The 127804-nt window shown below is 26.7% G+C and overlaps 11 protein-coding genes and 1 long non-coding RNA gene across 39 annotated transcripts; 4 read left to right on the top strand and 8 right to left on the bottom strand.

Annotated features, from left to right (window-relative positions):
- Positions 1-2627: 2627 nt before the first annotated feature.
- LOC107162921 (nuclear exosome regulator NRDE2) lies at positions 2628-9795 on the top strand. The gene is made up of 15 exons (XM_015510084.2): positions 2628-2836; positions 3111-3321; positions 3415-3522; positions 3610-3946; positions 4453-4626; positions 4694-4913; positions 5066-5215; positions 5432-5782; positions 5863-6154; positions 6216-6422; positions 6519-6827; positions 6892-7051; positions 8753-8939; positions 9345-9541; positions 9604-9795. Exons 1-15 carry the CDS (start codon positions 2773-2775, stop codon positions 9727-9729), a joined length of 3093 nt encoding a protein of 1030 aa, XP_015365570.2. The 5' UTR covers positions 2628-2772; the 3' UTR covers positions 9730-9795.
- Positions 9796-10917: 1122 nt separating this feature from the next.
- On the top strand, positions 10918-17175 carry LOC107162917 (uncharacterized). 2 transcript variants are annotated; one of them, XM_089220988.1, is made up of 11 exons: positions 10918-11399; positions 11909-12172; positions 12953-13398; positions 13473-13800; positions 14203-14358; positions 14412-14671; positions 14735-14927; positions 14988-15275; positions 15356-15503; positions 15601-15674; positions 15790-17175. In XM_089220988.1, the coding sequence occupies exons 1-11, from the start codon at positions 11280-11282 to the stop codon at positions 15943-15945; spliced, it is 2433 nt and encodes an 810-aa protein (XP_089077114.1). In that variant the 5' UTR covers positions 10918-11279; the 3' UTR covers positions 15946-17175. The 2 variants fall into 2 exon arrangements, with proteins under 2 accessions (XP_089077114.1, XP_089077115.1); XM_089220989.1 differs by having other exon boundaries at positions 10938-11399; positions 14735-14912.
- A 13720-nt stretch (positions 17176-30895) lies between these two features.
- Positions 30896-47345, bottom strand: syd (JNK-interacting protein syd). 8 transcript variants are annotated; one of them, XM_089218958.1, is made up of 26 exons: positions 46710-47345; positions 45588-45708; positions 43870-44059; positions 43649-43805; positions 43159-43352; positions 42991-43085; positions 42774-42809; positions 42568-42606; positions 41197-41214; positions 41000-41114; positions 39514-39658; positions 39177-39358; positions 38787-38981; positions 38130-38367; positions 37629-37817; positions 37372-37549; positions 36983-37213; positions 36777-36890; positions 35799-35958; positions 35518-35737; positions 35280-35451; positions 35084-35197; positions 34815-34979; positions 34313-34444; positions 34111-34230; positions 30896-31757 (listed from the first exon to the last, which is right to left on the bottom strand). In XM_089218958.1, exons 1-25 carry the CDS (start codon positions 47001-47003, stop codon positions 34145-34147), a joined length of 3780 nt encoding a protein of 1259 aa, XP_089075084.1. In that variant the 5' UTR covers positions 47004-47345; the 3' UTR covers positions 30896-31757; positions 34111-34144. The 8 variants fall into 8 exon arrangements, with proteins under 8 accessions (XP_089075084.1, XP_089075080.1, XP_089075081.1 ...); XM_089218954.1 differs by lacking the exon at positions 34111-34230 and having other exon boundaries at positions 36777-36887; positions 46710-47344; XM_089218955.1 differs by lacking the exon at positions 34111-34230 and having other exon boundaries at positions 38130-38361; positions 46710-47344.
- Positions 47346-49854: 2509 nt separating this feature from the next.
- Positions 49855-53388, bottom strand: Atac2 (Ada2a-containing complex component 2). The gene is made up of 10 exons (XM_015522042.2): positions 53239-53388; positions 52872-53127; positions 52630-52808; positions 52393-52548; positions 51811-51912; positions 51460-51745; positions 51273-51385; positions 50643-50848; positions 50386-50567; positions 49855-50319 (listed from the first exon to the last, which is right to left on the bottom strand). Exons 2-10 carry the CDS (start codon positions 53058-53060, stop codon positions 50125-50127), a joined length of 1608 nt encoding a protein of 535 aa, XP_015377528.1. The 5' UTR covers positions 53061-53127; positions 53239-53388; the 3' UTR covers positions 49855-50124.
- A 180-nt stretch (positions 53389-53568) lies between these two features.
- Positions 53569-54481, bottom strand: LOC107171787 (uncharacterized). Its single transcript, XR_001506336.2, has 2 exons — positions 54067-54481; positions 53569-53982 (listed from the first exon to the last, which is right to left on the bottom strand). It is a non-coding gene; the product is annotated as an uncharacterized LOC107171787 (long non-coding RNA).
- Positions 54482-55386: 905 nt separating this feature from the next.
- On the top strand, positions 55387-56841 carry LOC107162926 (stromal cell-derived factor 2). Of its 2 annotated transcripts, XM_015510093.2 has the most exons (5): positions 55387-55580; positions 55685-55767; positions 55834-56029; positions 56092-56313; positions 56459-56841. In XM_015510093.2, exons 2-5 carry the CDS (start codon positions 55695-55697, stop codon positions 56631-56633), a joined length of 666 nt encoding a protein of 221 aa, XP_015365579.1. In that variant the 5' UTR covers positions 55387-55580; positions 55685-55694; the 3' UTR covers positions 56634-56841. The 2 variants fall into 2 exon arrangements, with proteins under 2 accessions (XP_015365579.1, XP_015365578.1); XM_015510092.2 differs by having other exon boundaries at positions 55387-55767.
- Positions 56842-57371: 530 nt separating this feature from the next.
- On the bottom strand, positions 57372-83516 carry Aldh-III (Aldehyde dehydrogenase type III). Of its 11 annotated transcripts, none has more exons than XM_015510100.2 (13): positions 82639-83255; positions 73733-73798; positions 66119-66156; positions 65897-66040; positions 65730-65825; positions 65429-65650; positions 65205-65368; positions 64896-65126; positions 64629-64829; positions 62787-62905; positions 61547-61682; positions 61326-61476; positions 57372-57480 (listed from the first exon to the last, which is right to left on the bottom strand). In XM_015510100.2, exons 1-13 carry the CDS (start codon positions 82799-82801, stop codon positions 57457-57459), a joined length of 1755 nt encoding a protein of 584 aa, XP_015365586.1. In that variant the 5' UTR covers positions 82802-83255; the 3' UTR covers positions 57372-57456. The 11 variants fall into 11 exon arrangements, with proteins under 11 accessions (XP_015365586.1, XP_015365584.1, XP_015365583.1 ...); XM_015510098.2 differs by lacking the exon at positions 57372-57480 and adding an exon at positions 83498-83516 and having other exon boundaries at positions 60994-61476; positions 82639-82816; XM_015510097.2 differs by lacking the exon at positions 57372-57480 and having other exon boundaries at positions 60994-61476; positions 82639-83257.
- Positions 83517-91131: 7615 nt separating this feature from the next.
- LOC107162934 (uncharacterized) lies at positions 91132-103795 on the bottom strand. Of its 4 annotated transcripts, none has more exons than XM_015510113.2 (6): positions 103669-103795; positions 97430-97660; positions 96529-96690; positions 96220-96430; positions 94998-95193; positions 91132-94803 (listed from the first exon to the last, which is right to left on the bottom strand). In XM_015510113.2, exons 2-6 carry the CDS (start codon positions 97601-97603, stop codon positions 94620-94622), a joined length of 927 nt encoding a protein of 308 aa, XP_015365599.2. In that variant the 5' UTR covers positions 97604-97660; positions 103669-103795; the 3' UTR covers positions 91132-94619. The 4 variants fall into 4 exon arrangements, with proteins under 4 accessions (XP_015365599.2, XP_015365600.2, XP_015365602.2 ...); XM_015510114.2 differs by lacking the exon at positions 103669-103795 and adding an exon at positions 99159-99723; XM_015510116.2 differs by lacking the exon at positions 103669-103795 and adding an exon at positions 98528-99127.
- LOC107162933 (telomerase reverse transcriptase-like) lies at positions 99912-103166 on the bottom strand. The gene has a single exon (XM_015510112.2). It carries the CDS (start codon positions 102957-102959, stop codon positions 100302-100304), a length of 2658 nt encoding a protein of 885 aa, XP_015365598.1. The 5' UTR covers positions 102960-103166; the 3' UTR covers positions 99912-100301.
- Positions 103796-103885: 90 nt separating the features above from the next.
- On the top strand, positions 103886-117681 carry Klp67A (Kinesin-like protein at 67A). 5 transcript variants are annotated; one of them, XM_089221709.1, is made up of 13 exons: positions 103886-104024; positions 104900-105049; positions 109027-109262; positions 110536-110693; positions 110759-111125; positions 112030-112229; positions 112295-112606; positions 112668-112862; positions 112920-113099; positions 113210-113386; positions 113448-113886; positions 114349-114424; positions 116539-117681. In XM_089221709.1, exons 2-13 carry the CDS (start codon positions 104913-104915, stop codon positions 116555-116557), a joined length of 2496 nt encoding a protein of 831 aa, XP_089077835.1. In that variant the 5' UTR covers positions 103886-104024; positions 104900-104912; the 3' UTR covers positions 116558-117681. The 5 variants fall into 5 exon arrangements, with proteins under 5 accessions (XP_089077835.1, XP_015365611.2, XP_015365610.2 ...); XM_015510125.2 differs by lacking the exon at positions 103886-104024 and adding an exon at positions 104195-104556; XM_015510124.2 differs by lacking the exon at positions 103886-104024 and adding an exon at positions 104195-104560.
- Positions 105867-107369, bottom strand: LOC107162940 (arginine-hydroxylase NDUFAF5, mitochondrial). Its single transcript, XM_015510129.2, has one exon. The coding sequence runs from the start codon at positions 107113-107115 to the stop codon at positions 106078-106080; it is 1038 nt and encodes a 345-aa protein (XP_015365615.1). The 5' UTR covers positions 107116-107369; the 3' UTR covers positions 105867-106077.
- A 514-nt stretch (positions 117682-118195) lies between the features above and the next one.
- On the bottom strand, positions 118196-125020 carry Vps45 (vacuolar protein sorting 45). Of its 2 annotated transcripts, XM_015510086.2 has the most exons (13): positions 124897-125020; positions 124693-124809; positions 123763-123961; positions 123402-123551; positions 123153-123289; positions 122618-122728; positions 122148-122282; positions 121940-122080; positions 121728-121865; positions 119904-120062; positions 119747-119842; positions 119435-119568; positions 118196-118601 (listed from the first exon to the last, which is right to left on the bottom strand). In XM_015510086.2, exons 2-13 carry the CDS (start codon positions 124783-124785, stop codon positions 118400-118402), a joined length of 1695 nt encoding a protein of 564 aa, XP_015365572.1. In that variant the 5' UTR covers positions 124786-124809; positions 124897-125020; the 3' UTR covers positions 118196-118399. The 2 variants fall into 2 exon arrangements, with proteins under 2 accessions (XP_015365572.1, XP_015365571.1); XM_015510085.2 differs by having other exon boundaries at positions 124693-124968.
- Between the last annotated feature and the right edge of the window lie 2784 nt (positions 125021-127804).

The raw sequence follows: 127804 nt of genomic DNA, 5'->3' as shown, positions 1-127804 counted from the left end.
ATAAATTGTTTCAATGCATCGTTTCCTTGTGAGTTATGAACATTAAAATATGCATGCTTAAATATTTAATTTTTTTTTTTTTGTTATTGGTGGATTAGACTAGCTGATATTTAAGTGTCTATAAATCATTAAATGACTAATTTTAAAATGGTATAGGTTCATTACGTGAGAAATGGAAGAAGGTAATGCAAATATAAATAAATAAACTAACAGTAATAACTATTAACCAGGTCCAGGGGCGGAGTGGGAAAAAATTCAGGCCAGGAAAATTAAGTTCCTCCAGGCCACCTAAAATTTTCATCTCCTGGTTAAAAATTGTATTTTATCTAATTTTTTATGTAAATATATACCTACGTATACAGGCAGGCAAACAACAAACAGGTACTAAAATAATTTATTATAGTTTATGTATTTTACAGATAAAACTATTAACAAAACTATAAAACCGAAATAAAATTACACAAACCAAAATAATAATAAATCATAATATGTTCTAATGAAATTAAAATAAATATAGCAACTTACAAAGAATAAACGATTTTAGCTTTAGGTATAATTATAATAATGGCTTTATCATAATTTAAAATATCAAAATAATAAAGAAATATTCGGTTTCGTCTTCGTATATATGTAGATAAATAAATTGTTTCATTACTCTAAATTATTTTTTTTGTATCTATACTTTAGATAAACGGGCCATTTAGTTTCCAGGCCACCGGGAATTTTCCCGATATCCTGGTGGGCCACTCCGCCCCTGACCAGGTCCAATGCTCGCATATTAATATATTTTTATTTTTCATGGCCAAAATTTGTATATTTTGTAAAATGCTTTCCATATAATATCATAATTTTAGATTCTGAGCGGAGCAAGGTATTGGATTTGCAATGATGTTTATTTCATTTTCTTTATCTTTTTTATTCTGTTAACACTTTTTTCCCTATAAACTTGCTCAAAAGTATCATGTATAGCATCTTTTCTGAAAGGTAATGTTCTTGAGCTGGTATCTAGAGAGGTCATTCTTTTTTATAAGCATTTAAAGTTCAAATTTTGACTAAAAAAATTACGGCAATGTTCAAGTTATCTTAGATAGAAATTCATAAACGTTTTTCTTTTTAAATCTAAAATTTGAAAATTTAATACAAGGCTTCTAACATATTTTTACAATAGCAGTTGAAAAATAAAAGAAATACATATTCTGATATTCACAATTTTACAAGCATTCAAAGTTTGAATTTTGACAACATACATAAAAATCATCCTCTCAAAATCGTTTTTCGTATACAATTATTATGTAATATTATTGGATTCAATTGGATTCCATCCATAACTGTAACCCACTTGTAACCTACTGTACAGCGGGGCTAGGTAAATTGAGTCCGAGATAAGTTTGGTACATTTTGAAAGCGGTAAATTGAGTCCCGGGGAAAAATAGGTATAGTAGGTAAGTTGAGTCCCGGAAAAAATAAGGCAGTAGCTAATTTGAGTCTCAAGGAAAAACGATTTAGATATATGCATTTAAAATTTAAAAATGTGCACTATAAAATTTTTATTTGTGATTTGTGGGGACATTCATTGAATGCATGTATATGATTTTGAAAATAGCAACATGCTTTTTTATTGCATAAAAAATAATTATATAATTAATAAAAATGCAATTAAAATGCATGTTGCTATATTTAAAATCATATACATGCAGTCAATGAATGTCTACAAATCACAAATAAAAATTTTATAGTGCATATTTTTAAATTTTAAATGTATATAAATCGTTTTCCCTGGGACTCATATTACTTACTACCTTATTTTTTCTGGGACTCAACCACTCAACTTACCGAGTTAAGGTCATTTGGGACTCAATTTATCAACCCCGTGTACAGCAGAGTGACATCCACGACATAACCGTTTTTTTTTCTTCAAATATTGTCAATAAATTACACGCGGTTTAATAGTATTACATTACCTATTTAAGAAAAAAGTTGAGCGTAAATATACGCTTATTTTCTATGAGCTTTTTTTTTTTATATAAAATTTAGACTTGAAAAAAATCGTCAAAATCACGAAAATCTGTAATAACTTTAGATTAGAAATTCATCTTTTTTAATCGAAAATTTAAAATTGTGTTTGAAATTCCTGAGAGGTTTTTCTATTTTGAACATAGAAAAGTTTCTGGGAAAGTTATATTAATTTTAATTAAGTATTGGAAATTCAAGAATTTATGACATTGAATTATCATTCGTACAGTGCCGTATCCAGTGGGAGTGGTTAGAGGGTTGTTACCTCCAACCTCCTCCGATTTTTTTTCAATGTTTAATTCTTTAATGTATGATTATTGATTGTAATAAAACACACAAAATTCAAAATGTTATATTTTTTATAACTCCCCCCCCCCAAAAAAAAAAAAATCTAGATACGCACTGCACCCTTAAAAATTTACGATTTCTCGAACAGTTATCTTCATAATTTTTCTCATATAAAACAATTTATTTAAAAAAAATATTTACTGATTACATAAAAGCGAAGAGTCAGTAGTGCACTCCTGCATCCTGCATCATCTGTTTTATTTAATCTATGATATGGCTGTAATACTGATAAGGCGATAGCTGATTGATAAATGATAAGGGTTAATCTTAATTCAAATATACAACCTTTTTTTAATTTACCAATTTACGTTCCTATTCAAAATCGTAATAAATGTTATTTATTTATTTAGAAATCTCTTATTAATTATTTACAATATTTTATTTCCTTGCTTATTGTAATAGTTGGACGTCATGTCTTTATTTCCAGCATTTCTAGATAGCTCAGTCAAGTCTAGTTCAACTGCTGATGAGGAAGGTAAGAGTTTATTCAACTGATTTATTGGTGAATTCGACAATTCTTATAGGTATCTTAGATCTGACTTTGTTTAATAACCATTAATAAGGGTAGCAATATTATCAGTTTCACATTGGTTTAAATTTGTTGCCTGAAAATGCTTTAGTTCACTTCATCCAAGATAGCTTGTTTGCATTAGTCATCAAGGATACTTAAGTTTTTATTTAAATTTAAATAATTAAGTTAATTTTCTGTTGATGTTAAATGTTAACCTGTATTACAATTGTTTTTATAGCAAACAAAAAACAAAAGGAACAATTAGAATGGCTTGATAATTCTAGTTTTAAGCCTGAAGCTTTAAAACTAATTAAAGATGCAATCGAAGATAATGAAAAACAAGAGCATGAGATAAATGTAAAAAATTCTTATAAATTGTACAAAAAATTACATGGAAAAAGAAAAAAAAAGAAGGATAAAAAACATGTTAAAAAAATTAAACGGCCAAAGTAAGTCATAATTTAAGCAAGCAGGCATTTTTGTTGTGAATAATTATTTGTACTAAATACTTATACATTCATTGTTTAATTTTAATTTTTTAGATTATATATTGACCAAGTTCTAAAGGATTGTGATTTTATTACAATCGATTGTAAAAGAGAATTGGGAAATTTAAAAGTTGAAAAACTGTATAGACCTGCTGCTCCTATGTAAGTTAATAATGAAAATAATTAGAGCATTTCTATTTAGATATATTTTATTAAAATTTTATACATTTTTTTGTTTATTTTTTTAAGGTTTCGTGTGAGTAATAAGTATCATGTTCTAGATCATCAAGGATGGGTATATAATTCTTTTAAACAAAAACAAAATAAAAGATATTACACTTTAAAAGAAAAAGATTGTGGTGACAGAAGTATTGAGATAAATATTGAAGAAGATTGTTTAACCCAAAACAAAATTTTAATAAATATTCCTAAAAAAGTCCAAGAAGATGATGATAATACTGAAAAAGTCGAGTTAAATTCAATAAAATGTGAGAATCGTTTAACTGAATTGACTGCTAATTATAATAAACATTTAGCTGAGCAGCCAAATGATATTGATTCATGGATAAAATTTGTTAATCATCAAGTAAGATTTTATTTTAAATGCATTCTATTTTTGAAAATAGAATTCCTTATTTTCCATCTTCCTTCACCCCAACTATTTGAGGTAGGTCACCCTTGTCCTACACTTGCATAAGTGACCACCTCCTATCTATTGACATAAATCTTTTAAATGTTATTTTGCCCATCCGTCTCTTTTTTGACATTCCTCTCCATGTCTACATTAATTACATTAAATTCCTTACCTACTCTCGCTGCCTCTGAGTAGCCGAGTTACCTCTTTTCATAACATGACTTATTCAGTCAGGTATGTCAACATATTCCACTCTCATTTTGTGTACAATTTTGGTGCCACTCTTACATTGTATCTAATGAATTATTTTCTTTTTCTAATCTCGTCTCTGATACACTCACTCTCTATTCTGTTTAATTATCCATTGTCTAACATTCCTAGCCAGCTAGCCATATATGCTGGCTTCACAACTGTTTTGTGAAAATTACATTAAATGAACTTAAAACTATTGTTTGCAGGAAGCCTTACATTCTTTAAACCGTGGATATGGTTATAAATGTAAATTGAATAAGAAAGTCATCTTAGAGAAGCAACTTGCTATACTAGACAAAGCACTAATATTTAATTTTGAAAATAGCCAACTTTTAGATATGAAATGGACACTTGCTGAAGATTATTTTACACCAGAAGAAGTAATGTCTCTTGTGTCTCATAAATTATTATAAAATATTTTTTAATAATTTTATTTTTATGTATTAGCTTAATAAAGAGTTGTTGAAAGAATTAGAAAAATATAGTTCATCCAAATCCCCTCAAGCATTATTATGGAGTCATTATATAAATGTAAGCCAAAACTCTTTATCAGACTGTACAACATCTAGTGTTCTGAAAAGGTATTCGGATGCAATGTTTGCCCTGGGTAAATTAAAACGAGGTTTACCATTGAATAAACAACTTGATATACAACTAAATATTATTGGTTAGTATAATTTAATATCAATTCTAGTTTAAATTAATTAATAAAAAAAAATTGTAATCCTATGGCCTATTTTGCCTAGGGCAAATTTGTGTTAATAATAAAAATAATATATATATTAATAAATGTTTTTTATGTATATTAATATGTTATAGAGCTGTTTGTGAAGTGTGGTTTATTTCTAAGACAAGCTGGACATTATGAACAATTATTAACATTAATAAACATGTATTTTTCAATCAGCATTAACCATTTTGATAGTGATCTTATCGAAAAGTTTTATATTGAGGCATCTGATGACATAAGTAAATGAAATTGAATAATATTACTCTATGCTTTGTTTAAAATGGGAATATACCAGTTCCAAATAATTTTTCCCTTTCATTGGTCACTATGTTGTTGTGTGAAAGTTTGCCAACAGACAAAAACTGATCACTGCCTATAGCATATTCTTTTATGAAACTAAGTATAATATAAATTTTTGTATGTTATCAATTTAATGATTATTTAATATCTTACAGTTTTTGATAATGAACTGAAAACTATGCCTCTGAATAAAGCATGGTATCAAGTGGAATCATTAAGAACACGTGATCGTTGGTTACCTCTTCCTAAGCATATGGCAGATGATGCAGAAGATCCTCAAAGAGTTGTTTTACCCGAAGAAATGTCAGAATTAGTTCAACCTTTAGCAAGTCATAAGTCTGTCATTTCAAATCTGGTTACAGCCTGCTTTATTTTACTAAAAATGCCCATTTTACCATTTCGTCATTTTGTTGCTTACCAATTAGGCATTCATAAATGCCATTATTATTTAGATAGCCTTGAGATTGTTCTCAGCAGTCTCTTTATGGCTCATCATTTTGAAGATAGTAAGTTAATATCTTTTACACGTTTAATGACTGTAATTTTTGCTACAATCATAACATATTAATATTCACATTTTTTCTAGCAAACTTTGGCGAAAAAAAAGCGAGTAATGCATTGTTGGTAATGCTCAATACAGCAATACCGCCTAACTATTATGATGAATCTATTTCCAGCCAAACATATTCTCGTTTCTTAACTACCATTTTAAGACATATAACTGATTGTTTATATGCTATGGATTATATTGATGAATCCAATATGTTTTTGGTGTGGTGGCTAAGATTTGAAAGATATCGTATGATTGTAAATTTCAGCTCTGATAACAGTTGTTTAGTGTCTGAAGTAAAAATGTTGCTTGGAAAACCTCAGTACAGGTAATATTTAATATTCAAATAAAATAACTTTACATAGAAAAAATTTATTTTTGTGTTGCAGAAATAATATTCCTTTGTTCATTGAATTTGCATTACTCAAAAATCAAGTAGGCAAAAAAGATGATGCACTAAAAATTTTACAGAAATTAATTGATAGTCAATCCGTTTTGTTGGGTAATCAACCAGTTTATTTGAATATTACTTATCGAGCACCATACACAGCTATTTATAAAAATATAGTGGAAATATTGATGCAATCTGAATGCAAGTATGTAATATCTTTTTAACATTTAAAATTTTTTTTATCAAAATAAATTATACTTATATCATTAATCATTATTAATAATAATTGTTTTGGATTTAGAGAAAAAGCTTTACAAACACTTATAGCTCTTGCAACCGGAGTACTACCAAAGCAAGCAAGTTTGAATTTAACAGAAAAGGCTATGCTTGTATTCGATAATGTCACGGAGAGCATTCTAAATGAAAAAGAACAATTTGCATATTATGATTTGAAGTATAATTATTTACCACAATTTCTCATTGAATGGATTGTCTGCCATGCTTGGTTTTTATATTTGACTCAAAATGTACAAGATTCTGTATCTATGCTAAGAGATATAATAAAAAAAATTAAAAATATTATTACAACAAATGACTACCCCAAAATACAGTAAAACAATTTTTATATATGCGTTTAAGTTTAAATGTTATTAATAAATTTGTAATTGTTACAGTGCTGCTGAAGAAATCTTAACTGAAACAATGATTGTAATTTTAAATTATCATTGTAACAAATCAAAAACGTATCATAAAGAATTAAAAATGTGTTTAAGAAGTTCAATATCGAAATACTCTCACAATATGCAATTTTTATTTTCAATGCTTTGGAATGAGGTAAAAAGATATAAAGACATTTTTTGTTTATACTGATCTCCCAATATTTGGTCTATCAAAATAAACATAATTTACTGCAATATAAAAATATATAAAAAAAAATTAAATGTATTTTTATCAACAAAACATAATTTATATATCATAAGGATGATTAAAAATATTATTTTTTATTAGGTGAATCCGTTGCAACATAGGTCATTGGGTGTGGGGTGGTACGGTAGGGGTTACTTATTTTCCGTATTTGTTTGTAGGAATATTATTTGTTTTATTTAATCCTCTAATCCTCACCTCCAATATTCTGTGAAGTACCTCTCTAATAAGTCTTATTTGTACCACACATTTTTTTTAACAATTTTATCTTCATTTAAAACTACACTAAACAAACTTAACTGTTATTTCATGATAAATTATGTATCATTAATCATTATGAAAAAATAAGATGAAATATTTAATTTTGGTTGGTATTTTATGGATGACCATCTGTTACATTAGTCTAAAATGGTAGATAGTATATTATACTCTTATTTATAGTTTGATAGTACACGGAAGTAGATCACATATTGGGAGATAGCTGAGTATATTTAATGTACATCTTAAACTGAATGCTTCAGTGGATTTATGCTATTTTGTGGATGATAGTAATTCCCTTTATAGTACACTATATTATTGTTATATACAAATATATAATGGTTGACCTAACCTTTTGTTTATTTTAAATTAAATTAATGATTACAGCTTTGTTTTTAATGTTATTCTATACTATATAATTATTATCACAACGGTATATTAATTTAAATGTATTAATATTAAAAATTGAATCAATATTATTGTTAAAGTTGTTAGTATTACATTTTTAAGCTACACTATTTTGTGCTCTGCAACCTATGTATGCTATATAAAATAAGAATAAATTTAATTTTTACATTTTTAAAATTTAATTTCAAGATGTTAATGATCTAATTTTTTTCTTTTATTAAGTTTTTAACCAAACATTATAATATCTCAATGATCTAATTATTTAAGTTTAAAATAATTGTCTAGCCAATGATAATGTTATAAAACACTAAAGTGTAATACTTCATCTGAAGCAGTGAATGATCTAAATGTTTATGTTTTGGATGTAATAGTATGTCTGGATCAGTGAAAGAAATAAAATACATTATTGGCTGGGAAATGTCATCAATATCAGTTTTACCAAACATATATACATAAACAATTTTACTATCTTCTAGTTCAGTAGTTAGTTCTTTATTCCCCAATTTTAATTAGATATATAATATAAATACTTGCACCAATGCATCAGATGACTTTTACTTTTTTAGTAGTAAAACATTGATTCAACTTAAATTTCTGACTCAATTGCCTTACATTCTTACATTAATATCTTTGACTAACGTATTGTTATATATTTAAACATATTTTTTTACATCTTTATAATCTATAACATTTTTTAATTAAATATTAAGCTTTTTAGTTATGCCACAAAAATCCTATACTGAATATTAAGATTAATATAAAATGTGTTAAAGATATATAAAAAAATTACAAAAACATAAATTGTATTATGATTAAAAATTGTTTTCAATAATATATTAATAATTTTATGTGATCATTCAAATTTGTACAACACTCTTACATTTTTAATATTTTATGCTTTTGTTCTCATTTAACAATAAAAGTTGTTCATTTATTTTTTTACAGACTAAGCATGGAGGTTTTGGAACACCACTATGGCAAATTGAAAATGTTTATGTTGACAATGTTTTAGCTACAAATATGGAAACTGTCAGATTAATGTTGATTCTCGTGGGGAGAGAACGATTGCGAATAGCAAGTGATGTAGCAAGAAAACATTTGAACAACAATGACAGTTCTATGAGTATATATGGTAAGATTCTTTAATTTATTTTTTGACTTAAATAAACATGTTTTAAAAAATATGCGTATTTTGTATTTGGTGAAAATTGAATTGTATTGATTTTTTAATGCAATGTTATAAGGTTATAAACTGTATCTGTAATGTTAGAATTTTTTGGTGTTAAATATATCTCCTACGATCTGCAATTAAAGTATTTTTGTGTTTTAAAAAGCAACTCTGGAGTTCTGGAATGGTTGGTTCTGCAATAATTAAAACAAATTTTTGTAGAAAATAAAAGCATTGTTATTATGAACATTAACATGATTTTTAAATGTTGTACCTATAACCTATTATAATCTTTTACTATTTATATTTTATAAATCAGTTAAAATGTAATTATACAAAAACCATATATTTAAATTTCTATTTTTATAGGTGGTGGAAATATTTTGGATGTATGCAAAAATATGCGTAATTTGTTTGACTATTTCATAAGAAATCTTAGCAATATCACTGGAATGAAAAAGTGTCCAATGTTTTGGCGACTTTATCTACATTATATATCTGAAACCTCACCATCGGATTATAAAAAATGTTACTATGAAGCCGTTGAAAATTGTCCATGGCATAAAGTATATTTAATTATTAATTTTATTAAATGTATATTTTATGAACTAAAAAAATGTGTTTTCAGTTTTTATACATGGAAGCTGCATTTTACCTTCAAGAAGAACTGCCAAACATCTGTGACATATTGGTTGAAAAAGAGTTACGAATACACATTACACAAGAAGAATTGTTAGTTTTGAGAGAAGACTAATTTAAATATTATACTTATCAGCAACTATTTTAAACACTAAAAAAAAATATAAAAAATATTACCAAATTATGTTTCTATGAGTGAGTTTAATAACTCGTTAATGATGTTATTTCCTTATATATTCATAATTCATTTTTAAAAATATGTCAACATGTAAAAAATATGAATTAGTTATGATAAGACTGATTTTTTTTTATAATATATTTATTTAAAAAAAAAAATTTAATTATTGAATCAGAATGTTCATTTTGTTCTATAAGATTGTTTTTAGTATCTGTAAAATCTAATTATTTTGTGTTTAAAATATTCAAACACATAGTTTAATGATCAAAATATTGACCATTAGTAGCAAACTCAATTTAAAAAGTACTTTGAGGAATCATAGGTAAAAAACAAACAGAATTTTAAAAACAAGAATTGATTTGGAGAAAAACATTTGGGGGAAAAATGATTTTAATTTTAAACAATAGATATTACTTTAATAGGATTATACATTTTTGAAAAGTATTCCAAACTGGCATTCATGATACTTTCAAAAAAACTATGGAAAATGGAAAAATGATGTCTGTTATATGTCATTATAATTAAGAATTGGATTTCAACAATGAAAAGTTGATTATTTATATCTTCTGTTAGCGTATTAACTCATAATATACTTGTATTGTTGTATTATGACATATATGTATAATATTTAAAGTAACGAACAGGCCTCTATCAAATTTATGGCTCCTATACTAAATGTTTTGCAGCCCTATAAATATTGTTTATTTGTTTAATATATTATAATAATTCTTCTTATCAAAATTTCAAAAATTACAAATTCATTTCAATTGGCCACTAAAATATCCGGTCCCCTGTACAAGTCTCCCCTTCTTGGGCCCTGATAACGAAGCTAAACGTGATCTGTTGAGCATAGATTTGTGTTGTAACCACCTGTAAGATGGTTAGGAATTTTCTGTTATTTAATTTTTTGTAACTCGACCGATATTGGCGATATTTACATGGCTTTTTCCTGGACAATTATTTGGGCCTTTCTTTGGATATAATATTTCTCTTCCATGATATTGATTTAAATTGATACTTTTTTTTTTTTTATCAGAATTTAACGGAAAATAAACAGAACTAAAAAATATTTAAATTCTTTTTACAGATTCATAGCGATTAGCGATTTGATATTTAAGATAATAAAATATTATAATGCACTATATAGATAAAAAGATAAAATTATAAATCACTAAATTAGTCAACTCCTTTCACTAATTATGATTGTTTAATAATTCATTTCATACATACATAAGTATTTAAGAACAATAAAATACAATCTAACAATGATTGTAAATTAATTCAATATTGATATCACTCGCAAATATTAATTTCTGAACTTCTGGTTAGGTTCTATGCTATCTCAAGATTAATTACTGATTAGTAATTTCAGTTAATTTTAATTCATGGATTTAAACTTGAACTTATTACAATTTTTAATTTTAATTTAACTATTTATTAAGTAAGGGTTTCTAAAAGTTTTTAAATAAGTATCCTCCATCAAAATAATGGATGACTTAATGACACCTTCATTTCATAACCATTTAAAGAATTTTATTGTAGCTGCCAAGCAATATTCATTTTGTCGCGATGAATCATCTTTTAATGCAGTTCTCTGTTCATTACAGGTATGTAATATTAAATCTTGTTTGAGTAATTTATAATATGCTAATAATTGCCAAAATTTGTTTACACGGAAATTTTAGTGTATGATGATTTTAAATGTATCTATAAGTTTTATTAGAATAGCCTAATATTATTCATATATTATTGATTGGTTTAACTTTTACTAGGTAACATACCTTCATTTACATCTTGTAAATGTTTTTGGTAAAGACTCATAAATATTAAATATTCTATTGTAATCACTTATATCTATTTAATTAATTTCAGTTAATTTGTATTAAGACAATTAAGTAAAGTTAAAAACTAAATTTCTAGTTTCAAATAATGTTATATAATATTATAGTTATGCTAAACAATGGGCAACAATAATAATAACTTATATTTACTCAATAATATAATATAATATATTATTAGTTAATGTTATTTTTATTTGTGATTACGTATTTAGTAGAAATGATTTAGCTATATATAATAATTCATTAATTATTGTTTTTGTAAAATTTATTTTTAGATCCTTGGACAGCATGAATTCATTTTTAATTCTAAAGATGCATTAAGACATGAGTTTTGCATTAATTTATATGAGTTGATGAGCAATATTAAAGATGAATCTGAGATTACATGGGCTGCTGTTAATTTATTGCAGTCTATTGTTAAACAAGGATTTTTTCAAAACACAATACTAAACAATAATGAATTTACACTTATTCTAACAAAATTACTAAAAGATGAATTATCTCTAGATAAAAAAATTAAAATACTCAAACTACTTCAGGTAAATTAAAGTCTATTCATTAAATTTAATTTTAACTTATAAGCAGGGCTCATTAGTGCTTTGCATATTTATTTTATTTTTTTTGTTTATTTTAAAACATTCAAATTAAGTCACCAATTTGTTTATTTATAATTGTATGTGGTGTTTTAAGATTTATTTATATATATAAATGGATCAAATTGAGTTCAGTTGAATTTTTGTTTTTACACATCAAGAATTTTTGAAATTAGATTTGAAATTATTGGAATTTATGTAAATGAGATGTTAGTATTGAAGTAATAACCAATAGAGAATACCTATTCTCAAATAATTAAAAGTAAAAAAAAAAAATTAAATGTTTTTTATTTAGTTTTGCATAATTAATACATCATTCGCGTTCGTATTTTTGTAGTTTTCACCCAGGGCATATGATAAAAGTAAAAAAACAATAGTCTTCTAAAAGATAATATTTTAAAATTGGTCCTATACAGCAATACATTCAAACGAAATAAGTATACACATTTTAAAACATGCATTTAATCCATGCTAAATAATAACAAAAAACATTCAGACCTGTGTATGAAATAATAAATAATTACTTTAAATATATGGGATCCTAAATAGCATCATACACGTTGTTAATTGATTCTCAATTTTGTATCAATACACAGTCAAAATGTTATTAAATTTTTTATGCATATTAAATTTCTAAAAATTAATTTTTTTAGTACTTTAATCTCTGAGCCCTGTTTAGTTATAAGTATATATTAGAACCAAAATATAAATATTATACATTTTTAGGAATTGACATATAGAATTAAAATTCAATGGCAAGAAGGCCATTCATCTGAACTAATTAGTCTGTTGGTAAAATGGATTTCAACTGAAGACAAAGATCTTATATCATTTAGTTTAGGCGTTTTAGTAAATGTGTGTTGTAAAAACAAATTTGCCATGTTTACACTTGTGAAATGTACACATTCTAAATCTTTCATGCGCCTGCTTTTAAAATTACAATCTGATGATATATTCATCAAAGTTCAAGTGTACAAATTATTATTAGTTTTAGAACAAGTATCTGGTCAAATACCAGATGTTGATGTTAACAATTTAATTGATGTAACATTTGTTGTTTTGGAAGAAGGACTTAAACTAAAAAATGTGTTTGTTCTACGCCATGCAGTAGACTTTTTTATTGATATAAGTGAACATTCACGTTGGAAAAACTCGGTTTTAGAATATGATAAGTATGTTTATTTTATATTTTAAATTTTGATGTAAGTATATACTATTTTCTAACTTTAATTTATTAATGTTTTAGCTATAAAACAAATCTAATTAAAATACTGGAGTCTACAAACAATTTTAAACATATTGACAAGTCTCAAAACAATTATCACATAACATTACAAAGTATAGACTTAATTTTACAATTTGTTCATCATGTTATTCAATTCAAAAATGAAGATTTAATCACAGTATATCCTAAAATTATAATTTACATTTTGCATTGGACTCAATTTTCAAATCTTCATGAACAAGCTATGGCAATTTTACAAACAATAATTATTAATGTACGAAGTTTTAATAATTATATGGATCAAACCCTTAAGTTTGATATTTATGAAAATCTGGAAAAGAGTTTAAATGTAAGTTTAAATCCGTAGTAAGTTTTTAATTTTAATAAAAAACTATTGAAAATAAACATTTTTTATTACCACTTTAATAGTTAATTAATGTTGCAGCAAAAAAAAAAATGTGAATGGCATGTTATCTTGTACCTATGCAATTATTAAAGATTTAAAAAGATTTAAGATTTAGTTTAAAAAACGTTATGTAAATAATAGACCAAATATTGAATTAAACCTATTTACAATTTAAATATGCACTTCAATATAGAATAAAAAACAAACACAAATTTTAGAGGATTTTTTTATATATAAATTTGTATTTTTATCACAGCATTTATTTCTATTATTTATTAGTATCTATTAAAGTATCTGCTTAAAATGTATTACTAACTGTAAATGTATACTAATTATGTCTTTCAGATATTGCTAATTGTTTTATTCGAACCAAATACAAATGTAGAAAATGATTCAATTATATCTACATGGAATAAATATGGGACATGCTTGAGAATTCTTCAAGAAATGTTAAAGATGCAAAATCTATATGAAATAATTGAAGAAAAACTTCATATGTCTGTAAGTAATAATTTATAATGTTTTATTTAATAATAATACATTTTATTTTTCAGTCTCTTCGGTCCTTATTTCATTCTCTGATATTGGTTGATATTAAAAATCTAAATAATTTACAAAATATCACATTTGTATACCTTGAAGCACTGTGTTTTCTATCTGAATTGGTAGCTAAAAATCCCACTTGGATGTCTTTATACTCTGAGATATTGAATCAAAAACATGTCTATCGTGTACTAGCATTTATAATTTATAAAGGTTCAAAAACTATGAAACAAAAAGTATTAGATCTCATAACCAAATTTTCACAACAAAGGTAACATATCACTTATTATTAAATGTAATATTTTTTTTTCATTTTATTTTTATTTTTATTTAGTACTTTAATGTTATCTGATTGTTTGGAAGAAATTGATCAATTATCTACAACTAAAGTAAAAAATTTAACGGCTACAAATTCAGAGGAGACTGAAATAAAGCCATTATGCTCGTTTGCTCAAGAAGAAAAATTAAAAGTGTTTATTGATAAATTAGAAAATATGTTCAATTCTAATGAAGTAAAAAAATTATTTGTATGGTTCTATTTTTTGCAGTATTAATTTATCAAACTAAATATATATTTTTTGTTTCAGATACTTAACATAAAAACGAGTAATGTTATTACATTATATCAATACAAAATGAATACATTAAAACAAACTGAAGTGTGGTTAAAACAGAGTCTTGATAATGCTTCAGAAGAAATAACACGGTTAAATTATAAATTAGTTTGTTTAAATAGTGAATCAATGCAACTAAATCAAATGTTATTAGATAATCATCAAGAAATTGAAGAGTTATCAGTAGAAAACAAAGATTTAAAAAAAAAATTAAATGATATTACTGAACAATTTTCAATAACTAGTAATAACTTTGCAAAAGTAATTAATTCATTTTATGTGATTTAAAATAATAAATTATAATATTCAATAAATATAAATTATAAATTATATTACCTTAGCTATCACAAAATTATGAATCAAAACGTCAAATTATTAAAGATCAAAATTCTTCAATAAAGAATCTTGAAAAACAATTAGAAGATCTACGTTTTGAAAGCGATAAAATAAAAGCAGATTTACTGGATCAATTAAAAAGTGAAAAAACTGGTAAAATTAAGTTTATATTACAATTAATAATATGTCCATAAATTATTGTATTTGCTTGTGTTTAAAATATCAAATTAAACATTTTCAACTTTTCTAGAAAATAAAATTCAAGTTTCTAAATTAGAACAACAACTAACAGAAAAACTAAGTATTATCAATGAAAAATCTGAGGTAAGTTTTTTTAATTAACTATTTAGTGAGTCAACATAATATTGAAATAAAACCAATATTTTGGCATATATATCTAATATTATTGCTGATTGAATATTTTCTATATTTTTAATAGGAAATCAATAACAAAATGTCATTTATTAGAAATCTAGAAAATATTGCTTTAGAAAAAGATAAAGATATTATTGAATTGCGTAAACAACTACAAGAACAACACAGAGTTCGTGAAATGATAAGTCAAATGTTAGCTGCTACATCCAGCAAACCTTAAGTATCAGATATCTAAGCTTGACTGATAGAAGCCAATTTGTGTTCCTAAGTAAAATCTAAAATCTTAATTTTTGAGAAAATGCTTAATTTAATTAGTTTACTAATTTTTATAATTAGTAATATTATTACTAATTTAATATCAATTTTTAATTAATTAACTTCACTGTTAACGTGACAATATTATGTTTATAAATCATAGTTATTATTATTCTGTGAGTAAAATTTTCTTATGACTAATATTTCATCTAAAGTTTACAAATAGTTATGGTTTAACTAAATTAAAAGAATAAATTTAAAGAAATTCAAAGAAATTCATTAATCTAAAGAAAACATTTTCTGTTTATAAAATTATAGAATATACAAAAGTATATTGTGTTAGATCAAAGAAAATTTAATCTTAAAACATTGAAAAGGGATGTTTTATATAATTGTAATTTTATGTTTAAAAAAAAATACATTAAACATTTTTTAATAATTATATAAACATTTCACTAGTAATAATATACATCATCGACCACTTATCAAAACCCATAATAGTCATATAAAATCATGTACATCTATTAAAATTAATATAAAAGCGCATTAGAAACAATCTGGTCTTATTTATATTGTATTGTTTTGTAAACAATTTATAACATAGTTATAATATTAAACTAGATAAATGTATTCTTAAAATAAAATGTATCTTTATGGTCTTGAAAAAACAACTTTAAAATGTATAATACAATGTAAAGTTATTTACTATCATTCAAAAATAATTGCCTGTATATATTTTATGTTTAATTCTAATAATCTATGTATAGATTGTAAGTTATCCTAAAGGTTAATGTATTGTTATTGACTTATTGTATTACTGATGTGATTTATAGTTATATTTATTATTGTTTAGTTATAAAGTTTATTATTTAGTAGTTGCTATAATAATTCCATAATGATATAATTGATAATTAAAAAAATTTCATCTCTATTTAGCAAAATAATTTTCTGTCACTTTTATTTTATGGCTTCAGTCTTCATATTATGTCCTACAGAGTGAGTAACCTGATAAATGTATTCTTTTGTTCTAATCTATATTTTTAAATAATTTTTTTATTTATATTATCATTGATTATAAATACTAGTATCAATGATATTATTTAATGTTTTGTGTGTTACAAGTTACATGTACAATATAACATTTTAAGTTTTTATATTTAAAATAAAACAGATTATCTGATTGAAAATTTCAAAATAGCCAATTTGTTAATGTGGTTTCTAGAAAAATGGATATTTTCAGTTCCACAAAAAACCTAAATGATCAAGCTCTGTCGTTTTGAGGCTACATTTCCTCAACCACGCGGCAACTGATTAGTTAATATTACAGCAAAGGATGCGCTAGAATGTACGAAAATTGTTTTTAGCGTGCATTCTCTTGTGGCGTACTTGAGACGGAGTATAGTTTAAAAATGTATTGAAGTCAAGTGGACGTATGTGGCTACATGCCCAATGATTGTTTTTGCCAGCTATGAAATTATAATAACACGGAATACAAGAATATTTTATTTGTGGCGTAACCAAGAGGGGTGTTTTAGGTTTTTGTGCACCCCTTGAACTTTTATATCAAATAACTCTCTCATAACTTGTTAATCAAAGTCAATAAGCATTCAAATCATTAAGTAATCGAAAATTTTCAAAGAACATTAGTATTTCCTACGACTAAGTTCCAAAAAAAATTAAAGTTGCGAATAGGTTGATTTGATAAATGGAAATGGCTAACGTATTCACAAACAAATGACGGGGTGTATGGCAAGTATAATGTTATATATTATTGGACTTTGGACACAAGTGGGGCTGAATGTATCGTGTCCCAGTCATTGGGAGATATTTGTTTTAAACCTTCTAAAATGTGGTATTAAGCATTAAAAGAATTGAATTTTCACGAAAAATGTAATTATCATTTTCAATCAGTTGAATAATATGATATTATTAATATCGATTCACCGTTGTGAACGAAGCTGCTGATAAACAAGATTCTGTCGATTCACAATTAATTAAAGCCGCTAAAAATTCAAATAGAATCGAATTGAAAAATAGCTATTCTTGTGATTGACTCTGTAAGTTTTCACACAAGACAAATAATTACCTTACGGGGAACGGGTATATCGTGATTTTGGAATATGAACAACAGAAAACAGATAGATCCTTCCCCTCAAAAAAAACTTATTTTACTGCTAACATTTTATATTTGGCGGGGAAGGTTACGCTATGAGGCTTACAAATATTGCTAAAAACATATAACCCCTCCTCCCCAAACCAAATTCTTAATTAGGTACGCCCCTGCTCAGCAATAGGCAATAGCAGACGAAATAATGATAGTTGTGGCAGATATGTCGAGACATTCTCACCTTGTGTTCATTACGCTTTGATCCTTAAACTGAAATAGTAAAGAAAATTTTTTTAATTTGAACCTCTCTCGAACTCAAGTGTGAGCGCACTTACAAGTGCAATTACTAAAGAACTAACCGACGTGAAAATTTTAAATTCAACATCTCGTAGGCCAGAGTATGTAAATAACGATGGAACCGCATCGAAGAGTGGGCGATTCAATGATGTTTAGGGATGCATAAAGAAGAATATAAAACAGCTAAATTACAAAAATGATGTCCATTGTGGTTCACACAGTTTAAATATGGTTGTTTCTTACACTTATAAAGTTCGTAAAGTTTTCGAAATAATCTAGGTACAATCGAAAAGGTAACGTAATCGTAACGCCAATTGGCAATTTCCAATCCTCGCCCAAGCTACACCCACGTGGAAGTAAATGTATAGCTGATACAACACGAATTATATCCTTATGTTTGTATTAGAAATTAGGTAGAAAAGATGCCGACTGAAGAGAACGATCATTATTGGCCAGTGACAAAAAAGAGTGTGGAGAACACGAGAATTACAACAGAAGAATGCTGTTATAAGGTTGTCTACTAAAGAAGTTTTTTTTTTTACATTTAAAAGTTTACAGGCTTCCGCTGCTTAGGTTATAAGCCAACATTTTTTACATTTTTAGGGTTCCGTACTTCAAAAGAAAAAAACGGAACCCTTATAACATCACTTTGTTGTCCGTCCGTCCGTCCGTCTGTCAAGAGCGTTTTTCTCAGGAACGCGTGGAGGTATCAAACTGAAATTTGTATATGATACTCAGGTCTACTGTCCCTGGAAGCTGTAGAAAAATCAACCTTCTAAGCCAACGCAATCAAAAGATACAGCCATTTAGGCCGCAAATTTCCGCAAATTTTCGAAACTCGCACGGGAATCAAAACCTACAGGGTACTTCCCGTGAACTTAGAATCTTGAAATTTCGTACGAAGTCACGTCATATAGTACAGATATAGGAAAAATTACGAAAACCGTAAATTTTTAGTTAGATCACATATTTTTTTTTTTTTTCAAATAATTTTAAACTTCTAATCCTTTTCCTCATGAACGCGTATTTATGATCCTCCAGCTTTCCATATTTTGATGTTATAAATTTAATTTTGCAATAAAAATACCATAACTATGACTCGATTGTCGTGATGGGTGAACTTTTACTTATATACCTACAGGTTTGTACGGACTACGGAACCCTCGGTGCGCGAGCCAACTCGCACTTGACCGGTTTTTTTGATATTCAAATATGTGTACAATTATTGAAAAGCAAAAAAAAAAATACATATTTACAGTTAAACTATTAATTGTATTTACAAGGTAGATTGACTTGAGTCAGAATTTGTTGATGAAGTTGCTTATTATTATAGTTATGAACTTGATGATTTTTTGGGTTAGTCCTTCGTCGAGGATTTTTTTGATGTTGTGCGTTTGTGCGGGAAGTTGAGAAACGTGCGTACTGGTTTGTATGTGGGGTATTTTTGGAATATGTGTTTTTTACAGTGATGCGAGTTTGACATGACATGTAGAAGAAGTTTGTATTAGGCACAGGGGCGTCATTTCAGGTTTTTTTTTCGGGTGTGCGAAGTTTCAACTGTTTCAAGCAGGCCATTTTTAAATTTCACCAGGCCATATAAAATTAGATATACATACGTTATGTATATTATCCTGCATCCGATTATTTCCATACATTATAGACCGGTGTAACAGGCGATTTTTACCCCCCTGTAAATTTTACCGAGGGGGTAAAAATCGCCTGAGGTAAAAATCGCCTACCGTAACAGGCGATTTTTACCCCCCTGTAAATTTTACCGAGGGGGGTAAAAATCGCCTGAGGTAAAAATCACCTACCGTAACAGGCGATTTTTACCCACCTACAAATTTTACTGAGGAGGTAAAAATCGCCTGCGGTAAAAATCGCCTAACATAACCGGCGATTTTTACCCACCTATGAATTTTACCGTAGGAAGGTAAAAATCACCTGAGGTAGAAATCGCCTGTTATACTTAACTTAAGTTAAGTAAGTAATTTTTACACCCTAGCCACCCCTAGGGCCTAGATAGTTATAGCTCCTTTTCTTACTTGAAACAGTTACTTTATTATTTTTAAGACTTCAATTTAAGGTAACTGGTAGGTACTTATAAATCGTTTCATCAAACTTAAATTGCAATATCGAAAATATGCCATCTTAGTAGCCTTTATATAGTAAAATAGGTACCTATAAATTACATTTATATTATTTTTTTACATATGAATAATTCTTTTGAAAAATGTTTACCATACGAGTATAATCATAAAGTATTTTACCTTTATTACCTTATTAGTTATTAACAGGGTTCGGGACAAAATTTGTCCCAATAGAAAATTGGATATCCAATATCCATCATAGATTTAGTGAAACATTGTAGATTATTATACAAATGCGTTTTATAGTGCGGGAAATTCAACTGTACAATTTTACTTTGTTTATTTTTGATTTATTTGCTATATTGACGCATATTTAACTATTTTTAACAATTTATGAATACCTAATAGAATTGTTTAAAATATATTAATTAAACTGTTGAACAATTAATTCCAAAAATTTGTTTTAAGCATAGTTATACTATTTGTTAATTATCTGACGCAAAAATATTACACATTAATGTGATCTAAAAATACTCAAAAAAAGCAATTTGAATTAAACGATAAAAATAATGTAGTTATCCGAGCTGGATATAATCTTAATAGGAGAGCTTTCCTGTTTGAAAACATTAGAAAACATCGAATACTTCAATACAATCACAAAGGTAAAAATTGTATTAATAACAACAAATTTGTAGTTAATATTTACGCACATATAGTAATATTATATTATAACAAATTATGTAAAACAAGAATTTTAAAATTAAATAACTATACATAAAATTATTAATTATTGGAAAATACATCATAATAATATAATAGATATGAATTGAAAATAATAAAATAACGAATATCTCTTACATTTTTTTTAAGTTTGATTTTTAAACATCTAATTAATAAGCTTACTTTAGCATATTTGTTCACTTAATAAATTAATTACAAATTTTTTTATACAACACTTAAAACCACATCAAAGTGTACGTTACCTATATTTCTTATATATATACATCTTTCTGTATGATAAATATTTTTTTTTAAACTAAAGTTTTTGTTAAAAAGTTGCCAAGTGTTCGTTGCTGTTGTATAAACGTAAATTGATGTTTTTAATAATTGAGTTGCAGCAAAAATCTCTACATCAGTACCCCAAACACCTACGAAAATAAAATTTACATGATCCATAATGTTATATTATATATTTAAAAAATGTATATCCATAAAACATAAGTTCTCGATAATTCTGTTGTATTTTTGGTTGTATATAATACATTAGTAAAATAAATCTTACCATCATTATATATTTTATTTTTTTCTAGATAAATATCAATTTCATCCTCCTTGCCAACGTATTTATGGATATTTGTATTAGTCTTGACCACCTAGAGTAATTTAGAAACAAAATTGCTTAAAAAAATATTATTTACATAGATTTTTTCTATTAAATTTGTACATTACATACCTCAGCAATATGTTTACGTATTTCTTTATGGTTTTCCTCTGTGCCTGTTATCCAATATGATAATGCCCTGTATAAACAATTACCATCTCCTAAAATGTTTTTTGTTTCTGCGGGTTCACTTAAAAATTTTCCTCTTCCTTTGAATTTCAAGACTTCAGTTAGGTTTAATTTTAATTGTTCGCATTTTAAAATCTGCCATGGTTTTGCAATTGGATTAAAAACTCGACTTTTATTCATTCCTGAAAGGCTCACCGTGTCATTATTTAAAACCATTTGACTATTTTCTTGTTTTTCAGTATCATCTTTATCTTCATTAACTTCTGTATTCATATTTTCCTCTAATATCTGTCCTTCTAAATTATTTTTTAAATCAACTTCTTTCATATTATCAGATTCTTTAAAATGTTTTAGGTTACTAAGATGTTGTGTTTTGGCTAATGTTTTATTTTTGGATTTTAATGTAACTGTATTTCCGTTGTTAATTGACACAATTGTATAAGGTCCTTCCCATGGTACATATTTCCAACCACCCTTTCTGTCATCTCTCTTTAAATTTCTTACCAAAACTTTGTCATTTTTTTTAAATATTTGACCTGTGTTATGCCGCTTTGAATATGACAGTCGTTGACGTTTTTGGGCCTCTCCGATATTTTTATGTGCGTGATTTTCCATAACGTTCCTCATGTTTATCATTTGATTTAACGTCTTATCAAAATCGTCTTTATTGAATGGATCTTCTGTCTTACATTTATCTTCTTCTTTTCCTTTTTCAATACTATCATCTAAATCAATTGGTAGTATAGCTTCACGTTGGTATAGCATTTTAAATGGGGAATAGCCTGTTGAGGAATGCTGAGCAGTTCGGTGAGCAAATAAAACTCCTTGTAAAATAGAAGGCCATTTATTTACATTGTCTTGTAAAACTTTGAGCAAGCAATTTTTAATTGTTCGGTTTTGTCGTTCGACTAGACCATTTGCCTGTGGATGGTATGCAGATGTAACCCTTTGTTTAGTTCCTGTAAGCCGAGATAGCTCGATGTTAAGTGAATTCAAAAATTCCCGTCCTTGATCGTTGATTTGAATCCTGGGACACCCGTGTCGACAAATAACATCGTCATACAAAAATCTTGCTACCGAAACCGCAGTTTTATCATATAACGGCCTAGCTTCGGACCATTTTGAAAAATAGTCGATAGCCACTATAACATATTTATAACCGTCCACCTCAGGAAGTGTCATTAGATCGACTCCAATTTGTCGGAACACCTATAATAATATTAAATTATAAATTTATATTTCTCAATATAATTAATTTTTAAATTGTTGTTTTGGATTAATAATGTATTATTGTTATTTTTTGAAACACTATGCAATAAAAAATAGTTTTATTTTAGTGTCGAACTTATAAAAATTTCAATTTACCTATTTATTGAAAATAATATTTTCCATTTTTTAATGGATACTTAGGTATAATAATAATTAATCATTAAAATATATAAAGTTACAAGTTCAACAAATTATTTACTATAATATATTTAAAAATTATTTTTCTTCCAGACTATCATATTATTGGGTCACATAAATATTGAGTTCTCATGTGAAAACCACAGAATATAAAAACATAAAACAACCAACCAAAAATATTATTATACAATAATATAATACCTAACTATCACGGTCCGAGATTAAACATTTTTTTACATATTATTTAGTGGTGACCATATGTTTTCATTTTCCAACAAGGCTTTAAATTTCATAGTTTAAATTTTGAGTGAAATGATGAATGTATTGATTATTTTAATGATACCTATGTTTTTTTCTGTTATCATATTTTGGGGCAGTAAAATTTTTTTGATTTTCTACTTCAACATAATTTATGGTAAAAAATTAAACAAAATAATGATATTTAGGAATAGTTAAAAAAATTCCTATGAAATTTGTTTTAACAAAAAAAATTGTGTTTGTGTTTTAGTATAACTAAAAAAAAAAAAATTATATTAATAATACCCATAAATATATGACATTTTCTTCAAATATTCATATTAGCTGTTTATATCTACCATGAAATTTTCTAAATATTTTGACTCTTTTTGAGCTAGTATTGTACATAATCAAATGTTTTTATTATTTTATTTTTAATTTAATTATTATGATAAAACAAAATTCCACTTGGTTATAAAACATGAAAATTTAATACAAGGTTTCTAATTAGATTTAATTTACGTAAAAAAGTTGAACGTAAATCCATAATATTTTTTATGATCATCCGAAACTAGAATTTTAAAAATATTCGCCAAAATCGTGAAAATTTGTAATTTATTTTGAAGTTGAAAATTTATAAAATGTACAATCAATTTGTATAACCTAGGATTGAAGAATTAAAACAAGGTTTCTTATAAAAAAAAAAAATACTGCAACCAATAAATCTAAAAAAATTGTTTACACAATTTTTGTGTAAACAAAGTAAATATAATATGATCGGTGGCGGAGAAATGCATTATTGCTCTCTTGTACTCCAATGAACCTCTGCACCAATAACTACATCGAGGAATATTTTAAAAATATTATTTTGTCTACATTCAGGTCTGACAATATAACTTATAAATTTTTATATGTATCATATAATCTTAACTTGTTATCACATTACCTGTTTTGGAACTTCGATGGATTGCATTTCTGGAACAACTTTCAAAGTAGCTGGATTTACTTTCTGACAAGCAGCACATTCTTGAATGAAAGTACGAACGTCTTCTGCCATATGAAGCCAATAGAATCTAAATATTTATGTAATATAACAAAAAATTACATTAAAAATAACAGATTATGTATTAAAATATGTAGATACATACTGTATAAATATGCATTAAAACTTAACACTAACATATTTTCTTTAATATTTCGTAAAATATCAATTAAATTATGCGAAAGCAAAAATTGCTTATGTTGAGTCGTATGTAAAAATTAATTAATTTAATATTTCAATAAAATGTTAACCTTTTTTTTATCAAGCGTTGTGTTGTGTCTCGTCCTCTGTGAGATGATAATGCAGATGATTCTTCACTTTCGTTGGATCCGCAATGAATCATTTTAATTATTTTAATTTTTTCGGTATTATCGAATACAACACGTGCTTTAGTTTTCTTATAAATTAATATTCCATCTTCAATAGCATAAGGTTTGCACTGTTTCCGAAAATTTGATTTATCATTCCGTTTCTGTATGTACGGTGGATAATTATTATTTATTAAAAATTGCATCACATCTCTTAATTCGGCACGCTTATACTTTCGTTCCGTGTCAATATCATTATTCTTTGCAGCATCAATGTTATCGTCAAATTCTAATAAAAATACATTAAAATGTTATAATATACGGTATTATATAATTAAACTACTTTAAAATTTAGCAGGTCACGTGGGATAATTAATAACATCTAAAAAAAAGTAGAGTGTATATTATAAATATTTGGTAAAAATATCAGGTGTATATAACAATTAATATTTTCTGAATTAAAACAAGAAAACTAAATTTATTTTATCGAAAACCGATGTTGAATAAAACAAGGCTGGGCAAGTTAACGATTTTTTTTAACTCGTTAAGTTATTTTAAAATAATAAAGTTAAGTTAAATTAAAAGTTAATCATATTTTTTTCGTTAACTCGTTAAGTTAAAAGTTAACTTTGAAAAAAAAAGTAACTTAACTTAGTTTAAAGTTAAAATTTTCTAATTTGCAAAAATAAAAAATTGCACACATAATATTAGTTTTTCTACGCTCAAGAAAATTACTGGGGAAATTTTGTACAATGAATAATATTTGATACATAAAATTATTAACTAGCTATCAAAAAACCTACTTTTCCAAAATAAACCTCATTAATAATTTGCATTATTCTTTGCATTAAATCTTTAAACAAGACGTAAGTACTTACTTTTAATTCATCTAACCTATAGAAAACGAAAACACTCTAAATAAATAATATTTATTCCCATTTTTTTTAGTAAAATAATTTATCGATATCTTCTACTTCTACATTATTTCTATTTATAATTGCATATTTTGTATCTTTTTCCATGAATACACAATTATTATTACCTTTCTTATAATTGCAATCTTCTAAATTTCCATGTAGCACATCACTATACATATCACAATCGACAAAATCCAAAGAATTTAAATTCTCCCCTTCATTTTCATTTGTTTGTTTGATATCATCCCATGGACGAAACATCCTGCTGAATCTTTATAAAATTAAAATAGAAATTTTTTGTTTTTTCCGATTTTTTTAAAACTATCGCAAAATTTTTACTTTTGACCTCTGTAATGCACCAATGATATACACTTTACGTCTTTACATAATTTTAAAATCTCAATACATTCATCACTTCGTTTGAATCTAAAAATCAGTCTATCCGAATTTGGTATTGAAAACACCGGTTACTATTTAATCCAAATTGTATGGTTTATGCATTTACCGAAAGGGTTAAATATTTGAAATTTATTTGAAAAGTGTATTTATATATCATTAGCTCGTAAAAATATCGATTTATTCCAATATATTTCGGCCGAGAAATTCAGTGTTTCCGAAATTATTAGTGAACACTGCGGTATACTATGCCTATAGTATAATGTGTACAAGTACAATTCTATAAGCCCCAACTAATAATGCCTTTGAATTACAACGATTACTTTCCATTAAATATAATATAAATTTAACACTTATGACTTTTACATACATAATGGTAAGGATAAATATGGGCTCGGGATAATTTACGTTGCTATAATAATTCACTGAATAAGTGTATAATTTTAAAATTGTTTATTGAATACCTCATAGGTACTATATTATTTTTAAAAAAAGCCAAACTGTTGAATTGGAGGTCTTTGGATTTTTTTAACATTCAGCATATTCTATACGACTATACCTAGCAATTAAAATTTTTACGTATTAAAAAATTATTTTACTAAATAATTGATTTAAGGGTAAATAATCAAAAACTATTTTAAAATATGCAATAAAAATCAATAAATCTTAAAAATATGCATTTGTAGAAATAAATCCCAAAATATGCAAAAATATGCACAATAAAGTTTTAAACTTTAACTCCAAACACCACAACACAAATTTTTACTAGATCAGATTTATTCTTTTTACTTCCCGAACAAATATACAATTGCATAAATACCCGATCCCTGGTTATTACTTATTTTATTTAGTTATATTAAAAGTACATTAATTATAATATAATACCTAATTAAAATATTTTTATTTAGGTACTTACCCTTTACGGAGATTATAAATGAAGATTCTGATAAAAAAAAATCGATAATTTAAATATCGTACGCACAACACATATGTTTACATTAAAATATACACATTAAAAATTTGTAACACCGTGTTGAAGTCTTCAGAACGAAGGTGAATACGGGAATGAAAATAATAATCTGAAATTAGTCTAAAATGTCTTTAATGGGTCCTATATTATTATTTTTTGTCCCCTTCTTCCCTCATCTCTAAGATATCAGATATTGACATTGCATTACTTTTTTTTACCAAGAAGTTATAAGCTGTTAACTATAGTATAGTTGATATGGGTATGGGTTTAATGTTTATCAACATTTTTTGGTATGTTCTTTATGCATACTAAGCGCGTCTAACGCGTATGGCTCTACTTACTGTATAGTGTATTGTCACAAGTAACAATACATAACAATAGTCTATCTACCTGTCTAACTATTACGAACCGTTGAGTAGTATACGTATAGTAACGTTTTGGTTATCGCCAACCGCCATTATCGGTTACCTTTGACAGACGGGTCACTGTGACTCATAGAGTATTCTATGCTGTGACTGCCGTACCTTTAATATAATCCAAATTAAATTTTAACCTTATACTATTCTTTGAATTCTTTTTCGTAATTTATTTTATTGAAGTAGTATTTGTGGCGATTTTATTATTATAATACAGGCACATAGCATTGCATAATGTTTTTCACTTTTAACTTGGCTTTCAATGATTACATTCTTTGACAAACAAGACTATAGATTTCTGTTGCGGTTCTCCAAAGTGTCTTGGACTGTTGGATATTAGTTAAAAAGTTATCTAAAACGTTTGCATTTGTTATATATCAGCTATAATACATATGCTTTTCCGGTGTACAATTAGTACACACTAGATCAGCGGTTCCCAATCTTTTTCCCATCACGACGCATTATTATTAGTTATTATAAGTCACGGCACACTTTGGATAAATATTAGATCGTATATAATCAAGGGTTAAGTATTATCTACTTATCGAATAATAAGTTCAAATTGTCACGGCACACCTTTCAAATTTCACGACAAACTAGTGTGCCACGGCACGCCCTTTGGGAAACACTGCACTAGATATAGGTATTATGTTATGCAGTTATTACAAAAGCCAAGGGATAACCATGTTAAATTTGTAACATTAATATGAATATTTATTTATTTTTTTTTTTTTATTATGATCAATTTTATTTTATGTTTTAACAAATTTTATCATTTTTTTATCGGTAATTACTTACCTAAGTATAATATATTATTGTAGGTACCTAGATACCCTACCTACATAAAAAATCAAATTAAAATGTAACTAAATGGTCTAAATGTAATATTATGAAAAAAAACCATAAAATATTAAGCAAAATGTTAAAATATTAAGTAAAATTGTGTTCTTAATTTTAACATTCTAAACTTCAATAATTGATGTTATAAAAAAAAATTAAGTACATGAAATATACTAAAAAAAATATTAAAAACGGATAAGTTAGTTATAAGTTATAACTTTATAACATAAGTTGGATAGCCACAATAATAAATTTAAGTAGTTCGCTAATTCGATAATTAGGTACCTACTATTATTAGTATTATTCAAGTATTTGGAACACATTAATTAATTTTTGCAGTTTTGTATAATTTCTGGTAAGTAATTCAAAAAGAAATGATCTATAAAAGTAGGTTTTTCTCATAATCTTCTTAAACGTTTAAAAATTAATCGATTAAGAAAAAAAAATTTTTCCAGTGTTTTCAAGCTTAATAAGAATAAAATCGTCAAACATAACAGGCGATTTTTACCTCCTCAGTAAAATTTTACCTCATGTGATTTTTACCTCCCTACGGTAAAATTTATAGGGGGGTAAAAATCGCCTATTACGGTAGGCGAATTTTACCTCAGGCAATTTTTACCCTCTCGGTAAAATTTATAGGGTGGGTAAAAATCGCCTGTTACGGTAGGGGAATTTTACCTCAGGTGATTTTTACCCACTAGGTAAAATTTATAGGGGGGGTAAAAATCGCCTGTTAGGGTAGGCGAATTTTACCTCAGGTGATTTTTACCCACTAGGTAAAATTTATAGGGGGGGTAAAAATCGCCTGTTAGGGTAGGCGAATTTTACCTCAGGTGATTTTTACCCACTAGGTAAAATTTATAGGGGGGGTAAAAATCGCCTGTTAGTGTAGGCGAATTTTACCTCAGGTGATTTTTACCCACTAGGTAAAATTTATAGGGGGGTAAAAATCGCCTGTTACGGTAGGGGAATTTTACCTCAGGCGATTTTTACCCACTAGGTAAAATTTATAGGGGGGTAAAATGTATAGGGGGTATAATTCGCCGGTGACACCGGTCATTACGATTTGATTTTAATCATATAAATAATTGTGCATTCGTGGCTCGTGCATTATTTTAGGCTTCAGCAAGGCGCAGGCCAATTGTAACATTCTAAAAGTAAGGGGTGCAACCGCATACCCTGCCACCCCCCCCCCCCAAATCACGCCCCTGATTAGGCATATCGTAATTTGTGAAGTTTGTATTTTAGAGGCAACGTAAATGTTAAAAAAAAAATCAAACATTTTAACTATACGTCATGATACATCTTTGGTCTGAATAAATCGTAGATAGTAGATGCCAGTTCAAAATTCGCTAAATGGGAAGGAAAATGTTAGTACGGTGCATGATAAACTTAATTTAATTTACTATCATGGTATAGTGTAGTAGTGCTCAATGCTCACTAACTATAATAGTATACCTATTTATACCTACATGGATAATTTTTCTAACATCGTTTTTTTTATTTTCATTGGTTACATATATCCATTATTATATAGGTCATTCAAATCTAAAATGGCGAGTCAACATTTTTTCATTTAATGTTATTAAATATTGGATTAAAATTATGACGAATATTTCTCGAAAATGGAGTCTAATTGAGTCTTGACCGAGTACAGATTTTTATTCATTAAATTTGATTAATAATTATACAACTAGGTAATAGTGAACTGATTTTATAATAAGTAGGTACATTAATATTATATTTTAGAATCGATGGTAAAACATTTGGGTTTTTTTTATACTTATCATTGCCATACGAAGTGTGTTCAAAAAGTATGAGGACAATAATGTTATTATTACAGATAATCTACTCAAGATAACATTTTAAATTATAAATAGATTTATTCCCCACGTATTATATAGTAAGTATTTCAAACAAAACCGGGTCACTATCTAAGCTCAATTTATTGTTGCACATAGTAAAATCCAGTCCATTAACGAAGAACGTATGTGTTATTTGTGCATAGAGCTTTGTTTGAGACTTACAGAAGAATACAACGAAAACGTACGCAATGATTAAAAATTTAAAAGTGCTTTTGGGGATGATTCATTTAGTTGTTCGGTGACTTCGAGTGGTTTAAACGTTTCAAAGACGGTCGACAGTCCTCTGAAGATGTTTCACGTTCTGAAAAACCGTTGACATCAGAAAAGATTATGATTTGAAGAAAATCACTAATATGTATACCTGATGGACAAATGATCGATCAGGTAGGTATACAATAAAGACGTATTCTAGGTATTACACCAAAATTAAAGTGTCTTTAGACCTCGGTTAAACCAGAAAAAAAGACCTCGCAACTTGCGTAACAGAAGATTATAAAAATATACACAATAAAATAAAACTAAAAAGCCGGTATCTTATTGGTTTAATTAATATCATATTATCCAAAACACATTTTTTTTTAGATAAAAATAACGTATTTAAAACTTAACAAACAAAATTGAAAAGACAAAAAAAATTTATCTTATTTATTTTTTCTTACACGAATAATAAATCACTAATAATATTTAAAACAATAATTACACAACAGCAAATATTAAAAAGTTTACATACAAATTTAAAATAATACAGTTAAGGGTTTATTGTATTTCTATACTCTATATTTATACAGCATACAAATGAGCTAAAATAATTTTTTTTTGTTAAAATAAAATTGTTAAAGATACATATTATAATTATATATATATATATATATATATATTCTTGATTTGACTAAAATGTTTATACAACAATGTAAAAAAAAAATTATGTAAATAATAATTAAGCCTAAAATGTATTAAAAAAAATTATATATTGTCCAATAAAAAAATCAACAAACAACAGTTAGTTATAAAAAAAACCTCAGAAATGTACTAAATGAGTTATAAATCACAGCACAATATAACATAATGTAAATAATAATATAACAGATAGGGATAATAAATAAGGTAACAAAAGCAATAGTTAGTAATAAAATGATATACAGGAAGAATCAGGTATAGGGTTCGATTCAATTCAGTTTAAAACATTAAATATATCATATTGAGAAATGGCACTTTATATGAACAAAATATAAGAAAAAAATCCTATCTTACTAAATTGTACTATTTAGTAAATCTGCATTTAATCTTGCTTTGCTTTTAGCTTCTGCATGAACTCCCCAGATAAATAATTGATTTTTTTCTGTCCGCTCAAAGTAGTCACCATCTCCTTGTTCATCTAAAAACCATTAAAAAAAAAAAAAATTAACACTTATAAATAAAAATAAGTTTAACTGCAAACATATTAGTTAAAAAAAACACACACATTTTAATCAGTATTGTAGGTGATTTCCATCATGGACCAAGATAGACCTTAGTCGATGATTTATGTGTTAAACATAATTAACATTTTTGTAGGAATAAAAGTTATTTTCATACTTATATTGATTTAAAAGGTACACAGATCATCTTATTGTATTATTATAAATATATACTATTATTTAAATACACTGTATACGTTACTGGATGATTCACTTAACATACTCATTGTGCTGTATATAAGAATAATGGATATTTTAAAGAATCAACCTGTATGATATACAGTATATGTCAGAAGTTTTTTTTATAGCTTTTAGTGTCATTATTCAGTTATAATGCTTTTAAAATAATTTCACATGCTATCAGATAAACAATAGGTAGCTTATTGAGGAAAAAAATTGTGATCTGCAAGGCTGAACAGTAAAGTTAATATCGAAAAATATGATTTAAGTAAATTTAAAAATATCAATATGTAATCTTGTTTGGTATAAATTTTATAATAAGTTGAGGATTTGAGAAGTGAATATAACTTAAAAATGTATAGAGTTAACTTTTAATTAAATGATAAAGTATACTAAAGGAAAACTTAATATAAATAGATCGATCTTATGTGTAAATGTAAAATAAAATATATTTGTTGTATCTATCCATTAGATAATAACACAGAATTCAGAAAAAAAATCCTACAATCAAATTTGTACAGTTGTAAAAATTTAAGTATGAATTAAATTAAACGATTAAAAATACTTCAGGCAATGAGCAAACATTATATGTATAATCGTGTAATGTAAATAGAAAAAGTTGGTCAATTTTAAATATAATTAAAAAAATGTTTGATTTTCTTATATTTTCTACATATTTTTGTTCTATAGATAATAAAATGGTTTAACTCTATTATGGGTATATGTTTTCCAGAACTTCAACTAATAACTTATCATTTTTATATGGTTAGGCTATGTTGAGGCTATTATTACTAGAAATAATTTTATTAATAATTGTGAACCTATATGAAGTAGCTTTTAATAGGATAAATAACGTATATTTATTTCCAGGACAACAAATGTGCTTATTTCGTTAACTATCATGTTACCATCGGCGACTCTAAATTAATATGGTTTTATATTAATTATTTGCACTAAAGTGATGGGGTAACAAATATCATTAAGATTTTTTTGGCATAATTAACTTTTATTTTTATCTAATGTTTTTTTAAAATAGAATAGTATATACTAGTTTGGTGAAATGACATGAAAAATATACTTGGCTTACTAATAATACATATTGAGTTACATGGTATTAGGGATGGGCATGAAATCCGAATATCTGAATTATCCGAATATCCGGATATCCAAATCCGGATTTGAATCAAATTCTTATACGGATTTCCCGAATTATCCGGATTTATGGATTTGCTTTTTATGTGACTTCAGACTTACAAATATTTTTAATGTATGGTAAAACAAATTATTTTATTATAATGAAAATTTAAAAAAATGTTATATTATATCAAAGTTCGGATCATAATAATCGTTTGAAATGTATACATTTCAAATAGACAAGTATAGTGTATACCCAATCTTTACTGCATGACCTTCGGATGGTTATTGAAAAAGGTTTTTTGAAGATAAGTTAAATTTATCTTACGACAATAATTGTTATCGATTTAATTGTTTACTAGGACATGTTCTTTTACAGTAAATTATCAAATAAAAATTATCGAAAAATATCAAGTGGAGAGTGGAGACATATTTGTAGGAATAGTATTTCTGTTGCATCAAACATGTTAAAATTGAGTAATTTTACTATAATAATTTTACTTGAATAATCCGGATAATCCGTGAAATCCGGATTTACTAAATCCGAATAATTCGGATTTTTGAAATCCGGATATGCCCACCACTACATGGCATTACCTATAAACTCTATTTATTGGAAATTTATGCTAATGGTATTTTAGATAAATAACAGTAACCATATTTAAATACTAGAATAGACATAGTTTGTCTAAAATTCTTCTAAAGAATTGAGCAGACATTTAATTGTTTTTCAAAACACAAAATATCAATTAATCTAGTTTAACTATGTTTGATTAAATAACTCTTATTAAAATAAACAATGGTTTTTATGAATAAGACATAATAGATTAAAATTATTTAATTCTATAACTATTAGTGCTCATAAAAATATGACAATATTTTAAGACAGAAGTCAAGAAGTTGAACCACATCAGTATAAATAGAGAAAATCAAAGCTAAACCGATAATTATAAATACCATTTTAATATTTGAGGGAAATTTTTATAACTTTTTAGCAATTGTCCTGTTGAATAATTCTAGACAACATAGACCAAGCGAGCAAATGGCAAGTTGCATCATTCGTTTCTTCCCCATCGGCTACAGACAAAACATTTTAAATATTTTTGTTCCTACAAATCTTTTTATTTTAAATAGAAATGATTTTCAATAATATATTTACCAGATCTAAAATCTATATAACCTTCACCACCAGCAATAATCAAAGTGGATGTCAAATGTTCAGCATCAGGTACACTTTCAACAATTGGATCGTCTTGTTGAATAGAAGACGCTGCTGAAAAACCTCCAGATCCTATAATAAAAAGAAAATTATAATGTATAATAAATTCAAATTCTATATTACAGATGATATGATACATTTAGTAATAAGTCTATTCACTTTATTATTGATACACACTCCAGTCTCCTACAGATAAAATTGTTTGTTTTATAAAAAGTGAAATTGTCAAGTTATTCATTAATCATTAGTATTAAGACTGAGATGATAAATTAATTTTAATCTCTATAATTATTTATAAAATTTAGAAGTTATAAATTAGCAACATCATAAAACCCTAGTATAGATATATCTATGAATAAAAACTATTCCCATAGAGTGGCCAATAATTATTAAGAATAATATTTTAAAAATTTCAGAAATTTGTTTACAACTAATAATTTACCTGGTACAGAAACAAAAAACTTTACTGAATCTCTAAACCCATGTACAGACAGTTGAGCGTGGGCCATTGAGCAATATGGTATGAAACTACTTGGTGTTATCTCTTGAGTTTTTGGTTCTGAATATACTTTTACTTCTTTATTAATTGGAAAACCTAATAAACCTTCTAAACATGAAAAAGTATATATATATATATATATATATATATTAGGAAAAAATGTAATAATTGTTGTCATTATTAGTAATGTTAGGTAAATAAATATATCTTACTATCTAAAAGTGGGACTGATATAACTACACCAATTCCAGTGCCAATCCATAGCCTGTTAGAAGCAACTAACATTGCTGTAATCCTAATACACGATAGTTGTGGTTTATCAGATCCTGTTGATGACAATTTTTTAATCATAATTAATTCAATAAAAAAATTATTCTGTTAATTACTTTATTACGAAACAAGATTTACCTAGCATTTTGATAATAAATGGTTGTACATCAACATCTTGTAAATGGTTATAATTATATGCATGATAAAGTCTTATTGTTGAGTCAAGCCGAATTGATACCCAAACTCCATCTCCTACCCAAACCATGGTGCGAACTTTACTTTCTTTATGAGGATGTGCTTCTATTGTATGCTAAATTATATATAATTATTTATTTTAATCCCATCATATTATGCCATAAGTTATTATTATACATACAATAACAACTAATGAACGTGGATGAATAATATGCACTTTATTTTTATAACCACACCAAACACGTTTGCTGTTAACAGATACTAGGCATCGAGCTGCATTTTGAGGAGGCCCTAATGTCACGCTATAATATTTGCTTAAGTCCCATCGACCATCATCATCACGCCGAAATACAACTACTGTTCCGTTAGCCAAAGCACATAAAACACGACCATCAACATAACTAAAAATAAAATAATATCAAATCAAATATTCCGATTTTAATACAAATAAAATGTCCTTACATAATACTCAACACAGCATCTTTTAATTTTACTGAGTGTAAACACCGCTTCCACTGGGATTTAGCAGAATGTACAAATATACAACCATTTTCAAATCCTAACCAGACAGTAGGTAAGACACTTGACATTTTATCTAGATCTTCATTAGCTATTTCGTTTTCTAAAATAAAATATAATATTAAATAATACTATAATATACAATTTTAACTAGAGATAATTAAGGAATAATTTGACGTACAACTTGACATTATACTTTAATTAATAACTAAAAAAAAAAAAAAATTGAAACACAACCACACCAATACTTAAATTATATTGACTATTAACTTTCACAATCACCAATTAGTATAAAGCTCGCAAAGCCTAAACCATATAGACAGTACATTAAAATTAATTTATCATGATAATATATTTCATTTATCATTTAGTACAAATAACATGATGAAACGACACAAACATTTACTCGAAACTCTATTAATTATTAATATTTAAAAGCAATTTCAATAATATAACTACCAACCTAAAAGTTTATAGTAATTAAAACTTGAAATATAAAAGCATATTATGAATACTCTACTGTATACTGTTATCTCAATAGAATACTTAAAACTGTTTTACTTCATATAGAAATGTTTGAAATACATTGAAAATCGGTGACAATAATAAAATACATGTTAACATATTTTGACAAATAAAGAAGATAATGTGTTTCTAAATTACTAAAATAGCTATAGTTGTATTGTGAAAACCAGATTTAAAATTCAATATTTTTAACTAATTATTTTCTAATTTCTTTTCTAATGAGTTCAATTGTATTATTACTTTTTGTTTAAAAATGGAGTATTTAGTAATAATTTAAATTATTTCTATCATAAAATAAAACTATAAGATTCTTTTTATTCATGAGATAAAAGTAATATATATTTTCAATAAATAGCAAATACAAAAAATTGAAAATTTTGTTTAGAAGTAAATTACCATTCAGAGGGTCAGATATTCCATCCTTTATGATACCTTCTTTCAATAGGCTAGGTCTTCTTGATATTTCACAGCTATATCTATCTGGTTGAATAGAATCTGATATGCTATCTTCTAAGAGCAAAATACAAACAATAGCACAACACAACAAGCAGCAAATTCAGGCGTAAAAAATAAAAGCCATTGTAGAAATAATAGATACTTACCATCATCAATCTTATCTGAGTTTATGTCGTTTAATAATTCATCTGCTTTATGATTATCATCTAAATAAGTTTCTTCACTACCAGCTGCACAACTAACAAACATAATTTTGCCAATTTCAACATCTGATTTTTTATCTTTTGGTAATTGTTTGTCTTCTTCTGTAACCTCTTCAGTTTGCTCAGGCTCACAATTTATAACATCATTATCCATATAATCACTTTCTAAAGCCCCTATAAAATATTATAAAACACTATTATTGTGAATGTTATGATTACAAAAAGTCGAGAGTACAAGGTAAAAAGAGATTTAGCCTAGGGTACATACATAATACATAAATATATATATATATATTTCATACTCCTAATATATACAAATAGATTATATTTACCTGATACTGAAGCAATACAACCAATATGAGCTTGACATGAAATATGAAATGTCTCTAACACAATATCAGGTTTATTAGCATCAATAATGACTACTTTAGTATTATTATTAGTTGTAGTACATATCCAAATAAGTGACGATAGCACTAGTTCTGATTCAATATTTGATCTACTATTTTCCTAAAAAAATCAAATTAATAAATTTAATTAGAAATAGGGATTTAGTAGTCAGGTATATACTAGTGAAACAAAATAGTACTTTTAACTCTTCGTCTAATTTTTTCATTTCTAAGCTTTCATCAATTCTATCTTCAACTTCTGTGTTTTTACTAATGGGTTCTTCCATATTATTATTATTACTATTATTATAAAATACACTGGCTCCAACAATTTCCCCTCCATCTTTGGTAACACCTCCACTAAGATTAACTCCTGTAGCGCACCACATCTGAAGTAACCAAAAATGTTTTATTTAATATTAAAATAATAATACAATAAAAAAAATTTTTACATAAATTAGATATACCACTGACACATTATACAAATTTTAGTTATTTATATTCAGGGAATTAAGTATAAAAATAAATCTAATAAAATATAGAATGAATCACAGACAAAGTAACATTGATAGATTAAATCATACATTTTAGGTACGCAATTACTCAACACTGCCATTAAATCAAATAAAAATATCAGCGTAATAATATTAATATTATGTAACTTTTAATATTTTACAAGATCAAATTAAATTAATATTTACCTTCATTCCAGGTTCAGTATCAGCAAGCGGTGAGCAACAATTTACTAGAACTGGAACTGGATAGTTTGTACTTGGGCTACTAGATTGCTGTGGCATACTTAAATGAGGTCTTCCATTTGAAGGATCAGCTGGCATACTCCAACCATAAGCTTGTAACCAGCTTTCTTCTCTGGGAATATGAGTACGTATTCTACCAAAATGTACACGTCGATCAGGACGCTTAGATTTGTCACTAAAACTAAATATAATTAAGCAAAGTTCATTAAAATAATAGAAAGTAGTACATAAAATTTCTCTAGGACCAACCTAATCAAATTTCTTTTTGGACGTGTGGATATTTTACATATTTTATATGATAAAGTTCAAATGTTTATGCCGAGATATTGTTTGAATAGAATTATAAAAATAATATTCCAATCTGTAACCGAATATTAATACCAATATTATAGAATAAATAAAATAATGATTATTATCCCGAAAATTGTAATGAGAAAATACATAAATAGTTAAAAAATAAAAAATGTTGTGATTCTCAGCAATGATCATAGACATTATTTTTAACTCAATATAAATGTATTTTATGTTTTGTTAGTAAACCCATTAGCCATGCAAAAGATTAGTCCTCGAGAAATACAAATTTAATAATAAAATACATACATATCATCTTCATATCGACTATATCTTCCTCCTTCTATCATACTACGTCTTTTCATTATGCTAGGGGGGCCAACTTGATGGGATGATGGATCGTAATGAATTGATCTTGGGCGCGCAACTACGCCTCCTCCGCTATTTCCACTTCCAAGTCCAGTATCGATTGGTTTGACACTGGTTCCAAATAAGTTGCTAAAACTGTATAAGAGATATTTTATCTTAATATAGTGATGAAATAAATATAAAATAATATAATATACAAAGCTACTGGATTATACCAAAATCAAGTTATTTGTGCAAATTCATATTTTAATTGATTGATTTGTCTTATGTGCGATAGATAATGAAGCACTCTCTTTACACCATTCAGAAACCAAATAATTAATCACTTACAGTCTCCACACACCCTGTTTTTTTTTCTCGTTTGGCTCTAATCGAATGGCCCGAACAGTTTCTTGCCAACGAAGTGATTCTTCTAAATCCATTAGTTGTTCTTTGAATTTATTTCGTTCTAAAATAACTCTCGCCATTTCAACACGAGTAAATCTTTTACGTTCTGCATATGATTTTTCTTCCTAAAATTTTAGTTAAACATTTCATCAAAATTTTATATTTATTAATAATAATACTAGTTATATATATATATAACCTAAATTATATTTTTCTAGTAGTTGTAAGAATTAATTTTTAAACATTCAAAATAAATAATAAATAATATTTAATTAATTACATCAGAATCAGATTTGTTCAATTTGAGCTGTTCTAATTCTTGCTTTGTTTTTTTAAATTCTTCCTCAACTTCAGATGCTTTCTGAGCCAAACGAACATTTAGTGTTTGCAATGCTTTTAACTCTTCACGTAAAATATGTTGCTCGCTAATTTAATTCAAATTAAATAAAAACAATAGTAAAAATGTAAATATTTCAACATTTAATTTTATGATTATATTTATACTAGAGTTTTCTAAAGTACCTAACTGTTTTTTGACTGGAAATTAATGTCCATTAATAAATAAAAGTGTAATAATTTAATCTAACTAATTATAAAATTAACATTAATGAATATTGTTTTCATGGTCTATAAGAAAAAAATCCTATGCAAATTCAATAGTATTTTGTATTGATGACATCAGGAAATCATTTCCATTAATCATTAAACAAGTAATATTAATTATGAATAATTGATATATAGGATGATTGATTTATCATAAAACACTAATTATTTCAAAAAGGATTGACTTTTTTCAAAATATTTTTTTACATGGTTTAAGTTGTTAAAAAACCAATGTTTTTATTAAAAAATTATGTTTTTAAATATTTTTTATCCTTATCATTTTTTAAGTTTTTTACTTTTTTGAATGACAACATAGAGTTTTAATTTCATATTCCAAAGCAGAATATTTTTCTAAGTATTTTGATACATAGAAATCGAATTTGGGGCTAGTAGTTTCTGAGTTATAAGTATTTAAAGTTTAGACAAGTGGATTAGTGGACAAACAATTTGCGGGGTAACCCCGTACCACTCCACTCTGCCAATCAAAACTTTAAATACTTATAACTCATAAACTACTAGCCCTAAATTCGATTTATATGCATCAAAATACTTAGAAAAATATTCTGATTTGGCATATGAAATTAAAACTCTATGTTGTCATTCAAAAAAGTAAAAAAACTTAAAAAAATGATAAGGATATAAATATTTAAAAATATAATTTTTTAATAAAAACGTTGGGTTTTTAACAACTTGAAACCATGTAAAAATAGTTCGAAAAAAGTCAATACTTTTTGAAATAATGAGTGTTTTATGATGAATCAATCACCCTGTATATATATGATGATCTGAAACTCATTTAGTTAAAAATCTGATTTTTGGTCATGTATAGTTCTTACTTCTATAATGGATGGTTCATTATCTCCTAAACATAATGTAAATTATTTAAAATTGAACTTAATATTTTTTTTTTCCAATAAGGTATAAGAAACGTATATACATAACATTTTTTAAGAATAGTTCTTAATTAGACAAAGGGTCCGACTTTTTTTTATTTATCAAATGTTTTATAACTATAAACCATTTTTGATAAATAAAAAAAAATACACTTTTAGTTCTTAATTTTTTGGGAAGAAAATATTTTTAAAACCTTAAAAATAAATGTGAATAACAACAGTGCAAATTACTTTTAAAATAATAAAAAAAAAAAATAATAATAATAATACCTTGTAAGTTCATCAACTTTAATAATAAGATCATCTTTAACAATATTGAGAGCATTTTTTGTGGCCAATAGTTCAGTATTTTCTTTAATGAGATTTTCAACTTCCTTTCCCATACCTTTAAATTGTTAAATAAAAATAAAAAGTTAGTATAAATTAAAATATAAAATCAAGAAATTGTTAGTTGATGTTAGTCTTACCGAAAAAGTTATCATTAACTGTTTTATGATTTCAGACGGACACAAGAGCATATTGTTTGAGTTACAGCAGCAAAAACATACGAAATAAGTTATATTTAGTTAAATATAATTTGTTATATTAAACAAAAGTTTTATATACAAAAAACTTTTTAAGTATTAGTCTTATATAACATTAATGCATAAATTGAAGGTTAATTATTAGGGAACAGGTTTAAGACATTAGTTTATTTTCTCGTTCCCTAATAAATAATAATGAGTGTTTTTTTTAAAACGAATTTAAAAGGACGCAACACCACATATTTTGTGTCTATCTTACAAGTATGTAACATAGCAAATTTATGCTAAGCAGATCACGTTTAACTCTGTTAGTTTAAAAATTAGAGTAAATTGACCTATTAAAAAACTTGATGTTAAGAACATCATTTGTGTTTGTAAGTGGGTTTTTTTACAATAACTTAGTTTTTAGTGAGTTATGAGATTTTTTAATTTATGCTTTTTTTATATACGCGTAACTTGCTACAAAATTGAACCATCATAAAAACCCACATACAAACACAAATAATATTCTTAACATCAGGTTTCAGAATAGATCAATTCACTCTAATTTTGAAACTAATGGAGCTAAAAGTGATCTGCTGAGTGTAAATTTACCATGTTATGCACTTGTAAGACGGAGACAACAAATGGTTGTGTAACTTCTTTTTAAAAATAATTTTTAATTTTATACATGCGAGAAAGCTAAATAATATGGCGCAATCATTTAAGTAAAACAATTTAATTATAAGTATAAATATAGTATTTGATACATTGAGAGAAAAGTAATATACACAAATAGGTTGATGATTGGTATTAAAATTAAAAAAGTTTCTAAATTGTTATTACAAAAAGTGTAAAACTAAAAGGAGTACCTAGTTGAACGCACATGTTTAAGTAAATTAGCTTCCAAAATATTATTAATTAATCCAATTATATTTTAATTTAATACTTTTACTTGAAATAAAATATTAAATTATTTCTCTTTGGTAATACAAATAGTTTTTTACCAACTCAAATACATACAGCATCAATAATATTGCTTTTCCATTTCCAAAGTATAATGAATTCATGGCATGGTAGTTTTTTATGCATGCAAAATAAGATATTTGTTTATAATTCACTAAAGTTATAATAGCTTAGCTTTCTGAGACTGAGCTTTGGGTGGCTCATCAACCAAGTGTAAAATGATTGGACATGCTTAATGAAAAAAATTTCGTAGACAAAACTAGTTGCATTTTTAAAATCTATATGAATTTAATTTTTTTGTTTTGTTTTTTACATACACAAGCATGAATTAAAAGTTATGTAAAATAGAAACTAGAAGAGATTTCATACCTATCAAGAGTGAAGTTTCTGGTTCAGTCTCACTGCTGACTGTCGATGAAAAATTATGTAAAAAAGAACATGCAAAAAAATAATAATAACAATAAATGCTGAGCGTTCTAAATAAAGTATAATTTTTAAAAAGCAGAACTAGAAAGGCCTTAAAAATAAGTTTTCATTTAATCAAAGCATAGAACAATAACGATAATATTTCATACCAGATGAAGCATAATCTCCAGGATGTACCCAATTTCCTGAAACACATATAAGACTGTAAAATTGTAAAATTGTTAAAATAATAATATATTAAAATTGTAAAATATATATTTATAAATAAATTGGGAAAATCAAAAAATAATTTATTAATAAATTACAATTCAAAAATTAAACTAAATTAAGGATGAAAACAAAACAATTTAATAATATAGTGCCTACCAGTAATTTCTGGTACTTCTTCTGAGTCAATTTGCACCTCATGGTCTTGGAAGCTGAATTCTTGATATAAAACATTAGTGGCAGGTCTCTGTTCTCTACAAAATTAGTATAAATTGAATGAAATATAATTTTGGTCAAATATTTTTATTTAATGTTACTCAATATTACCTTTGTGTATGACTACGTCCACTAAGTGACATGACTGAATTTTTGGGAGTCGCTTCTATTTCTTCTACTATTTCTGGGACTTCATCAGGGCTGCTGTCATCAGCTTTACTTATTGAATTTAAAGTTTCAGACCAACCTCTTTCAGATATTTGATCAACACGTAAACGTGATTCTGCCTCAGAAGTTTCAAGTTCCTACAGTGAATTAATAAAATTATTAAGAAAATAGTGGTTAAGTAAATATCAAAGTTCAATCAAATATTAAACTTTCTCCTCCCACCAAATTCCAGATACTAGCCACTTAAAGTCACTATATTATACATGCTTCTCATTTTATGATATATTATTATGTGTTAACAATTAAATTAAAGTTTGTGACAGTTAAAAATATTATATTTTCATTGCTTATAATACTATAAATTTAAAATCTATAACTGAAATATATTTATGATTAAAAAAAAAAACCATATTAAGTATGTCTTATTACTTACTTGGTTTTGTAATTCATTTTTCAGACTAGAATTGGAATGCATACTTCCTGGTGGAGAATTAGATATAACTAATGGATATTCATTGGATCCATCAATAGACTTTAGGGTAGAAGGACTCTCAAGGGAACTAAACCCAAATGAAACTGGTCCAGAAGATCTGAATAAGAAAATAATGGTATTAGTTGAAGTAAATTAAATATTTGTAGACGTTTTGATTATACCGATTCATATGTGCCATGCTCATAAAAGGCATACGTATACTTCTAGGATTATCCATTCGATCACCGGAACCCATTAAAATTTTTGTACGCTCTATGTGATCCATGTGTGTTTTAAATAATTCTGTATATCGTTCATGTAATTTTGTGTACTCTTGTTTCATATCTTGTTCTTTTTCTTCTAATCTATAAACTAATATCAGAAACATATATAAGTTAAATTTCTTTCAATGTTTAATTTTAATGTTATACAATATTAAAATTGCAAGTCAAAATAATATGCATCTTAGTTAAAACTAACTTTGTTTAGTTTGATAATTAAATGCTTTCATTGAAAAGTGTAAATATATAAATTTAAAACAGAATATTATAAGAAGCTTTAAGGGCATAGACAGACTTAGTGAGATAAACAAAAAATACCTCCTAAACCAAATTTTTCCTATTATAGTATTACTATTTTAGTAACAGTTTTTAATTATTTTATTTATAATATCTCAAATCAAAGGTTTTAATACTTTTTATTCTAGGATTTGGGACAAAATTAAATATAAATAAATAATTTTTAATTATTGTAATATATATATTAAATTATAATACTTGATACATAACGGGTGCATACAATGACAATTTGAGAGATTCATATTTTTAGATTATTCATCCTCCTTCTGAGAGCCGTTTAAAATTTATTTATGGGCTACAATTTTGGGAGACCCCTGCCTTAAATGACTAATTTCTCTGGATGAGAATCTTTACATTATAGATATTTATAGAATTACAGCCAGGGTCTTCTTTTACAAATAATTCTCATATATACATAAAATGTTACACTAAAACACGAAAATCAGGTAAATAGCGACAATCTTTAGATACTGTTTTCCTACCCGAGTATACTGAACATATTGTTAATTCCAAGCATTAAGCATTTACCAACATTTAAATACTTAAATAAATAGCTTTATGAATGAGTTGAAATTTATCAATGCCCATAGTTATTATTTATCAGTGGTCAAATTAAGTTGTAACCACAATTTTTTAATTTTAAACTAATTATAAGAACAATATTCAAACAGTTTTAGTTTTTTAAATGTCAATTTGATTCTTATAATTGATTATTTTATATACAAATATGCAAAAATGAAATTATATAGAGAAAAATTGGTTTTAATACTTCTCTATCCCTATATTTGAGTACAAATGTCTAACCTAACCTGTAAAAGAGGCACAGGTTTGAAAATGTTTAACTTTTTTGCTTATTACTTATATACTATATTTTTTTAATTAACAAATTTAAGCTAGTTAAACTATTTTTATTTTATCTAACCTCTTATATCTAAATACTATGAATAATCAAAAAAACAAATTTAATTTATGAACACCAATAGTAATAATAATTTAAGATGATTAAATAATTTTCAAAACAAATCAAAAATGTATTAATATTGTAGTTTATTAAAATGAGACATAAAAGCTATAAATAATAAAATGTATGGTTTAACTTTAGATAACTGATACATTAAATAAGATACCGATAAAAACTTCATTAGTAATGTATATTACTATGATTACCAAATTGTCCATGGCATATTAAAAATGTATTTATAACAAAATCATGAATTCTAAGTAAAACTACAAAGTACACACAATAGTTTATGTATAAATGTATGTTTATTAATACTTACTATCTAAAATGTTAAAATACCAATATTGAGTCAAGAACTTACCGTGGTCTGAAGCATTTTTTGATTTTAATTCTAACATTCTAACAATTGATTCTAAACTCTCTATTTTACTTTGATAATCTTTTTTCTCATCTTCAATATAGTCTTCCATTTCAAGAAGTTTCTAAAAAAAAAAGGGTTGATAATTAATATTTTTCTTAGTTTTCTTAGTTTTTCAGGTACACAGTGGGTGAACAAATTAAAATTATCCTATATTAATCTTACCTAAAAAAAGAAAAAAACATTATTTCTTACATTAATATCAATTTTAAACACCTTAGCACATACATAATAGCCTGTTAGTTAGTACTAACCAGTACCCACTTAAGATGTTATAAATAGAAGCTACATATTACTAAAGATATTATATATGTGTTATGTTTATACAATTAGGTATACTTGAAATTAATGAAATGATGGATCCACAAATATTTAGGTGTATTAAATTCTACAGGGCAAAAATTGTTAACATAGATAGAACTTAAAAGGAAAGAATCAAGCTTTCATGTATGGTTTGGAGGATATAATAGCTGTTTTAAGTTATAATTGTAAGTACTATAATAGTACTTATAAAATTAACCAAACTTCAAGAAAAATTTTTTTAAAGATTTGACGACAATTTATGTTACTATAAAAATTATATTATATGAATAATAGAACTATTCAAAGGCTAGGTACATCAATTAGTGTATAATTGAATATATTATTAAATTTGTCTAATATATGTTAGTTGTATAAAAAAATCAATAAATGACAACTTTACATTTGTCAATATCAAATAGCCTAGTCATTATATATATATACAATATTCTAAAAGAAAAATATTTTGCTATCCTTCAAAAAGGTCATAGATCACTATTACTATTATCATGTATAATGTTAATTTAACTATGTATCCAATCAAGCGTTTATTCATTCAATTGCTATGAAATCTGAGCCAAACAGCAATTTGTAATTACATTGTATTAGTTAGGAATTAATTTATAGGTATGAATAAAATATTGAATAATGAAATAAATACATTATCTGTTGAAATGAATTCTTATTCTCATAAAAATTGAATGAAATCTTTACATATTTGTGCACTTAAATAAAACTCTAATAATATAACTTATGCATAGGTACCTGTTCTGCAGATTTTCGTAGTTGTTTTTCTCTCTCATATTGAGTAACTAATTGTTCGTTGTCTTCTCGAAGTAGTTCAACTTCTACCTCATGTTCTTGATTTTCTGTATGGGAAAGATCCAAACATTCTAACACGTTAACAACCAGTGGCATCAAGTTTTTCACAACTTCTTCATCATATTTGGATATCATTTTTTCGAATTCCTGATAAATACTACCAGCTAGTGACTGTACTTTTTCAGACATAACGACATGGGTGTCGTCTTGAGTTCCGTAAACTACTTCTTGAGCCATTTAATATGAATATTGTCAAATAGTTAGAAAGTCCAAATTTTAGGAAATCTATTCTTCATTTATAAGAGTATAATTATTGTCATACGATGACACATAGATAATCGGCATTATAAAACATAATATTACAATATGTAGATTATTAATACAATTATTAATTAATTAAAATGTATAAAACATCAAAATTGTGTATTGAAAACTACTTAGTACCTTGCTAGTAGCCACAAAATTACTAATTACAATGGAAATTAAAACATTTCAATGCTACAGATTACGGACTACAGCATAAATTATTTGATCTAATACGGTAACTAGTAAGACGGAAGTCGTAGTAGTAGTAAAGTTGTACTGTTGTAATATGGACTCGGGGTTAATTGATTACAACGCATTGATAATGGCGTTGCAAATAATAAACAGATGCTTACAGTGTAGCCGAAAAATATTTGGCTTTGAGGAATAACTGCGCAGTTCATTTGCACAATTTAAGATATTCTGTTAGGGACGTGTTAGGTTTGCATGATTCGCATATACAAAAATAGAATTATTTGTATAAAGTTATTTTAAATCGTGCCATGTTGGTTCAACCACAGAACAATAGATGTTGGTTCAACACGACTTTACCTTTGAAACTGAAAATCAAAGTTTTAAATATTATTGTGTGAACAAAAATCCACACAACCTTGCCACTTCGTATACGATTAGTAAATATTATTCGCTCCCTATAATAGGTTTACTCGCTTACTCAGACTAAGGTTATAATAATTGATGAAAGTATGGAACATTACTACATTAGGTTCATGTGATGCATTTACTTTAACAATATCTATATCGCTATAACTATTATTACATATTAGTATATAAATAATTTTCATCTTGCCCAGGTGGGGATTTTATTTAATTTAAAATATCTATGGTCACATAAAAGTCAAAGTATCATTTGACTTGATTTATCACACTAATATAATCTCAACACTGTATCCAACGATAAATCTTATATTACCTTCAACTTTAATCTTCTCACACGGAGTAATCAAACTATAGATACCTTATTCTCAGAAAAGTATTTTGGGATATTGTAAAATTTTTTGTGCCCATGGTTCGACCGAAAAAAGATTGAAAGAACTATGTACACGAATCCAAAATGATGAAATAAATGTTGAAGACTTCCTAAAAGCGATTGCTCATAACATCAGAAAGCGCTGTAATGACTAGGTAATATTATAATTACATTACTTTTTACGGTACCTAATATACAATATATATTTATATTACCAATTTTTTATAAAATGACAACTTTTAAAATAATATACAATATTAATTTTACTTATATTATATAATTTATAACATACCTAATAGTACGGTACTACTGGGGATTTTTTTTCCGCAATTCGATTCAAACGTATCGTCAGCAGTTATAATATACTTGTCTATGGTCAGCAGAGACGATAACTTCATTCTAACCTGCGTTGTCGACGTACAATTTAAGTTCACCAAAATGCCAATATTTTTAACCATCTTCAACGTATTTTTCGATGTTTAGCCAAGCGTTCGTTCTTCTGTTCAATGCTTACAGTTTAGACATACCGCATATCCTCCCTGGTTGTACTTGTTTGGTCCACATAGTAGCGACCACTTTTATGCCTTGTTTACACGTGACGACTGACGAGTACCTACTCGACCGTGTCACTCGTTATGATGCTCGGTCTCGGTAGTCTCACTCGGCCCACCGAATATAAACTGTTTCTATTCACTCGCCCGCTTATTTTACTCGTCCGATTACTAGGCCGAGTACTGGTTCCTTGGGTTCACACTGGACAGTGCTCGGCCGAGTACTCGTCACGTGTAAACAAGGCATTAGATTCTGAACGAAGTAATGAATGTATTGATTTTACAGTGATGTGTTTTTTTTTTTTGTCTGTGTACAGCATAACTAGTCGAAATAACGCTTCAATTTCAAACTTTGGGGGTGGTTTTCGATGTAAAAGTGAATATCCTTGGTGCATTATAGAGGTCAAAAGTAAACATTATCCAACAGTCTTCAAAAAAATCAAGAAAAACAAAAAAAAAATGACAGAAAAACGGGAATTTTCCCGTATATAGAGAAAACTCGAAGCATGATTATAGGAAAAATTTTTAGTGCGTTTAAATTTTAAATTTTTACGAAATAGCGTAACGATAACGATTTATCCTCAAACGATTTTAAATATTTGTTATTATTCAAAAAGTATAAGTCGTAGATACTTGAACATTTTACCAGGTATTTAGATTGGTATTTTCTTTTACATGATTTAATTTTCAAAATATTTTGACTTTTTTTGAGATATTTATAGACAACTGAAATTTTCAATTTTTCTGAAAATTTTTTCTTGAAGTGTCGATTAAATTATTTTGGCCCTACCAAAATACTTGAAAATTTAATACTAAGTTTCTCATAAGTTATTCTTATAGTGATTAAAAAATTATAAGAAATAAGGATGCACGCACAATTTTTTTTTATTAGCATTTGTAGTTCAATTATTGACAAAAATTCGTCAAAACCATGAATATTTGGAAATTATTTTGTAGTTCAAAATTCTTAAAATTGTTCGGTATTTATATCTAAGGTTAAAAAATTCAACACTAAGTTGTACATAAGTTTTGCTTCAAATAACTATAGAGACAATTTGAAGCGTCATTATAGGAAAAATGTTTTGAGCGTTTGAGTTTTAAATTTTTATGTAATCATATATATGTATATCAGTATATCTATGATAATATAAGCTATTATGAATTATGATAACTACATGCAATGATTTTGGAAAAATTGATTAACCATGCCTTATTCAAAATGCGTCAAAAACTGATGTTAAAAAAATAAATTTTAATACAATTTTTTATTATTAATATAAAATAGAATATTTACTATAGTAATAGTTTATTTTCTAGTATGAATGATTTTTATTCAATTAATTATCATTAATTATGATTTAAAATACAAATATATTTTAGCAAACTTAATAAATAATAAAATACTCAAGGTATACTGTATAAAAACGTCAGTTTTATGTAAAAAATATTTTCATAAATATTAACAAACTTGTCAGAAGATTGCAAATAAATAACAATACCTTTTAAGCAGTATGTATTAACTTAATTTGGTATTTAAAGTACTGCGTAAACGAATAAAAAAAGCATGCTTAGACATTTCTGAATCTGCAGGAATATAATTTTCATAAAAGTTTTGCACAAATTCTTCAATTTTGAATCCAAACTTTTGATATAGTATCATAGCTGGATTATTCACGGAGACATGTAAAGTTATATCTCTGGTCATGCAAGTCTAAAAAAATATAAATTAAAATACAATATGTAGTAAATTTTTCTGTATAAATTTTTAATAAAATACCTGAATTAAATGGTATATCATAAATTTAGCAATACCACAATTAGTCCAATGAGGACGAGTGAACAAAAATGTTATATAATTTTCATTTGTACTTATGTCTGGAACCATGAAACCAAAACCAATTATCAAGTTTTTGTATAACGCGATGACGCTGAAGTCAGGGTATAATAAACTTTCAGTCACTAAATAAAAACATTTTTTTTTTTTTTAATTTATCAAATACATATTATTTATCACCAAACCATAGGATTGCTTACAATCAATTCCGGCCCAGAAAAACTGCCTTGCCAACGCATTTACTGATTTTATGTGTTTTGCACGAACATAACTGTAGTCAATTGATTGAATTTCATTAGTCTTAGGCAATCCATTTTTTTGTCTAAAATGTTCTTTTAATTCATTCAACATTCTTAACCACAGAGGTTTAGTCTCCAAATCTCTGAATATGTATGGTTTTAAACACCTTTACAATATTAAGCAAATAATTAAAATTAATAGTAATTTTCTGTTATTTCATGATCCTCACAACGCGAAGAAAAAAATCACTAAGATAATTCTGTTCAAGATATCATAAATAATGTATCTATGATGTTATCATGAGTTGTTAGTATACTTGTTTATGGTCACAATACTACATTAAGAATATTGTTATCAAAAATTTATTTTAAGCATTTCACATTTGGTTATGTGGAGTTAAATTTTAAAACTAGAGTCAATTAACCTATTATAAAGTTTAAAGATTTTTTAATATTTCCATTTTAAACCAAGTTATAAGTGCGTAAAATGTTACAATTAAACCATGATAATAGGCAAATATAAGTTATAAGTTACTTTAAAATAAAAGTATAATTTTATCAAATAATGATATAAAATGTGATAAGTATTACCTATGGGTGTAAGGACTAATAATAGTTTTAGGTTTTGAACCACAAAGAAGATCTCTCAACAATAAAGGTCCTGGATTTTCAACCTGTTCAATAAATTGTTCTTTTGACTTGCTCTACATCAATAATAACAAAAAATAATTGTTAAAATCAATATACAATGGTTACAAATTATTATTACATGAAATACCTGATACCGATTAAATATGTTTATATACTGTTCAGATGCTAGTTGAAAATTTGTCACAATGGCTGGATTGTCAGCTGATAATTTACATATATTGTGAGATGATTTAGATTTAATTTTACAGTCACTTTTTACAATCTTAATTGTCTCTAAAGGTTGAGAAACAGAATCAGTAAATGAATTATTAAGAAAAAGTATTTTCTTAGTTTCAGTTTCATCCGTTTTTGTAGGTGAAATTGTGGTTTCAGCTTCAATTTTATTTTCTTTGCATTTTATATGATCTTGTTTTCTAAAAAAAAAAATATGTATAAAATAACAGGTAATCCATAAATACTTTAAAAAATTTATCATTACTCGTTTAGATTGTGTTCTGTAGAAAAATCTAAATTTGGGAACAATTTATTCATGTCACTGTCAATATCCATGGGTAAAAATACTTTTGGTGGTGTACATTCTCTTGAAACACAAAATTTTTCTTTTATAATATAATTTAATTAAATATAATTGCATAATTTTTTATCATTCAATTTTATTTATATTAAAAACTCCACTAATATAATTTAAACACAAAGTTATTTAATACGGTTTAAACCAAAAGAAGACAACAATTTTCAGAATAAGGATTTTATTTAGAAAACAACAACTAAATATTGAAATCTAATGTATCTTTATATATTTAATAATTGTTGAAACTAATTATAGAAACAGAGTTTAAATTAAAAAATAAATGTATTTCTAAAAACTTGGGTGATTGTACCCATAATGTTGGTACAATAAAACTGAAACACTTTCACAACCTGCTGATTTGAAACTTCTACCTAACTTATAGATATCACTATTCAGTTATTCTTACTTTGAGTACCTTTTAATGTAGCATTAGTAAATTGTTAAAATTAATCATTAAATATTAAATGCTATAATGATAATAACAATTACCTTGGAGTAATATCACATTGATTGCAATCATTTAAAATATTAGGTACATAATCGTCAGAAGAATTAATACTATCTTTCGATATATTTGTTGATTGTACATAATTTATTTGAGTATTTTGATTTTTTTGATTTTCTAATAATGCATCTTTTAATAATCTAATGAAAAATAATAAAGTTATATTTTATAGTTTTAAAATAGTACTATTTATGTCACACATTTTATTACTAAAAACTTACTCTGTTGTAACATCAATGGCATATAAGCTACAACTAGATAACTCATTATTTACATTTATTTTCTCTAAGTTAGTAATTGTTTTTGAAACATCTGATGATATAGAATCTGATATTAATGATTTATTAATTGCATCAAAATCATCATTATCTACTATGGAGGTATTACTCTTTTGATCATACTAAAAAACAAATATATTATTTCTAGGAATTTTTTGATAATATAATTTGTATTTCAGACTTACTTCACTTATTTTTTTGATTGGCAAACAATAATCATGTTCTTTTTCAAACCACTTGTTGAATCTTACAATTGCGTTTTTTCGTTTAGCTCTTAAACGTTTCATTATTGAACCACGGTTTCTACTTGATTTCTTGTGCAAATGCAAGTAATTGGTAAAACTACTTGTGTTAATGGTCAACTCCATATTCATTTTGTTTGTGACAATAATAGAAAAAAATGTTTAATCTCCACATAAGTCTAGTATGGAACGTTTCACACTAGATCATAATGTTTAACAAAAAATAACGAAACAAATAAAATCAATATAAAGTGTATTGAATGAAGTCCTTAGGCAATAACCAAACATAAAATTGAATAATAATACTAACTAAAAATCAATTGAGTCGTTTCAGATATTTTGAAGATACTTAAAACGTTGTCAATAGGTTTTTCTTTCAAGTCTTCTAAGATAAGTGTTAGACTTTTCTTTCAAACGTACTTCAAATAAGTTCAAAAATTTTTAATATTAATTTTTAAAATTTATCGTATTTAGATGTAGAGAAGCACATGTAAAGAATAATATACTTATTATCAGTTAACACAATAATTGTGATAATATTATCATAATATTTGAACACCATTATCATAGAACAGTATATTATCAGCATTCAGCTTGCGGGCTATAGATTTACTATAATTATCATCAGCTATATCCGTCATCCGTGCTCTGAGTACATAGTCATACTGACATACTATACTATTTATTTTTTTTAGTATATACATCATAGATATTAAAGAATGGATAGGCCCTTTGAGCTTATCATACGGGAATGAATATGAAATTATTTTGAGGTTATAGAGGTCTTAACACAAATAGATAACAGAATTTGAGTATTCTGCACCCATATTAATATAGCCATGTATCTTTTTTTGACTGTCCATTTCAACATAACGTCTTATGCACATTTCGTCAATGACTAAATTGCAGTAAAGTGGACGATCTTGCAGTACTAAAAATATAACAATCATTTGTGAAGTGATTTCCACAAACATATTGCCAATCACCAATTTCTTGCAACCCGAACCCTAATGCTGATGCCCATTTTTTCCTTTTTTCCAAATTCTTAGGAAATCTAACCATCATAATTATTAATTAATTAACATTAAATATCTGATATTACTAATTTAAAATAACCCATAAGGGACTATGATCCTACCTATGAAATGGTAAATCTTTGTTGTCTTTAGATGAAACATTACACACTTTGCAAATATGAACCATAGTAAGTTCTAATATAAATATTCAGTTTGGATTTTGGACTTAAATGGAGTAAATTAGTCAAATTATGCAATAACTAGGTAACATCCAACAGGTTCAATTAATACAATTAAATTTATATTATAATAAAATATACATATTACATTTATAATAATTATTATTTTATTATAATTTATAAATTCAAATATCTATTATCAGTATTATCTATGCGTCCAGCAATGATAATAATCACAAAATATAATTTATGATAAGACCTCTGCCAGAAAGAGAGGTAATGATAAAAATCTGTCTTTCTCTCTTCCCCATTCCGGCACACTTCCCTCTATTCGATTAATATAGCAATGGCCTATCCATTCTTTAATATCTATGATATACATCCGCCATCAGGGCATTCATGGACTTTTGAAATACCACGGATCACACTACCATGATCCTAGAAGAATATAATAATATATCCATGCCACGGACTACACTGAGATTATAATTGACGAACAATCTATCATCAGTAGACACGAATGTTCAAAAGACAAAACATTGTCGTGCGGAGGGTCGCAATGGGCACTGAGAGTTTATAACGCCATTTGAATGGCGTCATCTCTTAGAGTGAGATGTCAGATGATGATTAAAGCTAATACTTTAGATAAATATTATATAATAGCAGGCCTGTACAGAATAATTATTCTGTGATATTAGTATTTAAAGGTTTTATGACGTATCTTTAATTGTAAAATATGCAAAAGTGACGATAGATGAAATCACCGTTACCGCTGAAAAAATTCATTGGCCATTGTTAAGAGTTTGGGTGATCGTCCCCGACCCCCACTGACTATGTATATTGCCATTTCCTCTCACTGAACTATTTGGATTATTATTTAGTTCAATGTTTCCATTCAATTCAAAATTTCATTACACATTTATATCTTAGTCCGTGGTGGATAATATAAAGATTAAAGTCATGCATTTTGGACATACGTATTTTCTACGATTTTAAACGTGGCCACGTACGGCAGTACGGCACGAACCATTTCGATCGGTTTAAATGTTAAAAGTTAAAAATAAAATTTTTCAATTTTTGGTATCAGTGTAGTATACTAGCTGCACACTAGGACTAGCACGGTTTCAGCTGATAATGCTCGTGGTTACCATAAGTGGTTATATTAATCAGTGATGGTTACAAACACGGTAACAGATTTCCTTCCATTTCATCTATTACAATATTACAACTCAACGATCTATTCTGTGAGTTGTATCCGGCCGGTATCAGTCATTCAGTTTTCACTTTTTCAGTCATATATCTCCATTCACCGCAGTATCAGATAAAAAAATCTATGTATTGAGTGATGTGTTTAATTTGAATTCGTTGATTTTGACGTTTTGGTCGTAGAGTAACTAAACCCAGTCAACTTAATAGTTTTGTGTTCAATAAATCATATTTGTACTGTTTTTAAAGAGGTAATTTAAATATTTTCTGGTTTTACATATATTCAATCACTAGAGACTTACCATCTAGCCTCTACTATCTTATACATATATTTTTAACTGTGTTATACAATTAGGTATAATATTATGTTGGACATATCTTTAAGTAAAGCATATTTATTGTGCTGTGCAATATTAGTATTCATTCGATGGACAGAAAGTAAGTTTCTAATTAAGAACTGTGAATGTCCGTAATTATTAATTTCCGAACATTTTTAACTAATAGGTAAAAATGTGGAGTACGTAACTTGTGGAACTGTTGCAAAGTTGTACAATATTGACCTAAAAGTAAGGTTGCATTCACATGATGTTAAATATGGGGCAGGCAGTGGTCAGCAATCTGTAACCGGAACCGATTTATCAGAAGATATTAATTCACATTGGGAAATTAAAGCTCAAACTGGAAAACATTGTAAAAGAGGGTAAACTATTATTAATCTAAAAGTTTTTTGTTATAAATGTACTATTGTATTTAACATTTTAGTGAGCCTATTAAATGTGGAAGTATAATTAGATTCACCCATTTAACCACCAAAAAGAACCTTCATTCACATTTATTCAGTTCTCCTTTATCTGGTAACCAAGAAGTATCTGCATATGGTAATGACGGAGAAGGAGATACTGGTGACCACTGGTATGCAGATTGCAGTGGAGACTATTGGGAAAGAGATGATGATATTCGATTAAAACATGTAGATACTGGATCGTGAGTTAAAAAAAATTATAAATGTATAACTTATTTTTAATTCACGTTGGAGATTATAAATTGTACCTAAAAGAGATAACAACTTAATTGTTTCAAGTGAATAATATTGTCAAAGTTATCAATGATTTAAACAATACATTTTCAGATATTTAATGGCTTCAAGTTTATCATATGGTCGACCAATTAATGGACAAAAAGAGATTGCTGCCGTAAAAAACCCAGGACCATTTTCAACTCATTGGCGGGTCAAAGAAGGCATATTTATCCATAAAGACGAACCAAATGATTTTCATTCAGATTACCTACATACAGAACTATAATATTGTTCCATTTAAGTATTGAATTCTCAATTATTTTATAATTTTGTACATTCATTAAGTACTACACACTGTTTATAGCAGAAAACACAATTAAATATGGTTTCCTTAAAATCTAAAATAATTTATAATAACAAGGTTTATTGTGATTTATATTGTTTATTATTGTAAAAGTATTATGTAAAAAAATAATACATATATACTAAAATAATTTTCTTTAAAAAAATTTTCCAACCTTAATTTTAATTGTACATACACTTATGTTTAAAGTTAAAGGTGGATACTGATAACTAATTTTTCTATAATTGTGTTGATTCTTGTATTTTGTTTGTGTAATGTATACTAAATAAACTTAATTTAGATGTTTGAGTAGATATAAATAACAATTTTCAAGAATTGAATTAAAAAAAAATATATAGTAATAATAAAAATATGAACTTAATATTAAAAACAATTTTATAAATATATAAACTCAAATCTTATTTTAACACTCCACCTTCAATTAAAATTATATACATTATGATTACTATTATGAGTTTATTCACTTACTGATTATTAGTAACTTAAAATTATTTTTTCATAAATTATTGACAGTTTACTTGTAGTATAAAATACATGTTTTGTTTGTTTATTCAGTCAATTTTTAGATTTTCAATTTAATATTGATTTTAATTAATATTTCCATGAAGAGATAAATTTTGATTTTAATATATTGTTTTAATGGCAGTTAATAAACTTCAATTTAAAAATTTTACATTTTGATTCCTTTAATATGAAAAATAAAATAAAACCACAGTTAAATAATTTATAATTTACCAATTTTAATTTAATCTGTTTCTTCATCAGCAATCTGAAAAATATAATAAATGTTCTCCAATTAAATTAGAAGTATTTTACATTACTTGTTCAATATAAGCATGTTATTAATTGTACATTAAAATTTACTTTTAAATCTAAATATATAGGGTACCATTAAATGTGATAAATTATATTTATACTGTTTTATATTTACACGGATAACATTTTATGCATCAGACAATAAGCCCCCATTTACAATGTAAGCTATCCAGTAAGAGCACACTTAATGTCCCAATAAAAATCAGTTCTTATTCACATCCCCGTGTGAGACAACTGGTTTTAATGACAAGATGTCAAGTAAAGGATGTACAGTATCAGTGTGTACTCTTGTTAGACAGTATGGTATGATTGAAAATAGAAAAGGTGTTGTGTCCCATTTAAAAATTCACAAAATAGCAAATTGGTGTACATGAGAATTAATTTGCTGTCATTATTTTTAATTTAAAGTTTAACTAATTACCAAATGTAATGATAAAAATATTATCTAGTACACATTATAAGTTTAGTTTATTTAATATTTTAAAGAGAATTCTTAGAATTTGAAAATTATAGTATTGGATATAGCTTTAAGTTATAATTAATGACTCATTTAAATATTAAAATATCAAAAATAACAAATCAAGGGTTCTAGATAATATTCATACCTAAAATATGATCACAGATCAATTCATTATGTACTGTACAAATACAATACATTTTTAAGACAGGCAATGCTGGTGATCCAATCCTTTAATATAGTAGGAAGTAATAAACACATAAGTGTCATGAATATCCAAATACCAACTACAAAGTAAACTCTGTCCAGCAAGAAAATATACCTATTATGTGCAGCTACAGCTGTGACCATGAAATCAAGACCTTTAATCAGCAAAGAAATGAATTTTTTTGGGCTGCTGCATATTATTCTCTCACTGAACAGAGAATAGGGATAAAATTAATGAAGTAGGAGATGTAGAAGAAGAGCTATGATTGTAAAAATGAATAATGTATTGTATTTAATTGTAATTAATATTGTATTTCACATAAAGGATATGAGAACAGGAGTAAAAATCATTTTTGACATATTCAAACACTATTTGGTTATTCTTGTATAGATATAAACAAACGAGGACATGCAACTGGCCAAAGAAATCATTTTCTAAAATTATCCTAATTAATTTTAATAATATAAAGTGGTGCTCAAAGATTAAGAAAAGAGTACAGAGTAAGATGGAAACAAAGATATTTAATGAAGTTGACATTATATATTGGATACTTAGATAATAAAAGTAGAATAAATACATTTTAAACGTATAACTTAAATTTTTCAAATTCTGAAATTTTAACAGCGTGGCATAACTAGGGATAGTCTAAAACCACTTTTAACAGTTTTAACCGATATCTGAAATTTCCGATAAGTGCAACCAATAATTATTATATTTTAAAAACAAAATTTTTGACAAAAACCAATTAAGATAGCCAAATACCACCAAAGCTAATTTAGTTCTGCCACCAGCCTTATCTATAAATCTATACATCTATGATATCAGTATATTCCTAGAAGCTATTGTTGTTGTCAGCTGTAATATTATGATACTGTGGTTTCAACTTATTGATATGTGAAAGACCAGACAATTTTACATTGAAATTACTTTTGAAATAGTGAGGATATGCAGCCTAAATTTAAGCAATTTTAGTTATTTATTATTCAAGAAGGCAATGGGCCCCACTGAACAGTTGTGTTCATATTTATAGTTTAATAGTTATTTATTTTATTTTATACAATAATAATAAATATAGTATGCTTAGTAGTAAGTTCAAATTAGATCATTTAACTTTTTCTAAGGATAAATGTCCACTGTGAATTATTTTAAGTGCGAGCAACAGCAACTAGACAAAAAAATTGTTATTAAAAAAAGGTTAGACATAGAAATAATTGAAACATATTTAATTAAAAACTAAACATAGTATGTAAATTATATGAAATAAATTGTTTCTAATGAAAATCATTAGCAGTTCTTAAATTACATTTTTTGATTAAGTAAATGTGATAACTATGCCTTAAAAAGAATTAGGCACATTACATTACAAAATCACCAAAACATTAAATCAAATAACAGAAATTTTAATGAATTCCAACTAGATAGTTATATTACATCCATCATACATATTACTACATCTTTATATTTTCAAGGACCAAAAACCAACCAACATGGGCGTCCCCAGGGGGCATGACGGGGCACTTGCAACCCCCCCTACAATTTTAAATTTGTTTTCCAAAGCATTATCTGTAACGTGCCAATTTAGTAAACACTAAACATAAAAACTTTTAAAATGTAAGCATAAAATGTATAAAAAAATCTTCATCTATTTTAAAAAATCAATTTTGCCCCTCCCTATCTAAACGTCTAGGGATGCCTATGCCAACCAAGGCAGATAATCATGTAGTTTATGTAGAAATGTTAAAAAATCTTGAAAATAAAATGCACTCGGAAGAATTTCCCAAGAAAAATTTGATAGATTAATAATTTTGTGTATTTTAACATTGATATGCTAAAAATAAAATAAATATTAATTATAATTTTAAAAAGATATGTTTTGGCGATTTATTGATAAAAAGTTAGGAAAATCTGATTTGTTTCCAGCCAAACATTACACCTAATATTCTATCAATTTTCTATTTTTCTACAAGCTTTTATTAATGTCTCCTGGTCCCTAACTAATCTTCGCCTAGTACTGTTCTTGTTCTATCTGTTCTTAATTTAACATGTGCCAAGATAAGATTTTTAAACTCAATTTATTTTATAAATAAAATATACAATATGAACAATTTTCCAAGTTTTTCGATTACCTCAAAAATAATAGTGAATCAATTCTATGTACATAAAAAGAACAAGACAGTAAAACAACAATAAAAAACATCTGAAATTTTGTAAATTTATTTCTTAAGACAAATTGCTCTTTATGGAACAGAACGTGGCCTTTGGGAAAAACCGAGGAACAAAGGATGTACGAGAGAAAAATACTTAGGAAAACTTATAGGGCATATTTTAAATCTCATACAAATAGATGGAGGAAACTTTACAACATTGAACTGGCATCCATTTTTCAGCAACCAAATATAATAAGAGATAAAAAAAGAATATTTTTAGCATGACACACCAGGAAGAAGCATGATTTTCTGATAAGGAAAGTAAAAGAGGAAAACCTAGTTGGGAGGAGACCACATTAATATGAGAAGATAGCGTTAAGAAGGATACTGGAATGGAGAAACCAAATAATCATTACCGGGAATCAGCAGAAGATCATAAGATCAGTATGTTTATTTAGCGGTATGGTATTGATTGGCTGAAACCAAGTTAGAAGAAGAATTTCTTTTAGCATAATTTGTTTTTAAAATATTTTATAATATATAATAATATTTTATAATATTTTTATATAATATTTTTACTAGAAATGTATGGCTAGGAATTATCACAAAAGAATTAAATAAATATTTAAAACAAAAGGAATGGTTAAACAACAGTTATAAATAAAAAAAATAATATATATTAAAAGTTATTTCAATATTAACTATAAACTTTCTTTGTTGAAAAAAAATAACATAGAGTAATGAAAATATAAAAATATAATTATTACAAAACAAAAAAAACATAATCGATTATGGCAAGGTATAAGTTTTAAATAAAATATAAAAACATGTATAGGGATATTTTTTAAAATGTGCAATATGTTATTAATTATTATTGTAGTTACATTCCTTGATAGAGGTTATAATTAATATTGTGTTATAATATGATTGATGATTTTTGTGATATTATGATTGAATTAAAAGCGAAAATTAGACCTTAAATGTACCTTATTTAAATACTTGAATGCAAAGGTCGCACAAACCCCAAGACCAAATACAAACAAATATGGCAGAAATTTGAAATTAATGCTTGGTTTCTTCTTCATCAAAAAAGATATCATGCTTAGTTTCTTATCAGAGTATGGTGGATATTTTGCTCTAAATTGTAAAAATTTGTTAGGATTAATAACATAAAAAAAGTTAAACAATAATATTATGGGCTACTAACGAAGAAAATGATTCTCCAATGATGTTGAAATCTTTGACTAAACAACTTTTCCGATGAGTAAATGTATCAAATGTATGTTTTCCATGGTAGGCTCCCATTCCACTAAGACCGACTCCTCCAAATGGTAAATTTTCAACTAAACAAATAATTATTATTTTATCAATAATCTCATATTATTTTTCTAATAGATTAGTAAAACATAAAAAAGTATTATTAATTTTATTGACCATAATTATTTAAATTAAATAAATACTCCAATAAGAAAAGATTGTTACAAAACATAAAAGTAATTTGAATTTAAATAGCATTATGATACTTGCTGTGTACAAGAAATAATATATCTATTTCTTATTAAAAAAGCTTGTTAGTTTTTATGTAACTAGGTGAGTATTATAGTATTAAGTGTGATAAGCGTATGTTACCCAAACACAGTGTCACAGTGATATATATATATACCTAACCATTTTTAACTATGAACTATAACGTAATTCTTTTATGGTGATTGAAAAACTAAAATACAAAACCTGTGAACAAAATATAAATAGTATAAATTCACAATTTTAAATATAAAATCTTTAACAGAGAAAGCAAATAATAAATATTGTTTTAATTAGTATTAAATCTGAATTTTGTTCAGACATAAAGTTATTTTAAGTTGACTTATAATGTTAAAGGTCTTAGGAGTAGATTAATTTTCATGCCTAACTCACATCTTACAACCCAACCAGAGTGTACTTCCAAAACGGTAAGTTTTTATTATCATGGGTCATATAACTCTATAATAGTATTATAGTAAAAATATTAGTGTAAAAGTACAATGATAAAAAAGTACCATTTACAGTTCATACATTTACTGGATATAAATTCTTTTAAAATCAATTGTTAAAATATAAATATACCCATTCAGTAAATTAATTGAAAATTTTTTTTCTTTATAAAATTAAAAATAGATTATGGTAAATGTTTAAATAAAAAATTATAAGCTTATAGTTTTTAATATGTTAAGAAATGTAGTCATAGCACATATGAAACAGGCAAAGAAAATCAATCTATACTATATACTTCATCTCTATTATTAAAAAAAAAAAATAACTACAATATTGTAATTCAACTTTGATATTTTTATTAAATAATATATTTATGAATTTATCTTATTTTTAATAATTCAATAAAACACACATATTGAACTGTATTTAAACATAAACACATACTACAGCACACATGAAAATCAATTACTTACCAGTCACGTGCACTACAGTATCATTGACACAAACTCCACCAGCTTTCACATTTTCCAACATATTGTCAATGACTGCTTTATTTTTGGTAAATACGTATAAAGCCAACGGGCTGTGATTTCTGTACAAATTTAGTAATAACCGTCACCATAAATTTAATTTAGTTATATGTCAGTCTCAAAAATGTTAGTCCAGAAACCAAAATATTATTTTGAGACAAGATATTTTAGAACTATTGAGTTTCTATTCTAATTATTATAATTAAAGTAACATACGCCATACAATAAGAACACAAAATTATATTGTACTATATTATACAGTTTGCAAGTTATAGTTGTTAATTGTATTAATATTGCATAGATTGGATATCTAGGATTAACTTGTGAATATTCCAATGATTATAATATGATTATTTGGAAACATAACAACCAGAATTAAATACCATAATTCTATGTACACAAGCAATATTATAAAAAGAACAGTTAAAGAATAAATGGTAAGAAAGAATTGTTAGAAAAAACATGAGATTTTCTGGCTATTGTTGATTATTACCGGCATAATGACTAACGGTGTCATTTACACAAAATGATCCACTAGAAGTTTGTCTCATAAATAAATTCTGCATTTCTTGGTCGGAAGAGAATACATATAATGTTAATGGTTTACTCCTGAAGGATAAAACATAAATATTTATTAAAATTATATATTTAAATAACATTTAGTCATCTGCTATCAGTATTCTATGTAAACAAAATTCAAAAAGAATCCATTTAAATAATTCATAATTCAAAAAAATAACAATATAATATATTTATATGATTTTATTTTGATTCAGCACTAATTAAAGGATAAACTTACAAAATAAATTATTATAATTAAATATGTATAAATTTAAAAATTGTCTGTCCATTTAATTTTAAAATGAGTAAAATGTATTATCCATTCTTTGAGTTATAAATTCCTTTTTAAGCTAAATTAAGAAATATCACTTTTTGGGTATTCAAGATGATTTTTTAAGCATCCTGACCCTATTTTTATGATTTAATTTTATATATATTCAATTTCTATATAGGGGATTTTTAAATACACTTTGAGACCATATTTTTTGAACTTTGAGATTTTTTCTATCACTTAAGGATTAGCCTGTGACAATACAAAATTATACTTTTCAAATAGGGACCTTCTCCTTTTTCATTTTTAATAATTAAGCAGATATTTTTGTTGTTGAGCATTAATGTATTATTACATATTATAGAATCTATTTAATTTTGAGTATTCAAGAAGTCATATTAAGTTATAGAAATTCAATATACAAGCGATATGTACCAACCTGTATCAGGTTTAGACTTTCATACGATTTGGTAAGTAACTATTCTCAGTCGATACGTATAAAATTCTTCTTCTTGAAAATTTTGAATAATTCATTAAATATAAAAGATCATAATATTTTGTTAGTATGTTTTGGCGCTAACTTGTATCTTTCTTAATAAAATTAATTCAAACACTTAATAGGATTTTAAAATAAAAACCTAATATAGGTACATAATTTTAAACAACTTTGAACTATAATAATACAATATTTGTTGATGATATGTTTGATTATTAAAATCTACAAGTTGAATAAAATATTAAGTAGAAAGGTAGGTACTTGAATTTTCTATTCTTAAATATAATTACTGTTTAAAATTATTTGGTTTGATTTTTAACATTATACATAAAACTCAAGTCTAAATTGTCTGTGTGTAATAAACCAATAAATTAATGTACAGTTAATAAATCAATTAGTACAAAAATTTGAAAAATGTAATAATATTGAATTACCAAATAAAATTGTATTATTTTACCTGCTATTAATATAGTTGATAGCATCATAAGCATTATCCACGATTACAATTGGTAAAATCGGGCCAAAAATTTCTTCTTTCATAATTGGATCTGTAGGTTTTACATCAGTCAATATTGTTGGTTCAATATAGAGATCTTTTTTATCATGTCTTCCACCAACTGAGATTGATCCGCTATTAGTCATCAAGTCTAATAATCTCCTATTGATAAAAATAAATTTTATATTTCCAAGAATCTTTGAATAGGTATACATTAAATGTACTCACGTAAAATGTTTTTCAGATACTATTCTGCATAAATCTGGGGAATTTTTTGGATCGTCAGTATACCAGGCTTTTAATAATTGTTTAGCTTTCTCCACAAATGTATTTTGAATTTGACGTGTACATAAAATATAGTCTGGTGCAATACATGTTTGTCCAGCATTAATGCATTTTCCCCAAATTATACGTTTAACAGCAATATCCATATTAACAGTACCATCTATATATAGAGGGCTGTAAAAGAAATTATAAATATCATAATCAATACACAATCATAAAATAAATCTGTAGAGTAATAAAATATTAAGTTACCTTTTACCGCCTAATTCCAACGTAACAGGTGTCAAGTATTCATTAGCAGCAGCTCTTACTATTTTCCCTACAGATGTTGATCCTGTATAGAAAATATAATCAAATCTTTGTTTAAGTAACTCAGTTGTTTCTTCTACACCTCCTAAAATAACCGGAAAAGCATCCTGTAAAATATTAAAATTATGTAAAAATAATTGGATGAGTAAAAAATTAATGTTCTTTACTCTGTTGAGATATTTTGGTACTAGTTCAGCAATGAGTTTAGCAGTAGCTGGAGCTATTTCAGAAGGCTTTATAACAACACTATTTCCAGCAGCTATTGCACCAACTACGGGTAATAAAGTTAATTGTAATGGGTAATTCCAAGCTCCCATTACCAATACAACTCCATATGGATCTTTATGTATTAACACATCATCCAATATATTAATCAGTGGTTTATCAGGCTAAACAAAATATATTACAAATGTTAACAGTTCTTATAAAAATAATTGGTTACTGAGTATGTTTTAGTATTGTACACACCCTTTCAGTTTTCATCCAGGATTCTAGGGAGTTAAGAGCATTGATGATATCATTTTTTAAATATTCAATTTCAAACAATACTGCTTCTTGCTTGCTCTGTTCAAACATTAATTTTGAATAAGGCTTTTTTTTAATACGTAATATTAATTAACAGTAATTTGGATAACCTTTCTTAGATCAGAAGCTAGGGCTATTTGTAAGTCTGAAGAATTTTCCTTTAAAAGTTTGAGAAGTTGCCTAAGGTGATGTTTTCTAAGATGTAACGATTTTGTTTGGTTACTGTTGAAAGCTGTTCTAGCTTTCTCTACAATCTATATAAAAATTGATTATTTTTGTTCATTTGACCAATGAATACAACTAAATACTTTTAAAAAATAAAAAATACATACATCTGCATAGTTGGCCATAGTTTCGTTAGTTACTGTACCTGTAAAAATCCATAAAATTACAATAGTATTAGCATTTACAATTATTATTAACGCAACAAGGACATTATTATTCAACAATAGTGATTTCTATTTTAAATAAGTACATGATATATGTTGCAGCTAACACAGTCAATATCTATGTAATATCTACATCCTACATGATAACATATCAATAGGTCGGTAAAAAATTTATAACAATGTATTATATTATATTTTACCAAGCTATTCACTATTCGGTGAAAGAAAACATTGTTAGTTAGCCTATGTAAGGTATTACTTTTTACTAATAACAATCCTATTTTTATTTTCCAATACGAATGACACAAATACACAATTGAGATTATAGATCTAAAACATTAGTATTATATAAGAGTAGGTATTTATTAATATGTATTATAATTTATAGGTACTATTATACATTACAATGGATCATGATTTTATGAATTGACGTACCTAATAGAAAGTGAATTTCGTTTTAGTTTATTAAGTTACGTCGGCACGTCGCTGTTGCCTTTTACTGCATCGTTTGTGAACATGTTGTCTACTTGCGTTTGGTTTATCTAATACGTATTGGTAACTCGTTACCTAAAATTGATCTACCTTTAGCTCAAAACAAGTCACGGTAGGTTATCTGTTTTCTTTAGTCCCTATCTTAGATCATACACCAGATAAGGATTAGGGAATAGGGACCTTCCCTATAGACTACAAAATAAGACATATATTATGTATTATAGTAGGAGATAATCTTAATATTGGATTCCATCAGAGATTTTCGTATTTAAAGAAGAACAAACATCGATGACATCACAGATACATCGGAATCAATAAAATAAACTACAAAGATTCATGATTGTAAATTTGTAAATACCTACCATACCACCATAGTGGAAACCGGGCTTAAAAATAAAAATATTACACATAAATTATAATATACATACACAGTATCAGTGTAAACTATGAATGATAGTAGTATAAACCGATTTAAATATTGAAAATATCGCACGAGTATTGATTAAAAATGTAATAATCAACTATAGGTACTTACTACTTAGCTAACGAGCAGTGAGCACTGAGCACACGGCTAGACAACGACTATACGAGAACAGAGTATAATATATTATTATTGTGTGCGAAGTAGGCGATAAAGAAATTCCTGATGGCCAGTTTATAACAATAATACCATAGATAATTATACAGTTACCTTTAGTAAGCTAAATAATATTTAATTGGTGTGTTACATGAAACGTGCAACCGTGTAGGCAAATTTTAGGTGACAAATAGATAGCTAAAGTATTAAAATAAACGTGAAGCCATCGAGGACGACCGTAACAAACTATATAGCAATGTAATAGTGCTACTATGAAGTGGTTTGAAACCGTCAATGGGGGTCAATAGAGCGAATGTAAAACAAAATGTTTAAAATATAATATATTTGTGTGTGTTATGTGTATAATATGGTATATCAGCTACAGCCGGTGGCTCATATTATAAATTTATAACTAAATATTATCGCATTATTATTATTAACTGCAGTATAGCCAGTATATATAGAGTGATTCACCAAGCATACTCACTCACATTTTTTTCTTTAATAATTAATTTTACCATATTCAGAGTTTTGGAATTTTGAAGTTCCTATCAAGGTTAGAAAATTGTAATAAATTCACCTTGGTATACCTATATTTGACAAGCATATTTTCAAAAATTTAAATTTCTATCACCATAATTTAAGTATAGCACTATATAGCGTACTGTGGAAATCGTGGAATATCGTCTGTTTTCAAATTAGAATCGCTCATTTTTCTTTTAATGTAGTAAAATATATTAAAAATTACACAGGACTATAGTAGCCACTAGGTAGTAAGTACTCACATTGTATACTATTACGGTATTATAATAATGTTCTAACTCTTAACGACTACCTATAATAATAGTACGAATTTAAAATAATATTATCTATGCACTTATTGTACGCACTAAACATCTACTTAGACTTGGTTTTTAGTAGAAAGTTGTTTTAATTGTATAAATTATACACATTTATGCCAATTTAAATTTGCCTTTAACTTTATACACTCTATTATAGTAATAAATCTATACTACCGTTACTGTAAATTTTATACATATGACTCCTCAACTAGATCCAATATGCCAGAAATCACATTCAAAATCGAAGCATTTTTATTGTTCCAAAAGTTAATAACCTTAGTGTCAGACACAAAAATAAATAAATAAATAACATACTACTTTTATCCCTTAGATAATCGTAGAAACTAGATATAATTTTCTATAGGGGATATCGCACCATTAATATTGAAGATCGAAGCATTATTCTACTAAAAAGTGAATTCAGAATCAAATGACATCAACGGATACGAATTAATTTGTTGCTCGACTTAAATTCTAAAACAAATAGCCAATAGGTAGGTATAGAAAAATATTATGACGATTATAAATGGTTGTAATTAAAATAACGAACGTAATGCTAATATAATCTAACTTACTCTGCATACCTGTTCACCATGAGAGAAGACATAATATACCTATAGCCATTAGCCATATTGGCATTTGCACCTATATAAGAGTATATACGCCATTTGAATATATATAATGTGTACTTGTATAATAAAAATATATTTCCGAGTAATGAATATCATTACCTACGTCATATACTATGGCATAAACATTTTTATATTATATACCAAAGTTTTATTATTATTATATTAACCAAAGATTTAGGGCATAGATAAATTAGCAAGAGTTATTATGCGCCATTTGGAGAATGGATTTGCCCCATCATTGATTCAGGGTGGATTGGGAAGTATATATAGCCCAATATATTATAGATTAACAAACTACCGAATCCCATCTTGATTTTAAAAATATCTTATATAGTTAAATAGTTATATGTTAATACTTTTATAGTCGTATATTCTAGCTGTAGGATCTCTGAAAAAAAAAAATACTAAATACTTTATCCAAATCCAAAATATTAGTTGTTATGCAATGTAGATTAGTACAATATAAAATAATACTAACAGGTTTAATGAACAATATAAAACTTATTTATATTCATAAACAATTAGATAGCTTTTTGTAAGAACTAAATAATTATAAAATAATATTATAGAATATCCTATTAATATAAACTTAAATGTATCTATAAATGGTATAAAATAAACAAGGCAACAGTAGCATATTTTAAGGAGAACATTTTATCACATAGCATTGCTATTATATCAATTTATAATCACTGAATAATAAAAAAAATGAATGATGGATGCATATATAAACTTGTAATTTAAATATTTATATTTAAAGTCATTAATGTATGTATGTCTGTAATCTGTATCGCCAATAATACTATAGTTTTGTATATTTTGTGTTTTTTTTTGTGTCTTGGTATTTAAGAAGTTATTGAATATTAGTTTTGCTACGACAAATAGCACTGTAATATATAGGTAGGTACCTACTATGTTGTTTTCACAGTTTAACCACGTGAATATTGAGCCGATAGAGATTTTGACCTCTTTAAAAAAAAGCGTCTCCTCAAATGATCCTTAGATCCGCTATTGCCATAGGAAATATTAAAATATGTTTGTTTATTTATTTTCATATAGTCAATGGGTAAATTTAGTATTTCACAATATTATTTTTATATTTATATTTCTTTTGTCCGCATTAGCCCCTACTTTTTTTAAACATTAAGCAGTGTTATGGTATAATTTGTATTCTAATATGGTGTAGATTTTGTTTTTTAGTGTAACTCTAAAAAAAATAACCGCGCGTGGCGCGCTTATATTATATAGGTATAGATGACAATTTCACTGAATGTTTATATAAGCAATTTCTATGTAATACAATGCAACATAACATTTTCTAAATTTTCCGACTTATGTTGAACTGGGCATACGAAATTTTCGATTATTTTAAGTTTTTAATAATAATAATTATTGATATAAAATTTATTTTGGTCTAGCAAACACTAGAAAATATTATACTTATACAACGTTCCTCATATAAGAAGTTTTCTGTGGAAGTTAAATACATTGAATATTCACCTGTAAATTAATAAATTCTCATAAAACGTTTATCTTATTTTGTTCCTAATCAGAAACTATTAACTGTTGGAACTTAGCATTACTATTAAATGTTTATTTAATCATTTTCCTTACATGATAAAATTTTCAAAATATTTTTACTCTTTTTAAGATATTTATAGACATTTAAGATTTTCAATTGTTTTAGTTTTATTTTTTTTTTAAATTAAGCTTCGACAATTGAGTCCATTAGCTGTAGGTTGGTTGATTGGTACTGTTGGATTTTTGGGATTGTAGGTGTTGGAACACTTGTGTGGGCCAAGTGTTGATGGCGGAGTTTTAGTTTTTTGGCTATAGCCCATTTGCACCCCGGGGGATGTGAACAGATGCGCTCGAAAGATTTTAAAATAAATATATTAATTAATTTTATAGGCTGAAAGATCTTTGCTCAAGATCGTTTTTTCGTGTACAATGATTTTAAATTATTGAATGCAAATTTAACAGATCCATTAAGATGACTACACTATACCCACATGACAGATTGTGTTGTCTCCTTCTCACAAATGTACAACATGGCAAAAACTATTTTACGTGGGATAGAACCACTCTCAGGCTGTAGTCATAACTAAGAAACAAAATTTTCACACTATAAAAAAAACGAACATTTACTGTGCTACATCGTTTTTATTTTTATTGATGTCACAAATACAAAAAAAGTTATTCAAGTTTGAAATAATGATTTTTTTAACAATAACATTTTTTTTTGTATTTGGGATACCGAAAAATAAATATGATGTTTCACAGTAAATGTTCTCCTTTTTAGTGTGTAAAAATTTCGTTTCTTAATTATAACTACAGCCTGAGTGGTTCTATCCCACGTAAAATAGTTTTTGCTAATACATTTTGATATACCTACGTTTGTAAAACGGAAACACGTGCGGGTATAGCGTTCTCCTAAATGACTCCCTAGATACCTGCTATAATGTACAGGAGAGAATTACCCATTTCCCGTTTTATTTTTTGTTTTGCCGTGATAGTCTTTAAACAGGATATAATTCATTTTATTGACATTGCGTAGACAGAAGTTGGATTATAATTTATTTGTTTAAAATTTTAAGCCATTTATTATTAACAAGATCTATAATGTTTTTTTTTTTTTTATTATTAGGAAAGAGCCCTCGGCAGCATAGGCCATTGGGCTTACAAAATATGAATAGCTTAAATTAAATATTTACAGTAAGAAATATAAACGAGAGAACTTAATTCTAGATTTTGGATTGAAGGTTTGCTGTTGTGATGAATTGGCTATAATGGTTTATTGACGTGTCTACTGTGTATTAGTATTGTGTCACTACTCGTATATACATAATTAATGATATAATTAATTATGTATAATTTATCACCACTGTATTATTTATTATAATGAGTTTGAACTTAAAGTTTAAAAAAATGATTTCTGATATCTTATGTTATTTATAATTATTTAGATACTAACAATCTTACTCTTACAAGACGAGTAATATATTTTACATAGGTACATTGTATTTTATTGTTTGCACTTCAAATTTTAAGAAAAAATTTAAAATGTTTTTGAGTATAGAAGGTGAGTGCACGATAAGTTTAATCAAACACCTTTAAATATTGAAAATCGATCTTGAATAGTATTAAGGTAATAAGGTCACTTTTTAAATTGTATGCAAATGTAAAAAAAAAACTGCCGACAACAGGCTATTGTCAAACATTTTTAAAGATATATGCAGTTTATAAGCAAATATAGTTTTAGAAATGTCAATTGCTTATTCGTTAAACATTTTAATTGAAAATGTGATGATTTATCACTGTTTTCAAATTAATAATGTAATGTAACCTCGATGAGTAATCATGTGATTTCTGTATTTCATCAGATTTTTATTTTTGAACCATTTTTTTAATTTCTTATTCTGTAGCAGAACTTTTTCGAAACATCACTATTTCTGAATTCACTCAAATATTATTTAAATTGCAATAAAGTATCTTTTAAATAATAAACATAAATACTAAGCTAAAAATGTAAGCATATATTTTTATATGAAATGCTAATGCATAAAGGAACGTAATACAATTTCATTTGTCATCCACTATAAAATATTTACAATAATAGCAGATTAAAGTTCCTACCATAGGCGTGTCCACGGGTCATGCCTGTCATGCAAATTTGATCAAATTTACATAGTACATTTTGATGCATAATATGAACTTTTTTTCTCAATTACTATTTTCCTATTACATTTTTTGTTTTTCATCATGTATATAATTCAAATCCTCAAACCCTAACAGAAATTTGTATTTTTATTTTTTTAGGGGGTGGGGAGGATTGGCAGTTCCCCATCCCCTGGATATGCCACTGTTGTGCATGACCTGCAAATGAGGTCTGGACACGCCTATGGTTCCTACATTATATAATTTGTTATAAATTTTTATAATACATAGTATTAAGCAGGCAGAGGCCTCTTTAATGTATTATATTGATTGTACTACTAAAATACTTCAATAATTTAACAATATATAGTTATACTTTTTCATGTAAACATTTCATTATTAGTAGATTTCCTTCTCCGATCAACATGAAGGCCATAGCGGTTAAACATTTGTTTATAATTTACAAATGAAAAAAGGAGAAATCATTGACACGGTTATCTAGGTTAATTGGTATGACTCCTATATATACTATATATAATATAATATAATGTGTATACATTTCAAAAGGTTCTTTTTTAATAAACCACATCACGGGAATTCCGGAAGTATGATGTACAACAATAATTAATCAAGAAGAACAATATCCATGATGTATTATTACACGAATTATGACATATTATTCAATCATTATATCATTGTAGGATATTTATGTTTTTTGAAATTTAAACATAAGCAATTATTTAAAATCGGAACTTTATTTGTATACTTACAATCATACGAATATACAATATATGTGTATTGTGTACCTATATGTATTGAACTTTTCAAATTAACTGAAAATAAAAGTTATAGCTATCCTTGGATAATTGTACGTCAATATTTTTAGGTGAAATATTATAATAGTGTTATGTTGTAATAATGGTAAGGTATATTTGTGTCAATTTCAATTATTGATATATATATAGGGCTTCAATAAAAAAAATACATGTACCACTAAGTTACAAATCAATGTAATAGTTTAATTAAGCCGGTACCTACATACTATATAGGGAACCTATACAAAAAAAATATTCTGAACACAAAATGTCCTGAAGTAGCACTTATTAGTTATTTTAGGTAAATATTTTTTACCTCAACTATTAAGATGAATTAATAGATTAATAGATAACCAATATAAGAGTTCTAATAAAATATAGTGGTATTGACTAAATAATTATTTAAAGGGAAAACTATGCTGAGATTGTACATATGAATTTTGTTTAAATACCTATAATTAGGCATCTATATTTAAGGAGTCATAAATCTATAAAAACACTATAGCTTATTTTCTATTATATAAACAATAAAATATACATACCACGCGTAGAATTATTCGTCGGTACAGATAGAGGATATTCGTGAGTGAATTTATTAGACACAATACCTAGAAAAAATAAATAATATTAAAACACTACAGGTACACGAATTTTAAATAGTTCATATATGTATAAGGCACGTAAGAAGTCTGACGACGGATTGAACATTTGTATATTTGTTTGTGTACCTTGGTTGTTGAAGTTTTTACTCAAATAATAAATAGGATATAGTAACATGCTAGGAATAAAAACCGGCTGATCCCACTATTCACTTACAGGTTAGGTCACTGTTTGCCTTGGAGCATGCGCGCAAATGACTTGGTATCTTATGTTTATGTAAAGATTCAAGGGCAATTTTACCATTTAATAATAAGACACCAGATACATCTTAGGTTGTTTGCAACGAGTTTATATTATATGTACAAAAAATATAGTAAATAATTACAATATAAATTATTTACAATTGAAGGACATATTGGACAATTATATTTAAATTTTCAAAATCTCAATCTAAATAACTGTTTTATGATCACTATTTTCATTTTAAGTAAATTTTATTCAACTCAAAATATTGATGTAATTATTACATCAATATTATAAAAATAAATATATCAGTAAAGAAAATCTATATTACATTTTATTCAATGTTAATTATTAACGAAATATTTTCAATCGATCTTCATTCATGATTCCTAAATCATAAAACATGTTAAAACATGTAGATAAAGCGCATAGCTTTCATGAATAAATAATAAATACTCATATCAGTAATTGTGATTGCATATGTAATGAACTAATGACAAATATTCCATATATTATATAAATAATAGTAAATTAATAAAAATATTTAAGATCTTAAATATGTATATATTGTATATTATATTTCACTGTAATAAAAAAAATCCATAGCTACTAACAGTTACTGCAAAATTGCATGTACCGACCGTATTTAACTTATTTAAGGAGTTGAATATATAGGAAAATATTCAGCTATATGCTATATGCCATTAACGGTTATGCAAGTATTATTATCATTTATTACATTATGCGTGTGAGACTTCCCCGTATTTTACCGTGATATGCATCCATACATACACATTACATAATTTATCAAACGAATAACATACTAATGCAGTAATGCACTTTCATTAAAATAGAACATCTGAACATATGAACATTCAACATATTTTATAATTGGAGATTAATAATCATAATGCATAATATACTTCATAACGTCATCAATTGTTTACAAGTCAAATAAACAATTGTTTTAGATAACAGAAAATCATATATCATATTATGCTTATATAATATATGCTTATCGAAAGTACAATCAATTTCAAATCTACAGAGAGATACTATCAAACATTTTATAAATGATAGAACAAGGAATTTAGTGTTAATAAGTCAAATAGTGTTGAAAAAATGACAATGCTAATTTTATTTAATGCGATTGATGTCTAACAAAACTCTAGAGCTTATTAACTATCTAAAATAAGTGCTTCGTGGTTGATTTTAGAGCTATTACATTTTAAACTATCATCAAGGAAAATTATGTTGCAATTAAAAAAGTAACAAACAAAGCGGTGCAAAACATTTGCGCCCATCACACCTTCTTTATAACCCACTTGGTGCCCGAAATATTTTTATTAAAAATGTGTTAAACCCGGGCGACGTTGCTAAACTGTATTCTGTAATATAACTACACTATCAATAAATAATATTATTTTTATTATTAACAATAAATAATATAGTTAAAACTATTGTACATATTATTTTTCCTATTTTTAATTTTTACGTTACACTCTTAAGGTCGTCACACACTGCAGCGGTGGCGGTAAAATTCTTTTGACTTAGCGATGCCGCCGCGTTGGCGGTAAAATTGTGTCCCGCTTCATTTTGCCGTAACCGTCACCGTCACCGCTACCGCTGAAGTGTGTGGTAACCTTTATCGATATAATTGATTTTTTTATTATATTATGACGTGTGAAAAAAACAACAGTATTAATTTTTATAATAATTGCATGTACTTAAACCATATATTGTATTTTATATCATTTTATGTGAGATTAATTATGACTACAGTAGTCAGTAAATCAAACTTAGTGTGAATTAATTAAGTGTTGTTTAACTTAGAATTTTAGATTCTGAGCGGATCGATGAATGTATTGATTTTACCATGATGTGTGTTTTTTTTTTGTGTCTGTCATCACGTTTTGGGGCAGTAAAAGTGCTTCGATTTTTGACTTCAGTACCTCGTTCGATCAGAAAGTGAATCTATATAGTTGGTACTTTGGGGGGTCAAAAGTGAAAAATTCTTAATACTTTTCTAAATAATTAAGAAAAACAAACTAAAAATTAAGGGAAAAACGGGAAATTTTATGCACACTAATTTTTCGACAAAATCGATTTTGGTTTTTGATGTAACTTTAAAACAAATGACTATATGGATACATGCAATTTTCACCGAATGTTTATATAAGTATATTCTATCCACCATGCAATTTTCAAAAATGTTCGACCTAAGTTCAACTATTAATAGGCATTTGAAATTTTCGATCATTATTTGTTTTTTTTAAAATTAATATCGATAAAAATTTATTTGTTCGGTAGAACAGCTTGAAAATTTAATACAAGGCTCTAACATATTGTAACAATAGCAGTTAAAAAGTATTAAAAATACATAGGCACGATTTTTTTTTTATAAGTATTAAAAGTTCAAATTTTAACTAAATACGTAAAAATTACGGCAATGTTCAAATTATCTTAGATAGAAATTCATAAAAGTTTTTCTTTTTAATTCTAAGATTTGAAAATTTAATATAAGGCTCCTAACATATTTTTACAATAGCAGTTGCAAAATAAAAGAAATACATAAACAAAATTTTTTTTTATAAGCATTCAAATTTTGAATTTTGACAACATATTATGTAAAAATCACGAAAATTCACAAATTATTTTAAGCTAGAAATTCATAAAAATGTTTCCTTTTATATCTAAGATTTGAAAACTTAATACAAGACTCCTAACATATTTTTACAATAGCAGTTAAAAAATAATAGAAATACATAGTCACAATTTTTTTTTAAAAGCATTCAAATTTTGAATTTCGACAACATATTATGTAAAAATCACGAAAATCACGAAAATTCGTAAATTATTTTATGCTAGAAATTCATTAAAAATTTTCCTTTTATATCTTAGAATTTAAAATTTTATATAAGGCTCATAACATATTTTTACAAGCAGTTGAATCATAAAAGAAATGCTTAGTTACAATTTTTTTTTACAAGTATTCAAAGTTTGAAATTTGACAACATGTGTAAAAATCACGAACGTTCGCAAATTATTTTAAACTAGAAATTCATAAAAAATTTTCTTTTTAAATCTAAGATTTGAACATTTTTTGTAATCTATAATATATATTCTAGACAGATAAACCGTCTTCTCTCAGAATCGTTTTTCGTACCTATACAATGATAATATAATATCATTGGATTCAAATTTAATTCCATCCATTACAGTTACCCACTTGTACCCAACTGTACAGCAGAGCGACATCCACGACTTACCCACCTTTTTAAATTTAATGGTTATATTTTATATAAGTATATATATATAAGTTTAATAGCTATTGTTATATTGACTAATTTTAAGCCCAATATGTTGAAAAAATTATAAAATTTAAATTATATTATTTAAGACAAGCATATTCATAATTATTAAAGTACTAATAATTGTCTAAATAATAGATTATAATAATATAATCTACTCAATTTAAGTATTTATCAAGATAAATATAATCTATAATATTAAGAATCATAACGGCAACGTTGCATACGAAATGGGCGCATATGGGTAATAAATTTGCAGGTAGTACCATATCTTTCGGGCGCATCTGTGTATATCCCTCGGTGGCTCGGTGCGTAAATGTACTACTCTGGGGTGCAAGTAGGCTGTAGCCAAAAAAAGAATAGATTTTATACGTCGAAACATACCTAAGTCCAATAATAATAATAACAATAAAAAAAACCAATATAAATTTAAAAAATAACAAATATTTACGAAAACACCGATTTTGTTTAAATAGTTTGACTTAATATACAAAATGTTTAATGGATACAAATGACAAATCATACTAATTTATAGTTTTAACTATAACGTTTGTAAAATATGTATCATATATATTATATATTAATATATTTATTAATTATTTATAAATATAGGTGATAGAAGCCAGAAGGTAAGAAGTAACCCTGTATGAAAAATCTATTATAGTCATGTTGATATTAGTTGATGCTAATCCTACACAATATATTATGTTTATAATTGTAGAATTGATCATAGTTATTATTTATAAATTTATAATAAATTATAGTAGGTATAGTAAATATTTTATAATTAATAAAAAAAATAATAATAATAATATTAAATAATATAAGTACTTTAATATTATTATACAATCATGTTTTTAATATAAACATAATATATATTATATTATATTATAAATGTATAGTAATTATTTTTTATCACAAAATTTAACAATCTAACCATTTACAATTTAAATAATTTTATATTATAAGCAGAGCCAGTGGGGCAGTGGCGTATCTATGTATTTAAGCACAAGGATGCACTTTATTTTTCGGGCCCCTTATAAAGTTTCAGTTGCTATTTGTTGATTAGACCGATTAGGGGCTTAAAGACCCCATTTATAAGACACAGCTAAGGGACCCGGGTGCAGTGCACCTCCTGCACCCCCTCTAAGTACGCTACTGAGCAGAGCGTAATTCAAAATGAAGTGCTCTTATTTATATTTTGACTTTCAAGTTACCAATGACTAAGTACCTTTTAATTATAAAGTTATAAAATGATTTAGGTGTAGAATTATATGATGTCTATGCTTTGCTGCTATTGCAGTTAATTATAATATACGAATGACTTTTTAATAGGCTATAACTGCGCATAACTTTATTAGGTACAAGAGAAATTTAAGATAGTAAAAATAAAATTTGGTCGTCAAGTTTGACCGGATGCATTAGTTAATCATTCACAAAAAAAAATTTTATATAAAATTTTTTGAATTAAAAATAGTTATTTTTAAACATAAACTTTTTTGAACCTGAGGTATAGGCCGTATAGGTACTCCTATTGTGTTATTGCTTATTGTTTAATATCAGCTTATGTCATGACCGTACTAAAACTTATACTTTCTGTTATATTGTTAAAACATGTAATGCGTAAACAATACACATATACTAGTGATTTCTAGGATATTTCTATACTTCAAATAGGATCTTATAATAGTTATTGGTACAATGGTACCTATACCTACTTTGTAAACAAAAGTAAGATAGAACAAAAATACTTCATTATTGGTTCTTCCTTAAAGCCTCTCGAGTTACCACATTATAATTAAATAAACTTGTAAGTTGTACACTAATAAATGCTTATTATTCTATTTTTTTTAATGTATAGATTAATTTCTAAAAAAAAAAAAAATAGAAAAACGAGTTTTTTTTATGTAAAACCAGTTGTCGACAAAATTAATTTTGTTTTTTTTTTTATTTTAATTTAAAAGTGAAGAAATTTATATTTGAAACTTTCACCAAATATTTACATAATACTAGGCACTAGCAACTAAACATGATATAAATTTCAAAAAAAAAAAATGGCTCTTTTGTGTTATTTATCGATCTACGAGTATATATATACTATTTTTAGTTTATTTTCGATTAGTATGATAAAATTTGTGTTTGCGAGTAAAATAACTTGAATATAATATAATTCAAGATTCCTCATAATTTTTTTAAGGACTTTAATTAAAAAATATCAAAATATATCAAAACACAGTTAACATTTGTTTTTACAGAAATTATTAAAGTTCAAATTGTTATATGAAATTCATAAAAATCACGTACCTAATACTATTTTAATAGATACCTAAGGTTTGAATATGTAATACAAGGTCATCCATAAGTTGTTTTTTTGGAAGTCAGAAATAGCGTTTATACCTATAAAATTTAAGGAAATAACGATAAAACATAAGACTGTTTTAATTATAACCAAATAAATATTTTAAACTTTGAAATGTATTTTATTATTTCTTCTTATTATAATTAAATACTATTAGGTAAACTAAATTATTAGGTACCTATATGGCTACATTGTAATAGGTACCTGCCTATTAAAGTTGTTTAGCATAATTATTATTGCTGCTAGATGTACTAATTTTAGTTTTTTATAATAGGCATCTAGGTATTTTACTCCTAACCACAATATTGTACCTATACTACATATTGTGATTAAATAAAATGTTATGAATTTTAGAAAAAGTTACCTAAGTGAACGTGAAGCATATAGGTAGTTAAATAATAAATTATAAAATATATTTACAACACAATCAAATAGTTCATTAGTTATTTTAGTAAGAATTATAAACTAAATATGTATATATATTTTTCTAAAGTTAGGTGTAGTTTGGTTACTTTTTTTGGTGTTTATATATATGTTTTATAATTATTATTCATTATACCTAAGTAGTACCTACTATCTATCTATAAAATAGTATAAGAAAGTAATTTTATTCATTAATTTAACCAAATGAATCGGTAAAACTATTAAATTAAGAGGATGCCAATAACAGAAATTATAAAACCAATAACACAATTATAATTTATAGGTGCCAATAACTATAATTTTCGGTTATTTTATACTTGATGGTAAATAAAAAAAAAGTATTTAATATTTATATATAATGATCATATGGTAAAATTTATAACAATTTGTTTAATCATTGAAAATGATAATACAAGTTTAAACTATGTTTAAGTCTGAAATATCATGAAAACAAATATACACTTTTCTAAAGGGTGCCATAATAACTGTAAACTTTACCCTATAGTTATCAAATATATTTTCTATGAGGTATTGGAGTTCATTTCTTTTATTTTACATTAAATATTTGATAATAGTGACATTAGTTGTCACCAATCATATCGCTTCATCGCATTTTACACACACTTATTGACTTATAAATTACTAAATATTATAATAAGTAAGTTATTGTAGAAATAATCATGGAGATTATAGACGTTATAGTATTTCAATTTCAAATACAGTCGCTGCAGTGACGTATTTATAATGGCCGAGGGGGACTTGGCCTAGGGCGTTAAATTTTTAGGGGCGGTAAATTTTGGAGAGCATTCAGATATAATTCGGTACTTAAGTTATTTGGGTGATAAAAAATAGTAATAGCACTCAGATACTAATAAACTATCATGTCTTTTTTTACAGAATTATTAAAGAAATTTAGGTTGGAAGGGAGCGTTTTTTATCTTACCTACAGGGACGTATAAAATTCCTAAATACATATCTAATATAGGTAGGGGCATTTATCATAAAATCGACAACATTAAAAACTTCATTTCTGTGCATGATGAAAATACAACTACCTACATACAATATAATACATATTATTATAAAACTAATTATACATTCTTTTTATTTGTTATGCGCATATGTTATTGTTGACAAAGTCTCTAATATTATACTTTAATGGGTAGGGAAGGATTCAATACGGATTGAGTAATATAATTAATAGATGTTTGATTTTTTTTATATAAATTAGGTACTGATTTGTAAAGCTAAGTCTATTATAATAAATGTTAAAAAAAATATTAAATAAATGACCTTTAAAAATATGAGAACTATTTGTCTACCTTAATGAATGTTCACTATTTTAAATTACCTACCATAATATAATTTTTTGCTCTCAAGGAAACTAAATTATTTGGTTTGTTATCCGTACAAGGTAAATAATAATCTGTACACACATCGTGTAGGTATACGATTTATGTATTTTTTTAATAATCTTTACTATATTAATTGTATAATTAAAATTAATACAAATACAGTAATTAGTATAGATATGAATACATTGAAATACTGTTTGGTTACATTTTACATAGTAATAAAGTTTTGATATATTTTAATAATTAAATAATTTCAAACTCAAGTTTATTTTTAATTAAAAGGGCGTTCTGTGTCAGTCTACAATTTAAAAATTCTTTTATTATAAATAAATGATAATATGAAAAATACTAACCGTATAATTAATAGTTATTATAGTAGTATATCTAATAACTATATATAACAAAACCTATTTATTATTTATTATTTTATCGTGATGAATTGGTTTAATATATCTATAAAAAAGTAAACCTTAAAAGTAGTAACAAAATCAATCGCAGTATTCAATTTAAATTAAAAACAACGTATATAATATACCAACAGATATCGACGTTTTACTAATAATATAAAATAAAAATCGTATAGCTCCTGAGTTTGAAAAAATGCTTCCGAATAAAATTGTAATTTATCCACTACAAATAATTTTTACAAAATATGTCAATATTTCATCTTAATATCTACAATTTAAATGCAAGATTCCTTAAAAATGGGAATATTTAGGTACACATAAAATCAGTTTCGATTTTGATTTTTTGCTGTGCATAAAAAAACACTATTCGTAGAAACTTGAATTAATTCATTTATAGTTAAATTAATATTTTCTATACATATTATCATATTTTCTATACATAATTTTGACGAAATCGGATGTTTAAAAAAATAAACCTGATGTTTAATAATAATAATAATAGAATACGTATGTAAAAGTCAAAAGTTGAAAATCTCGAAGATCTTCAATATCCAGAGGTATAAAAAATAATATTGCTTATTTACATAAATATAATACAATATTTACATTATATAAATTAGAAATATTCGTTTTAAAAAATATTTTTTTGCTTTAACTACTTATATTTACAATGCATATCAAATAAATGCAGTTTTAATGTCCTAATTCCTAAACCTTCTGATAGTAATAAAGTAAAAAGTAAATACTTACTATGAGGTTCAGGGTTATTGTCAGAAATCACGACCTCTGTCAGACTATCATCCTCCAACCCGTGAACACAGTCCTCAGATTCCACGTGCAAGCGCTGCAGCTTTTCTTCGGCCGTAATCACTTCCAATAGCAAAGGAATCGTCGTCTTTGTTACATCAGACATTTAAAATAAATGTCTCTTCGCAGCGTTAAAAATATATATAAATTATTAATAAAACTGATCAAAATCGCGACAGTTTAGTGGTGCCAATATTATAATATATTATGAACATAAGTAATATTATAATGTATTAATATTACATAAATATATCATATATTATATAACATTTTTTTCATATTTTAAGTAATTTTACATAATATACGTCATGCGTTTGGGATTCGGTTGTGATGATACAAAATAATTTTTAAATAATACGCGCATGAAACGGCGAACGGAGACGAAACTGTAAACGGAACGCGTTTTTGTTGAAAGCTGGAGGAGTAAAAAATAAAAATAAATAAATAGGTAGGCACCGCTCGGTCTGCGTCGTGGTTCGGCGGACCGGTTCGGTAGTATCGTCGCAAAAATCCAACGGAGCCAGGGGCGCTGTGTACAAGTTAAAAATACCAAGGAATCTACAATCTATTGCCTAAATATTAGAACTATTTTTACTAGTAATAGGTATAATATATTAGTATAATATATAATTTGAACTGCGATTTGATTGTAGAAAAGTTGTAGCCTTGTGAGAATGTGGGTTATACAGGTAGGTATTATAAGCGCCTAAATTAAAATGAATCGTTTTTTAGCGTAAGCGCCTCGATATAACATTGATAATATTACTATGCACTTATGAGATAGGCCTTAGGCGAGTCCTACCTCTGCGAATCGACTGCAACTATAGGTATCTACGCATTAAATTATCATCAGCGAGCGATTGAATTGAGCGTCGTCGGGACCCAATGCGAATACAACTATACAACTTGCGATTACAACACATAATACTACACAAAACTAACATAACAGTATTATAGTTATAGCGCTATCTACGATGCTAGGTACGACGTGGAGTTACAAGGACGAGTTAATCATTAAAATAAGCACCGATATACCTATATTATAATTTATAATACAAAATAAAATTACAGACTGATGTCTATTTATACAGTACGTATCATGATCCAGCGTTCTCAAATTATACATTACATTTAAGTATACAGTGTGATTAATCACGAACACGCGCACCGTCATGTACTTATATTAAATAATGAATTTATTTGAATCATGAATTCGAGAACTTTTAAGTACATTTAAAGACCATATTAAAAATACTTGAAATTGTTTGTTCTACTTAAAGTTAAGGAATATTCTGCTGTGGCGATACCAAATTCGTTTTTTTTAATGAGAACCACAGCTTCTCATTGTAAATTATTTAGTAGAATAATTTTTTTGAAAATGTTGGTGTACCTGCTTAATTCAAATTCGAATGAGAATAGTTTCCCAGTTATTGTAGACCTTAAAATGGTTTAAAAAAAATATAATATAGATGTACCTAATATTAGTAATATTGTACTATTTATTCATGTATTTATTCATACATGACTCAGTTTTATGAATAATGAATATTGATTGATTAATATCAAATACTAAAATTTTCAAATCGCAATTGCACATGTCTTCCAAACCTTTTTAATAAAGGAGCCTTTTAATAAAATCAATATCATTGGAACGCAAAGTTAAATAACTCAAAAACTATTCGTTCAAATTTTGATATTGACACATTTTCAGCAAGAATTTCCGCTAAATGTACTTATAATATCTACAGTAGAAAAAGGAGGTTCTTGTTTTATGTTTGATAAATAAAAGTTTGTATCTGCATAGGACACTCTTTAAAAGATAGAAAAATTGTAGAATTCAAAAATATGATCTTTATAAGTACCTATATTAAAAAATACCCAAAAATCAAATTTTGAATAACTGCATTATTGGAGAAAAATTATGGTTAGTATGCTTGATGAATCATCCTGTATAGCTGTTGTAGGTAAATAATAAACAAATATACTCATTATATGAGTTATACCTACCGAGTCTGTGGTCTACTATTTTCCCTCCACAACGACGAGACCAATACTATGTAGTCTATATTATAAAAGTTGAATACTTACAGTAATGGCTAACCTACTCCTGCTTGGACCAGTTTGCAGAAACGTAATATAATGCAGACCACTATAGCTGCAGTAGCACAGTGTACCGTTAACCGTCTACGCATAAAAAAAATATCAAATCTATTGTTTTGCATAATATATATTTTTATTATAGTTCACATACACTATACAGCATACCTACCTGCAGCCAGTCGCGTAAATTGAGCTAAATTTTAAGTCACGAAAATTATTTAAAGAACAGTGACTTATACTGGCTTATTAAATTTGTAATAATTTATATATTTTTAATAAATAATATAAAACATAAATGTAAATATAAATTCATATTATTATATATCTATTTGTATCATATTAATTATCTTATATACATTTTTTTTGTTTTTCTTTATTATGCTTTATAATCCTTATGTAAATTAAAATTAAATTATACTATGTATTTCTAAAACGCCAATAACCCTGAAAGTTGAGGCGTACCTATTTCTAAATAATAATTTAAAAAAAAAAAAAATGAAAATATACATAATGTATGAATGTAAATTGTAAGTACATATATAATAGGTAACAAAAGTACAGAATATTTATTACAAATCGTTTTAATACAGTATTATAGTAAGTGTTATATTACAGTACTATACTAATACTATAAAGTAGACATGTCAAACACGAGTGGCACTCAGCTTAATTTTATAGGGCCCGCGGTTACCTATATATTAAAATGAACAAAATAAAAATATTAATAAAAATAAAAAATATTTATAAATATCGTGTCTCAAGTTCACAACTATCTTAGATTCTTATAGAATGGTTTATTTGGTATACATTATTATATACTGTCTTATATTATCCTGATAAATTGTAATCGAGTAAGAATTTTTCTTTAATGTTTTTTATCAGTTAAATTTTTATGTACGGCCCGCATAGTAAGCTTTTCAACATATGGTATTTGGCCCACTTGATACTTTGAGTTTGACATGCCTGCTATAGTTTTTAAGTATAGATTATAATTTATAAATAACGGTGGAGTCCCAAAACTATATAAAATTGTGTGTGTGGGGTATATAAGCAATACGATATTTTTATATCCTTACAGTAATACAGTATGATAAGCAAAATTAGTCAGTTATATCATAGCACCATAAGTCATACCTGCCGGATGCCCGTCGCCCGTGCTTATACATGTATTCAATACGATCCATTTAACATAAAACACTATTTTAGGAAACTCTAATGTTTTAGAAAATATTAAATTAGATAATTTTAGCTTTTATGTCGTTACAAGACAACATTTGATATTTTTTTTAAATGTATTTTCACTTTCTTCAAAGCCAGCATACGTTTTTAATTATCAAATTTTCTAAATCAAAAAACTATTCAGAGTAATTCAGTTTATAAAAAAAATTTCGGACAAGTAGTTTATTAGCTATAATTTATAAGTACCTTGTACCGAGCTAGGTGCAGTGGTGTATATATAAGGAGCAAAAAGGAGCGTATGTGGGGGTCAGATCTCCACATAGGCCTTATTTTTAAAATTTTATAAAAAAGTAGTCTTGGTTAGTATTTTCATTAATTTGTATTTCGTCATGCCCAACATATGACACACAATTATACTAATAACTAACCAATATAATAATATAATTTGACCCACCGATATAACCACAATTTTAGGTATATGCCGAAAAAACGCTGCAAAGATGACTCTCACATGTTCATGTAACTATAGGTAATAACAAATTTTTTTCGAATAAGATTTAAGAAATAATAATATAATGTATAATATAGTATTACCATGGAGGACAACGGACATATTATTATTAGGGCCGGCTTTAGATACTATCACGGTTATTAGATAACTGTGGATACCATCGACGAGTGTGACGGCACAGGGGCGCCAAAATCGGGGGGGGGAGGCGGTTGTCTATTAATATGTTTAAAAAGAAGGTAAAGGGCACCGAAATAATACTATTACTAACCTACTTCAACTAGACGCTGAAATAGCTAGAGCAGCGGTTCTCAACTTTTTTATAGTCACGTATATACCACATACAAAATTTGAAAATTTTTACGTTCCACCTGACCATTTTTTCGCTTATTAGTAATGTATACGTTTATATTATATGTATAGAATTTTATTAATAAATTAATTTTTTATAAAGGTAGATTTTCTTCAAGTACCACCTAAGACTACTGTACTTTCCACGTACCACAGGTTGAGAACCGCTGAGCTAGAGCTTTGCGACATATATTATGTATACCAAATACATTTTCCTATCATTGTAAATAGTGCTGAAGTACATAGGTCAAAAATATATTCACAGACCCTCCAACACAAAAAATATGTGATGCACATCACTGACTAGGTGCCTATAAGTATTTAAAGTTTAAATGGGTGCAGTTACGGATCAATATTTTACGGGTTTCCCTATATACATACTACTTCACTCCACTTGACGAGCTTTAAATAATTTAGATTCTGAGCAAAGTAATGAATGTATTGATTTTACAATGATGTGTGTTTTTTTACATAGTTTTTTTTTTTTTTGTGTGTCTGTTCTGTGTACACGATAAGAAATAAAGCTTCGTTTTTCAACTTAATAACTTGAAAAATGAATCTAGTTGATGCATTGGGGAGGTCAAATTAAAATTCCCAGTAGTCTTCAAAAGCAATAGGAAAAACAAACAAAAAAATTAACGAAAACCAGAAATTTTTACGCAAAATCAATTTTTGAGAAAAACGATTTTAGATATTGGTGCGTGACGCCTGAAAAGGAACTGATACAGGGACCTACTCTCTCCTTAAGATTTCGCTTTACACTGGGTGTCATCACTGGGTAACTTTCCCCTTCCGACAATCAAATCTCATCCAATAATTTATTTATTGTATAACTTGGAAATACAGATTTCAAATATATTAAATTTTGTTTTAATAAAAAAAAGATATTGGTGTAACACTAAAACAAATTACTGTAGACACATGACATTTTTACTGAATACTAGAATTTTATGTACTTAAAAAAAATTTCAAATCTTTTTAAGTTAATTATAGACATTTGAAATTTCCAATCATTTTAGTTTATTTATTTAATAAATGATAATAAAATTGTATTCATTAAAAAGCCTCAAAATTTAATACAGGGCATCCTTATATGTTGTAACAATGGCAGTTAAAAAATATTAAAAATACATAGTCACAATTGTTTTTAAATTTTGACAAAATACGCAAAAATCACGAAAATTTGCAATTTATTTTGAATTAAAAATTTATGAAAATGTACTTTTTTAAATATATGATTTGAAAATTCTATACGAAATTCTTAATGGGTTTAATTACTTTTGTCAAATGAAAAATGTCTACTGAAAAGCCAAATTAAATTTTTAGGAGCACATTTGAATTACAAAATTGAAAATTCACTCAATTTCTCTTGTACCGATATTCTTATTTTGTTGTTGTTCAAAAACGAACAACTATACTTTATAGAAACCTAAAATTCACATTATACGCATATATGTTTATTTTATCAATTCCTATACTTGATAAAATTTTCCTATTTTTTAGTTTTATATTCTATAAATGTCGATAAAACTTTATTATTTGGGTCATAAAATTTGAAAATTTAATAAAAGGTTCCTCAAAAGTTTATATAATTATATCATAGCAGTTGGAAAATATTAAGAGGACGCCACACACCCGCATGTGTTGTATTCGACGTACAAGTGCGTAGCATGGCAAATTTTATGCTCAGCAGATCACGTTTATCTCCGTTATTTTAAAATTTAGAGTGAATTGACCTATTATAAAAATTAAAGGCAAGATTATTACCGAGTGCATCTCATAGGCTTTTTATTATATTTTAATTTTAAAGCGAGTAATGAGTATTTTAAAATTGTAAATAATTTTTATATCTAAAAATACTCATAACTCGGCTTAAAATTAAAATATAATAAAAAGCCTATGAGATGCACTCGGTAATAATCTTGCCTTTAATTTTTATAATAGGTCAATTCACTCTAAATTTTAAAATAACGGAGATAAACGTGATCTGCTGAACGTAAAATTTGCTATGCTATGCACTTGTACGACGGAGACAACACATGCGGGTTTGGCGTCCTCTTAAAAATACATAGTCACGTTTTTGTAATAATTTAAAGTTCACATTTTGACCAAATTTGTTTAATTATAATTAAAAATTTAAAAATTCTTTAGTTGTTAAAAATGTATAAAACATTTAAATTGTATAACTAAGAATTTAAAATTTAAAACAAGGTTCCAGTTAAGTAGTTAATTCTGCTACAAAAAAAAAAAAAAAATCTAAAAACTATACACATTAAAACAAAAATTATTTTAGCATTTTATGCTCAAATTTGGATGAATATATTAAATAATCAAGAATAACAATTTTAGTTAAATTGTTGTAATTTAAAAATATTATTCGTGGGTGGTTAAATTCAAGAGTATACTTTGAATATATAATATATATACTATGAATGACTGAGTGAGTCGGGTACATAATGAATCTGATTTGATTAATTTGAAATTTATTTTATAGGTATCTACTTTTTTTTTGAAATAATAACAATATAAATACATAATTAATATAGTATAATATATCCTAGACTGACAAACCATCTTCACTCAGAATCGTTTTTTGTATACAATGATATTATATCATTAAATTCAAATTTATTTTAATACCATCTATTACAGTTACCCAACTGTAACCTACTGTATAGCAGAGCAATATCCACTTACTTACACGCTTTTTAAAAGTTATAACTAATTATAATGAATTTTATTACGAAATATCTTTCAAAGTTGTAATTAAATTATTCTTATGGTTCTTTGTTTTTATTTGATTATGGACATTTTCAAAATTTTAATGTATTTAAATAATTATTTATCAATATATTGATTGAATAAAGACAATCAAAAATATGAAATATTATAAAATGTTCATATTGACGAAGCAAAGAAATCTATGATTGAAATTATGTGCATGTGTAACACATTATTCTTTAAATTATTATTTAATTTTAAATAACAATGCATTTCTCGAATAATTACTTATAAATATAAAACTTTTTCGTCAAATCTAACTATAGCAATAATGTTAGGTACTGGGAAAAAAATAACTATATGATGACAGTAAAATTTAATAATATATTTAATAAAATAAAATAAAGAGTAATTTAGTAGTTTTATTACAATAAAGTAACTTTAGCTATAAATTACCTACAACAAAATGTAAATAAAATAAATACCATATTAAATTAGGTTCTTGAGAATTAAAAGAAAAATTACTACTCAACATGAATATTGATTATTGGATATTAGGTATAAATAACATAAAAATAATATTGTAATAATTTATTGACCATGCTCAGATTTGAATAACCCTGGTCAATCTAAATTCATTATTGAAAATTGAAATCACATTTGCATTGTAGAAGTTCAAAGCAACTATATTATATATAGATCAACTATAACATAGCCTATAACCTTGTTGCAGTAGCATTAAGATGAGGGGAATGCGAGGGATAGATCCCTCCATGACGTTTTTTCAATGAATAAATTATATAAATTATATTTTTAATTTTTAAATAGAACATGTTAAAATTTATAAAATCATTTGACCAACACTACCTTGTTTTTTTTTTATAAATGTATAATGAGATTGCCATTTGTGTCATATTTAACTATTTATGCACGGTGACACAACGACACAAAGTGATGCATTTATATTACACAACATACTTTACTATATGTTTAGTAGATAGTATACATTTAACATTTGAGAAGAATAAACAAATTTAGTTCAAGATTTTTAAAATCAGACAACATTTTATCAAATATTATTCAGGTGCCTATTGAATGTGTCATACTTCATTATTAAATGCATAATTAAAACTATTTATGCTTAGTTGCAATGGTTGTAGGCACATATACAAGGGGAGATGTGGTTAAGGGTTGAACTCCCTCTCCCAAAAACTAGAAGTTGTGTAATTTATTTATATCAATAACTTCAATATTGATTATTGTAATTTTTTTATGGATCTTAGTTTTTTTGTATGTGCCAAAATGGATAAATGGTTAAATGTTGCATACACAATCACTAAACATTTAATGAATCAATAGAGTGCTAATTATGGTTCCTTAAACATGATTTAGCAGCCCATAATAATTGCCAATTGGCCCAATTAAGTTTAGTGAACCATTATTACCTATTATACTATTATAGAATTATTGTATTTTTGCTTAATATTTTACTATAAGTCATAAGAACTTTAATTTTTTGAGTTTTATTTGTACAGTAAATATGAAAGGATGAAACGTAAAATATAATAACATAGGAATAAAATAATATTTTAAATATATTAATACAAATTACAAACAATGTTCAATTTAATAGTTAAAAATTAAAACCATATTTATAAGAAAACAATTATTTAAATCTTTAACTACCCATACATTTAAAATGCACAACCAAAAAGAGTATGAAAAAATTAATAAATAGTAATTACAGATACAACCATTTTCTATTGTTATAGTAATAAATAACAGATGAATATAATATCTATTATTTTATATTATAAGAACATATTACTATATACTAGCATACTGAATAAACAATACCAGTTATTAATAATAGATAATAACATTAATATTATTAATATTAAAACTATATTTTTCAATTCATTAAATATATAAGTAAATAGTAATATAACTCAGATATAAATCATCATTAGATAGTAAAAATGTATTAGATTAGAGTTAGTTTGTTACTATTTTAATTTCCTAAATAGTAAAAGGGAAATAAAATTATTACCTATTTAATAAGTTTGCACACTCTTACTTAATGAAAATTTGGTGCAATACATGGATATGGTGTTATAAGAAAATTTATGCTTAACTATTTAAATGTGAATATAATAAGTGAAAACATACGAAAATTGTAGAATAGCTCAAATATTTTATTATAAAAGTTTAACTTTAAGATCTAAACCAGCGGTTCTCAAACTTTTATGAATTAAAATGGCCTTTATGAACTAAGGCATTCCAATAGCGCTCTTCCCAAGTCACAGGATGACTAATAATGAAAAATAGAAAATAAAAAATAAAAAAAAATAAAAAATTCTAATGGATAGTATGAAAATATGTATTTAATTAAAACTATACAAAATAAATTAATTTTTATTTACATAATTGTAATTGTTTCTGTGCCACCATTTTCATGTTTTCAAATTTATTTTTAGACCATATAAAAGTTTATGTTAACATGGCGCCCCTGCAAAGACACGGCACCAAATATTTTAGGAACCACTGGTTTTAAAAATAATAATTCTTAATACCATTCATCTATAATCCCTGTAGAAAAAATACACATAAACACCACCTGACTCATTTTGTGATGCTCCAGATATAGAGTTAAAATAGTATATGATAAATTTGACTAAACAATTGTTAAAATTGATTTATTTATGTAACATATCATAATATCTGGTAAATTATATACTATTGAAAGCTCTTAAAAGTATCTAAAATAATTGTACAGGATATATTTTAGTAATCACAGATCAAGAAATAATTCTAATATCACAAATTATATGTAACTATTTTAAACTTAATTAAATTATTATAAATAGGTAAACAATTTATTTATATTTTGAGCTATTTATATTATTTGGAAATAATTGATTCTATTACATTATGTATAGTAAATATCTAAACAATTCACTCAATTGGCCAATAAGAATAAAAGATACCTATACAAGTGTGCTAGTATTTAAATTTTGCAAATATTTTAGAAGAAGCCAATAATAGATCAATTATAAATACTTCAAAAATTCAAAAAAATTATTTAAGCACTTCCAATTTAACTTAATAGCTCTTAAAATAGGCCAATTAAAATTAAAAATAATTGTTAATAACATAATTATACAAGAGTTCAATTGTATAATCAATAATAATATTGAAAGTACTAAAAATTAATATGAATATAACTAACTATTTACGTGTAGTTGTGCGAATAATAAAATGTAGGTACACAAGTATCAGATCTTAACAAAACTATAATATCTATGAGACTAAAAATAAATCAATTAATCGTAATTATTGTTTACATTATTTCAGATGAATGCCATTGTAGTCATTGTACCACAGTATTATAGTAAATATGTTTGTAGTATTTAAAAACCTATCAATTAAACTCAATATTTTAAAATTTAACTGTATAATATACCATTTTGAAGTTTTTTCTTATAGTTTTTGCAGATTATTTCGAAAAGTTTCTTGAAATTTTATAATTTAACTCCCAAAATAGCCACTTAAAATAGTACAGAAAAAAAAATGAAAACAAGACATTATTATAAGACTATTAAGTACATTCATTGATCCTAATTCCTATTAGAATCTAAAATAAAACATAAATTGTCTCATTGTTTTAAATATTTTTTTAGTTATTAATTATTGTTTCATTACATTTGTAGAAGTGAATAGTGATAGTAGATTAAATGTGTAAAACTTTTAACAAAATATATATATATATTTTTAAGAAACTATAAATATATAACATAGAATAAAAAAACTTTTTCTATTCAGCAAGATAAACAGTCAGATTTAATAATAAATAAATAATTTTAGTAGATTTTCATAGAGAAATTTATAAAATTAGAGACTTTAAATTTGACTATAATACTGTATTTATATTACTGTACTTATATTTAATATTTGATTTTCTACTTATGTTATGTGCTTTATATGGCCTCTTAAAGAACTGTTTTTTTTTTTTTTTTATAATTATTATTACATCTACTGAAAAATATATATTGAAGTTATATATTGCCAACATTGAGTAACATATAAACTAGTTACTGTAGTAACTGTCGAATCTTAAAAGTATTTTTGATTCTATTCATACAATGTAATAGCCTGTAATGATTGATTTTAATTATTTTGTAGTCAGTTTAATCTAAACAATGACTAAAAATAAATACAAATCTAAAAACTTTATGGTATTGATCCATTTAAAATTTAAAATGTATCTAATTATTTATTTTATTTCAGATTAATATTAATGCTTGTTTTTTTTTTTTTAAATGTACAAGATGTTAAAAAATCACAATTATAAGAATAAAATATTAATTATAGTAGATTTTAATACTTGGTTAAATTGATCAATCATTGAGTAGAAAATATAAGTAATGATTAAGAATAAAGATGACTTATTTATATTTATGAAAATATTTAAAAAATAATATCGCAGTATGAATTTATCTTCAGATGTGTTTCATGTGATTATCATTAATTGTAAAATGACAAAAGATATTTTAACTGATTGTTAATATTTTTAAAGTAAAACTATTGTAAACATTAGTTTAAAACTATTGTTGTTAATCTTGTAATATTGTTAGAGCCTATATATTTTAAACCTACTTGAAACAACAATACGTACTTTTATAAGCCAACACTATAATAGAAGAACTACTGAATCTCAATTAGGTGATATTATACAACTATTAATACTGAAACATGAACTTACATACAAAAAACTGTTAAGTAACTAACAAAACAAAATTTGTATAGTATGTGTAAGAATAGAAATAACATTTTATAACAGTAATTTTATTATAATATTAAATTTTTTATGAATTTGCTGGTTTTATTCTAATCATATATACAACTAAACAATTCATGAAAAGAAATAAGCATTATAATATTTGAAGGTATAATATTTTGAGAGACATTTAATATTTTAGACGTACGTGGTAGCTGTAGAGTATACAGGACCTTCTTGGGAGCGATCTGTAATCTGTACCATAGTTACACCCGCTCCCTTTTTTTGCTAGGATGATTTTGGAGCTGGGGCTGCTTCTGGAGGATCAGAAGGATGTGCTCTCATCCAATTATATAAAGGTAGTTCACAACAACAGAGCATTTTAATAAAACCAGGCACTTCAATATAAAGTGATGGTGGTATAGGTATTAATGGTGAAGTGGAACGTTTGTACAGCTGATAATGAGCATTGCTAAAATGTATAAAATAAAATTTTATTAAATATTTTAACTATTTAACTTTTAAATTATTAATAAATGGTATGAACCAAATACAAATGTTGAATTGTAATAATTTTAAAACTAATTTATATAACATTGGTGTAATAAAATTAAAAACAACATAAAGCATACATTGTATAAAAATAATTATTTTTAGTTTACATACTTTCTGAATCTATGATCTGAAACACGTTCTAAGTGTGGAATACCAGAGAGAAAGAGTATGATAAATGTTGTAAAAATTGGTGATATAACAACAATATACTCTGGACCTTCAATCACATTCAACGAAACAATAAAAACACCCCACCATAATACTATTTCTCCAAAATAATTTGGATGTCTAGACATGCTCCATAAACCTAAAATAGGATAAACATATCAAATATAACATTAATATATTAGTATTTTTTAACTTAACTTAACGTTTGGTAACATTTTAAAATTAATTGCTTGGTTATTTATAGCAATGACATTTCTAATTCAACATGAAATTACATTATAGTAACTCTATTTTTAAATGCAATCTTAGCGTATTGACTGTCATTTCTGTTTTAATAAATTTGTATATATTTTTAACCAATTATAATATTATTTTAAAAGTAAGTTAATACTTTCATATTATATTACAAAATACCAATTATACGTACAAAGATTTTTTGTTAATGATATAAGTTGCAGTATTGATTTTATATTTTATCAATTAATTACAGTTGGTAATTAGTACATAATAAAATATGTCGATATGATGAAAATATCATGAATAATGACCATAGGTGAGGCTAACAGGTATTGAGGAGTACTTTTGCTATCACACAAAAATACTATATTAGAAAAACTTAACTAAATTGAATCGAAATAAGTATAGTCAAATTATGAATTACAAATTAGGTACGTCATTTTTTTGGTAGCTAGTAACAATTTGAATTATTTTTAACAATGATGCAATAACTATAAAAAAAAATAATAAGTGCAATACTATAATAAAATAGTTGAATCGATTACTTGCCGTAATATACAGTTCTATAAAAAATATAACAGATTTTACTAAAATTTTAGAATACCTAAATAATTAGTTCTTGAATATTGAAAAAATTTTAATACTATAAACTAGCTGTATTTGAATAATAAGTGTTAAGTTTCAGATAACGATCTATGGATATTAGCAAACAATGCAAATAAACTGAATATATTTTTTTAATTTATTTATCGTTTTCTAGCCCAAAATTATGACTTAAATGACACACGTGGTAATAGCCTAATTCAATTTTTTTAAATTTTTAAATACCTAGTCGTAAATGTATATGTTTAATAGTAGATATTAATTAAGCCCAATTTTTGAACATAGTACGACTAATGACAGGGATAAAAAACTTTGATCGACTTACCATCATCACACCATTTTCCTTTGTTTGTTTCTTCACTTCTAAATGCATATTTTTGTAAATCAGCAAAAGTTTCAATAATGAAGCCAAAAATAAACACACAACAGCCAACAGTATCCAAAGTTGTCATAGTTTTGGGTGCTCCTGCTTTTATGGAATTGTGGGGTGCATTGATAACAATAATCGGCAAGCTAACAATAAGCACCCAAATAGCCTGCAGAATAGTTATAAAAGTGAAAACTAAATTAGTATAACATTAAATTAAATAGTTTATAATTGAATACAATCTTTTAAAATAGTAAGTAGTCATACTTGAAATGTCCAAAACACAGCAAAGCGAATCATATTGCTACGTCTGTCTGGAAATGTTGCATCTCTTCCAATCTTTATTATTCGATAAAATAAATAAGAACTTAATCGAGCACCCCAAATGCATACAAATAATGTCACCATAAATTGCCGATTATCATGTGTCTATATATATATAAGAAAAATTAGTAAATATTTAAATCATAACATCTAAATAAAATAATTAAAATATGATTATTCAGTTCTCTGTTACTGATCATTTTAATATTACAGATGTATTTTTTGTTTTTTTTTTTGTAATTAGGTACTCTAAAATATCAATTACTACCAAAATAGATTAATTAATATTTTTCTTTCAATTTAATATTTGATATGTTTAAATATTGTCTAAAAAATAGTCTATCAATAAAATAAATTGTTCAAAGTAATATATTTATATTTTATGCATCAAGTACCTAAACATGACATTATTATTATGAACAATTTTAAATTCAGGGATTTTATATATGCAATATTATTACAATATGTTTAGTTGCCTATACTATCCCTCTCTTTTATATTAAATATGAATTTACAATATTACAAGAACTATTTACTCAATGGCTTATACTAAATAATTAAAAGATATACCATTGTTTATAATTTATTTGTAATAATTGGCTAATTACTTTAAAAGATAATTACATTCAATTTGATAGTTAAAAAACATTTAACGAATGTAAACTTGATAAACAAACCATTTGACAATTTGTTTTAAATAATTTTATTCCTCTAAAATATTAAGTTTATTGTAATTCACTAGATACCCACATGTGTACCTAAATAATATTTCATTTGCAAGTTTAGTTTAACCAATATTAATCGTAATTGATATACTATAAAATAATAATTGAGCATATTTTACCTGAGCTAATCCATATGTTAGTACAGCCACTAAAATGAAACTTATACCACCAGCAAAGTCAGCCACTTTATCATACTGAAGTGTTACAGCAATAGTGAAAAACAAAAGTTGCATAGCCACAACAACAATGGCACTAATGCCCAAATGATATTTATCCAATACCGCGACTGTCATTTTGATGGTTCATCTACAAATGTGTAATGCTACATAGGTAATATACTCACATAGGACCTGTAAAATTCATGAAAAGAATTTCTTATCAAAAATATCATGGTTAATCGTAAATTAATGTTTTTGCAATAATAACCTATGAAAAAAGTCCTCAATTCAAAAAATAGATATATTTCAGTTTAAATTCATATTAATATAAAATTTTTATTTAATTTAAACAAATATATATTGAGAAAATATTGAAAAATTGCATGTTTCATCAATCTAAGCTAAAATCCACAATCATAGAAAAACAGAAGAATTTCTATTTTGGACACTTGCTACAAGGTTTTTACATAGTAATTTTAAAAGAATAAATGTATATTGAACTAAGGACATGGTCAAAGAGATCAATGTAGTTTTTAAAAAGGTAAAATAACTACTTAAAACACATCCGTATTAAGTTAAATAATGGAAAAACTTATGAATTTGGAATACTTACATTTAGTATTTAGACATTAAAAATAGGCTTATAACAGGTAAAATAGAAATCAACTTTGGAAAGAATTATAAAAAATACCTAACTAAATATTTGTGATACCAAGGAAATATGTAAGTATAATATAATGAGGATTCATTTAGTATGTAATCTACCAAGATAATTATTTATATAATGTACAGACAACATATGGGTACCAATCTATTAATATTCAATTTTTTTTAAAATGATTTCAGGGATATACAAAAAATATATAACTTAACATTTTTTTAAATAATTTAAAAAAAATTGCTGTAAATAACAGGTATTCAATATTTGTCGAGTACATTATTTTTTTAAATGATTTTTAACACTATTTAATGTAATATTGTATTATTTTTATCACTAATTAATTAATAATAATTGAATAACATAATTTTATGATTTACAATTTGACTTAAAATACTAACCAAATACCCATTACGGGTAGATCACATACTACCTAAATACTTAATTAGGTACACATTGCACCTAATGAGAAGGCAATCTGTACATCTTTTTAAAATAAAATAAACAGAACATCCCCTAGAAGGCGACCAAGTAATTAGTTTATTGACACATAGTTGCCTTCGGACAACTTGAGAATTATTAACCAGAAACAATAACGTAATTCTTAAGATGTTATTTAACAAGAATACAAATAATGATGGCAGCAATGGTCCTATATGGACAGATAAGCTGAAGAAACAAAATATTCGGAAGACGTAAGTTTTTCAAAACTATAATATGATAAAATAACACAACTTTGATATTAAATATTGACAATTATCAAGATTTTTGTGTGACAATCTCACAGTTGAAATTATATTCACAATAGGTAATCTAATTAGGTACATACTTAATACTAGGCTTGTATTAATGAATTAGTTAGAATTTTAATTATTTTCAACTAATCGTGTGATTTCACTATAATTATAGATTAAGTACCAACAATTAGTCGTTTCTGTGAATAATTGGTATGAGATATTGCCAAAGACTCGTGAGGTTCTACACTTCTACCATAGGAAAATACTCGGGTAGTTCGCGTCACGAAGTACTTACGAGTTGTGACTATTGTGACTTGTGAGCGCCTTATTAGGTAAGACGGTATCGCCACCCAATTTCGTAGTAATGTAAAAATGACATGGATTATGGATATTTACAAATAACCAGGGTCCACAATTAAAAATTAACTACTATGGTCTATGAATCAACAACTTCGGAAGTCAGCCATTCAATTTTTAAGATCAAAATATTATCAGTCATATTGTTTGAAGTCTTGAGGTCTTGACTATCAGTGAGTGAAGAGTGCGGCATAGTAGCGATTACTATAATAATTGTTGTATACATAAAGTTATCAGCTGGTCACACACCGCATGCGCATTAATGAGAGTACGATTTTCGTAGTCCGAAAATGAAAGTAGCAGCAGAAGCAGCTGTTGTCAACTGGCGCCAATTTACGACTAGTGACTACTCAGCACGACAAAATATATGTTATATGTATAATGTATCTATTTTCATCAACGTCGACAATATGAGCCCTGAGCAGACCATTAAAATTTGAATTATAATCTTTGTTAATATTATAACATAATATTGATTGATTGAATTTATATTATCGAATATCGAACCACGATAGGTCAAAAAAAATGTATTAATTTATTATAGTAAGAAATATATTATGTATTTATATAACACGCCAATATTATCATAGAATATATGGTGTGGTTTGTCATTAGTGGCGTATCAACGAAGGGGAAAGAGTTTGAAATAACCCTCCCACTCAAATTTAAAAAAAAAAAAAAAACTATACCATGAAAAAGATAAAAATTATATATTACCGGAATTTATGCACGAGAATGAACATTTTGATATTTTGAGGTATCGAGAGGTCTTAATAATTATAATATAACAAATACAATTAATGATAAAACCCTTTGGAATGAGTGCCCTAAAAAAGCAGCCTATTTCTAATCTAAATTACGGACCACGACCTCTTATTTTGTTAATATAGGAGGAGCTCTATACAGTCTTATATTGTCTATGTGACCATCTAACTTTTAAATAGACTATTGAGTGACAACATAGTCTCATAGTGCTATAATATAATAACAATAACATATTAAAAAATACAGTATCAATAACATCACAAATAATTATCACGGCTCCAGTATGGAGGTAGAGGACTGGGGTGAAATGTTTTGGTCATCCGAACATCTTGGTGTAATTGTAACGTCTAAGGGCGGCCGCCAGGATGCGAGTCACGCACTTTCTCCCAACGGCGGTCTGCATGTCACGGATTCGGTGCACGGCTAACGCGACACGGCGGTCGTTTGGCGAGAAATGTGTGTGGAACATGGTGGCGTACACTTCGTATACGATCCACTTGCACTGCATGGGCGTGACTGCCGAGTAATGGATTACAGCGCGCGCGTTTGCATACACGATCCGCGCGATGCCACGAACGGTGTTGGCAAGGAACACAGGGTTCAGGTGTAAGAAGTACTGCTTGACGGCCGAGACGATGGCGAATGCCTTGTACGCAACTACGGACGCCACATTCCGGGCCACCGTGGCCGCCGAGTTGAAAGACTTGCCAATCAGAACGGAGGGCAAGGTGAGCCAGCTAGGCCGGCTGGCCTTGGCGTACAGAGCCCGGCCCGGCTGGCCACGGCCCAGTTTATAGTCGAAGAAGTGCAGCGGCCGTCGATTCCGGTACGTAGACAAGTCCTTGGCCACCTCACCCGTGGCCACGTTCAACCGAAACCCCAAAAACTTAACTGTTCCACCGCCGACGCCACCGTTGTCCACGTTCGTCTCGGTTTTGCACCGATTCAGTCGGAGTCCGTACTCGTCGAACCCGGCTCGCATTGTAGTCAAATACCGGAGTGCGGCGTTCCGGTTGGGCGAAACGAACAGGTAGTCGTCGACGAACCGGTACAGCTGGCTGCCCGACTGACCATCCACCAGGTCCGTCAGCCGGGTAGCATGCAGGTCGGACAACAGCAGATCACACAGGGCCACGGACAGCCGGTCGCCCTGCACCACGCCTCTGGTCATGCCCCACCGGCAGCCGCGGCGTTCCACAGCGTTGCACCCGATGCACCGGCGCACCGTGTCCCAGATCCGGAATAGCGGTACTACTTCCGTTTTGTCATGGAAAACCAGTGACCCACCTTGGAACTCGGGAGTTGGTAGTCCACCCACGTAGCGGATCTTCTTGTAGTACACGGAGTCACCGCCGATTTTCACCACGTCTACTGTGTGCACAGACACCATCCGCTGCTTCTTGCCAAAATGTTCTTTGATCCGGTCCCGAATTACCGTTCGTAGTTTGTCGTGCACAAAGCTAGTAAATGCATCCCGGAAATCGGTGCGCACGAAGAACAGCGTGGTGGTGGAGATCAGACGCTGGGATTCCTGGAGCGCCTTCCATCCGCGGAAGAACTCCGGCCTCGATACGGACCGGTATTCGGATGGTCGGGTGCGTGACAAGCACCGCAAGAATGTCAGACAGTCGTCGGTCAGCCGTTTCTCGTTGCCACCTTCTTTCCGCCGCAGCTTGAATATCAGTCGTACTCCGTTGGGTTTAGCGTACGGGCATATTTTCCAGTTCCTGTACGACGACGATGCTTCCTCTTCGTCGGGCTGGATTTGTCTGAAAAATTCGCTGTCGGCGGCCATCAGTGGCGATAGCTTTTCGTGGCACATATCCGCCCACTTAGCCTTGGCCACGTACACAACTCCGTTGTTAGGCGTGGTGGTCGTAACGACTCGGAAACAGTGAACGATCCGACCAAACACAAACACGTTGGTTAACCACACCAATGTCTTGGCTAAGATTTCGGCTCGCCGGTCAGGGGCCACGCTCTCCAACCACTTGATCTTCTTCACTTTGATCTTGTGCACGACGTGCTCCACCGTATAGTCATGGAATTTGCCACCGTTCAAAACTCGGCACAGGTTGTCGCAGAACTGGTCGCGGTTTCCGGCTGTTCCAAATAACTCACGTGGCACAATTTTATGCACTACGACCCTGGCAAACGATTTGACCCTGCTCAATGGCACCTCGGCCGACGCGCAATCGCCCACCGTGTCTCGGTAAATGTTCCAGTACACGCGCGAAGTGTCCCTGTCGGCAATCACTTTGAGTTTTCGGGCTAGCCGGTCAAGACATGCCGCGGTACCGATTTCCTGATTGGCGCTTGACAAACTGTCGGCAGATACGCTGATGACGTCGGTGGTTATTATAGCACGCAACATCTTTGCCGAATCCTGCCGTCCGATTTGTTGCACATTCCGTAGTAGACCCGCGATATTGAAGTATTTCTGCGGTAATGGTTTCGATTTCAATGGTCGCTCGGCCTTCCACCGTGCACCGGCCCGGGCTCGGAACGCCTGCATCACTTCGTACCGGTTCGTTGACTGTGACGACGATTGCACGCAGTAATAAACGTGTTTGCCTAGCGGTACGAACAGCAGACAGTCGAACAGCAGGCGACGCATGACGCGAGGTCCGACGATACCGTAGAGTTGGGCCCACGGTTCCATCCGGATCAGATCACTGACAGTCATCAGGCACCGGTAACCGTTCCGAGGACCATCGTCTACTTGACCGCCGACAAACTGTGGCTGTATCTTGCTATCACAATACAATACGAATTCATCCAGGCTAACAGCGGGCCCGTCTGCGACACTACGGTTCCGGAAGAAAACTTGTACGTCGTAACAGACGATTACCGAATGGAGGTCTCGCAACACCGCCGCGTCCATGGAGAACAGAGTTTCCGGCGGTTGCGCTGCAAGCAACAGAAACTCTGGCAAGCTGTTCGTAACGAACTTGTTCGAGTTCGTGACCGGCATCGCTAAATCATTATTGTCACTCGTTAAAGTCTGAATGACAGTGCTCGTATTTTCGAAATTATTTACATTCGCACGACGATTGAATATTAACAAAAATATGAAATCAAATCAAAATATCTGACTACAATTTAAGAAAACTTCTTGAGTCGTGCATTAGATATTTCGAATATCATATTCGAACTCGAAGTTTAAACAACACAAATCCGTTTATCTTAACAGATAAGAATTTTGATATCTCAATAACCGTGGTTTGTTTGGAAAATAATATCAAAGAATTTATAATCTGTGATAATATTTTGATGTCTTGAAATATTAATTATCATTTATCATTCGGATTCTATCTAAACCACAGATATAATATAAACATATAACATAATTACATAATATGTTTATATATCTGTGATCTAAACGCAATAAACGCATAGATATCAGCTATGTCTAAACGATGGTTATCATATTCCAATTCCAAAAACCATAGAAATAAATTATCCAAATTATACTCATGAGTCATGGACAGGTCTACGACATTAGAACTTAGAAGACATCTTAAGAACGCGGACTGGTCCATCTTATACCAAATACATTTATAGTTCCGTGCTTATATAGTGCAGTGAAGCATCCCTTTTAATGTATATCAGAAATATGTGTATGTTTATAACTATATAAATTTATATATTTTGTAGCTAAGTACTGCATCAATATAACTTACTAAAGCGCTACCTTATCTTGACAGTTGACACGGACACACGGTGGAAACGTGAAGAAGCCCAAAAGGCTGGACTTGAGTGGACTACTATAATAATATGTATAATATGCTGAATGCTCCAGATAGAAAACTTCATAGAAACATGGAAAAGAGATTAAAAATATATAGCAGGAGAAGAAAGATAAGTACATTAAATAATTGTAATATTTATTCACAAAATGTTTGTACTAATTATTGTACATAATCGTTTTTAATAATAAATAATAAATTGTTATTTTACTTAATTGTTTTGAATGTTTTTTTATTATTTGTTTTCGAGAAGTCTGCGGCATCTGCGCACAAGATTTGATAATATTACGGTATGAAAATTAAATTTGGACGGACAGAAATTTATCTATAATGTATAATATCAAAAAGTGCAACGTCCTAATTCGTAAAAGAAATTTAATAAATACTATTTTCTTTTTGAACTTTTATTATGTTTCACTTCCAATTCAAATATTATTGTACAGTTGTTGTTGGTTACACTGTTGACGAACAAACTGAATTGTGATTGGACCTGTGGTTATCATAGGTTTATCGGTCATTGTTTTTTTTTTAAATTACGATTTCTCAAACATAACGTATTTTTCGAAGTCTACTCCGTATGCCGTATGGTAAATGTTAATATTAATTAACTATAGTAGTGAGGTGTGCTTTTTAAGCCTTTTTGTACGTTTTTATTGATAATACCTTTGCTAGTGATAAATCGTTCGACATGCAGTGATCAATGTCATTATTTTTTTATTAAACTCGTATCCGGTTTTAATTATTTTCGTTATTACTTCGAATGAGTATGAAAACAAACCTAACGGCGTAAACCTAATTTGACATATAATCGTGGAATTCAAGGTAGGTAAGGATTTGCTCTCAAATATATTACAACGATATGGTTCCTCTACAGCTGGTACGATAGTAAGGGTGAGTTACTCAAATTTGTTAACTATTTTTGGTCGTTATTGGTGGTAATTCCAGTTTCACTAACTAATGTTTTTTCAAACAACAAACTTACTGCTAAATTTTGATAAGAAAATAAAATAAAAATTTAATTGTTCATATGAAATCATTTGAATTATTTATTTTTTAACAGGCAAGAGTTAGAGTACTTACTTAAAGCTGAGGAATTTTGACATTAAATCACTTCAAAATTAAATTCATAATATCTAATTTATATTATGAATTTATATTGTTTTAGCACAAATTCAATTATGGTTCTTAACCGTAGAAGCTTAGAAAATTTGAAAAAACTTGTACCTGGTCGGGGACGAAATGTTACCAAGGAAGAACAGATGCGAGTATTTGTCCGTATTAAACCTTTACCAGAGGAAGAGGATTTACTTAAGCCGTAAGACTTTACTGCTTAGTTATGAATAGTCTATTTATAAGATAAAATTTATAAGCAATTAATTTTAATACACCTGCTTATCAGTTTTTTAAGAATTAGATCCGGGATTAGATCAAAACTTTTCAAAGAAAATGTATTACTCAACATAATCAATATGAGTAAAAATACTAGGTACCTATATCACCTATTGTTAACAAAATATAAGATGTTGTATGCATATTATAATTTATTCTAGGTGTTTAGGCATAATATAAATAGGTTGTGAAAAATATGAATATCATTCCCTTGACATTTTATTTCTAAATTTATTTTGAATATAGGTACATGCATATTTATTGTATTAATATAATTAGGTATACTATCCATTGACCAAAAACATATAACAACAATGCAATAGCCATTAAATTAAGGAACAAGGATTTGTGATCAATGATCATAGACCTTATACTGATAGACGTAACATGCCAGATTTGCAGGGTAGAATGGTATAGTCTAAAAAATTGGAACAAAATTAATATTACTATTATAAATAGAAGTAATATAAATGTGTTGCTAGTGCATATGTGCTGTTTTTTTGTGGGACCACAGCATATTGTAAACTTGTGAAATTACTACTATGTTTTGTTATAAGTATAAGGTGTATGTTTGTAATGCTCAACTACAGCCAATCAATAAATTGAGTTCTAATTGACATAGATAGTTTTAGGTGGTAATTTAATAGGACTTTCTATTTACTAAGTTAGCCACTTTAATTTCCCGAAGGATTATTATTACCTATTTACTATCAATTAGATATGTTTATTAATAAGTAAGTATAGTTTGATATAATGTTTTTTATTTTAACATTTTTACTTAAATACATCACACATTAAAACTGTACAAAATATGTACCAAACTAAACTATTGATTATTAAAAAAAAAAAAAAATTATATTATTAGAAATACAATTAATTTTTCTGGTATTTAACATATTTAGTTATAATCAAGCACAAATAATGAACTTCATAAAATATTGATTAGTAAAAATATTATGTTTCAATCTTTCCTAAGTTTTTAACAATCTTATCAAGTTCTCCTATATCTTTTATTGATATTTTTCCTGATCCTCGGGATAATGGTTTTGGTTGTGATGGATCTGGTTTCCATCCTATCATGTACAAGACTTGAAATGTAGCTGGGATACCTTTAGTATCACTGTTTTCATCTTTATTACCATAAAGTTTATCATATATAGCAGCTGCTGAAAACATTGTATTCTTGTTCAGTCTCAATGGTCGTTGTAGAACAGCATTATTTTCTCCCATGCCTTTTAGGTCCCACATTAGTTCAAACATTGATGGGTAACGAATAATAAGTTCATCTGTGTCCAATGTTAACATTGAAAATCCAGCATTTTGCATTAGTGCTCCCACATCCCTAAGGCGAACAAAAGGTGATATTCTGGGTGCTATTCCTCCATCACGTTCAATACCTGCCAATTGTAATGATGATCGTAATTCAAATAAAGTGTCACCTGCTAACATTGCTCCTAAAAAGACTCCATCATTTTTCAAAGAATTTTTTATTTGTAGAAAAGTTGAAGGTAAATTATTAACCCAATGGAGATTTAAACAACTTATTATTAAATCGATACTATCATTTTTAAAAGGTAATGTTTCTTCATCTACTACTATTTTACTAACCTTTACTTCAGGCTCAGGGTTTTTGGATTTATTCAAAATTTCTTGGCATATATCACACATAATCAACTCTTTTACATTGTCTATGGAAATGTGTTTTGATACATGTCCATATCCACAACCTAGATCGACCACTAAATTAAATTGTCGTTTTATATCGAAAAGACGATCTGATAAACGATAACCAACTTCTTCTTTAATGTACTCATAAACTGAACTATCTTCTGCTATGGCTGCTCGTTGTTTTTGAATAACTTTAGCTTTTCTGTCAAATACAGTCATTGGTGTTAGTTCATTTGAATTTTTTAATGTTGCTAATTTTCTTATAAATGATTTTGGCTTTTCACTTGTAAATGATTTTCTTAAGATATTCATTTTACACGACATTTGTTAAATCTCACTGTTGGATTAAATATATTTTTCCAAGAAGTTAATTTTATTCATCAAATATTGATCAAAAGGTAAATAATGAATATATATTTCTTTTAAAACTTGGTTTTAGCACTTGGTTAATTTGATTTACAATAACTTATTTCTATTTTCTACGAAATACGAATAATTTTAGGAATGGCTGATAGGTCATTGGTATTTACTGTTTGTGTCACAATATTCACTTTTATTTTTTGTTATTTCATATTTTACTAACTAATCTTAAATTTGTGAACTGATAAAAAAAATTTGGTTCACAGTGTTACCAAATTAAATAATATTAATTTATGTTGAGAAATTAGAAAATTTACACTACATCCATTCTATAATAATCATATTGTGTTGGTGTCTAAATATGTACAAACAAAAACTGTTTTACATGAATCAATAACATTATATCAATTTAAGTTATTAGTTACGGGGTTTTAGTTTTTTTTGCATTTGTTATTAGTAATGACTCGTTACCCTTTTGAACGTGAAATATATTTCAACAACATCTTTTCTGTTAAATAAATGAACCTGATTGGGGGATCTTATGAAAATATTCTCAATAGTTTTAAAAATTTTCAGAAAAAACAAACAAAAAATTAAAATAAAACAAATTCTTACTCTAAAACAGTTTTCGAAAATAATAATGTCGTGTTTTAGTTGAACACTAAAAATTTTCACTGTGTGTTTATATAGGTGATTTCCATCAACCAAATAACTTTTATAATATTGAGATTATTTTTGAGTTATTTTAAGGCTTCAGAAAATATCTTTTTTTTTATTATTGTCGACAAGTTCTTTTTGTTAGGCTAAAACAATATTTGAAAATGTAATACATTGTTTCTCATTAGTTGTTGTTAGTAGAAATTAAAAAAAAAAATTAGAGTAAATCTACAACAATTTTTTACGAAGGTCTGAAGTTTACATTTTAAGAAAATGTATCAAAATTATGAAAATTAGCTAATTATTTCGAGTTAGATATTCATGAAAATATCACTAAGATTTACTTCACTGTCTGATATCTGTCACATTGACTGCACCACTGCATGTCTACATAGGTTGGTATTTAATATTTATTTTTATACTTAATAAACACAAAATGGGTTTGTGCCCAAGTAAATATAGTACACATATAACATAATATCATAATCTAAAGTAGGATGACATAAAAATATGAAAACAATACATATCAGCTAAATGGATTTATATATATTAAGAAAAGAAAAATTAAAATTTTCTAGTTTCATTAGTTGATTAATTTTGGTATTGAACATGTATTTTGATGAGCCTTAAGAGTACGTAATAGTGGAATTTTTGTCTCCGTCTTACCAGTGCATAATATAGCAAATTTGGGCTCATCAGAACATTTGTAGCTCCTTTAGTTTAAAAATTACAGTGAATCAACCTATTATGAAACTTGATGGTAAGAACATAATTTGTGTTTGTATGTTGAATTATGGTAAAAAATCACAAAAAACAAATTATGTTCTCACCATCAAGTTTCATAATAGGTTGATTCACTGTAATTTTTAAACTAAAGGAGCTACAAGTGTTCTTCTGAGCGTAAATTTGCTATATTACGCACTGGTAAGACGGAGACAACAAATACTACTGTTACGTACTCTTAAACAGAGAGGAATATGTAAAGAAGTTTTATAATGTGTAAGACATGAAAGAACTTTAAAGTTAAGAAGAGAGGGAGTATCAATGACAGTAGAGTTGAGTTTTATGAGGAAGGAAAAAATGTTATGTAGGTAATGGCGGTCAGCTTTAGTAGTTTGAGTTAAGTTAGGACGGGGAATAGAAATAAACACGATTATATATTTAAAATGAGCCATTATTATTTATTGTATTTAAATAACCTAATTTCATGATTTACAGTAAAACAATAAGAATTAGAAATGATAATGCGTTGATATTTGATCCAAAACAAGATGAGACACCATTTTTTTTCCATGGTGTTAAGCAAAACCCCCGAGATATTTCAAAACGACAACATAAATCGATAAAGTATGATTTTCATCGTGTTTTTGGACCTCAAAGTTCTAATGAAGATATTTATAATGAAAGTACTAAAGATTTACTTGACAAACTTCTATGTGGATATAATTGTTCTGGTATGTATCAATTTAATATGCCATGATATATTTGGTATTGATACAAATAATTTTATTGGTTTTTATGTAGTAAGTGATTAAGTGATTTAGTGTTTAGGTTGGCATGAATAAGTGCTTGCCTGAAAAATCCTGGCTGCTCTACTGAGTTAAACATCTTAGTATTTTGAAAAACCTATGCTGCTTTTTTGTGTGAAATTCACTCAATTTTTTTTTTTTTTTTTTTGCCTTATTTTCAGAAATGTTATCCTTATTTTTCTGATCAAACTTTGATTAGAAAAAATGTAATTAACATTTTTTTTATTTTAAAGTGTAGGCACCTAAAAGTATCAAGTAAAAAATCACACATTAATTGACAGTCAACATTTTAACAATTTTATTTTCAATTAGGTATAACTTCCCTGTAAATGCTTTCACAAAATAAAAAAATATAAGAAAACAATAAAAGTTTTAAAATTTAAAGAAAACCTATTTAATTATGTGATGTCTAAAAACTGTATAATTTATAAAAACTAAACATTTGTATAGTTAATAATAGTTGACAGCAATAATAAAAATAATCTAAATAAAAATTAACAATCAATAAATACTTGAAAATAGTTGGTTATAGATGATAGTTTAGTTAATTAAACTAAAATTAAATAATAATAATTCTCATTAACATTAGATATTATAATGATATTTAAACCCTCCTCAAGTTTGATCTCAGGTATTATTATACTAAAAAATCGATACATTTTGATTAATATTGCTGCCTTTTCTTGACCCAACAAACTTCTCTCTTTGTTAAAAATAAGGCCAACAGTGAAAAATATGTGCTATTATAAACCAGAGCTAAGAGGGATATGTAGTAAGGCAGAAAAACCATTGTAGCTATAGTCTGTTTAAAATGAGATTGGTACAAGTGCCACTTATTGCGCATGGGCGTGATTTTGTGCCGCTGTACGGACTGAGATGATCTCATAGACAAAAATCGATCGCTGCTGTGTACCAATCTCATGAACAGAATATAATTTATAGAAAAAACGCCTGATTTTTTGAATAAGTTTTTTCAGAAAAAAAACTGATGAAATCATCCACCCTTACTTTAATGATAAAAGCCATCTAGTTTTTCTAGATTTTTCACTAACCCTGTTTAGTATACTGTTAATATAATAATTACAAATTATCATTATTTTTTTCAATTTGTTGATTATTATTTTATGGAAATCACTTACTATATGAATGACTAAATATTTTACTATTTATCAACAATTAATTTATTCTTGTATTGTAGTATTCGTTTATGGAGCAACAGGGGCTGGAAAAACATTTACCATGCTGGGTAATGAAATGAACTATGGTATTACATATTTGACTATGAAAGACTTATATGAAAAAGTAAATGAACAACAGAATTCTAAAAAATTTGAAATTTATGTTTCCTATCTTGAAGTAATGTTTTATAATATAATATTTAAAAAGTGATGAATTTAATTTTGGAATTATTTTTATATTAGGTGTATAATGAAATGGTATATGACTTGTTAGTAAGTGATAAGAAACCTTTATTTTTGCGCGAATGTGGAAATACAACGTCAGTTGCTGGTATTACAATAAAAATGGTAAACAATGTTGATGAACTTATTGAAATGCTACGTAAAGGAAATGATAATCGTACTCAGCATCCTACTGATGCCAATGCTGAGTCATCCAGATCACATGCCTTGTTTCAAGTGTATATACAGATGACATTTAAACATACAGATCAAGTAAAAATGGCCAAGTTGTCCATGGTTGATCTTGCTGGGTCAGAAAGAGCATCTTCTAATAAAGGGATGAGATTTAAAGAAGGGTCTAACATTAATAAGTCACTACTTGCTCTTGGTATGTTTGTTATTTTAAATATTATTTCAATAGCATATTTAGCATTAAAAATCACTAAACAGTTGACTAAGCAATATTAAACTAAGGCCCTCTAAACAGAATTTGGTGGCCCATGATTTGTCTATTAGGAATCAAGTTTTATTGAACAATTCTATTATTACATTTTTCATGCAATTTGACATGGTTTTAACTAACTATTAAATGTATAGTTTAATACAGTGCTTCCCAACTTAGTTTTTTTTTTAGTCAACTTTTTTAGGCTAATAATGAATCTAACTTCACTATATATATATAAAAAAAAATATGGATATATGAATATAATTTTAACTGAAAATTGATGAAAAATTCTTTTTATTTTATTTGATTACTCTACATACATTTTATAACTAAGTGAACTGTAATGCGTATAATTATATTTGTATTAAATGTTGTGTTATTTTATTACAATTGATGGAAAATAATATTATATTAATTTTTTTTACATTTTTTAATTTCAAAGTATTTATATTAAATAGTTTAACTAAAAATAATCTTTATATTTAACAGAATTAGCTATTCATTATTCAGTATTGCATTATATTAAAATTAAATTATAAAATTGTTTATAATAAACATTTTTGTTAACAATAATTATATTATGGCCAATGTACTTTATTGTTTAAATTATTATTATTGTAGAGTCATGTATCCAAAAAAGGGTAAATTTGTGGTTTTCCATTACAAAAAGATTAGAAATCATTATTTTAGTATAAAAAAAGTAAATATTTATACATAGATGTACATTTATATTTAGGTACTGTAGGATAATATTTTGTGTATATTAGGAGGTATCATATTAATTGTTATAAATTAAAGCTATGAAATATAATGTATAATTTAGACCATTATTAATTATTTATGATAGGGAATTGTATCAACAATTTGTCAGATGGTTTGAGGCACATACCTTACAGAGACTCAAAACTAACTAGATTATTAAAAGATTCTCTTGGTGGAAACTGTAAGACATTGATGATATCATGTGTATCACCAGCTTTGTCGTCATATGAAGATACCCACAACACATTAAAGTATGCTTCTCGTGCTATGAAAATCAAATCTAATGTGAGTATTTATTTTGTAATATTTTAATGATTCAGTATGTTTCAATATACATTTTATAATTTAAGTTAAAAGAAAATGTAATGTCAATCAACCATCCTCCATCACATTATACAAAATTAATATCAGGCTTAGAAGATGAAAATCAGCTACTGAAGAAAAAATATGAAGAAGTAATTAGAGCTAAGGCTCCAATACCGCCAGATAATTTAGAAGATCTTAAATCAACGTTGGAATCTTTATTCACTGGCATAATAAAGAAACATAATGAAATTCTTCGTTTAGAGTCAACACAAAAGAAAACTGAATTGAGAATATTTTTAAAGAAAAATTTAATTGAACGATTTTCTTCATTTAACGTTAAAAATTTAGATGAAATGGTTTGTAGTGATTATTGTTTATTTTATTTCTAGTTAATCAAAATTTATTTGATTTTTTTAGACTAGTGAATTAAATCGAATCAACCTGGCTATTCAACAATTTCAAGGACGCATGGCCAGTTTAAATGCTCAATTAAATATATTGTGGGATGAAGCAATTGCATCTAACAATGAATTAAACTTATTCATAAAAAAACTTGAAGAAAATAATGTTAAACAATTTTTAGATGTTGATATTGTTCGTTTTAACTCTGAGGTATGTATTTATTCATTTTCCATTTAAACAAATAACAATATTCCAATAAATATTTAGGTAATCATAGAAGAGCAAGCTACTCTTCTCGAGCATAGAAATGAAATTGGTATGATATTAGACAGTAACCTCCATATAAGTCATGAATTAATAACTATGCTTGCGGAAAAATCTAATCAATATTATACATTATTAGATGCACATAAAAAAAATACAGAAGATATGAAAAAAAATCATAATGTAAGTAACTAAATGATTTAACTTTGAAATTATTTATTTATTATAATAAAATATAACATATAACATATAAATAAAATAAAAATGTATTTCCTAATTTTGGATTGTTTTAGAATATAACAAAATCATTTTTGGGTGGTTTGAAAGCAGTTAGTTGGGATTTTTCACCAGGAAACCAATGTAAAATTAAGAGGGATGCATATTTTAATTTGAATGAACTTAGCATTCAAAATTTGAGAACCTGTACAAAACCGGAATTTTCAAAACCTATAAAATTAGAAGAGTGCATGGTAAATTAGTAAAGTATTTATGGAATTAAATCTTTTATAAATTAATTTTAATATATTTTAGAGTCCTTTGCAAATTGTTGAAGACAAGTTGGAACAAATCACATTACAGCCTGAAAGTAACAAAATGGACACATCACCCGACTCAAATGCTGATGAAACTGTAGTAATTTCAGCTCAAGCAGAAAGTTTAAATAATACTTTTGTATTGAAACAAAATTTAGATTTAGCTTCTGTTAAACGTTCGGCTACTACAACTACACCTCATCGAAGTAAACCACCAATTGATACACGGTGCCTAACTAAATCAATTACCAAGCCTACTATACAAAGGAAAAGACTGGTACTCAATAATCAAAAAACTGGACTTACTAATAAGAAAGTTAACCAAGAAAATATGCCACTTATTATGGCGGCAACTAGGACATTGGCTGATCCAATTCTTACCAAAGCTGTTACTAAAGCACGAAATAATACTAATAATATTTTAACCGCAAAATCTGGTAAGTTGTATTGATGGTATAAAATATATAAAAGGATGTTGGTTAATGTTTATGTTTTGTTTTATTTGTTAATTATTATTTATTAAATTTAACAAGTCTAAATTGTGTGCAATTTATATGTAATAATTGCATGTACTTAAAGATAGTTGAATACAAATAAAATTAAATAAATCTGTTATAAATAATATGTTCTAATTATAAAATTCAATAGTTAGTGTCAAATGTAATTTTTTTTAAAAATACTGTCTGAGTGGCTTATATCAGCAACATTTACAAAGTATTTATTTAATTGTGAACAAACAATATTTGTTAATCTATAGATTGTATCGTAATTATGAAAGTCTAACCTTAACTCAAATTGGGTATTCAAGCAGTTATCAAATAAATTTATATACCATAGTGAAATACACATATTCTTGAACACAATAAACAACTGTAATGTATATTTTTTTGATTTTACAGTAAACACAAGGATAACTTCACAAGACACATGTAAGACAATTAATGTTAAAAACCAAAAACCTACATTGACTATGAGGTACCTAATTAAATAGTAGTGTTAGCACTATTATTTTCATTTACTTATTTTAGTTATAGATTATTTTATTTACTTCAAGCTTCAAGCCTTAGCATAAAAATATTTGAATTTAATGTTATTTGTAGTAGTTTGCTAATAATATATAGATGCTTACATACTATATTATATGGCTTGTCTTAAGAAATTTAAAATTTTTAGTTGAGACCCATATTTAATAACACACAGCTATTAGAGATTAATACTATTTGACAATTATTATTAGTTATTAGTTTATATAAATAGTTGCTCATTTCACTTTTCTATTAAAATTGAATATATATAAATAATAAACGTATAGACCACAAGATATACCAATTTAACATGTTTTGTATATTATAATTTATAATATTGACGTTATCAAATGGGCATATTCTTACCACTCTTTGTTAGTATCTAGTCATGCCTGCTATATCCGATTTGTAGGTCTACATTTTGTTAGATTTGTTATATTATTTTAAGAAAATGTTGTAATCTACAAGAAGAAATATTATTAATAGGTCTACCAAACTTACGCATTTAAAACTATAAGTAATACACAACTTGCCATAAAACTAATTCCCTGAAAATGTGTTATACGGATTTACCCCTAAAAACTGGAATCAACCATGAAAATAAAATTTTTTAACTTTTCCATAAAATGTTGATCATAGATTTTATCATAAAAATGAGTTGGTGGGTCATGAATCAAATGATACTTAAGTATCAGATATTTTATAAATATGTTAACTCCTGTGACTAAAATGGAATCACTTAAGATCGTTCAATTTTTTCCTGGAATTTTTATCTTGGCGGGGTCACATATGTGACATAAAAAAATATATTTATAGATAATACTAAGTATATACAAGTTTATAAATGTCTGTACATTATAATATATTTGAATTGGAGTTAAAGAAATTGTACTGAGGCTTGCGTCTTATTGATGTTTTACTGTATAGCTTTGAGTGTTAAATATGTTATAAAGACTTATTATTTCGTCTTGCAGATAACAATATTATCATAAAATAATATAATGCAGTATTAATCTGTAGTAGTCACATTAGGATAGTTGAATTTACTGAAATATTGTTTGGGTGTCCCAATAACCAATAAGAACCTCTAGGTTTTTAATGAGACAGACTGTCTTCTGTCTCCCTTTTAATGTCCACATTTTGTATCTTTTTAGATTCTTTGTCACCCTTATCCTTTTTTCCTCATATGATCACTTCATGAACTAGCAATGCAGACTTGTGCAAAACGGTCATGGCTAGTTATTTGTCTTATTTTGTGTTATAAAGAAACAAAGCTAAAGGTTACTATTCCTAATTGCATCATTTTGTTTTTCTTGATTTTTCGGTATCAGCCATTAATTTTAGTATATCAGAATAAATCTTTGACCTTAGTTTATTGATTTATTGTAATACTTGATCATTTGGTATTCTACTCTATACCAACTTATCTTTTGTATTGTCATTATAAAATTGTATGTGCATGGATAAAATTATATTAACTCGATTTAATACAGAATATTTAACTGATCAGTGATCTTTTTGTTCCATTAATTTTTTAACTCTTTTCATAATATGATTACATAGTTAACCTACTTTACACAATGCTTATATCTGTACTGCAGCCGTGCTAATATTGTTTCTTTTTCTTGTTTTCTTGTACATTTAAAATATGATGTGTATGTGTGCGTATATAAATAAACAATTTAAAAAAACTTAATGTTCAACCTTAGGAGATTTCTTTTTAAAACTTATCTTTTGGTGGTGGTAAATTTTTGACAATACATTAAATATTGTAATTATTTGTACAGTTATATGTTATACAAATACATTGATATTTTAAACTTTGCTGCTTATAAAATCTTAAAAAAAAGACCCAACAATATTGGAAATACATTAAAAATAATTAAAATATTTTATTTTTCATTTTTGAAAAAAATAGTATATAGGTTTATTTTTACTTCATCCATAACATAATTTATGTTGTTTTTTTCATTTACAAATCATATACTAAATTTTACTCAAAAATATTTTATTCTTCTATTAATTATTGAAAATTTAAAAAATTGTATTTTACTTTTATTACAGGCAACGAAATTGGCTATAATAAGTTAAAGAAGTATTAAGTGTTTAACAACACACTCCTACTTTTATAATTATAATATGCTAAGTGTTTTTTAATCATTAAAAACTTTTTATACATGCATAAAACCTTATTAGAAATATGTTTTATTTTAATTATACTTTTATTTAGTGAGAAATTTTTTAAACTATAATAAAGATCACGAAGGCCATAAATTGGTATTGTATTATTATTTTATATTATTATTAATTATAGAAATAAAAATTTTAACCATAATTTGCTATTCTTAATTGTATTATAAAACTAATGTACTTGTTAATTAACTTAAATGTATTTTTTTTTATCTGAATACATTTTATATATTTTTGAGATTACTCTAATTGTGTGAATGTCAATCTTTAAAATAATTTATCTACATAAACTGATGTTATAACAAGTATTTAGTTATAATTCCTTGATCCTATCCAATAACCAAGTGTGTATATTTTCAGATAATTTAATAATTTCTAACATCCGGATAACCATCACATTTTAATTTAGGATCTATTCAATTGACTATTAACATGTATCCTCACAGTTAAAATAAAATATGAGCCTTTAAAATTAAAAAATAACTTTAATTTTAAATATGGGGTTTTCCGGGCTACTAATTGTATACTCCTCAGGTTAAACACATTAAAAATATCTTACTCTTTAAATTTATTGTTATAAATTAAAATTAATTATTTAGCTATTACCTATTAAATACTATCTATTGAGATCAAAATATGTTTTATCTGGATCTATTGGTGAATAATATTAACATTCCATTATTCATAATTTATGTTGCATATGTTCAGGAAAAAACTACAATATTGCTATTTATTGTTAAGTTATATGAATTACAAAACCATTTAATTTGTATTTTAAATTAAAATTGTTGAGTTGAAATAGTACTATTTTAAATTTAATAAACTAAATATTTTTTTTCTACTAACACAAATTTATCCTCAACAACCTAGGCCATTGGGTTACATTTGGTTATTATTTACATCAACAAATTTATTATTTTATAAAAATTGTACCTAAAATATTTATTTTATTTTATGAATATTACAAATATTATTTAGTTATACTTATTTATGAATAAATTTGATTTTTGGTTTTAATGTAAACTTTTTGATTCACATCCTCCTCTTATCCCAATTAACTAACAATGAGATACTTGTATACTTCCATTATCTCTATATTATTATACGGTATATGTCATATGAATAATATTTGCGTGAAAAGAATGTCTTGAATGTTATACAAAACAATACAATTAACAATTTTAAATTATTGAAACCATAGTTAACACTTATAAACAATAATTTTTGAATAACAATCAAGCTCCATAAATCGACTGCGAGGAATTACCTACCACGTATTTATTTTATTGGCATATTATGCAGTGTAATTATGAGCTGTACGACTGTCGGCTTTGCTAACAACTAACCTTTTATCTCACATGTAAGTATTAATTTATAAATATAAAAATCAATAACAATTTTTGAGGTTTTATACACATTTTCAGCCAAAATCATTTATTATACGAGTTAATAACAAATAAAATTAAAAATAATCATATTTGTTTTAAATTATTATTTTATTGGTAATTGATAGGATATAACAAGTAGCAACTTCAAAAATTCTAATAATTGTTTAATAAATAAATAATAATCATATAAAAAAGTATTTAACACAAATTAAAATATATTGCACATAATAATAAATATGATTAAAACATAAAAACATTAGGTAATTTTATTAATTAATAAATAAAAGTATCAACCAAAAAAAAATATATATACATAAATAGTATTGTGTTGAAACTTATAGAGTTATTTATAATTTTCGAGATCCACCTCTACTTTTAATCACTCCAAATGTGGCCAATTTAACTTCATTTAAGAAGCTGGAGGAATTGTGTACCGTACTACCGCCCAATATAATTCTAACCTGTGGATTTGCTATGTTCAGATTGTGTATTGCCATTGATTCTTCATATGTAACACCCCCAATTACAAAAACAATTATATCTTGCACCCTACCAAATAAAAATAATAAAATTACATGACTGAACAAAATTGTTTTTGTTAAATAGCAATTATACTTTGTATAAAAAGATAATTGTTGTCAACCAGTGCCGTAGCTAGAAATAGATGGGCCCCAGTGCAAATTTAATCTGTGGCCCCTTTAAAGGCGCACATTGGGTGTGAATGTAAGGGATGCTGATATAATTTATGGTACACAGATTCGTGGGAGGCTTCGCCCCCCACAGACCACAACCCCACTAATAATATCATAAACTGCATTGCAGTAATTTTAAATTTATACTTATTTAATATTCTGACTTTGTAATTATAATACAAATAAAATTAATTAAAATTTTAATCAATTTTTAATTGTATAGACAAATTAATAAGTTGAAATTGTATAAATGTAAATGTAATCGCTACTCTTTATTTATTTAAGCTATTAAGCAACTATACTGTACATAATATATTATGTATTCAAAACATTTAAAAATTATTATATTATTAGGTGCATGTTATTATACAGGAACTGGGAGTGCTAATTTGAAGCCTGACGGTGCTATATTATACTAAAATAACAAAGTGCTAACAGCATTATCATTATATTATGATCTTATTAAAAAAATTGTTATTAGTATAGATTCTTAATTCTTATATTATTTTATTTAAGTATGGGCCTCATATTAGAAATGGAATGCGGGGCCCCGGTGCAATGAACTGCCCGCACCACGGTTTCTACGGCACTATTGTCATCCAAAATTTACAACAACTATTTAGTTAAAAATATTATACTACAATAGTTAAAGCTATCAATTGTCATGACAAATTAAAATTATACTCATACTTTTTTGTTGGTTGATTTATATCACTTAAGAATGGATATTGTTCTTCTTTTAATCTTGATTTTATCAAATCTTCAACTAATTCCTTCATCAATGGAACATGTTGAGTAAATATATTGTCAACACCCTTCAAGTCCTAAAATACAATTAAAAATAAGATTTTCTCCTAATTCATGGGACAAATATATTTATTAATAGATATTACTTTGATTTTTAAAAAGTGAGTAAACCTTATTCAAATACACTATTTATAAAAAAGAATCAAACTGTATGTTTTTTTTACATAAATTATTATAAGTAATAAAATATTTTACCTTATAAAATCGTTTTGTTATTTGTTTTGCATTTTTTAATGTATTTTCACTATCTAATATTATTTTACTCTGGAATTTCATAACATCATGTACAAGCTGAAATTATTAAAATAATTATACAAAAAAATCAATTTAAATTTTACCAATATAAAAATACCTCTATCCAATGTTCGGCAACTTTTTTTGATTTCAATATTTGTATTAAACTAGTTAATTCTCTATTACTATCCTTGCTGAATGATTTTAAAGCATATAGCATAACAAGTTTACTCGCTTCCTCATCTGGTATATTTTTTTCAATTAGCTCTCTAATTTTCTATAATAAAATAAATGCTTACTACAATAATATATTTAATTAATGAAAATATAAAAATTATACTAAAATAATAATGTTAAGTATGAAATTGTTAATTACATGATTTTAGTGGACATTTTAAAATCATTATATTTTAATAAAGTAAACCTTGAAAGAAGTATTTAATTAATGTAATCAAAAAGTAGGTGGCAAATATATAATACATATATATTATTTATAAGTTGTATAATAGTGAAACCAGTCATAACAAATATAATAATAAGGTCCTGGATTAAAGGAACTTTTGATAGTTCCTTATAGGCGATTCATGGACACTTCCCCGTCTGCCATTTCCCCGTAACCACTTCCTCGTAAGATATTTTCCCGTCCAATACGTTTCCCCGAACGACATATCCCCGTCTATTATAAGTAATAAAAAAACAAAAAATTACCATAAAATATTTTAATGTTGTAGTTCTAAATTATGAGCGATTCCAATTATTAAGTACTCATTTAGATCACGTTCATCATATGTAGACACAATATTTTCTACATTTCGCTATTTTATTGTTATATGTTTTCGACTAATATTTTTTGTTATCGGTGTAAAATCCAAATGATTCATCGATAAACTAATATAAATAAACTAAATTTGATAAATTAATGTCTCAACAGTTTTTTGTAGACAATGAAGAGTTATTAATCCATTTAATTGATTATTTTGAAGAGACTTGGATTGGGAGACCAACACGAAGAAATATACGGCGACCTCCAATATTTGATTTGAAATTGTGGAACTTATATGATGCTACACAAGCAGATTTACCAAAAACAAACAATAATATTGAAGGTTGGCATAGAGCATTCTCGTCTTTGTAAGTTGCGGCTCATCCTACTATATGGCAAATTATTGAGGTTCTTAAAAAAGAACAACATTTAACTGAAGTAAAAATGAATCAATTTATTGCTGGACAGGAATCTTCAGCAAAAAAGAAAAAATATCGAGATATTGCTAGGAGTATAGAAAATATTACATATGATGAACGTGATCTAGATGAGTACTTAATTGGAATCACTCATAATTTAGAACTACAACATTAAAATATTTTATGATAATTTTTTTGTATTTTTATTACTTATATTTTATATTTATATTTTATTAATTATATTACACATATTATTATGTTTACACGATCTCGGAATAGTTTGAATATTTCAGAAATAAATACAATATGGACGGAGAAATGTTGTACGAGGAAACGTATTGGACGGGGAAATATCCTACTGGGAAACGTGTGACGGGGAAATGTCAGACGGGGAAGTGACCAGATACTATATTAATATATTATACATTATTAAGTAAATAAATAGTATTTAAATTAAATGTAAATTATAATTAATGTAATAAAATACTAAATTATCTTATAAACTCATTAAATAATAATTATAGCAATGAAATGAATGAAAAATTGATTAACGAAATAGACCAATCATGGATCATTAAAATATGTTTAAGAGTTTGTTAGCTCACTATTGGTTCATTAAATTGTACTATTGTTTAGTAGTTTTTCATGCAACCTGGCATAAGTTTACTTACTTATTATTTAAATATAAATCAAGTATATCAAGTTTGCTTATTTATTTGTACTAGGTAAAGTTAGGTATACAATATGATGTAACACTAACCTGAGTATGTTGAGAAGATTGAATATCACAAGCAATTTGCTGCTGTAATTCGGATACTTCTAAGAGATTTTTCTTTGTAACATAACATGATAATTGTTCCATTATTATTACATGTTTAGCAACTGTACCAGACATTTTCTGGAAGAAACGTATTAAATTTTAAAGCTCAATTGGATAATATTTTTGTAAATCAACTAATTATTTTTCAATACTTTGAACTGTGGATAATTTTCAACAAAAGCTTTCATATCTGATATGGTATCAAGTTTTTGGTGATTTTTTGCTTTTGACTTAAAGTCATCAATTAAAGATTTCATTATCTCGCCAATCTCACCAAAATTTTTATACATATTCTAAAAATATTTGTAAGCTTATTAATAAAATCATTTAAGAGTATTCTTTATTAGTGTTAACATTTACTTGTTTATACAAATCATCTTGTTCAGCACACAATAATACTTTTTTAAAATCTGGTTTTATGTCTTCAATATGACTTAAATCCACTTGATTATTATTTATAGTCAACAACTCATGGACCATAGCTTGGTAAGACCACTGAAAACAGTACCATAATAATTTAACAGTTACCATACAGTTTAATAATTATTATTAGTTTTTTGCATATTCCAGTTATAGTGACTACCATACACGAATAATTTCTGTAAGTTTTAAGTCATTACAGAATAACCAGTGTAATCGTTAAATTTAAATATTTTATAAAACATTCATTTAATTCTGGTCTAATATTAGTAACAAATGTATATCAACACTAATGTGGTCTTAAGTATAATTGAGTTATAATTGTATTAATAAAAATCATACACTATTAAGTTGCAATAACATTAAAATACATAGTTATTTAAATTTATATATTAGGTAGTTAAATTTACCGGCATCAATAGTGGAGTAACTGGATCCTCTCTCCGATCCAAAATTAGTAATTGTGGTTGTATATCACCTTGCTTTAAATTGAAAAGATTTTCTTCTTTTGAAAATATTACCTTAAAATAAAATATTTTGAAGTCCATTATAATACAATAAACAAACAATACAAGGTACTTAGATAAAAATAAGGTTTTTCTTTTATTATCTTTTTAAATTATAATCATCAAACAAATGTTTAAAACACTTATTAAGAGAAACACTGTCGTTTTTAGATTTTTATAAAGAAAACAATATTATATTTAAATTATATTACATTTTACAATAATACATTTTTTTTTTTATTTGAGATTGGAAAATCTGCAAACACTTTAGAAGGTTATAAATTACAAACTAAGTCCAACCAGCAATGTCTGTTCGCAGATTTAAAATGATAATTATTTTATAGCAGGGTAATAAAAAACTATTCTCCTAAATCAAAATTATTATTGCCTTAGTAATGAATACACTCATTAGGAAAATTGTTTTTGTTTAAAAATTTACTTTGATTTTTTCAGCGAGTTGTTTACTCATTTTTGAAGAAGCTTGGAATCGTATCAATGGATTTTTTTTCAATGATAATAAAACAGAAATAATTCCTTGAGTGCATCGTGTAAGCTGAAGTGGATCCCAGGACAGACCTAATTAGAACAAAAAAGTAGAATTAAAAATAATAACAAAAAAGTAGAATTAAAAATAATAACAAAATTAAGAACAGGGGCAATTTAAATAGAGCTTTAAATTATTGATTACATTGTCCGCAAGATGGAATATTGAGTGAAAAAAGATGAGGAGATATTGCTAAGTAATCGGCATAATATTCTTGCACCTCTCGTACAACTTCTTGGATATCACTTTCCGCAATTGTCTTGATGTCAGTTTTTGAAATTATGTTACTGAAATCTGCAAAAAATATACTAACTCAGCAAATTTGTACATAATTAGTAGATTTAAATATTTTAAATTATAAAAAAAATACAACCAAACACCATATTTTAAGTATAGTCAGTAGGTACAAATTAATTATTCATAAACTTTGAAAAATTGTAGACTAGTGAATATATTTGTTTTGGTACGTTATAAATTATAATACATAGTTATTTTATTTACTTACATATATAGTAATAACCGTATCTAGGATTACGTAACTCTTTGCATAATAAAGATATGTTTTCTCTAGTTGGCCGTAAGAATGTGATACATTTCATGTGATACATACTATCTGAACTACTAGTTGATGTTAGTTGTTCAAATAAATATACTTCTCTCTGGAGTATTTCTGACTGACTAAAAACTGCGCTAACGATACTTGTCTATAAAAAATTACCAAGATTAATACAAAATGTTATTTCAATAGGTAATTTACAAAAATATTTTAATATTAAATTCAAAATAAATGGTAAATATGGCAGCAAATATAAAATAAAACAATAAATATTAATCAATAATTATTAACTATCAGTTAAGAGGACGCCACACCCGCATGTGTTGTCTTCGTCGTACAAGTGCGTAGCATAGCAAATTTTACACTCAGCAGATCCCGTTTATCTCCGTTATTTTAAAATTTAGAGTGAATTGACCTATTATAAAAATTAAAGGCAAGATTATTACCGAGTGCATCTCATAGGCTTTTTATTATATTTTAATTTTAAAGCGAGTAATGAGTATTTTAAAATTGTAAATAATTTTTATATCTAAAAATACTCATAACTCGGCTTAAAATTAAAATATAATAAAAAGCCTATGAGATGCACTCAGTAATAATCTTGCCTTTAATTTTTATAATAGGTCAATTCACTCTAAATTTTAAAATAACGGAGATAAACGTGATCTGCTGAGCGTAAAATTTGCTATGCTATGAACTTGTACGACGGAGACAACACATGCGGGTTTGGCGTCCTCTTAATTTAAATTTATTTGTTTTTCAAAACTTATTAACTTATCGTTATTAATCATTGATTTGACGACAATTACTTCTGTTTCATAATTATTAGCCTTAATATATTATATTTTATGTATATTTTTTTTTATACAATATGCTTACAGTGGTTTTGTCCATAAGTAGTACTTTCATTCCAGGACCACAGTCTTCAGTCATCTTTATTATATATAATTTTACAGCTTGAATTAGGTCCATAGCGATCAGCAATTATTTAGTAACCTAATTGAATTAAATATTTAATAACAAATTTAGGATAATTATTAAATTTTACATGAAAATAAGGCAATATAGAAGAACAGGCTGTACCATATACAACTCGGATGAGATATATGAATATTGAATTCTGATTTTTATTTTTATTTTGTATAAACAAAAAGGAAGATTACAAAAAAAAATGATGTAAATAAAAAACTGATTACTGAGATAGGGATCTGGGATAATATTATTTTTATCTATCTCTGTCTATGATAAGAACCCAGGAGGACCACGATAAGAAAAAAAACAATAATTTCTTTAAAAAAAAAAATTCATAATATAGTAAATTAGAAAGCCAAACAAAACTTTTCTATGACTTTTCTTTGGAGTTATAAATTTATAATCATTCATGATTAACTTAGTTATATCATGTAGTCATTTGAAGTTGGCACGTGAAGCGTGACGTCATAGAATCTATTCTCGTGAGCTTAACTGCTTCAGCCTCCGCCCTCCATTTATTTTAACACGTACCTACCTACAAAATTATTACGTTATAATTAATATATTTCGGATTCATATTTTTGTGTACAAAAATAATTACATACATATCAGACAATATTTATTTTTACATTCTGTTTTTATTGATAAAACTGTTTTTTGTCTTTTTATACTTTATAGGAGTGGATTAGTATTTACTATTTTAGCAATGTTCCGTGTTTGAGTGTACTTGAAAATAAATTATAATTTACAATATTGTAGTTAACTCATCAATATAACATCACCATATAAATTTGATCCGAAAAGTTAGATTTTTGAGGTGACTACTGACTAGGATTCTTTTAATACTAACCATAATGATTTTATTGGCTTATGCTTAAGTAGATCATTGCTTCATAAAAATAATTAGTGTGGTTGACAAAAATACACAATATTACCTACGGATACGCGAGTGTATTTGCTTATTCAGAATTAGACATTTTAAATAAATTACGTGGAAGATATAAATGTATGATAGTTGATAGAAAAGAAAAAACCCGTTGTTTTCGGAATTAATATTGGATGTCGAAAATTCTGATATTCTTCGAAAGTAAATCATTTCAAAAACAATAAATAAAGGAATAATTAAGTTATTATTGTTCAAATATAGTTTGGAAAATAAAACAAAACGATATCTGTGCGACTGTGATGTTCAAACAATTTGTTTTCTGGGAAAATAAATGTACACACCCACACCTTTAGGAAAAGGTAAATAAAATTATTATTTTTCGTTTTCAAATTTAATAAAAGTTTTTAATAGATTATTTACTTAATTTCGGAAATCGAGTTATAATCCCAGCATGCACAATTATATAATCGAAGCAAATAAGAGGTATGCACTATGCAGCATTGATAAAAGTTGGTATAAATGTTTAGAAATTAATTTTTAACTACTTTGATTACCCAAAAAATTACAAAATAATGTGCCATATTTCAAATTATTACTGAAATAGAAACAAATGTGCATCTGCCTATTTGTTTTCTGCTTTTTTTTTTTTAAAGTACACTTTTTTTCGTGTGGTCTTTTTTAGTTGTCAAGCATTTTGTTATTTTACGTTGTCATGTATATATAAACAAACGTCATCGCGATTTATTTTATTTTATTTTTTATTGAAGCGATTATACATTTTTTCAATAATTTTATATAATTTGAGTAATTTGGTTTGAATACATTTTCTGTCATGTGGACTCTCTTTTCGTTGTCCAGCATTTTGTTGTTTTATTGTTGTCAAGCATAAAGAAAAAAATGTAGTCACAAAAATATATTGTAATATATATCCATATTGACAAAACACAAATTTTCAAACACGCGTCCCTCAGCTTAATTTTTTGTGGCTCTCGGCTACCAATATTAACGAAAAAAAACATAAAATAATACAAAAAAATACAAAAAAATACAAAAAAAAAAATAAATAAATATTATAATGCCGTGTCACAACCATAGGCATATAAATATGTATATGTCTATAGTCACAACTATGACTATCTTAGATTCTTAGGGAATTGTTTATTTGGTATACAATATACATTGTTATACTGTCTTATTTTTTCTGATAAACTGTAATATTGAATAAGAATTTTTTTATTGTTAAGCTTTGATATGCGGCCAGCGTACTGCGTAGTAACCTTTTCAATATATTTGGGCATTTGGTCCACTTGGTACTATTTGAGTTTGATATGCCTGCGATATATATGATAATTGATCGATTCAACCCCAGAGTAAAATGGAGACTATATATTATATAGAGGGTGCAATGGCCCCGGCCCCCGGACCAATATCAAACTATATAGTGACCCATTGGTGGGTAGTTCGTTTCCTGTGGGCTGTGATATATGGATTATTTATTGATATGTATTATTATAATTATGTTGGTATCGTAATACCGACCATTTTAGCAAGATGATCATTAACCATTGTAAGGAAATAGAATTTATGGGAATACAGTTGAATAAGAATTTACTTATGATTGAAACATTATTACTAATTATTTTAATCAATAGATATATAATATATAGCTATATGCCTATATAAAACTGTTTTTGATGAAAAATATAGTTATTTATTGATTACACCTTAGCTAAACAAATAATATTTAGGTTGTTTGTATACGAAAGCAAAATAGGTCTTGTACTGTACCTAGTTATTTTTAAGTTATAGCCCATAATGTTATATTGTCATGTCATATATTATATATATACTTTTATCAAGGGTGTAGCTGATTTTTATTTGGATGGGATGGGATGGGGGGGGGGGGGTGATGATGTGTTACATAGGACATAGGTCATAGAGTTGGTTTAACAATAAAGGCCTCTCTTAAGTGTACTGACTGTTAACGAATTGTGTCCCCAAGTTTTTTTTTTGTTATGCGAGTTGTGTCCCTCAGTTTTTTTTCAGATTACACGAATTGTGTCCTATAGTTTTTTTAGGTTACACGAGTTTCGTCAAACTTATATAAATAAAAAATATACAATAACTACACAA

This window comes from Diuraphis noxia, unplaced genomic scaffold (assembly GCF_037042655.1).
Source record: "Diuraphis noxia isolate RWA-SAM2 unplaced genomic scaffold, SU_Dnox_SAM2 contig0002, whole genome shotgun sequence".
Lineage (NCBI taxonomy): Eukaryota > Metazoa > Arthropoda > Insecta > Hemiptera > Aphididae > Diuraphis > Diuraphis noxia.
Note: the sequence above shows the minus strand (reverse complement) of the source record. Positions and strands in the feature narration are given on the sequence as shown.

Coding starts and splice junctions, on each gene's coding strand:
- LOC107162933 (XM_015510112.2), bottom strand. CDS start 102,959: ATGCCGGTCACGAACTCGAACAAGTTCGTTACGAACAGCTTGCCAGAG.
- Aldh-III (XM_015510098.2), bottom strand. CDS start 82,801: ATGTCTGATGTAACAAAGACGACGATTCCTTTGCTATTGGAAGTGATT. Junction 66,157..73,732: donor GACGAATAATTCTACGCGTG/GTATGTATATTT, acceptor GGATTTTTACAG/GTACAGTAACTAACGAAACT. Junction 65,369..65,428: donor TACCAAAATATCTCAACAGA/GTAAAGAACATT, acceptor AATATTTTACAG/GATGCTTTTCCGGTTATTTT.
- syd (XM_089218953.1), bottom strand. CDS start 47,003: ATGGCTCAAGAAGTAGTTTACGGAACTCAAGACGACACCCATGTCGTT. Junction 42,810..42,990: donor AGAAGTACCAGAAATTACTG/GTAGGCACTATA, acceptor TATGTGTTTCAG/GAAATTGGGTACATCCTGGA. Junction 37,818..38,129: donor ATACTGAACCTGGAATGAAG/GTAAATATTAAT, acceptor TGGTTACTTCAG/ATGTGGTGCGCTACAGGAGT.
- LOC107162926 (XM_015510093.2), top strand. CDS start 55,695: ATGTTGGACATATCTTTAAGTAAAGCATATTTATTGTGCTGTGCAATA. Junction 56,030..56,091: donor GGAAAACATTGTAAAAGAGG/GTAAACTATTAT, acceptor TTAACATTTTAG/TGAGCCTATTAAATGTGGAA. Junction 56,314..56,458: donor AAACATGTAGATACTGGATC/GTGAGTTAAAAA, acceptor ATACATTTTCAG/ATATTTAATGGCTTCAAGTT.
- Vps45 (XM_015510086.2), bottom strand. CDS start 124,785: ATGGACCTAATTCAAGCTGTAAAATTATATATAATAAAGATGACTGAA. Junction 123,552..123,762: donor ATACGGTTATTACTATATAT/GTAAGTAAATAA, acceptor TATTTTTTGCAG/ATTTCAGTAACATAATTTCA. Junction 122,283..122,617: donor TTACTCCACTATTGATGCCG/GTAAATTTAACT, acceptor TACTGTTTTCAG/TGGTCTTACCAAGCTATGGT.
- LOC107162940 (XM_015510129.2), bottom strand. CDS start 107,115: ATGTCGTGTAAAATGAATATCTTAAGAAAATCATTTACAAGTGAAAAG.
- LOC107162921 (XM_015510084.2), top strand. CDS start 2,773: ATGTCTTTATTTCCAGCATTTCTAGATAGCTCAGTCAAGTCTAGTTCA. Junction 3,523..3,609: donor TATAGACCTGCTGCTCCTAT/GTAAGTTAATAA, acceptor TATTTTTTTAAG/GTTTCGTGTGAGTAATAAGT. Junction 4,627..4,693: donor ATTATTTTACACCAGAAGAA/GTAATGTCTCTT, acceptor TTTATGTATTAG/CTTAATAAAGAGTTGTTGAA.
- Atac2 (XM_015522042.2), bottom strand. CDS start 53,060: ATGAATATGGAGTTGACCATTAACACAAGTAGTTTTACCAATTACTTG. Junction 51,913..52,392: donor CAATGTGATATTACTCCAAG/GTAATTGTTATT, acceptor TTGTGTTTCAAG/AGAATGTACACCACCAAAAG. Junction 50,849..51,272: donor ATTAGTCCTTACACCCATAG/GTAATACTTATC, acceptor AATATTGTAAAG/GTGTTTAAAACCATACATAT.
- LOC107162934 (XM_015510113.2), bottom strand. CDS start 97,603: ATGACAGTCGCGGTATTGGATAAATATCATTTGGGCATTAGTGCCATT. Junction 96,691..97,429: donor TAACATATGGATTAGCTCAG/GTAAAATATGCT, acceptor ATATATATATAG/ACACATGATAATCGGCAATT. Junction 96,431..96,528: donor CTGTGTTTTGGACATTTCAA/GTATGACTACTT, acceptor ACTATTCTGCAG/GCTATTTGGGTGCTTATTGT.
- Klp67A (XM_089221709.1), top strand. CDS start 104,913: ATGGTTCTTAACCGTAGAAGCTTAGAAAATTTGAAAAAACTTGTACCT. Junction 109,263..110,535: donor ATGTGGATATAATTGTTCTG/GTATGTATCAAT, acceptor CTTGTATTGTAG/TATTCGTTTATGGAGCAACA. Junction 113,100..113,209: donor ATATGAAAAAAAATCATAAT/GTAAGTAACTAA, acceptor GGATTGTTTTAG/AATATAACAAAATCATTTTT.
- LOC107162917 (XM_089220988.1), top strand. CDS start 11,280: ATGGATGACTTAATGACACCTTCATTTCATAACCATTTAAAGAATTTT. Junction 13,399..13,472: donor TCGGTTTTAGAATATGATAA/GTATGTTTATTT, acceptor TTAATGTTTTAG/CTATAAAACAAATCTAATTA. Junction 13,801..14,202: donor ATCTGGAAAAGAGTTTAAAT/GTAAGTTTAAAT, acceptor TATGTCTTTCAG/ATATTGCTAATTGTTTTATT.